Source organism: Odocoileus virginianus, chromosome X, assembly GCF_023699985.2.
Source record: "Odocoileus virginianus isolate 20LAN1187 ecotype Illinois chromosome X, Ovbor_1.2, whole genome shotgun sequence".
Lineage (NCBI taxonomy): Eukaryota > Metazoa > Chordata > Mammalia > Artiodactyla > Cervidae > Odocoileus > Odocoileus virginianus.
Genome location: NC_069708.1, coordinates 21,641,189 through 21,784,266, shown reverse-complemented (window position 1 = coordinate 21,784,266; position 143,078 = coordinate 21,641,189). Strand labels below are relative to the sequence as shown.

At 44.4% G+C, this 143,078-nt stretch overlaps 6 protein-coding genes and 1 long non-coding RNA gene across 11 annotated transcripts; 3 read left to right on the top strand and 4 right to left on the bottom strand.

Annotated features, from left to right (window-relative positions):
• The first annotated feature begins 25,022 nt into the window (after positions 1–25,022).
• On the top strand, positions 25,023–35,568 carry ARAF (A-Raf proto-oncogene, serine/threonine kinase). Of its 3 annotated transcripts, none has more exons than XM_020910479.2 (16): positions 25,023–25,223; positions 26,925–27,079; positions 27,223–27,326; positions 28,097–28,199; positions 28,283–28,437; positions 28,550–28,648; positions 30,049–30,190; positions 30,295–30,322; positions 30,402–30,547; positions 30,642–30,844; positions 32,463–32,639; positions 32,742–32,788; positions 33,274–33,392; positions 33,584–33,715; positions 34,683–34,817; positions 35,006–35,568. In XM_020910479.2, the coding sequence occupies exons 2-16, from the start codon at positions 26,984–26,986 to the stop codon at positions 35,138–35,140; spliced, it is 1,821 nt and encodes a 606-aa protein (XP_020766138.1). In that variant the 5' UTR covers positions 25,023–25,223; positions 26,925–26,983; the 3' UTR covers positions 35,141–35,568. The 3 variants fall into 3 exon arrangements, with proteins under 3 accessions (XP_020766138.1, XP_020766135.1, XP_020766136.1); XM_020910476.2 differs by having other exon boundaries at positions 25,024–25,223; positions 30,034–30,190; XM_020910477.2 differs by lacking the exon at positions 25,023–25,223 and adding an exon at positions 25,498–25,565 and having other exon boundaries at positions 30,034–30,190.
• On the bottom strand, positions 35,000–88,450 carry SYN1 (synapsin I). Of its 2 annotated transcripts, none has more exons than XM_020910487.2 (13): positions 87,889–88,450; positions 71,734–71,791; positions 71,538–71,629; positions 69,143–69,299; positions 68,881–68,970; positions 41,851–41,913; positions 40,626–40,768; positions 40,453–40,527; positions 40,250–40,352; positions 38,744–38,890; positions 38,283–38,370; positions 37,592–38,183; positions 35,000–36,640 (listed from the first exon to the last, which is right to left on the bottom strand). In XM_020910487.2, the coding sequence occupies exons 1-13, from the start codon at positions 88,263–88,265 to the stop codon at positions 36,505–36,507; spliced, it is 2,121 nt and encodes a 706-aa protein (XP_020766146.1). In that variant the 5' UTR covers positions 88,266–88,450; the 3' UTR covers positions 35,000–36,504. The 2 variants fall into 2 exon arrangements, with proteins under 2 accessions (XP_020766146.1, XP_020766147.1); XM_020910488.2 differs by having other exon boundaries at positions 35,000–36,602.
• TIMP1 (TIMP metallopeptidase inhibitor 1) lies at positions 45,950–49,629 on the top strand. The gene is made up of 6 exons (XM_020910485.2): positions 45,950–46,098; positions 47,005–47,133; positions 47,889–47,968; positions 48,151–48,277; positions 48,537–48,661; positions 49,356–49,629. The coding sequence occupies exons 1-6, from the start codon at positions 45,963–45,965 to the stop codon at positions 49,524–49,526; spliced, it is 768 nt and encodes a 255-aa protein (XP_020766144.1). The 5' UTR covers positions 45,950–45,962; the 3' UTR covers positions 49,527–49,629.
• Positions 88,451–92,005: 3,555 nt separating the features above from the next.
• On the bottom strand, positions 92,006–97,524 carry CFP (complement factor properdin). The gene is made up of 9 exons (XM_020910480.2): positions 97,259–97,524; positions 97,026–97,176; positions 95,645–95,823; positions 95,008–95,178; positions 94,679–94,870; positions 94,322–94,495; positions 93,883–94,074; positions 93,604–93,715; positions 92,006–92,236 (listed from the first exon to the last, which is right to left on the bottom strand). The coding sequence occupies exons 1-9, from the start codon at positions 97,323–97,325 to the stop codon at positions 92,086–92,088; spliced, it is 1,389 nt and encodes a 462-aa protein (XP_020766139.1). The 5' UTR covers positions 97,326–97,524; the 3' UTR covers positions 92,006–92,085.
• Positions 97,525–99,845: 2,321 nt separating this feature from the next.
• Positions 99,846–117,013, bottom strand: ELK1 (ETS transcription factor ELK1). 2 transcript variants are annotated; one of them, XM_020910484.2, is made up of 6 exons: positions 116,872–117,013; positions 107,961–108,204; positions 105,138–105,581; positions 104,014–104,481; positions 103,241–103,342; positions 99,846–103,155 (listed from the first exon to the last, which is right to left on the bottom strand). In XM_020910484.2, the coding sequence occupies exons 2-6, from the start codon at positions 108,168–108,170 to the stop codon at positions 103,057–103,059; spliced, it is 1,323 nt and encodes a 440-aa protein (XP_020766143.1). In that variant the 5' UTR covers positions 108,171–108,204; positions 116,872–117,013; the 3' UTR covers positions 99,846–103,056. The 2 variants fall into 2 exon arrangements, with proteins under 2 accessions (XP_020766143.1, XP_020766142.1); XM_020910483.2 differs by having other exon boundaries at positions 107,961–108,234; positions 116,872–116,956.
• Positions 117,014–117,699: 686 nt separating this feature from the next.
• Positions 117,700–122,828, top strand: LOC110148471 (uncharacterized). The gene is made up of 3 exons (XR_002317178.2): positions 117,700–117,814; positions 118,421–118,647; positions 122,656–122,828. It is a non-coding gene; the product is annotated as an uncharacterized lncRNA (long non-coding RNA).
• UXT (ubiquitously expressed prefoldin like chaperone) lies at positions 118,166–125,040 on the bottom strand. The gene is made up of 7 exons (XM_020910486.2): positions 124,935–125,040; positions 124,643–124,749; positions 123,584–123,665; positions 123,381–123,448; positions 123,006–123,113; positions 118,477–118,540; positions 118,166–118,261 (listed from the first exon to the last, which is right to left on the bottom strand). The coding sequence occupies exons 2-7, from the start codon at positions 124,738–124,740 to the stop codon at positions 118,211–118,213; spliced, it is 471 nt and encodes a 156-aa protein (XP_020766145.1). The 5' UTR covers positions 124,741–124,749; positions 124,935–125,040; the 3' UTR covers positions 118,166–118,210.
• Positions 125,041–143,078: the final 18,038 nt, after the last annotated feature.

Sequence of the window (143,078 nt, the reverse complement as noted above, 5' to 3'; positions counted from 1 at the left end):
TAATCTGAAACAATAGATTTGATTCAATATTAACTTTGTTTTTTTATTTTATTTATTTATTTATTTATTTTGATTCAATATTAACTTTGATCACCTGGGTAAGGTGATGATTGCCAGGTTTCTCTATTGTAAAGTTACTATTTCTTTCTTCCTAATTAATAAGCATCCTGTAAGGAGACACTTTGATGAATAGGATATTTTATAGACTCAAACTCCTCCCCTCCCATTTATTGATTGTTGTTGTTTTTGTTGTTTAGTTGCTTTGTTGTGTCCAACTCTTTTAGACCCCATGGACTGTAGCCCACCAGGGTCCTTTGTCCATGGGATTTTCCAGACCAGAATACTGGAGTGGGTAGCCATTCCCTTCTCCAGGGGATCTTCCCGATCCAGGGAACACATGTCTCCTGCACTGGCAGGCAGATTCTTTACCACTGAGCCACCAGGGAAGCCCATTCATTGATTATTCTTGCCTACATCAAGAATGGTTGAAAATAATGATTTTTCTAACTCTATAATTTTTTCTACTTTTAATAAATAGCTTTCTGGGCTTCCCTAGTAGCTCAGTGGTAAAGAATCCATCTGCCAATGCAGGAGACTTGGGTTTAATCCCTGATCCGGGAGGATCCCATAAGCCGTGGAGCAACTTGAACACATGCATCACTTTGAGCCTGTGCTCTAGAGCCAAGAAGCTGCAAGTACTGAGCCCACCTGCCACAACTACTGAAGCCCACATGCCCTAGAGCCCATGCTCTGCAACAGGCCACTGCAATGAGAAGCCCATGCACCACAACTAGAGTAGCTCTCGCTTGCTGCAACAAGAGAAAAGCCAGCCCAGCAAGAAAGATGCATCACAGCCAAAAATAAATCAATAAAATAAAAAATTGCTCTCTAATGTAAAGCACTTGGTATAGGCTGAATATTTGTATACTGCTTAATTCATATGTTGAAAACCTAATGCCCAATGTGGTTGAATTAGGAAGCAGAGCCTTTGGAACATGATTCGGTCATGAGGGTGGAGCCCTCATAAATGGAATAAAAGAGGGCCCAGAGAGCTCCCTCTTCTCATCCACCAAGTGAGGGCGCAGAGAGAAGTTGGTATTGTGTAACTCAGAAGAAGGCCTTCACCAGAATCTAGCAATGCTGGCACCCGAAAATCTTGGACTCCAAGTCCCTAGAATGGTGAGATAAATTTCTGCTATTTATAAGCCACCCAGTCCATGGTATTTTGTTTTAGCAGTTCGAACAAACTAATATAACATAGGCACGTGTGTGCTAAGTCACTTTAGTCATGTCCCACTCTTTGCAACTTTATAGACTGTAGCCCGCCAGGCTCCTCTGTCCATGGGATTCCCCAGGCAAGAATACTGGAATGGGTTGCCATGCCCTCCTCTAGGGGATCTTCCCGACCCAGGGATTGAACCCACAACTCTTATGTCTCCTGCACTGGCAGGCAGGTCCTTTACCACTAAGGCCACCTGGGAAGCCCATATATATATATATTATCTATATATTATATATATATATATCATATATGTATATGGTATAGATTCTTAGTTTATTAAAATGATTACAGTCTATTACAATGACAATCTATTTTGATGCTCATATGATTCCATATTTGCTCAAATAATACCACATTTGGCCAGTGCAAGCTGGCTTTTGTGTCCTTTTGACATGTCTCCATCACTGTTTGAGCACATCCTCACTTAATTGCACAAGATGTTCCAATTTCATTTGTTTCCCCTTCCATGGGTTCCTTTTAATGGGGAATTGAATTTAGAAATCAAGATTTGTATGCATATTAAATCTTGAAGAAGGAAATGGCAACCCACTTCAGTATTCTTGCCTGGGAAATCCCATGGACAGAAGAACCTGGTGGGCTACAGTCCATGGGGTCACAAAGGAGTTGGGCACAACTTAGTGACTAAACAACAAAATGCATGTTAAAGCTTTTTATTTATAATTTATCAGTTACAATTTACATTGTCCTTATAACAGTTAATATTGAGTATTTTTGAAGCAATTTTAAATGCAAATGTTTGAAGTAATTTTAAATATAAAAAAGTTTTTACATTTTCATTTCTTTTTCTATTTCATTTAACTTATATTGTGATGGAACACATAAAATTTCATATACTATTTCAGTTGCATTTTATTTTTAATCTTTTAGTTCATTACTAAACCAACCAAAATTTCACAAGATCTTGATTTTAGTATTTTTGCTAAAATTAAGGAAAATAAATTATATGGGATGTACATGTAATAATTTAAACATTTTATGTGAATTCTTATTTTAATATTCATCAAAATATCAGCTATTCATCAACAGAATACATATGGGCAGTGATAATTACAATGTAATTACATTACAATGATAATGTAAAGCTTTACATTAGAAAGCAATTTTTTATTTTATTTATTTATTTTTGGCTGTGATGCATGTGGTGTTAAGTGGTTCCGTCATGTCCGACTCTTTGCAACCCCATGAACTGTAGCCCACCAGGCTCCTCTGTGCATGGAATTTCCCAGGCAAGAGTACTGGAGTGGGTTGCCATTTCTTCCTCCAGGGGATCTTCCCAACCCAGAGGTCAAACCCAGTCCCCTGCATTGCAGGCAGGCTGTTTACCATCTAAGCCACCAGGGAAGCCGTAATTACATTTAGCCATCTATAATATTTTGCTAACTTTGAGTCATAAAACTACTGTTGCTCCAACCTGTAAAAGCTGGAAGATGTCTCTCTCATACTTACAATAAGAAAAAAGTTGGTAAAACTGAAAATCAGTGACTCTTCTTAGATCCATCAGAGAACTGAAGTCACAGGACAAACTTCCACCCCCAAACTGGAGAGACCCATGAACACAGAGCATTCATGTCAGTTTACCAGAAGCAGAAGCTACTGGAGCCAATAAATAGTTTACGTTTGGCCAGGGAAGGGGGAAAAAGTATCCATTTAGAAATAATCCCAGAATGTTCTCCCATAATGTTAATCCCATAGCAAAGAACTACCCCACAATGGAAAAATCTTTGCCAGGGCCTTATCCAACTTGGAGGAAGGGAAATTACCCAACTTTAGTCCTCTCCAGGCTTTCTGTCTGAACTAAGGGTCAGGGAGGAGCTGAGAAACACTTGTGTATGTCACAGGCCAGGGGCAAAGAGTCACTAAAAGAGAGAAACCTAATCATATGATTATAGAAAGTTTCTCTTCCTCCCACACCTAACATCAGCATGGTTCCTGTATAATAGCAGTGGATTAAGCTGAAAGAACTTTGAGCCTTGGTCTCCGTTTAAGAAGAAGATTCTAGGGAAATCCAAAAATAACAGGAGCTGTAATACAATGACACTAGAGGAAATTGAAGCCCCTGAAACTTGAAGATACGACAAACTGTAAACACAGCTTACCTCTAGCCATACTAATATAAAACCTCACACTAAAGGTCTATCTACCTCAGTTCCTATTACCCAATATATCATGTATGGCTTTTAACCAAAAAAATTACAAGACATGCTAAAAGGCAAGAAAAAACATGGTCTGAAGAGACAAAACATGCAACAGAACTAGACTCAGCTATAGCGTAGATTTAGTATGATCAGACCAAGAATTTAAACAGTTCTGATAACGTGCTAAAGACTATAATGGAATAAGACTATAATGACTATAATGGACAACATGCAAGGATAGATAATGTAAGCAGAGAAATAAAAACTCCAGAAAGAATAAAAAGGAAAAGTTAGAAATCAAAAACACTGTAATAGAAATGAATTCTTTTGATGCACTGATCAGAGGACTAGACAGGATCAAGAAAAGAATCAGTGAGTTTGACATGAAAAGATGCTCAACATCACTCATCATCAGAGAAATGCAAATCAAAACCACAATGAGGTACCATTACATGCCAGTCAGGATGGCTGCTATCCAAAAGTCTACAAGCAATAAATGCTGGAGAGGGTGTGGAGAAAAGGGAACCCTCTTACACTGTTGGTGGGAATGCCAACTAGTACAGCCACTATGGAGAACAGTGTGGAGATTTCTTAAAAAAATGGAAATAGAACTGCCAAAAGACCCAGCAATCCCACTTCTGGGCATACACACCGAGGAAACCAGATCTGAAAGAGACGTGTACCCCAATGTTCATCGCAGCACTGTTTATAATAGCCAGGACATGGAAGCAACCTAGATGCCCATCAGCAGACAAATGGATAAGGAAGCTGTGGTACATATACACCATGGAATATTACTCAGCCATTAAAAAGAATTCATTTGAATCAGTTCTAATGAGATGGATGAAACTGAAACCTATTATACAGAGTGAAGTAAGCCAGAAAGATAAAGAACATTACAGCATACTAACACATATATATGGAATTTAGAAAGATGGTAATGATAACCCTATATGCAAAACAGAAAAAGAGACACAGATGTACAGAACAGAATTTTGGACTCTGTGGGAGAAGGCGAGGGTGGGATGATCTGAGAGAACAGCATCGAAACATGTATATTATCTATAGTGAAACAGATCACCAGCCCAGGTTGGATGCATGAGACAAGTGCTCGGGCCTGGTGCACTGGGAAGACTCAGAGGGATTGGGTAGAGAGGGAGGTGGGAGGGGGGATCGGGATGGGGAATACATGTAAATCCATGGCTAATTCATTTCAGTGTATGACAAAAACTACTGTAATGATGTAAAGTAATTAGCCTCCAAGTAATAAAAATAAATGGAAAAAAAAAACCTCAAAATGAATTAAAGATCTAAATGTAAACCCAGAAAAACTATTAAGTTCTTAGAGGAAAACACAGGCAGTACTCTCTTAGACATAAATTGCAGCAAGATTCTCTCAGATCCACCACCTAGAGTAATGGAAATAAAAATAAACAAATGATACCTTTAAATTTAAAAGTTTTTGCACAACAAAGGAAACTATAAACAAGATAAAAAGACAGCCATCAGATTAGGAGAAAATAATTGCAAATGAAGCAACTGACAAAGAATTAACCTCCAAAATATGCAAGCAGATCATACAGCTCAGTATCAGAAAAACAATAGAATCAAAAAATGAGCAGAGGACCTAAACAGACAGTTCTACAAAGAAGACATACAGATGGCCAATAAACACATGAAAAGATGCTCAACATTGCTCATTATTAGAGATGCAAATCAGAACTACAATGAGGTATCACCTCACACCAGTCAGAATGGCCTTCATCAAAAAAATCTACAAACAATACTGGAGAGAATGTGGAGAAAAGGGTACCCTTCTCACTGTTGGTGGGAATGTAAACTGATATAGCCATTATGGAGAAGGGAATGGAGATTCCTTAAAAAACTGGGAATAAATCTACTATGCATGTGTGCATGCTCAGCCACTCAGTTGTGTCCGACTCTTTGCAACCCTGTGGACTGTAGCCCACCAGGCTCCTCTGTCCATGGGACTTTCCAGGCATGAATACTGGAGTGGGTTGCCCTTTCCTCCTCCAGGGGATCTTTCCCACCCTGGGGTTGAACCTGGGTCTCCTACATCTCCTGCATTACAGGAAGATTCTTTACTGCTGAGCCATCAGGGAACCTACCATAAGACCCATCAATCCCACTACTGGGCACATACCCTGAGAAAACCATAATTCTAAAAGGCACATGTACCCCAGTGTTCACTAAAGCACTATTTACAATTACCAGGTGTGGGAGCAACCTAGATGTCCATCAACAGATGAATGGATAAAGATGTGGTGCATATGTACAATGGGATATTACTCAGCCATAAAAAGAATGGATTTGAGTCAGTTCTATGAGGTGGATGAACCTAAAGCCTGTTATACAGAGTGAAGTCAGAAAGATAGAAACAGATATAGTATATTAATGCATATATATGGAATCTAGAAAATGGTAATGATGAACTTATTTGCAGGCAAGGAATAGAGACACAGATGTAGAGAATGGACTTGTGGACACAGTAGGGGAGGGAGAGTGAGGGATGAATTGAAAAGGTAGCATTGAGATATATATATATACACACAGTATCTGTGTAAAGTGGATAGCTAGTGGGAAGTTGCTGTATAACACAGGGAGGCCAGCCTGGTCCTCTGTGATGACCTAGAGGGGTGGGATGGAGTGGGAGAGAGGTTCAAGAGGAAGGAGAGATATATATATATATATATATATATATATATATATATGGTTATGACTGATCTGTGTTATTGTACAGCAGAAACCAACACAACATTGTAAAGCAATTTTCCTCTAATTAAAAAATATATTAAAAATAAATAAAAAAAATAAAAATGGGCAAAATATCTGAGCATAAGGAAGAATGAAGAAAATACACAAATGATAAGCATATGAAAAGATACTCAACATAGTATGTCATTAGGGAATTGAAAATTAAATCAGTAGTGAGATACCACTACGTCCTTGTTAAAATGGCTAAAATCCAGAAACTGGCAGTATCAAATACTGGTGAGGATGAGGAAAAACAGGAATCCTCATTTACTTCGCATGGGAATGCAAAATGGTGTCACTTTGGAAGACAGTTTGGCAGTTTCTTACAAAGATAAACATAGTTTTACCATACTATCCAAGTCAGTTGAAAACTTATGTCCACACAAAAAACCTGCACACAGATTTTTAAAATCATTTTTAGTATAGGTGAGGGAGATTAAGAGGTACAGAGTTCTAGATGCAAAATAAATGAGTCATGGCATGAAATGTACAGTGTGGGGAATATAATAAATAATTATGTAATATTCTTGAATGGTGAAAGACAGTAAAGACTGTCTTTACTGTGAAAGACTTATTGTGGTGATAATTTTGAAATGTATAGCAATATACAATCACTAAGTCGTGTATAATAACAGGAACTAACATAGTGTTGTAGGTCAATTATACTTCAAAAGCAAACTCATGGAGAAAGATACCAGAAATGTTACCAGAGGCAGGGTGGGAGGAGGGGGGATTGGATGAAGGCTGTCAAAAGATACAAACTTCCAGTTATAAGATAAATAAGTACTAGGGATGAAATGTACCACATGAGAAACATAATTAACACTTGTATGTTGTATATGAAAGTTGTTAAGATAGTAAATCCTAAGAGTTCTCATCATAAGTAAAGAATTTTTTTCTATTTCTTTAAACTGTATGAGATAATGGAGGTTCGCTAAGCTTACTGTGGTAATCATTTCATGATGTACGTGAGTCAAATAATTATGCCATACACCTTAAATTTATACAGTGCTGTATGTCAATTTTATCTCAATAAAACTGGAACAAAACTCTTTTAAAAAAAATCATTTTTAGTATTCATAATTGCCAAAAACTAAATGGAATCAGGCTCAGATGGTAAAGAATCTGCCTGCAATGCGGGAGACCCATGTTCATTGCCTGGGTCAGGAAGATCCCCTGGAGAAGGGAACGGCTACCCACTCAATATTCTTGCCTGGAAAATTCCATGGACAGAGGAACCTGGCGGGCCACAGTCCATGGGGTCACAAAGAGTCAGACACGACTGAGCGACTAACACCAAAGGAATCAAACTGTCCTTCTATAGGTGACTAGGCAAACAAACCGTAGTATATCCATATAATTGAATATAATTCAGTGACAAGAAGAACTGAACTATTAAGCCATGAAAGATACAGATGAATTTTAAACACGTATTGCCAAGTGAAAGAAGCCAGTCTGAAAGGCTACATACTGTATGGTTCCCAGTATGTGATATTTTGGAAAAGGCAAAACTACAATAAAGACAATAAAAGATCAGTGGTTGCCTCGGGTTCAGTATAAGGGAGGAAAGGGATAAATAGGTGCCACGTGGGGATTTTTTAGAGTGGTGAAATTGTCAAGTATGATACAGTAATGCTAGATACATATCATTTTGCATTTGCGAAAACTCATAAAACTGTATAATACAAAGAGTGAACCTTAATGTAAACTGTGAGTTTTAATTATAATCTTATATCAATATAGATTTATTCCTTGTAACAGATATACCATATTAATTCAAGATGTTAATAAGAGGGGAAACGTACTAGTGGCAGGAAAGATGTGGGGGACAGGGCTCTATGAAACTCCATGCTCAATTTTTTTGTAAATTTATTTTAAAAAAATATCTTATTTATGGCTGCATCAGATCTTAGTTGTGGCATGTGGGCTCTGTGGTTGTAGTACTTGGGCTTAGTTGCCCCATGGCATGTGGGATCTTAGTTCCCTGACCAGGGATCCAACCCACATCCTCTGCATTGGAATGTGGGTTCTTAGACTTGACCACTAGTAGTAGTGCTCATTTGCTTAGTTATGTCCAACTCCTTGGGACCCCATGGACTGTAGCCTGCCAGGCTCCTCTGTCCATGGAATTCTCCAGGCAAGAATAATGGAATGGGTTGCTATTTCATTCTCCTGGAGACCTTCCCAGCCCAGGGATCAAACCTGCATCTCTTGCATCTCCTGAATTGGCAGGTGGATTCTTTACCACTAGTGGGTAAAGAGAGCAGCCCAGGGAAGTCCCTTATTCTGTAAATTTAAAACTAATTTTTTAAGTGTGGAAAAAACCTGTCATTGGTCAGTATGAAGTTTGTTTGTCAAGACTGGAAGAGACAACATGTTTTGTTAAATTTTTAGTTAGATTTATAGCTTTTAAATATGTATACATACATATACATACACACACACACACACACACACACACACACACACATACATATATGCTGGAGAAGGCAATGGCACCCCACTCCAGTACTCTTGCCTGGAAAATCCCATGGACAGAGGAGCCTGGTAGGCTGCAGTTCATCAGGTCGCTACAAGTCGGACACAACCGAGCGACTTCACTTTCACTTTTCACTTTCACACATTGGAGAAGGAAATGGCAACCCACTCCAGTGTTCTTGTCTGGAGAATCCCAGGGACGGGGGAGCCTGGTGGGCTGCCGTCTATGGGGTCGCACAGAGTCAGACACGACTGAAGCGACTTAGCAGCAGCAGCATATACATATGCATTATTGATATGTGTGTGTATATATGTGTGTGTGTGTGTGTGTATACATATATAGAGAGTATGTGGCCTGTATCTTCATTCTCTCTTTAAGATCTGATAGAGGCGGCCTTAAATTGTGTAGATGATCTTTCTGAAGAAAAGCAAGTTTGGAAGACTTGTTCCACCAGATTTCAGAATGTTGACAAATTAGGGCAATGTTAATAGTTATAGGGATAGGCAAGCAAATACTAACCCAGGTGGCGCTAGTGGTAAAGACCTGCCTGCTGTAAGAGATGTGGGTTTGATCCCTGGGTCGGAAAGATCCCCTGGCTAAGGAAATGGCAACCCACTCTGGTATTCTTGCCTGGAGAATCCCATGGTCAGAGGAGCCTGATGGGCTACAATCCATGGGGTCACAAAGAGTTGGACACAGTTGAAGTGACTTAATAGGCAAGCAAATAAATGAAGTTGAATGGAAAGTATAACAGTATGTCCAATATAGACCCTTAACCTATGATCAAGGTGTTACTACAGAGCAATGGGGAAGGTAGGCCTTTTCAGTAAGTGGCTCTGGGCCAACTGTGTATCTATATGGAAAAAGGCTGAAACTGGTTTCCTCTTTCACACTGTCCACTAAGCATCAACTATCAGGGCATTATAGATCTGAATAAGAAAGGCAGAACAATAAATCCTTTAATAGATAAGATGGGGAATATCTTCATGAGTTGGTGGCAAGGAATTTCTTTTTGTTTTTTTAGGAATTTCTTTTTAAATGAAAACTCCAAATCACAAATCTTAAATGTGTGATTTCTTTTACTCTATTAAATTAAGAGATTTGTTCATCAAATTATACTGTAATTAAAATAGATAAGCCACAGTATGGGAGAAAATATTTGCAACATAGCTATGAAAAGGGGAAAAGAGTTTTTGCAAATCAATATAAAAATGGGCAACCCAACAATAAGGGGGTATACAGGCAACTCATAACTAGGAACTTCAGATGACATATGGCATATAAACATATGAAAAAGTGCTCTATTTTACTAGTAGTAGGGACATTGCCAATTAAAACCATAATACAACGCCACTACCCACTCAAGAGATTGTCAAACATTTTAAAGTTTGATGGAACTGTAAAATCTGCGCCTTTTTCTAATGACTTTATGGATATGTACTCTCTATGACACAGAGATGTAAACACATGTCTGTCAGTGTCATTCATAAGGATAAAGTGCCATAGGCTGGCTGCAGTTTAATCCATGCAAGTGTAAGGATTTCCCTAAATAGTTCAATTGGTGTACATTTCCTGAACCCCAGTAATTGGACCATTGAAACCATATTTCTAACATCCACAAGCTAATAACAAGCACTTGTTTTGCAAATGAAAAGACATTTTAAATGTTCAAAATGTTGATCAGAGAGAATATAGATGAATAACCAGTAGTAGCCTTCCAGAGTGAGGCCTTCCTGAACAAATGCTAGCTCACTCTCCTTGCGCTGGGAATGCTCAGTTAGAATAACTTGCTGTTCTAGATGTCAGTTAAAATCAACCCACCTAAGGAATTCCTTGTGGTCCAGTGGCTAAGACTCAGTGATCCCTATGCAGGGGCTGAGGTTCAATCCCTGGTCAGGGAACTAGATCCCACGTGCCACAACTAAGAGTTTGCAGGCTACAAGGTGAGATGTATGAAGAGTAACATGGAAACGTACATTACCATATGTAAAATAGATAGCCAACAGAAATTTGCTGTATGGCTCAAGAAACTCAAACAGGGGCTCTGTATCAACCTAGAGGGGTGGGATGGGAGGGAGATGGGAAGGAGGTTCAAAAGGAAGGGATATATGGCTGATTCATGTTGAGGTTTGACAGAAAGCAACGAAATTCTGTAAAGCAATTATCCTTCAATTAAAAAAATAAACAGACTTAAAAAAAAAAAAAGATCTTGCATGCCGAAACAAAGATTAAAGGTCCCACATGATCAAAGGTCCTGGATGATCATGAAAGCTATCTTAGGAACTGCATGTAACAGCTAGACTTGTCCGTCTGTCCAGTTTGGCCTCTCTGCCTCCCCCACACATTCACTAACAAGAACATTCCAGTATAAATCATCTGAACATTAAATTCCATCATGGGTTGGGATTGCTTGTTAGAGAGCCCTACCTGCAACATCAACTTCTTATCTTGCTGCCTATGCTGTCAGGTTTTAAAAGAAATGACGAACATTGCAACTACCAGATCAGATGGATCTGATGGATCAGAGTCTATGGCTTCAAGGTATATGGTTTCAACAAACTTGTGTATATAACACAGCTATATTCTAGAATACACCTCAAGTTGCAAAGCTTCAGCCTACTGTGAAATGTGTGCATTTTGAACACATAAATGGAAAAAAATCATTTAACTCAGCTTAGATTTCAATTAGTTTGTACAAATGCTAAGGTATTCATATTCTTGGATTAAACCTGAAAACCTTCCCATTAATTGTAAAGAAAGAAAGAAAGAAAAAGAAAAAAAAAACTGATTCTTTAGAAAACAAGAATTTTATCTGAATTAAAACTTCATATTGAAGGTGAAATCGTTTTTACCATCTTATCCCTTTTTGTTTCTTATATTTTAGTGTGACATAAAATTTAAGATTAATCTGAACAGAAACGGTTGAACTCAGAGTAAAAATTTGCAACTTTTCACAATCTTATGCTAGTTTCCGGTGTACAGCAAAGTGATTCAGTTTTATGTATATATATTCAGTTATATATTAATATATATTCAGCTATATATTATTTTATATTTTAAAAAATTTATTTATTTTTACTTGAAGGATAATTTCTTTACAATATTGTGTCGGTTTCTGCCATACATCAACATGAATCAGCCATAGGTATACATATGCCTGCTCCCTCTTGAACCTCCCTCCCACCTCCCTACCCATCCCACCCCTCTAGGTTGTTACAGAGCCTTGGTTTGAATTCCCTGAGTCACACGGCAAATTCCTATTGGTTATTTTACACATGGTAGTGTATATGTTCCTGGAGGAGGGCATGGCAACCCACTCCAGTATTCTTGCCTGGAGAATCCCCATGGACAGAGGAGCCTGGCAGGCTACAGTCCACGGGGTTGCAAAGAGTCGAACATGACTGAGCAACTAAGCACAGCACACAGCACAGTGTATGTGCTTCCATGTTGCTCTCTCCATTCGTCCCACCCTCTTCTGCTCCCCCAGCCTTGTCCTTAAGTCTGTTCTTTATGTCTGTGTCTACATTGCTGCCCTGCAAATAGGTTCATCAGTACCGTCTTTCTAGATTCCATATGTATGTGTTAATACACGATATTTGTTTTTCTCTTTCTGACTTACTTCACTCTGTATAATGGGCTCTAGGTTCATTCACCTCAGTAGAACTGACAAATTCATTCCTTGTTATGGCTGAGTATTATTCCATTTTATATATGTACCACAGCTTCTTTATCTATTCATCTGTCAATGGACATTTAGGTTGCTTCCATGTCCTAGCTATTCTAAAGAGTGCTGCAATGAGCACTGGAGTACATTTGTCTTTTAGAATTTGTTTCCTCTGGGTATATGCCTAGTAGTAGGATTGTTGAGTTATATGGTAGTTTCATTCCTAGTTTTTAAAGGAATCTCCATACTGTCTTCCATAGTGGCTGTTAGCAATTTACATTCCCACCAACAGTGCAAGAGGGTTCCCTTTTCTCCACGCCCTCTCCAGCATTTATTGTTTGTAGATTTTTTGATGATGCCCATTCTGACTGGTGTGAGGTGGTATCTCATTGTGGTTTTGATGTGCATTTTTCTAATAATGAACAATGTTGAGCATCTTTTCATGTGTTTATTAGCCATCTGTATGTCTTTCTTGGAGAAATGTCCTTTTAGGTCTTTGTCCATTTATTAATCTGGTTGTTTGTTTTTCTGGTATTGAGTTATATGAGCTGCTTGTAAATTTTGGAAATTAATTCTTTGTCAGTTGTTTCATTTGCTATTATTTTCTCCTTTTCTGAGGATTGTCTTTTTACCTTGTTGATAGTTTCTTTTGTTGTGCAAAAGCTTTTAAGTTTAATTAGATCCCACTTGTTTATTTTTGCTATAAATTATTTAGTTATATATTAATATATATTCAGTTATATATATCATATATAGATATTCTTTTTCAGATTCTTTTCCATTATAGGTTATTACAAGATATATTAATAGAATATATTTCCCTATGCTATACAGTTGGTCCTCTTGTTTATCTATTTTACATATAGTAGTGTGTATTTGTTAATCCCAAACCTCTAATTTATATGTCTCCTCTGCATCTTTTTGAAATAGACATTTTTTGTGCAATATAAATGCCTAAGTCTTTGTTGAAATCTTTCAACAGTGTCACTAGAGGGCCTGCACTTTAGGAACACTTGGTAGAGTAGAGATTGCTAGGTTTAGCAATTGATGATTTTAAGAGCCTTAAAAACTTTAAGACAGAAAATAACCTGCATGAAAGAAATGAGAAAGAGAGAGATACAGAGAGAGGTAGATAGTGACAACAAAGCATTAGGTGTTGATGGGTTACAAAGTGTGTTAATTGCTCACTCGTGTCCAACTCTTTGAGACCATGGACTGCTGCCCGCCAGGCTCCTCTGTCCATGGGATTCTCCAGGCAAGAATACTGAAGTGGGTTGCCATTTCCTCCTCCAGGGATCTTCCTGACCCAGGGATCGAAATTGGGTCTCTTGCATTGCAGGCAAATTCTTTACCCTCTGAGCCATCAGGAAAGCTGATGGGTTACGGGAAGGATCTTAAATGTCCTAGGGCCTAACAGTGCCAATATTGCTCTTCAGAATTAAGAAGTACCATTTCTCATGGGAGCCTGAACTTTTAAAGAAAAAAGGTTAAGAGAAACTCACCCTTGGGAACTTCTCTGGCAGTTCATTGGTTAAGACTCTGCACTCCCAATGCAGGGGGCTTGGGTTCCACCCCTGACCAGAAAACTAGACCAACGTGCCACAACTAAGAGTTTGCATGCCACAACTAAAGATCCCGAGTGCAGCAACCAAGATATGGTGCAGCCAAATAAATTAAGTATTTAAAAAAATAAAAAACAAAATGTAAAAGAAACTCACCTTTCTTTGGCATCCTTAAAAGCTTTGGCACTGTCTCTAGCATCTGTTAGAATTCTTCTAATATTATGATGCAAATTACATTAAGAGCAAGGTTGGGAATAAAAAAGTGGACACAGGTTTAGAAGCTAGGCTAGGCCCTGCTGGAAAAGGCAGATCTAGGTCCCCTCATTTTGTCCCTGGGAAGTTTGGCCTCCGCATACTTAGGACCAGGGAGGGAAGAAATGGGATCTGATTCTCCTCACTTGTTCCAACTTCATGTTTGCCAGCCTCTGCCTAGACTGACTTCAATTTAGGACACCTCAGTCTACATTAGTGCCTTAAGACATCACTTTTCTCTTCTGCATTGAAAAAGGCTTCCCATGAGGTAGAATAACATTTAGACTGGAAAATTTGGCATCATCTATAAAATTGTAAAGATTTTCAAATGTGTGTGCATTTGTGAATGCCAAGAATTGTTATTTTTCAGTGATTTCTCAAGGGAACACTGATAAGAAGATGTTTTGAATATTTTCCTTCCATGCCCTTTGCTAACATCATCTTTGCTCACGCATTTGCTGAAAACATGAAACAGAGACAAAAATGTTGTGCAATTTAGAGGAAAGAAATGTTCCCAGATCCTTATCCTTGAATGAGAAATATGGTGTACTTAGCTTTTGGAGTTGCCATAACAAAATACCACAGACTGGATGACTTAAACAACAGAAATTTGTTTCTCACAGTTCTGGAGGCCGGAAGTCCAAGATCAACCTGCCAGTGAAGTGAATTCCATTCTGAGACCTCTTCTCTTTGTTTTTAAGCAGCTGCCATCTCACTGTGGGCTCACATGACCTCTTCTTTGTGAAGAGGAGGGGAGTGAGAAGAAGAGAGATAGGAAGAGAAGGAATGAGGGAGACAGAAGAGATAGAGAAGGAGAGAGAAAGCTCATGAGCACTTTCTGATGTCTCTTCCTATAAGGACACTAAACCAGCAGATCAGGGTTCCATCCTTATGACCTCATGCATGCTTGCTAAGTTGCTTCAGTTGTGTCTGACTCTTTGTGACCCTTTGGACTGTAGCCCATCATGCTCCTCTGTCCATGGGATTCTCAGGCAAGAATACTGGAATGGGTTGCCATGCCCTCCTCCAGGGATCTTCCTGACCCACCCAGGGATTGAACCCATGTCTCTTAGTCCTCCTGCATTGGCAGACCAGTTCTTTACCACCAGCGCCACTTGGGAAGCCCCCTTATGACCTCACTTAACTGTAATTACTGCCTTACAGGCTGCATCTTTAAATATAGCACATTGGGTATTAGCCGTCAACATGTGAATTTTGAGGCAACACAACATTCACTCCCTAACATATGGTGAATATGCCTTCATTCTCTTCCATGAATAAGGAGCTGAATGTACTTGATATACTTGTTCCTAATAAGTATATTGGTAAAATCTCTTTAAATATTAAAGTTAAGAATGGAATTCTACAGCATAGTAAAATTTTTTCAGAAGGCTCAGAGACTATTCTTTTTATGCCTAAAGGTATTTATGTTTCCTATAAAACAGCTGGTTAACAGAACTATTTTGTTGAAGCAAGTTATATACCTAGACTATTTCTGTATTAAGCACTTAACTGCTAACCTAGAATTAAACCCAATAATAAGAGACAGGGCTTTTCAAGAGGAAAGATGCTGTGTGTAGCAAAACTTCTCCTGCAAACATGAAAAAAAATTCAGGGAAACAGAGCTTTTAAAGAGACTTTAACTAGACTTATATCATTATTTTGGGGAAAGCTCCAAGATTTTGATTTAGGGGTTTACGTGGAGCCACTAGGAAAAGGAGCAGGCACTTCTGATTCCAGCCAAGATGAAGTAACACGTAATAGATATAACCTTCCATCTTAAAGAACCAAAATAAATGAAATAATATAAATTAAAATGGATAAAATAAATGAAACAATGGGTTTTTAAGACACTGGCTATCAGGGAATGAAGGAAAATGATCCATGAGATATGGAACATAGGTGAGACCTGTGATTGCCCTACCTTACTGCCTTGAGAGAACTTCCATGCCCAGAAAACCATCAGAGAAAGAGATGAAGCCCGACAGACTCCTTGAGTTGAAAAGATCTCCTGGTTGTGACAGTATACTACAGTTTTGCAAGATGTTACTATTGGGGGCAATTTGGAAAAAGAGTACACAGACTTCTCTTTATTATTTCCTATGACTGCATGTGAATTTACAATTATCTCAAGATAATTTGTCTTAAATTTTAAGTTTTAAAAATCTTAACTTTAAAAATAAGACAAATAAAGGTGCTTCAGATATAGAAAAGCTGAAAAAATTAATCATTAGTAGACCTGTAGTATGAGAAATGTTAAAAGCATTTCGTTAAGGCAAAAGGCAAATGATGTCAGATGGAAATCAGGACCTACACAAAGGAATGATGAACACTGAACATGTAACTACATATATAAGTATATAAGATTTTGCATATTCAAATCTCTTTAAAAGACAATTGTCTGGGCTTCCCTGGTTGGGGTGGCTCAATGGTAAAGAATCTGCCTGCCAATGCAGGAGACATGGGTTCAATCCCTGGTCTGGGAAGATCCCCGATGCTGCAAAACAACAAAGCCCATGCATCACAGCTATTGAGCCTGTGCTCTGGAGCCTGGGAACCACAACTACTGAAGCCTGCGCCCTAGAGCCCATACTCTGCAACAAGGGAAGCCACCACAATGAGAAGCCCATACACTTCAATGAAGAGTAGGCCCTGCTCACCACAACTAGAGAAAAGTCCTTGAAGCAACGAAGCCCCAGCACAGCCAAAAATAAATGCAAAAATAATATTTTTTTAAAAAAGACAACTGCCTGTTTAAGCAAAAATATTAATACATGTTGAGGTTTATAACAGTTGTAAAAATATAACTCATGACAACAATAGTATAAATTTCAAGAGGGTGAAATGGAAGTCTACTGTTGTAAGGTTCTTATACTCTATATGAAGTGGTATATTGTAACTTGAATGTAGACTATGATAAGTTAAATATGTTTACTATGAAACCTAAAGCAACCACTAAAGTAATAAATAATTATAGCTGGTAAGTCCACAAAGGAGATAACATGGAATCATCATAAAACTGTCAATCTAAAAGATTGTAGAAAAAGAGATAAAAGGGCACAAAGAAAAAGGGACAAATAGAAAATGATTAGCAAGAGGATAGACTCCAACCTAACTGTGTCAATAATCACACTGAACATAAATGGTCTAAACAGCCAAATTAGAAGGCACAGATCATCAGACTGGATAAAAAGGCAAGACACTACTATATGCTTCCTACAAGAAACACACTTTATTTTTTTTTAATTTTTATTTAACACCAAAACATTTGTATTGGGGTACAGCCAATTAACAATGCTGTGGCAATTTCAGGTGAACAGTGAAGGGACTCAGACATACATATACAAATATTCATTCTCTCCCAAACCCCACTCGCATCCAGATTGGCACATAACATTGGGCAGAGTTCTATGTGTTATACAATATGTCTTTGTTGGTTATCCATTCTAAATACAGCAGTGTGTACATGACCTTCTCAAAGTCCCGAACTATCCCTTCCCCCTCGGCCACCATAAGTTCATTTGCTAAGTCTGTGAGTCTCTTCTGTTTTGTAAGTAAGTTCATTTGTATCAAGAAACACACTTTAAATATAAAAACAGAAATAGGTTAAAAGTAAAAGAGTGGGAACCGATGCACTGTTCTAACACTAGTGAACACGAGTGGAGTGACTATATAAATATCACACAATGTAGATTCCAGAGCAAAGACTACATCACAGAAAAGGTCATTTCAAAAAAAAAAAAAAGAAAAGAAAAGGTCATTTCATAATGATAAAGTAGTCAATCAAGAGAACATAACAATCCTAAACATTTGTGTACCTAATAACTGTGGATCAAGACGCATGAAGCAAAAACTGATTGAAATGCAAGAAGAAATAGAAATTTCAATATCTTTCTTTCAAAAGCTGATAGAACAAGTAGGCAGAAAATTAACAGGAATACAGTAGATGTAAACAACAACTGTATTATTCTTTTCAGGTTGCCATAACAAAAAAAGACCCAGTGACTTAAACAACATAAATTTATTTTCTCACAGTTCTAGTTGAAAGTCCATGATCAAGGTGTTGGGAGGTTTTGTTTCTCCTGAGGCCTCTTTGTTTGGCTGCAGATGGCTATCTTCTTACTGTGTTCTCTAAATCCACTATCATAGTTTGGAGATTTAAAACACCTTTCTTTCAGAAATGGGCAGATCCAGTAGGCAGAAACCAGTAACTAAAAGATCCTTGGAAAAATCCCCCAATATTTGGGAACTAAATAATACACTTCTAAATAACCCATGGATCAAAGAGAAATCAAGAGGAAAATTTTTTAAATCTTAGAATTTGTGGTATACTGCAAAAGCAGTATTTAGGAGGAAATACCTATATTAGGAAAGAAGAAAGATCTCAATTCGATGAGCTTAGCTTCCACATTAAGCAACTAGAAAAAGAGGAGCAAATTAAACCCAAAGTAAGCAGAAGGAAGAAATTTGTAAAGATCAAAGGAGAACTCAAAGAAACAGAAAACTGAAAAATTAGGGGAAAAAACCAATGAAATCAAAAGTTGTTTTTTTGAGATCAATAAACTTGATAAACCTCTAGATAGACTGAGAAAAAAAGGCACCACTTAACCAAAATCAGGAATGAAAGAGGTGACATGACTACAGATTCTACAGATACTAATAAAGATAATTAGGGAATATTATGAATCATTTTATGGCAATAACTTTGACAACATGGATGAAATTGGTTAATTCCTTGGAAGACATAAACTACCAAGGCTCACTCCAGAAGATAACCTGAGTAGCCTTAAAGAAATCGAAACTGTAGTTAAAAATGTTTCTATAGAAAAATGAAAATCTCCAGGCCATGACTTTACTGGTGAATTGACTAAATATTAAGGAGGAAATAACGATTTTACACAAACTCTTCCAAAAAATTGGAGAGGTGACAATACCTCCCAACTCATCCTATAAGGTCAGCATTATCCTCATTCCAAAATCAGACAATGACATTACCAGAAAAGAAAACTACACACTAATATCCCTCAGTAATATAGACACAAAATTTGTAAACAAAATTTTGGCAAATAGAATTCCATAATATGTTAAAATTCTATTGTGGCCAAGTGGGATTTAGCCCAGGAATGGAGAATTGGTTTAACACTTGAAAAGCAATTAATGTGATTCACAATTACCACAATGACAAAGTAGAAAAGAAAACCATAATCATCTAAATAGATGCAGAAAAATATTTCACAACATCTGATACTTGTTTTGATAAAAACTCCAAGAAAATTAGGATAACAGGAAACTTTATAGGGTACCTGGGAAAAGGAAAGGAAAGGGAAAGAAAGGAGCAGAGCTTCTGAAGGCCATAGCACTGGCTAAGCAGGGTAACTGCAGGCCACCAGGACTGCTAAAACATCTGTCAGTGCCTCTGAAATGAAACCAGCCTTCATACTGGATTCTTGGAGATATTTAATTTATTGCAATCCTGTCAGAATCCTTGAACTTGGATCATACATCAAGTTCTGCCAAGGGACAAAGATCTTTGCTTTGATATTTTATTAATATTGGCAGTGATGATAGTGATAATAGAAATAGCTAACAATTACTGCACAGCCACTATGCACCAGGCACTTGATATAGTTTGATATAGATTAGTTCACAGAGTTTTACAACAATTCTATCACGGAAATACTTTTTAAAAATATATTATTAAAGATAAGGAAACCGAGACATAGAGAAAGGAAATAATTCATCCAAGGTCACACTGTTACATACCAGGACATGGAGATACTCACACACTCCAATTAGACAAAAGATCAACTCCTAAGGTATTCTGGGTAACTTCAGAATTGATTTTCTCATACCACATGATGTGACACAACCTTTTTACGGGTGGCACAAAAACTATGAGGAATTTTTATATACACGTGTGTGCTAGTTTCAGTCATGTCTGACGTTTTGCAATCCTATGGGTTGTAGCCCTCCAGGCTCCTTGGTCCACAGGATTTCCCAGGTAAGGGTAACGGAATGGGTAGCCTTTCCCTTCTCCAGGGGATCTTCCCCACCCAGGGATTGAACCCGAGTCTCCTGCATTGCAGGTAGATTCTTTAGTCTGCGACACCAGGGAAGCCACCCCCTTTTATATATACAAATGATTAAATATAATACATATGTCAAGAATGATATAGCAAAGACCACATGTTGGTCATTTATGCAGAAATAATGAAAATTTATTTGGAGCATATTTATCTGAAATCTAATTTACAATGATTTTAAAAATTGAATAAAAATTTATTGAATAACTGTGAGGTAAACCTACAGATATTAAACTCTTTTTTTTCACCCTTGATGGGCCTGTGGATCAGTGTACATGTGTTTGGAATAAATATGCTAACCTTGAGAATGTTTTTTTACCAAATGCGTTTCTGATCAAAACCAAAAGCAGACATTTCAGGACCACTTCCTTTGGGAAAATTGCTTTTTGTTTGTTAAATTAATTGATTAAAATAAAAAAATAATTGCTGACCATATTGAATTGCAGTCCCTACGGAGGGAGCTACCATGAAGAGTCAGAGGTGTGTGTCACTGTTCATGGCATCTCAAAGATGGCTCCACTGATCAGTTTGTAGATTTATATTGATCCCTTTGCTCAACTATTAAGTATTTTCATATTTGAGTTTTGCTTTATTTCTGAGAAATAAACATACCCACCAAAGGATTTCCTTATCAGAGTAAACTTAAATTACAGGGCTGTTATTTGGTTTATTTTTTACCAAGCTTTATTGAGAAATAATTGATCTTTTTAAAACTCATCTGATCCTTGGGTTTGGAAATTGAAATTATATAAAACTGCACGTTTGATTTTACAAAAACACAGAAGTGTTTTTGGAACTTAAAAAAATTTTTAAGAACCCTGTCTGTTGGTTTAATAAGTTTAATAGTGTGGTTTCCATCAATCTGGTTCACAGAGATACCACCCATTGCATTTTGTAGGACATTTTAATAAGGGATATTAATGTTACAAGTAGCATTTCGGTTCACTTGTAAATTTCCCACACCTCTGACCCCGAGGTTGTACATTAAAAAAATCTCTTCAAGGAATATTCAGAAGTGGAAATTTCCAAACTCTGCTGTAGATGGAATAGCTACAATTGCATTGGCACTCATTTAAAAGCAACATTAAATTGCTGGTTGGTAGCAAGTCGCTCAGTCCAGCACCACCTCCTATTGGTTGGGACCGCCCAAAACCCACCTCCTATGCCTAACTACTGGTCTGTCAGTGGCTTCTAGGTCTGGATGGCTCTCTCTTTTCACTCCTAAACGCTGGCGGTGAGGTAGGGCCTATGAATGGCCCCCGGCATCCCAAAGCCACTCCATTGTCATTAGTTGATCTCGCTGCCTGTCGGAGGCCTTCAAGGGTCAAAGTGACCCTTCAGAAGAGCCAACAGTTGAGGGCGCTGAGTCAGGGCTTTGGGACCCCTAGCAAAGTCTTGAATTGTTGCTCAGCAAAATGTATATGCAGTCACATGTGAGGTACATGACTGAAGTCGTGTTAGTTTGGAATGGGTTTTGAGTGAGCCTATGACTCTTTGGAGAGAAAGGATTACCCTTGAGTGAGCCTCGACTCCCCTCCCGCCCCCCCACAGCACCTGTGCAGTGACCTTACCCTGGGATTTTGCTTATCTTTTTGTAAACGTTGAGCAACAGAGTCAGAAATCTGTGTTCAAATACTGCCTAGAAAGTAAAGTTTTAAAAGAAATTAAATAATATTTAGATGAACTGAAATTTAAAATACATTCTCCCCATCCATGAAATTATTCTTTCTTCTGGTAAGCATTTTGGAGCCCTTCACTGAGCTCCAACTGAAGTTGTTTCTGACCCTATGTGGTGCTGAGGTTGCCACCACGGCTCCTGCACTGGGAAGTGGGGTACCTGGTCCAGGGATTCAATTTCAGAATAGAGAATTTTTTTTAAAAATCCTCTAACCAATTAGAATTTATAAGAAATCAAATGTTTAGAATTATGTTTGAAGCCATTTTTTTTGCCATGAATTTTTTAAAATCAAGGTATATTTTACATACAATATAATATACCCATTTTCAGGGAATTCCCTGGTGGTCCAGTGGTTAAGAATCCCTCTTCCAATGCAGGAGATGTGGGTTCTGTCCCTGGTCAGGGAACTAAGATGCCACATGTGAGGGTCAATGAAGCCCACATGGCCACAACTACTGAGCCTGCAAGCCACAACTAGGGACCCTGTGCGTCTCAACTACTGAGCCTGCATGCCCCAACAAAGTTCCCGTGTGCAGCAACTAAGACCTGATGAAGCCAAAAATAAAACTAAAGAATAATAAATAAACATGCCCATTTTCAGTACAGATTTCAATGAGTTTTGACAAATGCATACTGAACAGCCCAATCACCTCCAAAACCTCCTTCATGCTCATTCCAATAATTCTTCCCCAAGACAACAACAATTTAGATTTCCTTTGCTACAGATTACTTTTCCTGGCTTGGAATTTCATACAAATGGAATAATAACAGCATCTCTCTTTTGTCTGTGGCTTCTTTCACTCAACCTTATGTTTATGAGCTTCATAGACATATGAAGTAGTTTGTCTCTTTCGTTTGGTAAATAGTATTCTATGATCCCATTGTTGTGTTTGTCAGTTCTTAAGTTGTTGGACTTCTGAGATGTTTCCAGTTTTTTGTTATCATGGAGAAAGCTAATGTGAGATTTCCCTGATGGTCCAGTGGCAAAGACTACGCTCCCAATGCATGGGGCTGGGGTTCCATCCCTGGTTGGGTGGGGAACTAGATCCCACATGCCACAACTGAGAGTCCAAACACTGCAACTAAAAGATCTCGCCTGCCACACGAAGATAGAAGAACTCATGTGCTGCAACTAAGACCTGGCACAAAACAAAGATAGAAGAACTCACATGCTGCAACTAAGACCTGGCACAATCAAATAAATATATAAATATTTTTTTTAAAAAGAAAGCCAATATGAACATTTGAGCACAAGTTTTTTTGTGCGTGAACATATTGCGGTAGTATGCTGTGGCTGGCTCACCAGAATCAGTTTTGCCAATCTCTTCTCAACTCTGGTTCTGTGATGTCATATTAGTACACAGTTTGAAATAAGCCACCATGTGAGTATTTATACCATAGTTGGCAATTTCTACAAATTAGAGCTTTATTCCCCTGGGGAGCTGGTTGGTAAACATTTACCAGCACACCATTGGACATATTTGTTTTCATTGTTTTTTCCTTTTTTAGAATAAATACCTAGGAGTGAAATTGCTGGACTGCATGATGTATCTATGTTTGACTTCATTTGAAGCTGCCAAACTGTTTTCAAAGTGGTGTAACATTTTATACTCCCAAAAGCAACATATGAAAGTTCCAGTTGCTCCACATTTTCATCAGTGCGTGGTATTGTCAGTCTTAATTTTAGCCATTGAATGAAGATCTGAATAGAAGAGGGGTGATGGGAAATGGAAGTTATATGGCAGCCCAGTAAGCCATACATTTGTTTTCTCTCCTTACAAACGGAGAAAGCCCTCAAATACAAGTAGAAGCATGCTGAGATCCCCTCACATAACACCCTTTCTCTGATGTTCCCATTTCAATGCAGAGGAATGTTGATGCTACCAAGGAGAGAAGGTAGTCACTTCAAACATAACAGGCCATGTTCATGATGTTGGGGAATAATTAAAAATAAAATCTCGTGCCAACTCAATGAATTCTCTCTACAAATGTAGAAAAGAATGAACTGGTTTTATTATCGAGTAAGCATTAAAACAAACAGTGAAGTGTATCACAAACAATTCACTAAAGTGATTTAGGAGAAAGTAACCTCATCCTTTTATATAGCCAGGCAGATACAACCCATTTCATAAGTGTTCTTAGGACATAATAACTTGCCTTCAAGAGAACTTGACAGCACTATTGCTACACACAGTTCATCTCAAATTTACCTGGTAATTGGTGTAGCCATCTGCCTTTAGGCAAAGGAAAAACAAAGCACATATCTCTCTGACAAACAGCGACGTGGAGCCAGCCACCTAGGTCAAATTCCTAGGGACCAGAAGATAGGGTGCTATCTTCGCTGACATTTACATTTCAAAGAGATGGCTCCCAGGACCTCAAGAACAACATTCCTGAGTTGTAAAACTGGCAGGAGGCCTATTTAGCTTTTATTAAAAGGAGTTACATACATATTGAAGGGAGGGAGAAAAAATTTACAATTGAAAGTTTTCTAAGGGAACTACACTATGAAAAGGGAAGATGGAAAGTCTCATTTGTGACACCAGAGACAATTCGACTTTTAAAAACTTTGTGTTTACCCTACAATACCTCCACACGCTTCCCAGCGTTATGCACCATTCCAGGTCCACAATTCCCCTACACATCTAGGATTAGTCTTTCAAAACCCTTATCAACTCCATTCCTAAAGGAAGGAAGCCTCCTCTAACAGCAGACCGCCACTCCTAGGGTAAGACCTCCAGTCCCAGCCACACTAGAGACTCGCTGTTTTCAAAAGTTTTGACTACAGTCTCTCAGAATTGGAAAACTTTGCAAATGTTTGGTCTGACTCCAACCCATTTCAAAGACGGTAAAACTGAGACACAGGAATGGTACTTAGTGCGCTGGGTCACTGGAGCAAAAACAGCGCTTAAGGATCCCCCACCCAGTTTCGGGAACCCCTAAAGTCAGCCCCAAGTGACCAAAAAAATAAAAGTCCTGACTTATTCCATTACGGCAAGATTGGGGTTAAAACCCTTGGCACGCAGGTCTTATCCCGACTGCGCCTGCGCGAATCCGGACAAGCGAATTTGCCCTAGACCCTGACGTTTCAGGCAGCCTCTCCTAATCCGGAACACGACCCACATTCCGACGGCCCCTGCTTTGACAGGCGTGTACCTAACCCAATAAGGATGGAGGGCTGAGTCCTCCGGAGCCAATGGCCAAAGTCCGAGGGGCGGTGGAGGCGGACTCTGTAAGGAAACCAGAAGACAGGCCCAAGATGGAGGCGGCGGCGGCTGTAGCGGCGTGACAGGTGAGGGCGGGCCCGGTAGGGTTAGGTTTCTGGAGTTACTGTCGGGCACGGGTAGGGAGCCGGGAACGAAAGCTCAGCTCCAGGATGACTGCGCCTGGGCCCTGACGCCCCCCTACCCGGAACCGGAGGAGTGGTTTGACCCGGGGCGAAACCATTGTCGACAGCGCGGGGGGGGGGGGGGGCGGAATTGGAATGGGTGCAAGGCTGCGGGGGATGGTTTCGCCCGTCGCTTGTGGCAGCGCGCCTGCGCAAAGCTGGAAGGCCCTCGGTGGGCGGAGCTGGGCCGAGTGTGGCTTGGATTGTGGTATCTCATCTTGTGGAGTCCTCCTTAACCTCTTTAAGGTATCTGATGCCCCTTCCTTACCAACAACGGGGAATGCGTGAAGACACGGATCATTCCTCGCTTTCCTTATTCTGGATCAATGTCTAACCCAATAGGAGAATCTTTGAGGATTCTCACATTCCTCCTCTTTAACCCTCTCCAGCCTCCATCCATTATCACTAGTAATATGTCTGCGACCCTTTCATTAGCTGTCAAGGAGAATTTTGGAGCACCCTCTGCCTCATCTACGCTTTACCCCTACTTATCTCACCTCAGCCACATCTGGTGATGCTCCATAACCCTCATTTCCCCCATTACAAAGTCTGGTGATACCCGTTATCCACTCTTCTTCCCATTACAGTCTCAGTTCAGTTCAGTCGCTCAGTCGTGTCCGACTCTTTGCGACCCTATGGACTGCAGCACGCCAGGCCTCCCTGTCCATCACCAACTCCCGGAGTTTACTCAAACTCATGTCCATTGAGTCAGTGATGCCATCCAACCATCTCATCCTCTGTCGTCCCCTTCTCCACCTGCCTTAAATCTTTCCCAGCATCAGGGTCTTTTCAAATGAGTCAGCTCTTCGCATGAGGTGGCCAAAGCATTGGAGTTTCAGCTTCAACATCAATCCTTCCAATGAACACTCAGGACTGATCTCCTTTGGGATGGACTGGTTGGATTTCCTTGCAGTCCAAGGGACTCCTTACTGACTCCTTACAGTCTCTAGTGACGACTATTACATCTCCCCTCAGCATAGTGTCTCTGAGCCTTTATGAACTCCCCATCACAGTCTGGTGACTACTATTAGGCACCTAGCACAGTACCCGTGAACCTCCTGTCATTACAGTTCAGGGCTTCGGGATGCCCACAATGCCCTTACAAACACTGGTGCAATTCCCATTTCCACCAAGCTAACGGCAGTGTCTGATGATCCTCAGTTAGTTCCCCATCACCCTGTCTGTGACTCCTCCCACACCACAGTATCTGGTAACCCCCTTCTCCATTCGAAAGCCAGGACAGCCTGTTCATGTCCATTATGTACTTGACACGCCCCAGTGTAGTGCGTGCTGACTTCCCCGTTAGTCCCCAGCACAGAGACTTATGTACTCCTATGCCCTGCGGGACAGTGTGTGCTGCCTCTCACTATGTCCTACCCCCACCCCACCCCACCCCGCCCTGTGCAGTGAATCTGAGACCTTGGCACTTAAGCGTGAGACAAACAACTGGAGGGGCTGAGCAGAGGAGGAACTGGATCCCTTGAGCGGTGTGGAAATTAGGCTACAGGGGGTGACGTGAAGTCTGGAGGTTGAATTTTTTGTCCTCTGCCACTTTACTTCCATACTATCATTATAAGACCTCTGAATTCTTCCTCTGTCTTTTAGGAGCCCCATGGCACCTGCCCAGCCCCACCTTAGCCCATCTTGACAAAGTCCTAGGCTCCATGGAGCCACCACGGGGCCCCCCTGCCAACGGGGCCGAGCCATCCCGGTCAGTGGGCACTGTCAAAGTGTACCTGCCCAACAAGCAGCGCACGGTGGTGAGTCTGATGGGAGCAAAACTGGCTGGGGGTGGGCATGGATCTCGTTGTAAATCTGGGATCAGAAAGGTGACAAGGGCTGGGAGAGTCCACTGCAGACCCCTCTGGGTGCTGACTCCTTACATGTGTGCACACACACACAGGTGACTGTCCGGGATGGCATGAGTGTCTATGACTCTCTAGACAAGGCCCTCAAGGTGCGGGGTCTCAATCAAGATTGCTGTGTGGTTTACCGGCTCATCAAGGGGTAAGTGTGGCTCTCCCACCCACAACTGGGTGCCCAGCCTTCCACCCCCTTCTCAGAGTCATCCGACTCCTCCACTCTGCTGTGCAGTCTCTGTTAGTCTTCCCTTCACTTAGTGAATCCAGCTTTTGTCTTATTGCTTCACTAGTTCATTGACCTGTAAGGTCAGTAATTCATTTTCTTCGTAGATCTGGAGTCCTCACCGTGCTCCATCGTCTCTTCCCGGAATTCATCTGTTTCATTCTTTCACTGTTTTATCAACTTGTCAATTCCCTCCTTCCTCTGTCTCCTCATTCTCTGTCTGCTGTGTGGGCCTTGCTGACCTTCCATTTATTCCTCTGTTTTAGAGTTCCTTAACTCTTGTATTCAGTTCACACATTGCTTTTTTTTTTTTCACGCATTGCTTTTTATTTGTTATTTCAGTGCCTCACCAGCTGCTTTGTCGGGGGCTTGCTTAGCACCTCTGAGATTTAGTTGTTTCTTCACTGTGTCATTTCCTCCTCCTCTTGTAGCTAAGAACATGGGCTCTTCACACTGTCCTTCCACTCATAGTCCCTTGTGGCTCTGGGCAAGTCATTTCATCCCTCTTTGCCTCAGTTTCCCCATACATAAACGGGTAAGGATAGTACTAGTTCCTAGAGTTCCCATACTAAAAATGCAACATATCATCTATTATTTCATGGATGGCAGGCTTGGAAGGACTTTTGGTGTGTTCCCTTCCTCCTTGTGGCCCCGGCCACCCTCCCACTCACTCCCTTCCATGTCTTTTGCAGGCGAAAGACAGTCACCGCCTGGGATACAGCCATTGCCCCCCTGGATGGCGAGGAGCTCATTGTGGAGGTCCTCGAAGATGTCCCCCTGACCATGCACAATTTTGTGAGTGGAGAGAGGGGGCAGACTGTGGGCATGGTGGGAGGGTCCATGACCAGGCTTCAACCTTTTCTACTCTGTGGCAGCAGGTACGGAAGACGTTCTTCAGCCTGGCCTTTTGTGACTTCTGCCTTAAGTTTCTGTTCCATGGCTTCCGCTGCCAAACCTGTGGATACAAGTTCCACCAGCATTGTTCCTCCAAGGTCCCCACAGTCTGTGTCGACATGAGTACCAACCGCCGACAGTGAGCCTGGCCTGGGGTGGGTGGGGAGATGGGGAGGACAGAGGCCCAGCCACAAGGCTTTTACAGACAGCTGACCCATGTTCCCTTGCTTTATACCCCAAATGCCCTCAAGGTTCTACCACAGTGTCCAGGATTTGTCCGGAAGCTCCAGACAGCACGAAGTTCCCTCAAACCGCGCCCTGAATGAGCCACTCACCCCTCAGAGTCCCAGGTAGGGGATGCCTTAGCCAAAGGGCTACTGTCAGAAGAAAATATCTGGAGGCCTCAGTAGAGATCAAGCTATACTTAATTCTTTTGTCTACTCAATGGACATTTAGTGAGCACCTACAAGTGTAAGTAAGGGCATGGAGCTGTGGGGCCTCAGGCAAGTTCCCTAGTCTCTCTGGACCTTAGTTTTCTTATTTGTAAGGAAAGGATAATGATACTTTTACCACATAGAGTTCTGGTGTGGATTAAATGAGTTACAGTGGGTGCAATGTTTAGAACATGATCCAGCACAGGATAAGTTCTTCTTATTAATTATAATATATATCTATGTCTATATTATCTAACTACTTTGTTAATTCTTCCAGTATAACCATGCTCAAGCCTTTCCACTTTGGAATACATATTATTTTCTCATAAATTCACTTTTACTTCTCCTTTAAGTATGATAATACTATATTTCAATATTGAAATATATTATCACTGTAATGCATCATGTTTATATGATATGCATTTTATATGTATATGTATTTTATAATGTCAATATTTATATGATATTTATGCTATTGTATAATGTGTTATATTGATAATATTTTCATACAATGTAGAATATTAAATATTTTTATGTAATATATAAAATAGTAAAGTTAGAGCATTATGTTATTTTTAATTATGGGCACATGTGAATTAATTACCTATGAATTGCATTTCAGGATAGTGAAGGAAACATTAAGAAATATTTTTATAGCATAATATATTTAATGTATAACACATGTATATATGTAACATTAACATATGTATATGTAAAGCATTGCCATTTTAATATAGATAACATTGTATATTACATAATGCATAATATATTTGAGTACTACATATAGTTATACAATATTACATATTGCTCTTCCCCCACTATCTGTGTGGCTTTGCTGTCCTTCCTTTAAGTCTTTGCTCAAATGTCGCTTGCTCAGAGAAGCCTTTCCTGACAAGATCAGGGACACTTCTTGTCTTCTTATGTTGCTTTATTTTTTGCTTTATTGCTTCTATCACCATTGAATGTATGAAATATTCTTTGTTTTTTATTTCTCTCTCCCTACTACAGTTAGTCCCATGAAGGCAAGAACCTTTGTTTTTATTTTTTTTTAATTTAAAAATTTTAGTACAGTTCAAATCTGCATGTGTGTAGAACCTTTGTTTTGTCCACAGTTTTATTTCCACTGTCTAGAACGGTATCTGGCACACAGCAAGCAGTTAGTCAGTGTTTCTTAAACAAATGCATAATAGTAATGACAGTGGACATTTACTCTATGTGAGCTAAACACATACCTAGGAAGGGGCAGTGGGTTGGGGGGATGTTCTACTGGTTCTCTCATTCACTCAACAGTGATTTCACAGCCTTTCCCCTGCCAGCTCCTGCACCCAGCACCGCGACCCCGAGCACTTCTCCTTCTCTGCCCAGGCCAACACCCCCCTCCAGCGCATCCGCTCCACATCCACCCCCAATGTCCACATGGTCAGCACCACAGCCCCTATGGACTCCGGCCTCATCCAGGTTGGTGTTGAGGCAGGCGGTCACCAGGGAGCACGAGGCAGAGGGGAGGGCCATTCCTGTTGTCCTCCATGTCCTCTCTCTGACTCCCAGCCCTCTTCTTCCAGCTCACTGGCCAGAATTTCAACACTGATGGTGAGCCCCCCGCTGCCTGTGCCCTGAGCCCCCCACCCTACCCCACCCAGCTCCACTCACACCCTCTCTGTAACTGCAGCTGCTGGGAATAGAGGTGGTGGTGATGGAGCCCCCCGGGGGAGCCCCAACCCAGCCAGCGTGTCCTCGGGAAGGAAGTCCCCACATTCCAAGTCCCCATCAGAGCAGCGGGAACGGAAGTCCTTGGCTGATGACAAGAAGAAAGTGGTGAGCTCCAGGGGACACCTTTGGTGGGGGCACCACAGGCTGAGTGATGAGGGGTGTGGGCAGGCCCCTGAGATGCCACCCGTGTGGCCCACAGAAGAATTTGGGGTACCGGGACTCGGGCTATTACTGGGAGGTGCCACCCAGTGAGGTGCAGTTGCTGAAGAGGATCGGGACGGGCTCGTTTGGCACCGTGTTTCGCGGGCGGTGGCATGGTGATGTGGCCGTGAAGGTGCTCAAGGTGGCCCAACCCACAGCTGAGCAGGCCCAGGCCTTCAAGAACGAGATGCAGGTGCTCAGGTGAGATTGCTCGCGTGTGTGGCTGGGGCGGGGGTGGCAGACATGGCCTCTGTGCCTCTCTGGGGAAAGGCCCTGCTGAGGGTGCTTCCTCACATCCCCCATATTTATGTTGTGTTATAACCATAATAGTAAGTTGTTTGTTTATCAGAGAAGTGCCTTTCCCCTCTGGGAAATGGGTATGTTTAAAGGACCTCTGATGAGGCTGTTGTTTGTGTAAATATTGATATTAATTAATGGCCCTGCCTCCAAAATGTGACTCTTTTTGCTTGCCTGTTGTGAAATGAGTATCACTGCAGTGTTATTGTATTTACTGACATCAATAGCATAATGTTAGTTAGCTGCATCGCCTGGTAGGCTGGTGGCCTTTCTTCTCTGCTTGTTCTGCACCATTAGTATGTGTTTACTGTGTTACATTCTTGTTATTAATTATAATAATACTATTCTTTAAAGAACAGTATTAAAACTATAATCAGAAGCATAATTTAATCATTGTTTGGTTAATGATTGTGATTGCTCTACTTAATATATCTTTCCTACTATATTAATTCATTCACACTGAGAAACCCTGGTGCTCCCTTTTGTCACCCTAGTTACTACCACTCTTGGGGTTGCTGTTGTGGGCTTTCCCCTCATGACAAGTGGGCACAGTTATATTGCAGAGTTGACGTTTTCAGTCTCTGCTCCTCTCTGTCAAATGGCATTGATTTGAACAGGCTGTGAATTTGTATTGTGTTAGTACTGAAACCATAACCTAACTGCTATGAAGAACTCATGTACTGTTATCCACTCTGATGTGTGCAAAACTGTGGACTATCATTGACGTTCTTTGCATGTATGTTATCCTTCTATAAGGAATGAAAGTTTTCTTCTAAATGAGGGTGGCTGTTCATACAGGACAGAGTTTCTATAAGGTAGATCCAGGTACCCAGTAGTGATGACAGCAGGGACAGTGGTATTTTTAGGGTGCTTGCTTGTGTTTGGCCATTCAGAGCACCTTACAGGTTATTACGTAGTCCTCCCAACACCGGTGCCAGGTATCTAATAGAATAATCACAGTTTTTCAGTTAAGGAAAATGAGGCACAGAGAGCTTAAGTGTCCTTCCTGAGATTGCACAGTGAGTACCTGAGAAAGCCCTGATTAGAACATAATTTTAGTCCAAACCCCAAACTCTTTACCTCTAAGCCTCTCATGGTTAACAGGACATAGTTATACATCACTGATGTTTTTACCCAGCAGTTATCAATGTTATGTTGATATATCACTGATGAAGGTTGGCATTCCACTTTCTCATCTCATCTCAAATGGTCACAGGCTCAGGTCATGGTCAGAGGTGTGGCAAGTCTGATTATTAAGATGCTCCTGGTCAGTAGGGACAGAAGGGTTATCCGTCCCTCCTGCTTTTGTTGGGAGATTTGGATGAGGAAGTTCAGGACATAAGTGCTCAGCCCAGTAAACATATCTCACAAATTCACTGCATCTGGCCATAGTCTGGTCCTGAGCCTCCTGAAAGACAGGGTGGAAATGATGGCAGAAGGCAGCAGTGAATAGCACCCTTCCAAAGGCTCAGAAAGTTGCTGTTTGCCCTCCCTGCCCTGATACCACCTGCCCTACCTGCAGGAAGACACGTCACGTCAACATCTTGCTGTTCATGGGCTTCATGACCCGGCCAGGATTTGCCATCATCACACAGTGGTGTGAGGGCTCCAGTCTCTACCACCACCTTCATGTGGCTGACACACGCTTCGACATGGTCCAGCTCATTGATGTGGCCCGCCAGACTGCTCAGGGCATGGAGTGAGTGTTCTGGCTCAGGGACTAGGGAAGGGGCTAGGGGGTTGGGGGTAGGGAGATGAGGTAGCCCCCCAGACAGTCTGACACCTGCTTGTACCCCTACAGCTACCTCCATGCCAAGAACATCATCCACCGAGATCTCAAGTCTAACAGTATCTACCTATCCCTCTCGGGCTGGGCTGGGGCAGGCAGCATCAAACAGGATGACGACTTAGAGGAATGGCTCTTGTGGGGGGCTCTTCTGGGGGCAAACAAGGAGGGGCACCTGTTGCATTTCCCTTTGCCAGGTGCCAGAATTGTGGCTGGTTCAGGTGGTGTTCTTTGGGACTCTGGTCAGGGTCTGAGGAGTGACAGTGGTGGAAGGCATTATGGGGGTTCCTGATCAGTGTCATAGGCATGGTGAGTGTGGGTACCATGAGAGGAGCTTCCTAGTCAGAATTCACAGGGGAGCCAAGTATAGGGAGTGTTAATTAGAGCTCCCCTCCAAGTCAAGATTGTACCTAGTTTGTGTGACACTGGGGGGCTTCCAGTCAGGGTTAGAGGAAATGACTGGTGTGGAGGCGTCAATGAGAGCCTCCCAGTCAGGGCAAGAAGCATGGCTATTGGGAGACCCTGTAGTGGCCCTTAACCCTGGCGGACATCTTCCTGCACGAGGGGCTCACGGTGAAGATTGGGGACTTCGGCCTGGCCACAGTAAAGACGCGCTGGAGTGGGGCCCAGCCCTTGGAACAACCCTCGGGCTCTGTGCTATGGATGGTGAGTTGGACCAGGCTAGACTGGGGGTGTATAGGGACATGGGCTGCTGGGCTAAGATGTTGAAGGAGTGGGGCCGGGGTTTCCTGCACCAGGTGTGGGTGTTTGGACCACTTACACTTCACCTCATGGGGGCAGCTCTGAAGTCACTTGCTGACCTGTACATTCCTCCTGCCCGGTCCCGTCTGCTGAAGGCAGCTGAAGTGATCCGTATGCAGGACCCGAACCCCTACAGCTTCCAGTCAGATGTCTACGCCTATGGGGTTGTGCTCTATGAGCTCATGACCGGCTCACTGCCTTACAGCCACATTGGCAGCCGAGACCAGGTGAGCCCCATACCTTACCTGCCTTATCTCAGGCCAAGGGATCCCCTTAGACTCCAAACCTCAGATCTCCTCCTTTGCACAGACCATGAACACCACTCTGCCCCCAGGAACCCCAAATTTTCAGAGCTGAAGACTCCCAGACTCCTCTGGGTCTTCTGTACCCAGAATTCTTTCCTTCACTCATATCCACTTCTCTGGGTCATCAAAGTCCAGAATCTCCTGAGTCCCCTATACCCAGAATCCCCCAGGTCCCCAAAAGTCCTCCTAGACACATAGTCCTCTGACCTGGGTACTCAAAATCCCCAAAGCCCAGAATCCAATTTCTCTCAGAAACAATCCCTTTGTCCTTCTGGAATCCCCACAGATACCCACAACCACTCAGGCCTTGGGTATCTGTCAAGCTCCAGGACCCTTGAATCCACAATACTCTAGGCCCCAGACTCTCACATTTCTCCAGGTTCAAAGACTAGAATTTCCCAGGCCCTCAGAAACCCAAGATCCTCTAGGCTCCAAGTACCAATAGTCTTTGGGTCTTAAGCATTCACTGTCCTACAGGCCACTTGGACCCATAGTCCTCTCAGCCCTAGACCACTACAGAAATACAAGTTCCTGAGGACTACCAGCCTTTTAACTCCCTCCAGACCCAGAAATTCATGTTTCCCCCAGACTCAGTTCTTTCCAGGCCCCTAAGCCCCCTAGAAACCTGTGGACCCATAATCCTTTGGGCCCCAGACACTTAACCATTTTTGATTCCCCCAAGCTTAAATCCTTCTGTACCATTAAGCAGAGAATCCTTCCAAGTTTTCAGGGACCCAGAATCTCTAGATCCACCAGATACCCACAGTCCTCTGGGCCCCAATACCCAGAATACCCCAGTTCTCCCAAAAGGAGTCCCCGAGGTCCCTCAAGACCCAGAATTCCCTGTGCTTCCCAGCCCAGATCACCCCATTCTTGTCCCCTCTCCCAGATTATCTTTATGGTGGGCCGTGGCTATCTGTCCCCGGACCTCAGCAAAATCTCCAGCAATTGCCCCAAGGCCATGAGGCGCCTGCTGTCTGACTGCCTGAAGTTCCAGCGAGAGGAGCGGCCCCTTTTTCCCCAGGTGGGCTGAGGAGGAGGGCTGGACACCCTGGGGAGGGAGCCTCTGAGGAGCAAATGTGAACTGTGTGTGTTCAAGGCTCCGAAGTATACAATGTGTGTGAGTGTGTTTCCTCTTTAGGCTGGGGTTTGGGGGTGTTTGGATGCCCACACGGCTCTGGACATCCCCTCCTCACCCGCCCCTGCCCCCAGATCCTGGCCACGATTGAGCTGCTGCAGCGGTCACTCCCCAAGATTGAGCGGAGTGCCTCCGAACCCTCCTTGCACCGTACCCAGGCTGATGAGTTGCCTGCCTGCCTACTCAGCGCAGCCCGCCTAGTGCCTTAGGCCCCACCCCCAGCCACCAGGGAGCCAATCTCAGCCTCCCACGCCAAGGAGCCCTTCCCACCAATCAATGTTCTGTCTCTGCCCTGATACTGCCTCAGGATCCCCCATCCCTGCCCTGGGAGATGAGGGGGTGCCCATGTACTTTTCCAGTTCCTCTGGAACTGGGGGACCCTTGAAGACCGAGACCCCCATAATTTTGTTTCCTCTTGGCTTTGGGGATACATTTAAATTCGGGAACTCCTCCATCTCCAATGGCTGGGATTTGTGGCAGGAACTCCACTCAGCACCTCTGTAATTTGTGCCTGATGTGCCTTCCACTGGATTTTGGGGTCCCAGCACCCCATGTTGATTTGGGGGTCCCATCTGTCTCTTTTCCACCATTCAAGGACTCCCCTCTTTCTTCACCAAGAAGCACAGAATTCTGCTGGGCCTTTGCTTGTTTATTTTGCTTCCCGACTCTTCTCATGGGGTTCAGAGCTGCTGAGGGGTGAGGGTGAGTCCAGGCAAGGGGTGGAGTTTGGGGGGAGGTGCGGATCACACAGTGCCACTGCACGCATCACCACAGGCGGCACGATGAACGAGGACCACATATGCCAAGCACAGGCACGAGAGGAGGCCACGTCAGTCACAGACACAGACATCACGGCAAAGGTGGGGAAGTGGGAGACCACTGGCCTTCTGTGTGCACAGGATTCTGGGAGGATGGGTGGAGTTTGCATATTTAAAGACAGCTGTCAGAGGCAGGAAAGTGAGGCAGGGGTCCCTGGGGAACTGAGGGGTCCTAGCAGTGGGAGGAGCTCTCACTGTGTTGAATGGGGTTGGTGAGGGGAGGACTGAAGGGAAAACCTTGGGGGGCTGGGTGGGGACAGTTGAACAGGTGGATCCCCAGAGATGGGAAATCCAAAGAAAGGGTATCAAAGGGAGGGGTTTCTTAAGGATTGGGTAAATTTTGCTGGGGAACAAGGTGCACTGGAGAGATCTGGGGCCAGGAATGGCATTTTCCAGGAATTTCAGGGCTCCAGGAGTGGTTGCCTGGTGTTTGGGAGCTTCCAGGAAGGAAAATGCACTCGGAGGGCACCAGGGGTCGAGGTCTTCAGGGATCTGGAGGTTCTAAAACTGAGAAGTAGTTCTTGCGATGACTGAGAGTGGGTTTTTCAAAGGACGTGGGAATTCCAAACGTGAGGACTGGATTTAGGACCAGGAGTGAGGTTTCCCCAGGGACTTGAGCATTCTGAGGAGTGAGAAGAGGGATCTTGACGATCCAGGAGAGGACTTCTCAAGGAATGAGATTTCCAAAAGTGAGAAATAGATTCAAGGCCCAGACAGGGGTTGCCCAGGGATTTGGGGGTTCTCAGGGTAGGGTGTCAGTCGGAGAAGAGGCTTGCGAAAGACTTCCTCAGGCTGCGGATGGTCTCAGCTTTCACCTCGTCCTGGCTAAGGCTGGGCCTGGGCGGGGCTGGCTCTGGAAGGTTGAAGGCATTGGTCAGAGACTGGGATTTGCTAGAGAGAAACAAGGTGGAGGCGTGGGAGGAAGGGGGAAGAGGAAGGGAGGAGGGGGAGAGAAACACAACGTTACCCCAGGCCCGGCCCCAGCCCTGCCCCTCTGGTCCTGGGGCTGTGCCTGTTACCCTCCCACCCAGCAGCACAGGCCTGGACCCTGAGGGATTCTCAGGAGGAGTGGGGAGTCCTCGGCTGGGTGGGAGGATTTGGATCCAAGGAGAGGAGGCCTGGGATGGATGGGAAGAGTTCTGGGCTGAATCTTCTCAGAATTCTAGACCAGATTGGGAGGAGTTTAATATAAGGTGATGATGGGCAGGAAGGTTTCTTTCTAGTCCAAGGGTAAGGAGTCCATAAGGAGGGGTAGGGTAGGGCTTGGACCAAGGACAGGCTGGAAGGGGAAGATCTAAGGGGGGAGCACTTGGGTGGGGCAGGGAGGGCTTTTGCGGTAGTGAAGGAGGTCTGGAATGGACCAGAAGAGGCAGAGGATAGTGTGATTTGGGAGGAGACTCAGATGGACCAGAAGGGAGCCTAGACTCTAGAGAAAGGAGGATGACTGGAAAGTGAAGTAACTTAGGATTGTGGATTGGGCTGGGAGGAGTTTGGGGGTTCGGTTGCAGGGAGTCAGGTCGGGCAGGGGGAGAATGAGTTGGGCAGAGAAGTACTGAAGAAGGGTTAGCAAGGCGCCTGGAGTAGGCCAAGAGGAGCTGGGCTGGGGGGCTTTCCCAGGGCCTACAGGGAGGATTCTGAACTGAAAGGGGGGATTCTCTGGAATGGAGGGTAGGAGCCTCTATGAACCAGGAAGGGTCTGGCTCAGACTGGAACCAGAGAGAGAGCTGTTAGGATCCCGTGCAGGACTGGGGTCTGAGGAGCCAGGGAGCCCAGGGCTGCCCTCCACGTGCAGGAGCCCATTTTGTGAGCAGCAAGGTGAGGGCTGCTGTGGGGTCCTCTTACTTGAGCTGGGGGTGTGGGGGTCCCCCGGCAGCTGCAGTGGCAGGTGGTGGCACATCCTGGCTGGGTTTCTGGGCCAGTTGTGGCTTGGTGGGACGTCCAGCGGGGCCCGGGCCACTGGGTCGCGGCTGCTGCGTAGTGGGTGGCCCAGTGCGTGGCATGGGACCCGCCTGGCTGGCCTGGCGTGTGGGGCCAGCAGGGCCTGGGGGTTTCTGGGGTGGGCCCTGGCGCTGCTGACCACCCGGTGGAACCCCTGAGGCCTTTGGCGGAGCCTGACCAGAGACTGATGTCTGACGAGTAGCCTGTGGGGGGCCCGCCTGGCGCTGGGGAGATGGGGAGGCGGGTGGGCGGGCAGCTGGAGGTGCCCCAGGTCCTCCAGCCACTGGCCGGGATTGGCGGCCTTGACCCTGGGTCAGCGGTGTGGCCTGGGATGCAGGCTGCTGGGGCACTGATGTGGGACTTGGTAGACGCTGGGGCAGGGGGCTGCCAGCTGGGGGTCCAAGGCCCGAAAGGTGCTGCTGGCCCTGTGGGGTCGGGCGCTGCTGCAACGGGGGTCCCTGGCGTTGGGGGCCCGGGCCCGGCTGTGGAGGGCCGCCTGAGGGACAGAGAGAAAGTGCACATGTGAGAGTGAGCCAGTGAGAGGTAGGAGGCTGCCAGGCAGAGTCGGGGCCCAGGAAGCTGGCCCCTCACTTACCCTGTGGCGGGGGTCGTTGCTGAGCTGGGGGCCCCGCGGGCTGCTGGGAGATCTGGCGGCCCAAGGGCAGGGCCCCTGGGGACGGAGTCTGCGGCAGAGGAGTGGAGCAGGAGAGGTTAAAAATAGTTACCAGCCAGTGGGGCATTAGCCAATCAGAATGTCACGGGTTCCCTGTATGCTGGGTGTTGCCGCATTTGTGGCTGAGCTGAGGGATGGCAGGTTGTGGGGTAGGGGGGGATTTATTCCCAGGGGAGGGGTCAGGAGGTATTCAGAGAAGTCAGGGTAGCAACTATTTATCAATTTTTAAAATATTGGACAATTTTTAAAAGTTGGTCATTGCCATGACACATGTGTGTCCCTGTGTTACTCTTAGCCTGCTGGTTATTAGCTCTATGACACAGCATGACCAAGGGCTAGCCTGCCCGCCACTAGCCCCTGAGAGCCAGAGCCAGGGGCCTGACCTGGCTGTGGGAGCCCCTGCCGGGGGAGGCATCCCGCTGCCGCTGCCGAGGCAGGGCCTGGGCCATCTTGTTGACCACGAGCTCTACGATGAGCTGCTTGTCTTCATCCTGGTGGTCACCAATGAGCGGCATGGAGGAGCCCACCACCTGGGGGAGGAGAGGGGATCCAGTGAGGAGAGAAGCAGGAAGTGCATGGGTGCATGGGAGGGCAAGGATGACAAAGTGCTTGAAAAATTGGAAAAAGGCATGACTGGCAACTGCCCAGGAAACAAACTTTGGTTTGAGAGGCACCGATTACCCAGTGTGGGAAGGCTTGTCTTTTACGAGATAGCTTACAGCTTAGGACATTCAAACAGGGGTGAACAAATGAGAGCTTACCTACCAGCCATATCTGGCCCAGCACCTGTTTCTGTACAGTCCCCTCCACCTCCCTGCCTCCTGAGCTAAGGGTGGGTTTTATATTTTTTAATGGTTAAGGAAAAAAAAAAAAAAGATTTCATGTCCTGAGAAAACTATATGAAATTTAAATTTCTGTGTCCATAAACCAAGTTTCATGGGAACACAACCCTCTTTACTTTCTTGCTATATTGTCTGTGGTTGCTCTTGTAGAATTGAGGAGCTGCAACAGACATTATATGACCCACGAAGCCAAAAATACACACTGTCTGGCCTTGATAGAAAAAGTTTGCCAATCTCTGCTTTATAGTTTGCTAGGTGCTTTGTCCTTTACAAAGAACTTTGTGGTTTATGTGGTACTTTACAGTATACAAAGCTCCTTGCCCTTTACAAAGGACTGTTGCATATATGGTGTGTTTAGGCTTTAGAAAGTACTTTGCAAAGGGCACCACTGTTTACAAGATGCTTACCATTTATAAGCGCTACCATTTACCGTGCACTCTGAATTTTCAAGGTATTTTACAGTTTACGAATTGCTTTACTGTTTACTGGGGACACTGCTGCTTACAAAGAACTTTAGAATTTTGAAAGCACTTTGCTTCAAGAATGAGGACTTCCAGTTTACAGAGCTCCTTTTTTATTTTCAGAGCTCCTTTAAAACTAATTTTATAAAGCACTTTGCTATTCATGAAGCAGTACCTTCTTAAGGTACTTTACAGTTTACAGAATGCTTTAGTATCATCCACCACTCTCTGTGAAGTTCTTTGTAGCTTACAAAGTTCTTTGCTGTCAGCCAAGTACAAGTTCACAGAATACTTTAAAGATTACTAAGTTCTTGGTCATTCACCATGGTGTCTCAGTTCACAGAGAACATTATAATTGAACAAGTGTTTTGCTATTCACTAAAGATGTCCAAGTTTCACAGAGCAGTTTAGAATTTACTAAGAATTTTGCCACTTGCCAGGGAAATCCCAGTTCGCAAGGCACTTTACAGTTTTACATATTGCCATTCATTCAGGGCTTTCTGGACCCTGGCATGTTTCACAGAGTGTTGCTGCCCTGCACCTGCTAGTGTGTCTGTGCCCTCACCAAATTCTGGGGTGCTCCCACCTCAATGATGTGATCTCGTCCATCCTTGCCATGCAGCGCTTCCACTGCACAAATGTCCAGTCCCCCAAAAATCTCTGAGCACGTGTCCACCCACAGCTTGTACCTGTCAAAATGCAAGGCAAGGAAGTCTGTCAGTACCTGGTTTGGGCAGCCACACTTCCACTCTTCCCCCCATCAGCCCCTACCAAGGTCAGGCCACCCACCTGTCAGACATAGCAATCTGCTCAAGCATCGCAGAGCCAGTGTTAGTCTTCCAATTTCCTGACACTGATGTTCTCCTGGAGAACAAAAGGAGACAGGAGAGAGGCTCAGGGGGCCTGGGCTGCACAAGGCAGGGCAGGGGGACCCCTCCCCAGGCCTTGGTCTTTCCACTCACATATAGGCCTTGTAGTTCTGCCCAATCTTCTGGATGCGTACATCGTATTTGGCATCAATGAAGGGCTCGGTGGTGGCATATGTCTTGGTCAGTGCCACGACACTCGCGATGTCCTGGAAGTCATGCTGGTTGTCCACCTTGACCTGTGGGAGTGGGGTGGGAGTCAGGGCCCGGTTAGGACGCGGCAGTAGTGGGCAGTGGGGGTGCCTTGGGGCAAATGACACAGGTGAGGTGAGTGCACAGAAATCAGTGGACACCCCCAAGGCACTCAAGCATGTATTAATTCTGGGCCTCCTGGTTTTTACATATGCATGTAGATACCTCATGGGGTCTGAGTACATACAACCCGAGTTTTAGACTGGTTTACTCTAAATGGGTCAGTTTATGGTATGTGCATTATATCTCAATAAAGCTGTGAGAAAATTGTGTGTATATACAGTATATGCATATGGGCACCCAGACACAAAATCCATTGTATATATAATATATAAACAGAGAAGCATGGACACAAACATAGAGGAGTGTGGACACAAACATGCAAATTACAAGTCTGCTTTCTGTGGACACACAGGCAAAATCAGATGGGTGGACAGCACACAGGACCCCGAGACCCTTGAATATAAGAGATGGCATAGTATGTGTTCAACAAAGAGTCCTGCCTACATACAAACACAGTGCTGGAAACACTAACAAATAACAGGACACACAAAACTGGCTGAGTGCAGGATAGAAAATTGGGCCAACAAATGTAAGCATATGTGGAAAAATACAAATAGATAAAAGGACACACATACAGAATTATTTTATTCACTGAATACACAATATACTTCTACAGGCATACCTTCTTGAAGATACTGTGGATTTAGTTTTAGACCACTGCGATAAAGCGAAGGTCACAATAAAGCAAGTCACAAATTTTTTGGTTTCCCAGTGCATATAAAAGTTGTATTTAGACTGTATTCTGTTAAGTGCAATACATATCTAAAAAAACAATGTACATACCTTAATTTTAAAATACTTTATTGCTAAAAGATGCTAGCCATCATCTGACAATGCAGGGTTGCCAGGAACCTTCAATTTGTAAAAAAAAAAAAAAAAAGGTATCTGTGAAGTGCAATAAAGGGAAGTGCAATAGAACAAGGTATGCCTGTACTTACACCTGCACAGTGCCAGGAACATGCATCACTTACAAGCACACAGGTCCAAACCCCACCTGGGGACTTACCTTGCCCATCCCAGAGTGTGCATGCCCCATCTTCACAACCACAGGGTACGTTGTGCTGCTGAGCTGGTAGGGTGGAAAGGCAGAGTGTGGTCAGTGGTCAGGGCAGGAGGGCTGACAGCTTGGGGCAGGGGTGAGGGGAGCCCATCCAGTGGGAGCCACACTGAGAGCCATTTTCCCACAAGAGGTCAGAGATAGCCAGCTAGCAGCTGGGGGTCACACAGCACTTGGGAGCTTAGAATCCAACCCAGAGCCCTGCCTGCCTGTCCCTCCCTCCACCACCCCCGTCCCAGACTTCCCGCCTCTGCTTTCCCGGGCAGAGGCATGGGTGAGGGGTGGGGGACTTTTCCGGAAAAGGGAAAGTTTATTTTTATAGTGAATGGATGGATGATAGAGAAGTGAGTGTGTGCATGTGTGTGTGTAGGGGTGTGGTGGTGAGCATGTAGCAACTGGACCCCTCAGCCAGGCCTTGTGTGTGCATCTCCTCCACACACATATACAACTCAGAGACACACAAACCCTCAGAACTCAGCTCTACACTGCCACACCCAGAGGTTCCCACACATGCTGAGACCCAAGCAATGGAAAGACCCACCGCCAACACAAGCTCCTGAACACGCCTTGTTCTCTGGCCACACAGCCAGCCAGCCAGCCCAGCAGTATACACTCAACACTTGTAGACATGCAGTCCATACTTTTGGGCACAGACATACACCCATCCCTCCTCTCACCCAAAGCCATGTAACAGAGGGACACACAACACAAAGATTACCTGTGCAACACTGAGACACAACCCTCAAAGGCACACACAAGTGTGACAGGCACATACAACAGAACTGGGTACATATTCAACACTCACATACACATGCAATATTCCTAGGCATATGCACACCAAACAGAAAGATTCACTCTATATCCAGAGGTACACACACTTCTAGGTATTCACAGAAGCACTGAGACCCACAACACAGAGACACACCACCCTCCTGGACACATACAAAGTGTATCTAGGGACACACACATACAAAACATGCCTTGCCATATATGCAAACAGGCATGTACACAACCAGGGACACCCACAACCTCTTAAGTACATGAACAACACTCTGGGGTGTGTATGTGCACACACACACACACATTCAGGTGTGGGGATACCTCAAGTTTCCCCCAACCCTGGGCAGGGTAGAGGGAACTGAGTTAGCTGACCCCAGCCTCACCACACATGGATGCACGCGCAGGGTTGTGCCCTCCCTCCGCCTTGTCGAAGGGCCACAGGGTAGAGAGCAGCATTCCCGGAGGGGCTGCTGGGGTGGTGGCGGTTCTCAGTTCCCGACACAGGCACAGGAAGCCCGCAAGGTCAGGGTGACCGATTGACCTTCAGGCCTCACCCTCCCTCCACCACCCCCCCACCTTCCTCATTTCCCAAATGAGTGGTGTTACGATGGGGTGCTGAGAAGCACCAAGTCGTTACCTTGTTGCCAGGATGCTTTAGATAGCGTTCCAGGCAAACCAGGCAGAAATGGCAGGTGATGTAACACAGGGGCACACCCAGCTTACAGAGGTAACAGCACACCCTTAATTCCATGTGCAACCCAGACCTGCTTTACAGAGGCAGATACAAATCCAGAAGTAGTAGGCTATCCAAAACATTCAGGTACACACCGCACACACACCACACACATACTACACACCACACAGAGGAGCACACACCACCTAAAACCACACACATAACCCTCAGAGGCAGAGACACAACAGGATGCTGTGTGTAAGTGCACATGCACACTCTTCCCTGCAGTCTTTAGGCCCCTTTTATAAGCCGCCTTTTGTTTTCTCTGAACCTGAGCCTGAACACAACACTGTGTGTATGTGTGTGTGTGCCCACACATGCTGTGCCTGTAAGGATCTCTGAACACTGGGATCCCTGAGCCAGCCCTAGGTTTGAATCTTGGCCTCTCCTCTTCCTAAGGCCATGTTTAAGCCCAAGCAGGTCACTTAACCCCCTCCAGGCCTCAGTTTCCTGATCTGTACATAGGGCACAATCAGGCCCAAGCACTTGGTGTGTGGGAGGACTATCAGGTGTCTGCACACCCAACTGAACCCCACACCCCCCACACCCACCTCACCAGGTGGCCACACCAGCTGGACTACCCCTCCAGGAAACCCCACCAGTTTCGAGATCTGTACAACAACCCGCATCCACACAACCCCTCATGTATAGACAGTGGGCAAAACTCTGTGTTGACTCAGGTTTCAGACTCACAGAGCTGGCGTCAGAAGCAGGGTCAGCGAGGGGCTGCAGCAGGACTTTCCCTGCCCTCACTTCTCCCTTTGCCCCACCACCGACTTACTCAGCCCCCGTCTCATTCACTCTCACTCCCCACTTTCACAATCAGCTTCTCCAAATTCCTGGTTTATGTCTCTTCCCCCTTATCTCGTACCCCCCCCCAACCACCACCCCCGCCCCAACCCAGAGAGTCATTTCTTCACTCTCATTCCTGGGCAGATCACTCGACCCCTTTGTCTGTTTCCTCATCAGGATAATGAGAACATGAACAGTCTCTAACTCACAGATTTTGTGAGGAACGCAACAACTATTTCAGACAAAACATTTAGCACTGGCATGCTAAAGCCTGTGCTGGCTTTATTATCTGGCACACAGGAAACCTCCATCTTCAAAAAGTGTCGAGCACTATTATTATTATTGGTTTTAACATCCCTAGGTTAGTCAATATTAATTGACAAGGAGGTAATAGGGATTGATGACAGATAGTTACAAAGATTTTCAGAGCAGTGTTTGATGTGTAGTAATAGTAAGAACTCCGTAGTGCTGGCAGTAGTTTCTGTTGTGGTGGTATTGGTGATGGTGATGGTTGTGCTAACCTTGCTGAGTTAATCAAGCTTAATTAGCAAGGAGGTAACAGAGATCTGATGACAGAATTACACGAAGGCTTCAGGGCACAGTATATAGTAAGTGCTCCGGAAGAGGCTGCTATCATCACCATCATTATCATCATTATTATTGGCCTGTCCTCCCTGAACTAACCAAGGATGTTACTTGGCCCTCAGAGCCCTTTCCCAGGACCCCAGGGAAGATCCAGGCAGCATCTGGAAGCTAGTGGACAGATTGTCTCACCCCACCCCCCACCAGGGGCATGGGAAGGTTGGTGAGGAAGGGGGAGGGCAGGATGGGAGGGGATTTGTTTTCTACTGACTCACTGGCCTCTTTCACCACCTTTCAGCTCCCCCCACCCCAATGCTCATTCATTCACTGGCAGCTTCCCTGCTTGCCAGAACTGTGCCCCGCCTGGGTTAAGATCCTGGCACCAGTTAGCCTAGGTTCAAATCCCAGCCATGCCCTGTGGTCCTGGGAAAGTTCTTCAGTTCCTCTGTGCCTCTTCTGGGAAATAGGAATAACATCAATAACCATCTCAGAGGCTTATCATGAGCTTGAAGTGAGTTGTGTTAGTTGCTCAGTTGTGTCTGATTCTTTGTGGCCCCATGGACTGTAGCCTGCCAGGCTCCTCTGCCCATGGGATTCTCCAGGCAAGAATATTGGAGTGGGTTGCCATTTCCTTCTCCATGAAGTGAGCTGGTGCTATATAAATGCTGATTGTTTGCTTGTTTTTGTTTTTTTTCTGAGAGGGGATAAGACCCAGGCTTTGGCTCTACGACCTGAGTTCAAATCCCATTTCTGCCACTTATTAACTGTGAGCTTGAATAAATCATTTAACTTCCCTGTGCCTCAGTTTCCCCACTGTATCCTCCATTCACCTGCCCTATCTTCCTCCACTGTTTCTACTTGTTTGCTCTCTGCCTCCTCCCACGGTAGGTGCACACCAAAGTGTTTATTGAAGGAAGGAACCATTTGGGCTTCACCCATGAGGGGTTGGGGTGGGTTGTGGGTGATCAGTTAGAGACTTTAGGGAATTGCATTGGGCGGAATCCTGCCTGTAACCCTCCTCTGAGACCGCCTGGAGGGATGGTGCCTGACGTGGAGACGGGGGAGGGGGGTGGTCAGGGCGAGGCTCTGGGGGAGGGAAAGGAAAAGGATGCATCGCCTTTTCGGCAGCCCAGGGACCGCCCCTTGGCCTCCGCGGATGGTGGGCGGATGAGTAATGCATCCAGGAAGCCTGGAGGCCTGTGGTTTCCTACCGCTGCTGCTACCCCGCCCTCGCGTGGATATTTATCCTCCGCGGCTCCGGCCCTGCCGCCATCGCCGCGGACCCAGCGCCCAGAGAGGCTACACTAGAGGTAGGCAGGGGCTTGGGCGGCCCGCGGGGCCTGGAACTGGGCTGGAGCATTCCTGCCTGATTCTCGGCTGCTCAGCCCGGCCTGCGGGTACCAGGACCCTGGGCTGGAGCAGGGGAAAAGGCTGGGGGCGGGGGAGGGGGGCTGGAATCACTCTTTCAATCCCAACACTCCCAACTCCTTTGAACCCCTGTCATCCATCCCCAGCTCCCCGAAGCCACGAGCCCCTAAAGCCACAGCTGCCTCCCAAGCTGCCAACTCCCCTAAATTCCCTCTTTGTCCCCCAGCAACCCAAACCCCCGAAGCTCCCTCAGCCCCCACAATCCCCAGCCTCCCAAATTCCCAACTTCCTAAACTCAGAGCTTTCTCTGCACCCTAATTCCTCAGGCACCCCACCCCCTTAAACCCTCAAACTCTGTCAACTCCTTAAATCCCCAGGCTCCTCCAAATTCCTCAACTTCTTTCAACTGCCCCACCTCCTCTACCACTCAATATGCACAACCCCCAAACTCCCAACCTCCCCTCAAACTCCTCCAGCTCCCCTAACCCCAAATTCTTCAACCCCAAGTCTTCAACCTTCCCACCACTTTAACACCCTGAAATTCTCCAACTCCCCCAGCCCCCTAAACACTGCAGCCCCATAACTCGCCCACTTACCTAGTGCTCAAAGTTTAAATTGCTCAAACTCCACGACTCCTAAACTCTCCTCACTCCCTATCCCCCTAAACTCTCCTGGGTTCTCAAATCCCCAAGCCCCTTAAAATTCCCTCTGTGTGTGTGTGTGTGTGTGTGTGTGTGTGTGTGTGTGTGTGTGTAGGGGTGTGGTGTAGAGTGGAGTGGGAGGCCTTCCCAGGTACGTGGATCAGCTGGGCTGGAGGCCCTCTGAACCCTCCTCCCCACCCCCCACAGAACACACCATGGCCCCCTTTACACCCATGGCCTCTGGCATCCTGTTGCTGCTGTGGCTCACGGCCCCCAGCCGAGCCTGTACCTGCGTCCCACCCCACCCACAGACGGCCTTCTGCAACTCCGAAGTCGGTGAGTGTGCCTACCTCGCTCACACACTCCTGGCTTTGGTTTCCCTCTCAGTCCAGTGGGGTGCACGAGGGTGCCTACCTCTAGAACAGTTCCACTCAGCACACTGACTCTGCTTTAGCTGCTCTGCATCCTTACACTTTCTTGATTACTCAAGGCCCAGACCAACCTCAGAGCCCTGGTACTGGCTGCTGCTTCTGCCTGGTATACCCATCCCCCCAGGTATCCACATAAGTGGCTGCCTTAAATGTCACCTTTTCAGGATGACCTTCCCTGACCACCCTATTCAAAACTTGAACCCCTGTCCCCTGGTACTCCTGATCCCTCTCACCCAGCTCTGAAGTTCCCTATCATACTTACTACTTTCTAACTTCCCATATACTTATTTCGCGTGTGTTTAGTCGCTCTTCTCTCCTAGCTAGACTGTGAGCTCCACAAAGGGAGAGATTTCTGTGTTTTGTTCCCTGCCGTGTCCCTGACACCCAGAACAGTGCCTGGCACTGAGCAGATGCTCTAAAATATTTGTTGTGTGAACGAACACAGGTTGAATATAGGAAAAAAGCTTGAAGCAGTGTGTGGCCAAGAATAGGCATTCAACATACAGATGAAACAATTAACAAATGTATAAATCTCTAGGGTGCTGTCTGGCATCCAGCAATCCCTATTTAAGTATGTGCTTTGCTAGTATTATCGTGATTATTTGTATTGACCCCTTGCAGTCCCTTTGACTTGTTTTTATTTCCCCTCTTCTTTTGCAGTCATCAGGGCCAAGTTCGTGGGGACAGCAGAAGTCAACGAGACTGCCTTATACCAGCGTTATGAGATCAAGATGACTAAGGTAACCCTTCAGTTCTTGCCCCAGCAGTTCCTAACATCTTCCTCCTCATCAGAATAAAAGCCTCTGGCCACCGGTTTGGCGGGAAAGTTAGCTGTGATCTCAGGATGCTATCTGACTTCAGGGAAGAATGTGGAGTGGGAGGACTGTGTCAGTAAAAGACTCTTCCCCTCATCCACTGACAGATGTTCAAAGGGTTCAGTGCCTTGAGGGATGCCCCTGACATCCGGTTCATCTACACCCCCGCCATGGAGAGCGTCTGTGGATACTTCCACAGGTCCCAGAACCGCAGCGAGGAGTTTCTCATAGCTGGTGAGGTCCCACCCTATCGCCCTGTGCCACGCCAACCCTCCGCTGCTGCCTGGCAACTGCGCAAGTGCAAGGGAAGGGAGGCTCTAAAAGAATGGTCCCCGTTGAAATGAGGGATACCCCAAATTTCAGCCTATCAGAAGGCTGGGGCTTTGCCCAGTGGGTGTCGGTAGTCCTGGGACACCAATCTGGTGCCACTCTGTCCCTGGCTCAGCCAATCAGAAGCTGCCTGTTGACCACCCCCCCCACCCCCCGGCCACAGGACAATTGTCAAATGGGCACCTGCACATCACCGCCTGCAGTTTTGTGGCTCCCTGGAACAGTATGAGTTCTGCTCAGCGCCGGGGATTCACCAAGACCTATGCTGCTGGTTGTGAGGAATGCACAGTGAGTGCCTGGAGCCTGCCCACCTCCTGGAGAGCAGGCTTTGGGCTTGTCCCCAAACCATGGCTTGTTTCTTGCTCCCTCTAGCTATTCTTGTCCCCATGGCTGCTCCCCAAACCCTAGGGATATTCCTGATCTCATTTGCTGTTCTCTCAAATCTGAGACTGTTCCTCCAGGCATTCTGCTTGTTCCTTTACCTTGTGTCTGATACCTGGGGATTCACAGTTCCCTAGACTTTCTGCCTGCTTTCTGTCCCTCCCACTCCCCCTGTGACTGCTCTGCCACTCTGAGGGTTCCAGGATTGCTCCCTGATGGCCCTGGAAGTGCTCTGACCCCAGTGACTGTCTCTGAGCCCCATGTCTCCTTCTTAGGCTTAAGTTTCCTGCCTGCCAGTTGTTCCCTGCTACTGCCAGCTATTCCCCGTCCAATGGGATGGGTACCCCCCAGGTGACCTGCCTGACTGCTCCCCCACCACCATTCCAGGAAACTGATTCTTCACATGGATTGCTGTCATCTCACCAAGCCCAATGGCTTCCCCACAATGGGAGGGACTGTTTTTGAGTCTGTACCCATGTGGGGTGACACCAGGTCTCCCTAGCAGCTCTATGTTAACAGCTGAGGAGTGGAAAGTTCTCTGGAGGGGCAGTAGGGGCAGGAGGAGAAGCCTTCAGAGCTGTTCCTCCCTCCCCTCCTCCAGGTGTTTCCCTGCTCATCCATCCCCTGCAAACTGCTGAGCGACACTCATTGCTTGTGGACGGACCAGCTGCTCACAGGCTCTGACAAGGGCTTCCAGAGCCGCCACCTGGCCTGCCTGCCCCGGGAGCCAGGGATGTGCACCTGGCAGTCCTTGCGGCCCCGGATGGCCTGAATCCTGCCCCCAGCAGAAGCTGAAGCCTGCACAGTGTTCACCCCTGTTTCCACTCCCACCTTTCTTTCTTCAAGAGGATGAAATAAAGAACTACCACCCAGCAGGCAGTCTCCCTGTGTAGTGTCTGGGAGCAAACCCATGTCACTTGATGACCTGGTGGGGGTACCCTGGGACCAATGCTGAGGGAATGAGGGGTGTCCAATGCTTTTTATATTTATATACAGTTTGAGGTATTGGTAATTATTCTCTACATTGGCATTAGCACTGCTGTCGTAACCTACTTTACCAACCATGACTTACTGGATCATCTCTCTACCAGACTAATTTGTAGTTCCTACTGCATTGAGCTTTCTAGTTCAGAAATTATCCTATTGCTGCCACATGGCGGGGGCTTCCCACGTGGTGCTAGTGGTAGAGAACCTGCTTGCTAATGCAGGAGATGTAAGAGAAGCAGGTTCAATCCCTGGGTCGGGAAGATCCCCTGGAAGAGGAAATGGCAACCCACTCCAGTATTCTTGCTGGAGAATCCCATGGACAGAGGAGCCTGGTGGGCTACAGTCCATAGGGTCATGGAGTCGGGCATGACAGAAGTGACTTGGCACACATGCATGCATACCAAATGGTGACCTCACTGGCAAATTCCCCTATTCACAAATCCCTCCGGTGGACCAGCTCATTGACAAATGCCCTGTCAATCATTTGTAAACAGCTCTCCTCGTTTCAGGCACTGTCCTGATGTCATCCAGAGAGGACGTTTTACCCCATCCAAACCTGTGGGTGTCACTGTTGCAACCTTAGGTTTTGTACTGTGAGTCTGACTTGAGTGAACAGGGAGACTTCCAAGAGGCCCAGAGGTCCCCCCCCCCCCCATCAACATAGCCCAGCCAGGGACTCTGGAAGAAAGGGCATCCCTGGCCCCCCACCCACGGCCTATGGGAGATTCCTTGGAAGTGTTCATTTGGGGACAAGGAAGGAGGGGGAGAATGTGTGATCTGAAAAACCCCAAGTTCTGCCCTTCTCCCCTCCCCTCTACTTCTGCTCCCCTCACTCTTTTGATCAACTGAAGCAGTGAAGTGCAGCTAGGGTTCAAAATCAGGACCAACCAGGTGCATCAGCCCACCTCCACCTCCACCTTCCCCTACACAGCTGTCCATTCACCAAAACTTAGGCCTCTAGACTCAAGCCTCACCTTTCTGGTTCATCTTCCTCCAAAAAACCTGAGTGAGAGACCTTCCAAACACTCCCTTCCTCATGACTTCTTGCTCACACAGCTCGGCCCAGGTCCTTCTGGGCCCTTCCCAGTCCCTAGAACTTGCCCCTTATACTCCAAAGATCCAAATGAAGTGAGGCCCCTGGGAACTGGGCTTTCAGACTAGTGCAGACATTCAGTAGAACACTCAAGTGTTCTGTTGACTGGAATCTGCTTTACATAGAACTTTGTTGAAGGAAGGGCTTCCCAGGTGGCTCAGTGGTAAAGAATCTGCCTGCAATGCAAGAGACCCAGGTTCGATCCCTGAGTCGTGAAGATCCCCTGGAGGAGGAAATGGCAATCCACTCCAGTATTCTTGCCTGTAGAATCCCATGGACAGAGGACCCTGACAGGCTATAGTCCATGGGGTCGCAAAGTTGGACACAACTAAGTGACTAACACTTTTACTTTGGAAAGGAAAAGACTTCCAAATTCCCTCCTATCAGACTACCTACTGGTGCTACCAGTAAGAACCCAGGTCTCCTTCAGGACATTCTGGGTCATCAAGTATGGCCCCCTTGGTCCAAGTATGGATCCTCTTGGTCCATGTCCTTTTGTACTGGAAGGTTCTGCCAGGGCTCAAGGTATGTCCCAGGGATGGGTGGATTTTCAGCACCCAATTGCTACCTGTGCAGATATGTCCAGCAACAATCTATGTCTTCATATTTACATGTTAGTTGTGCCCTGGGAGGATTGAACCCTGTCCACCAAAAGGGGCAAATGGCAGCCTCTGCTGATGGGTACAAAGAAAGGACCTGGGCTCTGGTGGCTTTGTCTCTATTGACTCAGCTGCCTACAAGAGTCTGGCAGCTTCTGACAGTTCATCAAACCCTAGTACCAGCTCCCTGCACTCTTACACTGTTTCCTGACCCCAGGGCCTGTTCTCTGCATGTGTGCATGTGTTTTCAGTCATGTCCAACTCTGCAACCCCATGGACTACCACCTGCCAGGCTCCTCTGTCCATGGGATTATCCAGGCAAGAATACTGCAGTGGGTAGCCATGTCCTTCTCCCAGGATCTTCCCGACCCAGGGATCGAACCCACATCTCCTGCATTGGCAGGCAGATTCTTTACCGAGACACACCTGGGAAGTGTCCTGAGCTCTCTATTATTTTACCCCTGGGAGGAAGGTGAAATAGAAAGTGGCAGTAGAAGGATGGAGCCTATTGTGGAAATGGTTCTCCTGCCAACCTGCCCACCTACAGGTAGTGCCTTGGATCAGGACTCAATACTTCATGGGATAACCACCAGGCCCTACTGAAGCCCTTTTCACAGAGGCTTAGCATACAAGATCACCTTCCCCAGACCCCAGCAGGAGCTCCAGGCAAGATACATGTAGTCCTGGGGTCATTACACACTCCATCACTCTTCTAGAAAATCAACTAAAGGACTTCTCTGGTGGTCCAGTGGTTAAGACTCCACATTCCCCATGTAGGGGCCCACAGGTTCGATCTCTGGTTGGGGAACTAAGAACCCACATGCTGCACTGCAGCCAAAAGAGAAAATCCACTAAAGTGAGTAAACTGAGTTGCCCTTCACCCCTAGCATTCCACATGTCTGTGTGTGAATCTCTGATTGGAAGAGACTCTGATGGCTGAGAAGAATCAAGTGGGGGGGGGGGTGGCAGTCCTGTGAGGTGTGCAGCATGGGTTCCAGCACCATGGGTAGCCTGGGGGCTGACCCTTCTCACCCAAGCCTCAGTTGTTGTTGTTGTTCAATCGCCCAGTTGTGTCCGACTCTTTGCAACCCCATGGACTGCAGCATCTGTTCCTCACCATCTCCAGAAGTTTGCCCAAGTTCATGTCCATTGCATTGGTGATATCATCCAACCATCTCATCCTCTGACACCCTCTTCTCCTTCTGCCCTCAACCTTTCCCAGCATCTCCCTGAAAGATGGGCCTTGCAGTCCCTACCCAGAATCCTTCTGAAGTCTGTGCTAGCATTGGAGGATGATTAATGAGTGCATTCACCCACTGGGTATTTTGGGGGTGTCAAAACACATGAAACTCTTAATAACAATAACTTCCTGTATAATGTTACAGTAATTTAAATTTTTAGACCAGTAGTATAGTGTAGTGATTAAGAACCTAAACACTCAAGCCAGGTCATTTGCATTCAAATCCTGCCGTTCCATGTACTAGCTCTGTGACCTTGGTGAAATTACATTACCTCTTTATACCTCAGTTTCCACCTCTGTAAGATTGGTATAAAATGAATGCCTAACTCATAGGCCTGTAACTTTACGTGTAAAGTGCCTGGAACAGTGCTAGGTACATAGCACTTGTAAGTATTAATTAGGAGTAGTATGATAAATGTAATTTAATGTTTAATAGTGATCATCTGTATCACTAATGATTATTTACAATATTGAAAATCATGTTTAATGTCGGGAATGATAATGTACAATATTAGAAATAATGTATAATGTCAGTAGTAATAATTGAATGCACCCTAGAAATCTTAGTTTAACTCATCATCCTGATAACCTTCTCCAGAGATGTAACAAATATTTAATATGCTCATGTGTTATTTTTTCTTATTACATGAGACTTTTACACTGCTTCCCAGTGTGCAAATCACCCCACTTAAAAATACTGACATTTTCAAAGACTTCTGAGGACAAGTCCTCCCCTCAGTGATAATGTTCCCCACTATAAAGTCCTCACTGTGGACAAATCATCACATTTATAAATCTCTATTGCTGCCAAAACTACAGGTGACAAATCTCTAAGCCCTTGGCATATCTTTCCTTTGAAATGTTCCCTCTCTTCACTGCACAAATTCCCTTTTCCACAAATATCCCAGTAACAAATACCTCTGTTGAGCTACCTTCTTTATTCATAAACATCTGATTGACTTATCTCCATTGACGACCTCCCACTGACAAATCTCCCCATTCACAAATACCCAGGAGCAATCTATCATCAACTGATGGACTCTAGTAACAAATATCTCTCTTGATGATTACCCAATCTGTTGGCATATATCCTATGACCACTCAGTTGATACACCTCTCTATTCATGAATACCTTTCTATGACATAATTCTCATTGACAACCTCTATGAACAAATTTTCCCAAGAATACATTCTACTGGCATATCTCCCCATTCAGGCATGCCTATCAAAATGCTCTCATTGTCAAATCTTACCATTCAGAACCATTCAGAAATACCCACCATTGATATCTACCTCTTTGCTAAACTCTTTCCATTCATAAAACCTCATCCATCCATATAGCCCCTACTGATTGGCCACCCTTCCCCACTGACACATTTCCCCATCCTTAGATGTCTCTAGTTGGAAAATCTCCCTGCTGGAACAGCTCTCAATATATTACCTTATATGTTGAAACATCTCTCCATACTCCCAATGACAGATGAAGAGGTAGAACAATTCTTCCTTTTCATCAATACTGACTGACACTTAGGTCTCACTCTCTAGCCTGGGACACCTCCTATGCCAGTAGTGATGAAATCTGAGGACCAACCCCAATTATACCATAGAGCACCCACCAAAGGAAATGATTAGGGCACACATTCTCTCTGGATGTAGAGGTGAAGGTGGAGCTTGAAAAAAGAGCTTAGTTGAAAGTCTGCGTAAGAAGTTGTTAGAACCCCAGACACTCCCCAAATACCAGTACCCACTGCAATAAAAGGCTGAAGATATGAGCTCTTAAAAAAGCAAAATAGAGAGTTCATGTGGGCAGGAACACCCAGGCCGCACCTCTTTGTTGTTAACTATTTATCCACCACTGAGCCTGGGCCTCCTGCTGAACCTTTGTGAAGAGTTACAGCTCTGATGGGTGGAGGTGGGGCCACTGGTACCAGAGGGCAAGTCTCAGTGTCCTTTCCCTCCATCACATCACAAGGGCCTCCTCTGACTCCAGGCCCCTGGAAAGCAGTATTAATTAAATGTTCCCTGAATCCTCTTCTGATTGAGGGGGAGCTGGGCCAGGAAAAGCTCATGCTTCAACTCTGCTCACCCTCACTGTGTCTCCAGGTCCCTGCCACGAGTCCCAGCTTCCTTCTGGTCCCCGCTTTGTTCCTGGCTCTGTCCCTGACCAGCCTCAGGCTGGCCCTCAGGTGCTACCAACCACACCCCCACACTATTTATTGTAACTCAGATGTGGGTAAGTCTGGGAAGACCTCAGGAAGGCCTCTAATGCAGGGACTCACAGTGAGGTTCCAGAAGAGTGGATAAAGCCCTGTGAGGTGGTTGAACCTAAACAGCAGTTGCTCTGCAAACTTTTTTTTCCCCAAGAGTCTTGGGACAGGGAAAATCTTTAATGTTTGAAACCCAAGGGATCCCTTGACACATTTCTCCCACCGTTAATCCCTGTGGCTTAATTCCTGGGTCTTCTTACTGAGACCATGAAGCATTATGAGTTCAAAACATCAAGGTACCCTGCCCACCTCCTTCCCCATATCCATCTCCTCACCAAAATACAAGCCCCTGACCTTGCCCTGGCTGAGGGAATAGGGTGGCTCTTTGAGGCCCCAAAACTAGGGATGTGATACTAAGACCCAGCCCCTCATCCATTAAGTATTCTTCAGTCCCAGGGTCCCTCTCCCTTCCTGCCCCCCTCACAGACAATCAATGTTCTAAAAAAACCAGAATCAACGTTTCTGGGTCATGAAAGTACTCAAATATAAAGAGCAATGTGGTTATATCTATCTATCTATACACCACAGCGGTGGTGACATCCCTGGGGAGAAGTTTTCTTCTAGGAATTCCTTATCTCAGACCAGCCTGCATGTCCCTACCCTGCATGGATACCTCATCTTCAGGCCTCTCTCTGTCCCAGTCCTAGAACAAAGTGTCCCCTCCCTGGAGCATTTTCCACCAAGTACTCCTAATCCCAGCATGCTTTGCTCCTGATTTCAGCCATCCACAGCAAATTCTGTCCCCAACCCATAGTGTTCTGGATCTTTGGGACTGAGCACTTGGGGATCACAATCTGTCCCAGCCAAGGGACATCTGGTCACACTTTACTGACCATTGGGAATGGCATTCACCCCCTTTAGGCTCTTTGATGGATGAGAATGTGCACTGAGTTGTGTAGTCTTGGAAAGGGCTCAGGGAGGAGTATATCAGGGAGGGGTCCTGATTATCTACAGGTATGCTTGCAGGAATTCCAGCAGAGCTATTTAAAATCCTAAAAGGTTATGCTATCAAAATGCTGCACTCAATATGTCAGCAAATTTGGAAAACCCAGCAATGGCCATAGGACTGGAAAAGGTCAATCCTCATCCAAATTCCCAAGAAGGGCAGTACTAAAGAATGTTTAAAGCACCGGACAATTGTACTCATCTCCATGCTAGTAAGGTTATGCTCAAAATCCTTCAAGCTAGCTTCAGCATTATGTGAACTGAAAACTTCCAGATGCTTAAGCTGGGTTTAGGAAAGGCAGAGGAACCAGAGATCAAATTGCAAACATTTGGTGGATCACAGAGAAAGCAAGGGGATTCCAGAAAAACATCTACCTCTGTTTCATTGACTACGCTAAAGCCTTTGGCTGTGTGGATCATAACAATCTGTGGAAAACTTTTAAAGAGATGGGAATACCAGACCATCTTACCTGTCTCCTGAGAAACCTGTATGCAGGTCAAGAAGCAACAGTTAGAACCTCGTATGGAATAACTGATTGGTGCAGGATTGGGAAAGGAGTACAATAAGACTGTTTATTGTCACCCTGTTTATTTAACTTATATGCAGAGTACATCATGAGAAGTGTTGAGTTGGATGAGTTACAAGCTGGAATCAACATTCTGGGACAAAAAAAAAAGATTCTGGGACAAATACCAACAACCTCAGATATGCAGATGACACCACTCTAACGGCAGAAAGTGAAGAGGGACTAAAGAACCTCTTGACAAGGGTGAAGGAGGAGAGTGAAAAAGCCAGCTTAAAACTCAATATTAAAAAAACTAAGATCATGGCATTGGGTCCCATCACTTCATGGCAAATAGAAGGGGAAAAGGTGGAAGCAGTGACAGATTTCCTCTTCTTGGGCTCTAAAATCACCGTGGATGGTGACTGCAGTCATGAAATTAGAAGATTGCTTCTTGGCAGGAAAGTAATGACAAACCTAGACAACATGTTAAAAAGCAAAGACATTACTTTGCCAACAAAGGTCTGTATAGTCAAGGCTATGGTTTTTCCAGTAGTCATGTACAGATGTGAGAGCACTGTACATAAAGAAGGCAGAGCATCAAATAATTGATACTTTTGAACTGTGGTGCTGGAGAAGACTCTTGAGAGTCCCTGGGACAACAAGGACATCAAACCAGTCAATCTTAAAGGAAATTAACCCTGAATATTCATCGGAGGGACTGATACTGAAGCTGAAGCTCCAATACTTTGGCCACCTGATGGGAAGAGCTAACTCACTGGAAAAAACTGATGCTGAGAAAGATTGAAGGCAGAAAGAGAAGAAGGTGATAGAGGATAAGATGGTTGGATGGCATCACCAATTAAATGGACATGAACTTGGGCAAACTCTGGGAAACAGTGAGGGACAGGGAAGCCTGGGGTGCTGCAGTCCATGCTGTCACAGAGAATCAGACATGACTTGGCGACTGAGCAACAAAATGCCTGCAGACACAGATCCAGCTCTTCCCTGTTCTTTCTGTTCCTTGCTCTTGTTTGCTGGTCCCTTCTTCCTCTCCTGATCCCCTGCTCCTTCTCCATGTTCTATCCTTTTTTTCACTCCTCCACCTTCTCCTCACTCTCTTCCTTCCTTCCTGATCCACACTCCTCCTTGTTTCACTGCTGTTTGCTATTTCCTTTCACAGGTCCCTGGCTTCCTGGCCCATCCTTCATCCTTGTGGCCCTTCTCTTCCAAAAGCAGAAGCTATGTAGAGAAGCACATGGAGCAATGTTCTGCTCAGTTACCCCCAGGTGCCTCCCTGCCACCCCTGCAAAGGCACATACCTGAGTATCAACTTTGCACAATCCCTGTGGAGGAACCCTGAGTGCAAGAATATGAAGGCATAAACTTTGCTGTCTTCCTTGGTGACCTGATATCTGCTATTGAATCTTCATGTACAATAGCCTCTGGCCTTGGACCCAGACTTCTACTCAGCCACAGTGGGCTGGGGATGCTTCACCTTCTTCAACATCATAAACCAATCTAAGCCCTTCAACCTCCCATCACCACCTCCTCAAGCCTCCAAAAGACTCCCAGCTTCTAACTGTGCTGGGGATCTACCTGGTTCACGTTCTGTTTCTTGATCTGGATGCAGAAGAGAGGACTATGTTCACTGTGTGAAAATTCAGTGAAAATTCACTTATGATATGTTCCCTTTTCTGAACTTGTTACACTTCAATGAAATTGGCTCCTCAAAAGAAAACCCTGTAAACTACAAGGATATACTGTGCAGCACAGAGAATATAGCCCTATTTTATTATTACTATAAATGGAATATAATCAAGAAAAATTGTGAATCACTATGCTGTACACCTATAACTTATACTTCAATTTTTAAAAAGAGTTAAGAAAAGAAAGGGAATAAATGAAGTCCCCCACCCTCTTAATATATCTCCTGTGCTTTTTCCTTCAATTGCTCCCTCACTCCTGCACTCTCTTTCACACAATCCCAAAGTCACTTACCCTGTTGATTCTCACCCCCTCTTTCCTTATAGCACAGGGACCATGAATCCTGGGCCCAGAGAAGGGACTGGATCCAGAGAGGCCTTGGGGTCGGACTATGCCTGTCACATTATGAACCCTCTACAAACATTTGCTGAGCCACAAATCACCTGGAGTGCAGGTAGCAAGGAAAGAGAAGTCCCTATTCCCATAGCAACCCACCCTCTAGGTCTACATAACCAAGTCGATGTAAGTAGATCACCAGGCTAGGGAAGTTGGGGTGAAGTGAAGTCAAACTGTACCCCACACTTGACTGGCAAATATTTAGAGGCACTGAGCTGAGCATCCTAGAGGATTCCTGGTGGTCTGCAAACTGGATAGGAGTAGATAGGGTAGTGGGGCCAGAGTCCTGATGTGTCTGCCATCTCAGCTTCCAAGCATGGGGTTGGGCAAGGCTGCTCCCACAAATCCAGGGCCACCTTTTACCCCTTCATGTTGTACAGTGTTGGTGAGGACAAAAGAGGAAATAGGGGAGGCAAGCTGGCTGGCAAAAAGTCTAATGCTTCTGCCATCACCTGCCACCATTACCCACCATTAACTGTCTTCCTCTGAAGGCCCGTTCTTTCTGTCCCTGACAAAAATAGCCTTTGAATAGCTACAAAACAGCCCAGAGGTACTATCAGGAATTAATGAGAAAATATAGCTATTAAGATAGCACTGAATTGGAACAGGTATAAAGTGACCAGAACAGTGGTCTAGAACAGAGTCCTGAACTTGCCCATACATACATAGGAATTTAGGATATGATGGAGGTGGCATACCAGATCAGTGGGGAAAAAAGGGTTATCTATAAAAGATGAAACTGGGTCCCTACCTATCTCATACTGTAGATGGTAACGATAACCCTACATGCAAAACAGAAAAAGAGACACAGATGTATAGAACAGACTTTTGGACTCTGTGGGAGAAGGCGAGGGTGGGATGTTTCAAGAGAACAGCATCGAAACATGTATATTATCTAGGGTGAAACAGATCACCAGCCCAGGTGGGATGCATGAGACAAGTGCTCGGGCCTGGTGCACTGGGAAGACCCAGAGGGATCGGGCAGAGAGGGAGGTGGGAGGGGGGATCGGGATGGGGAACACATGTAAATCCATGGCTGATTCATGTCAATGTATGACAAAACCCACTACAATATTGTAAAGTAATTAGCCTCCAACTAATAAAAAAAAATAAAAAATAAAAAATAAATAAAAAAATTTTAAAGAAAATAAATTTTAAAGAACACATGTAATAAAGATGTTTGGAAGACTGCTAGGATTGCTATATTGAGAACAGCATTATGTAAGTGAATGGATGCAACAGCCATTCTGTAATGCATGTAGAGAAGTGTTAAAGAAATGTAATAAAGATGTTTGTAAGAATGCTAAAAAGAGAAAGGAAATCAGCTTAAGATGGAAGAAGAATTTAAATGTCAAAAACAAAGCTTGCTACTTGTATCATCTACTAAATTTCCACTGTACATGGATCTAAATCTGGACTTTGAATTTTTCTTCCTTTAGTCTGTCTATCCATGTGTGTCATATTGTTTAAATTAGAAAAGCTTCATAAAATGTTTGCTTGCAAAAGCATTAAACTCCTTGTAGACTGGAAAGGCTAGTCCTCCCTCAAATCTCTTTTTCAGGATTTTCCTGGCTATTCTTGCATGTTTGCTTTTTCATATGAACTTTATAATCAACTTATCCAGCTCCAGATAACAGCTTATTAGGTTATCTGGGGAGATAATATATTTATAATTTAAAAATAGAAACCTAAGAAGGGAAACTGATATCTTTATGATCTTAATTTATCTTACCCACAAATAAGGAATGCCTTCCCATTTGTGTAAGTCTACCTTTGAGTCTTTCAGGAGTGTTTTAAATTTTTCCTCATATGAGTTTGCACATCTCTTGATAAACTTATTCTGAAGCATTTTATCTTTTTTGTTGGTACCTTAAATGGGGTTTTCTCTTCTGTCTGGTTAGTTGTATATATGGAAACTACTGATTTATGTATGCTGATTTTATATTCTGCTGTTACTATTATTGTTTGAATTTGTTATTGAATCTCTGGGGAATTTCTAGGTATACTATCATGTAATCTATAAATAGAGATATTTTTACATCCCCTTTACACATTTTTACATCTGTAATTGTTTTGCCTAGTCTAACTGCATTGGTCTAATACCTCTAAATGCAAAAAGGCAAAATGGTTGTCTGAGGAGGCCTTACAAATATCTGAGAAAAGAAGAGAAGCTAAAGGCAAAGGAGAAAAGGAAAGATATACCCACCTGAATGTAGAGTTCCAAATAATAGGAAGGAGAGATAAGAAAGCCTTCCTAAATGATCAATGCAAATAAATAGAGGAAAAGAATAGAATGGGAAAGATGAGAGATCTCTTAAAGAAAATTAGAGATACCAAGGGAACATTTCCTGAGAAGATGGGCACAATAAAGGACAGAAATGGTATGGACCTAACTGAAGCAGAAGATATTAAGAAGAGGTGGCAAGAATACACAGAAGAACTATACAAAAAATATCTTCATGACCCAGATAACCATGATGGTGTGATCACTCACCTAGAGCCAGACATCCTGGAATGTGAAGTCAAGTGGGCCACAGAAAGCATTACTACAAACAAAGCTAGGGGAGGTGATGGGATTCCAACTGAGTTATTTCAGATCCTTAAAGATGATGCTGTTAAAGTGCTGCACTCAATATGCCAGCAAATTTGGAAAACTCAGCAGTGGCCACAGGACTGGAAAAGGTCAGTTTTCATTCCAATCCCAAAGAATGTTCAAACTACTGCACAATGGCACTCATTTCACACACTAGCAAGGCAATGCTCAAAATTCTCCAAGCTAGGCTTCAACAGTATGTAAGCCAAGAAATTCCAGATGTTCAAGCTGGATTTAGGAAAGGCAGAAGAACCAGAGATCAAATTGTCAACATCTGTTGGATCATAGAAAAAGCAAAAGAGTTCCAGAGAAACATCTACTTCTGCTTCATTGCCTACACTAAAGCCTTTGACTGTGTGGATCACAACAAACTGTGGAAAATTTTTAAAGAGATGGGGATATTAGACCACCTTACCTGCCTCCTGAGAAACCTCTATGCAAGACAAGAAGCAACAGTTAGAACCAGACATGGAACAATGGACTGGTTCCAAATTTGGAAAAGAGTACGTCAAGGCTGTATATTGTCACCCTGCTTATTTAACTTATATGCAGAGTACATCATGCGAAATGCCAGGCTGGATGAAACACAAGCTGGAGTCAAGATTGCCGGGGGAAATATCAATAATCTCAGATATGCAGATGACACCACCTTTATGGCAGAAAGCGAAGAGGAACTAAAGAGCCTCTTGATGAAGGTGAAAGAGGAGAGTGAAAAAGCTGGCTTAAAACTCAATATTCAGAAAACTAAGATCATGGCATCTGGTCCCATCACTTCATGGCAAATAGATGGGAAAACAATGGAAACAGTGACAGACTTTATTTTCTTGAGCTCCAAAATCACTGCAGATGGTGACTGTAGCCATGAAATTAAAAGACGCTTGCTCCTTGGAAGAATAGCTATGACCAACCTAGACAGCATATTAAAAAGCAGAGCCATTAGTTTACTGACAAATGTCCATATAGTCAAAACTATGGTTTTTCCAGTAGTCATGTAGGGATGTAAGAGTTGGACCATAAAGAAGGCTGAATGCCAAAGAATTGATGCTTTCGAACTGTGGTGTTGGAGAAGACTCTTGAGAGTCCCTTGGACTACAAAGAGATCAAACCAGTCAATTCTAATGGAAATCAATCCTGAATATTCATTGGAAGGACTGCTGCTGAAGCTGAAGCTCCAATACTTTGGCTACTTGATGCAAAGAGCCCACTCATTAGTAAAGACCCTGATGCTGGGAAAGATTGAAGGCAGGAGGAGATGGGGACGACAGAGGATGAGATGGTTGGATGGTATCACTGACTCCATGGATATGAATTTCAGCAAGTTCCAGGAGATGGTGAAGGACAGGGAAGCCTGGCATTCTGGAGTCCAGTCCATGAGGTCGCAAAGAGCTGGACATGACTGAATGACTGAACAACAATACCTCTAAACACAGTATTGAAAAGGAGTGGAAAGAGTGGGCACCTTGCTTTGTTCCTCACCTTAATGGAAATGCTTTCAATGTTGTCCTATTAAGTTGACAGTAACTTTTGGATTGAAGTATACAAATTTGATCATGTTAAGAAGGCATGAGGTGATTTCTATTTTTGAATGATTTTATCAGAATGGGTGCTAAACTCTGTTAAAGGCTTCAAAAATATCTATGGAAGTGATCATATGACTTTCTCCTCAGATCAGTTAATACACTGCATTATATTGGGTTGGCCAAAAAGTTCATTCTGGGTTTTCCATAAGATGGTACAGAAAAACCCAAATGATCTTTTTGGCCAACCCAGTGTATTATCTATAACAAACTATTCTTTCATTCCAAGGGGGAAACTTGCTACACAGTTATATTGTATTATTTTCTTAATATAGTTTTGGATTTGTTTGCTAATATTTTCTTTAGGATTTTTTGCATCGATATTCATGACTGAAAATTGCCTGTGCATTTCTTTTTTCTGTTGTCAAAGTTATAACTGCTCTAGAAAAGTAATGTGGAAATTTCTCTTCATTTTATGTTCTTTGGAATAATTTATGTGGCATTGGGATTAACTGGTCTCTAACAGTTTGGTAGAATTCCCCTTTGAAACCACTTGGGCCTGATGCTTTTTTAGGAGGTAGTTTCTTAATAACTTTCTTCATTACTTCTATGGAAATTGGTGTGTTAAGCTCAAATGGGGTAAATTTCGGTAAACTGTGTTCCCCTAGAAAATTATCCATTTCCTGTAGGTTTAAATTTTTATTTGGGAATGCCTTTTTATATTTTGACTTTTGGAATCATGCTAACATATTACATTTAAATACATAAAATTAAGTCAGTATAGATAGTAAAAAACCTAAAATTTAATATAAAGGGAAACAAACTATGTTTGAAATGAAATGAGTAATACAACTGTGTTGAATGACAAAATGAACTAAACCATGTAGCATTTGAATATAGTACTTTGTATATTCTCATCTAAAGACATAAAAAGGGCAATCAAATCTCAAGTTATACCTTACTGTGGTTGTTTTTCACAGTGGTAAGGGTGTTGAAATTCTAAAAATATTTTCTGTGTATTGTAGGATTGAGCAAATGAGTAAATATGTTGATGATATTGGAAGCTAGGGCTCTCAGTGTTAGAGAGGAGAAATATAAATATGGAATGGGGAAAGGCTAGAAGGAACCTTATATTGTGTTGGATTAGAATTTAAAGTATCAGTGGAATTCCCTGGTGGTACAGTGGTTAGGACTTGGCACTTTCACTGCTGGGGGTCTGTGCTCGATCCCTGGTTGGGGAACTAAGATCCCACAAGCTGTGTGGCATGGCAAAAAAAAGGATCAGTATGAGCACACTACATATGATTTTATACATGTGTATATATAAAATTTCATATGTATATATGTCATAAACCACTCTAATAATCTTGCCTGGAAAATCCCATGGACAGAGGAACCTGGTAGACTACAGTCCATGGGGTCACAAAGAGTTGGACACAATTGAGCAACTAAACAGTAACAAAAATATATTTCCTAGCTCTGCACAATGAGACAATCTAGAAGCAAGGATGTTCCAGTAGCAACGATCTAGCTCCCAGATCCTGACTCTGAAATACCATTATCCCAGGGCAGGGAAAGAACAAGATATACCTGGAGGAGAAGTCAGCAGAAGTGCCAGAGTAAATGCCTATAAAAGTCTTCTTCTCTGTAAAATCAATGAGAATACTGGCAAAAGTGGTCACAATGAACTTTGTCAGAACTCTGAAAATTGAGCATAGGTTTACAATAATTCAAGAAGTATTTATTCAAGAAAAATGCTGAATCTCACTAAGAACAGTTAAGTTTTGTGACATTTGAACTTTTTCTGTTCTTTCCACCTCCCCAACAGATTTGAAAATCAACAGCCTTGCAATTCTGATGAAAACTAGCAGGCTAGTTCTCTTCTTTCCACCTCCCCAACAGATTTGAAAATCAACAGCCTTGCAATTCTGATGAAAACTAGCAGGCTAGCAGCCAATGGAAGAAGCAGAACAGGGTTGGAGTCCTCCAAAGCCCCATGCCCAAAGAACTATCTTTATTTGACCTGTCTGGGACTTCCCTAGAAAACTTCACACACAAGACTTGTCTATTTCACCTGATGTGAGGAGTTTTTTGGGGGGATGCTTTTCAAAAATAATCAGCAGCAATTATTTAACATAGCAGCTGCTTGAGGCAACAATTGCAGTTAAGACAAACAACAAGCTGACCAAAAGACTTAACAGAAAAATCTGGGGAATAAGACATCCATAGGAGTCTTTGAAAAGTTCTGACATATTCCTAGGAATCTAAAAAGCCATAAATATGTATAAGCCTGTGTGCATGAATAGGATCTCTGGCTGACCCTGAGGCTCTGCACAGGCAGGAAGTGAAGGCTAAGCAAAGTTGTAAAAATGTGAAGAAATGAGCACCTGTAACAGTATGAATGCATACTGTCATGTCTTTTTTTTTGTTTCTGACACTTTCCCCCACCTATCTGATTTAAAAGACAACTGCATCAAGCAATAATTCAGAAGTCTATATTCATGGGCATATGATGGGTAAAGATGTAGTTTGTATGACAATAATAGCACAAGCGCAGAGTGAATGAATAAAGCTATAAAGAGGCAAAGTTTTTTTTAATACTATTGAAATTAAACTGGCTTTAATTAAAATGAGAGTGGTATAAATTAAAATGTTAATTGTAATCCCCAGGGAAACTACAAAGAAAATATTTTTTTAAAAATATGGAAAAGAAATATCAAGAGAAATATAATGGCACACTGGAAAATATCTATTTAACATGAAGGTATGCATTAACAGAGAAATACAGGAACAAAAAAAGGCACAAGAAATATAGAAAACAAATAGCAAAATTATAAACATAAATTTTACCTTATTGGTAGTTATATTAAATGTAAATTAATTAAACATTCCAATTGAAGGGCAGAGATAGGCAAAACAGATGAAAAACATGACCCAAAATATGCTATCTACAGGAGATACACTTTAGAAACAAGTTGAACTACACTTTCAAATAAGTTGAAAGTAAATGAATGGAAAAAGATTTACCATACAAATAGTAACCAAAAGAGGACTGGCATGGCTATACTAACATCAGATAAAATAGACTTTAGAACAAAAATTGTTACTAGAGATTAAAAAGGACATTTTATATTGATAAAAGACTCAATCTATGAAGATTTAACAATTATAAACATATATGCATCTAACAACAGAGTCATATTGAAACAAAAAACCAGACAGAACTGAAAGGGAGAAATGGACAATTCAGCAATAATTGCTGGAGATTTTAATACCTCACATTAAATAATGCATAAAACAACTAGACAGAGGATAAACAAGGAAAGAGAAGACCAGAACAGCACTATAAACCAACCACACCTAACAGACGTCTATAGAACACTCCATCCTACAACAGCGGCATACATATTCTTCTCAAGTGTACATAGAACATTCTCTAGGACAAGCTATATGTTAAGCCACAAAACAAATTTCAGTAATGTAAAAGGATTGAACCATACAAAATATGTTCTCTGACTACAACTGAATGAAATTAGAAACAAATAACAGAAAGAAATTTGGGAAATTCATAAATATGTGGAAAGTAAACAACATACTCTCAAATTAACAATGGGTCAAAGAAGTCATCATGAAAATTAGAAGATACTTTGAGACGAAAGAAAATGAAGACAACATACAAAAATTGCTTATAGGTAAATCCATAGTTGTAAACTTCTATTTTTAAAGAGAAGAAAAAATAATAAAAAGAAGAAAAATATCAAATCAATAGCCAATAATCTTCCTAAGAAATTAGACAAAAACAAACACCAGAGCAAGCAGAAGAAAAGAAGAAATAAAGATTAGGGTGGAAATAAATGAAGTTGAAAATAGAAGAAAACAATAGAGAAAATTGGTGAAACCAAAATTGATTCTCTGAAAAGATCAACAAAATAGACAAAACTTTAGACTAAGATTTTAAAAAAGAGAAAACTAGCTACTAAAATTAGGAATGAAAGAGACATAATTACTAACCTTATGGAAATAAAAAGGATTATAAGTGAGTACTATGAACAATTCTATGCTAACAAACTAGAAAACCTAGCTGAAATAGACAAATTCCTAGAAAGACACAAACTTCTGATACTAACTCAAGAAGAAATGAAAAATCTGAATAGACCTACAATAAATGAAGAGATTGAATTAGAAAATAAAAAAAAACTTCTTCACTGGTGAAGTATACCAAAAATTTAAAATAAAATTAGTACCAATCTTTCATTAACTCTTCCTAAAAATAGAAGATGAGGGAACACTGTCTATTTCACTGTATGAGGTTACTATTACCCCAATACCAAAACCAGACAAAGACATGGTAAGAAAACTACAGATCAATGTCCCTTATGATTACTGACAGCATCATTTTCAACAAAACACTAACAAACTGAATCCTACAGCATATAAAAAGGATTATATGCCAGATCAAGTAGGATCTGATCCAGGAATGCATGTGTGGCTTAATTCAGATAAAAATGAATTAATGTAATACACCATATTCATAGAATAAAGGCCAAGAGCCATATCATATCAATAAACACAGAAAAAGCATTTGATAGAGTTAGACATCCTTCCATGATAAAAACACTTCACATTCAGAAGGGACAGCAAACAAGTGTTCATCAACACTTAGGTAGCAGTTAGTATATATGCCAGATGCACTGTTCTAACCACTTTATGTTCATTAAATAATTTAATTCTCACGTTAATTCTATGAGGCAGAAACTATTATTACCCACATTTTACAGATGGGAAGACTGAGGCACAGAGCATTTAACTAATGTTTCTTATGTTCAGAAGTTAGTAAGTTGTGGAGCTAGGGTTACAACACAGAAATTCTGATTTCAGGGTCCATGTTCTTAACCATAGTTTTTCAATGAATATAAGATAATAATAATGATGAACAAATTTGGTTTCAAAGTAATGATTTGATTTTCATCTACAAGTAAGCTTAATTCATAACACTGCTGATTTGTATCAGTGACCATAATTAGTAATACTTTTAAGAATTTTTACTACTTTAATCAATGTTTATTTAAGTTGATAAAGCTGGGTCAATATTGATATTTAATTGTAATTTAATTCATAAAACTGGTGATGATAACTTACACAAGTAAACACAACTTATAAAATCATAAAAAACTTGTAAAATTAGTTATAAAATTTGATGGCACTAGGCACAGTGACTCAATTTCTATTTGGAACTAAAATTTGATTAATAAGTGTTGTACTCATAACATATTAGTAATCATAACTTTAATCTTAGTAACTATTTATGATATCAGTAGGATTATTAACCATATTAATAGTGATTTCTATTAGTAACTGTAGGATTGCTTAAAATATATATATTCATAATTTATATTAGTAATCTTAATTTATAACATTGGCAATAAATTATAACAGTATGTTACAATGTTTGTACTAATAGCTTAATTTCTTTTAGTAATTATACCTTAATTAACAAAATAGGTTCTAATCACTTATATTGATAACCTTAATTTATAACACTGGTAATAAATTATAATCTTAGTTATAATATTTGATGATATTAGTAATGATAATGTAATTTTTATTATTAAGTATGATATAATTCAAAACAGGGACTTATAATTTGTATTAGAGCATAATTTATATATTTATAATAATTTAAATAATAGTTATAATCTTCAGTGGTACTAGAAACAACTACTCAACTTCTATTTGGAACTATAATTTATAACACTTGTACTCATAATTTACATCAATAAGAATAGTTTGAAAGAATGGGTATAATTTATAATGTTAGTGATTATATTTGTGATAATAGTAGCCAACAGCCAAATTTTCTATTTGCATACAATTTAATTTATAACATTGTTACTGATAATCTTTACTGGCAATCCTAATTTGAAACACTGTTAACATTTCTATCAGGAGGAATATTTGATAATGTTAGTAACAATGCCTTGATTTGTATATGTAACATAACCTGAATCATTACATTAGTTCTGTTTACATCGGAAATCAGTTTCTTAATCCTGGTGAGAATAGATACTATAGCAGGATCAGTTATTTAAATCATACTTGTAACTACATACATAAATTTATGGTATTAACAAACCCTATCACAAAGCAACATCGCCCTCCATGTGCATGTGTCAGCTGTACTCTCTTGATGGCATTCCACCAGCAACACATCCATTGGCAATACTATTGCAATAGGCATGATGCTTTTCCCTTCTGCCCACTCCCTTCCCCTAGACTCACCATCTCTTTGTGATTGGGGTAGAAGGTCTGATCGATTAGAGGGAATTCCTCTGTCCCCAGTTTCTTGTGCAGCCGAACCATCTGGGCAAACTATGAGAGCCAGGAGAGACAAGTCAGCAAGTCCCTTCACCTAGAGGGAGTCTGTAAGCTGGGACTTCAAGGTTCCAAGCTTCCTCGGATCCCCCAAATCACAGTGGGTTCAAGCTCCAGCATGCATGTATGAGCTATTCCCTCTGCCAGTAGCACCCTTCCTGTCACTTACCACCCAGGGTTTGTCACAGAAGTTGTAGACAGAATGCAAAGAGTTAATGCTGGGGATTCCGGCATACTGCAGCCCAATAACCAAACTGCGGTAGTCTCCATTCCGTGCCATGCTGAAGGCATGCTGGCGGATCAGCACGAAGTCTGGCTTCAGGGACCTGGGGTGGCAAGGGTAAGAGTGTTGAGGGTCCCCCCAGAAGCTCCCCACCACCTTTAGAATAAAGATCAAGTTTTGAAATCTCCACGGCTCCTAGAAACGGCATTGTGGTTTTTTACCTCAGCCACATATACAAGCTATTCCCTCCACCACATGTGCCCTTCCTAACCTCTCCTCATCTGGTGACTCCCTTTTAAGCCTTTCCTGCCTGCTCTTTTCCTCACCAAGGTAAGCTTGCAGCTTGCCTACTCAGCTCTCACAGTTTCCCCATCACAATCTCTCAGAGTACCACTTTACACAAAGGATGCTGCCCAGAATAAATTCCAGCCTCAGAGCTCTACATGGGTTATTCCCTCAGCCTGAAATGTAGCCTCCCTAGATTTCTGCATGCACCACTCTTCCACCTCCTTCAGGTCTTTCCTAAAATATCTCTCACTCTTTTGGTCTACACCAACCAAACTGCAGACTCTTCACCATCCAACAATCACTACAGCCCTTTGCTGATATACACACATATATTTTTAGCACTTTGACATTTTCTTCTTTGTTTATTATGTGTATCCCACAGTAGGATGTAAGCTTCATGAGAGCAGATTTTTTGGGGGGTCTTTTTGGGATCTGTTTTGTTCACTTCCAGGACCTCAGCATGAAGAACAGCTCCTGGCACACAACAGATACTCAGTAAATATTTGTTGAATGTGAAATGCTGAGAGCAACACCTGGTATGCAGTAGATGCTCAAGAAATGCTTGCTTAGTCACTGAAAAATTTGGCTTGTTGTCTTCTGAGATCCTTGGCTCTTCAGAAGAGAAGCTATCTCCTTTCATTCTGTTCCTGCTGCTGCTGCTAAGTCGCTTCAGTCATGTCCGACTCTGTGCGACCCCATAAACGGCAGTCCACCAGGCTCCCCCGTCCCTGGGATTCTCCAGGCAGGAACAATGGAGTGGGTTGCCATTTCCTCCTCCAATGCATGAAAGTGAAAAGTGAAAGTGAAGTCGCTGAGTCGTGACCGACTCCCTATGGACTGCAGCCTACCAGGCTCCTCTGTCCATGGGATTTTCCAGGCAAGAGTACTGGGGTGGGGTGCCATTGCCTTCTCCACATTCTGTTCCTAAGTTCTTTTAAAAAACTGGAATATTGGAGAAGGAAATGGCAACCCACTCCAGTATTCTTGCCTGGAAAAATCCATGGACAGAGGAGTCTGGCGGGCTGAAGTCCATGGGATTACATGACTGAGCATGTGTGCACGAGGGTGGAGGGAGATGGGTTGGTGGCAATAAACTGGTAGAACTAAAAAAAAAAAAAAACTGGAATACAATTGGCATGTTATATGTCAATTATTATATAAGTGTAAGGTGTATAGCTGTTGTTTAGTTGCTAGGTTGTGTCCAACTCTTTTTCAACCCTTTTGTAGCCAACCAGGCTCTTCTGTCCATGGGATTTCCCAGGCAAGAATACTGGAGTGGGTAGCCAATCCCTTCTCCAGAGGATCTTCTCGACCCAGGGATGGAACCCAGGTCTCCTGCATTGCAGGCAGGTTCTTTACCACTGAGCCACCAGGGAAGGTGTATAACATGTTATTTGATACATTTATATTAATATATTATAATATGATTGCCATTGTAGCATTAGTTAGTACCCTTACCATGTCACATAATTATCATTTCTTTTCTTCATGGTAGGAATAATTAAGATCTAGTCTTTTATAATAGGAGCTTTACTGATTATGATACAGTATTATTGTTTATATCATGCATATTGAATTAGACCTCTAGGACTTATTTATCTACCAGTTGTAAACTTGTACTCTTAAAACATCTCTCCTATTCTTACACACCCTCCCCCAGCCTCTGGCAATCACCTTTCTAGAAAGGTGATTTCTATTAGTTTGGGTCTTTTAGAATCCACATATAAGTGATAGCATACAGTATTTCTCTTTCTCTGTCTGATTTATCTCACTTAGCATAATGGCCTCAAGATCCACCCATGTTGTCACAAATGGCAGGATTTCTTTCTTTCTCATGGCTGAATAATATCCCTTTGTGTGTGTGTGTATGTGTACCACTTATTCTTTATCCATTCATCCATTGATGGATACTTAGGTTGTCTCCATATCTTGGCTACTGCAATGTGCCTGTCTTGTTTACAGAAAGATAGGAGAGGAGGTGGGGACTCTCCCTCAGCTCTAAGGGAGCCCTTATGTCTCTCCCACAATACCAAGGTGACCTTTTTACACTCACCGCACAACCTTCACCCCATTCCGAAGAACTTCCATGTCCACAGAGAATCCACCATTGGCATGAGCCACGAGGTTGAGATCAGAGAATTCAGCCTGGGAAGGAAAAAAAGTCAGGGATTCACCCACATCACACACAAAAGACCACTCAGTTTGCAGTATGGACAGTTGACCCCCCAGGTCCACTTGCCCCAACTAACCTGTTCTACTTTAATGTCAATTTCTCCATGGATCTTTTTCCCTTTGAAGTATTTTGCCCTGGAGAGGAAAAGCAGAGTATATTTATCAATGCTCAAATCTCAGGAAGACAAAACCCAGGCCAGTCCTTTGACCCCTTTGCTCCTTCAGTGCCACTATAGAAACTATAAAATGACTTAGGATGGTTGAAATATTTTGGAAAAAACCTAACAGTTGTTTGTGAACAATGAAGTCTGTTATAACCCTTGTGGAGGTATGTAAATGTCAAGGTACTAAATTGCTCAGTCGTGTCCGACTCTTTGCGATCCCATGGACTATATAGTCCATGGAATTCTCCAGGCCAGAATACTGGAGTGGGTAGCCTTTTCCTTCTCTAGGGGATCTTCCCAACCCAGGGATCAAATCCAGGTCTCCCACATTGCAGGCGAATTCTTTACCAGCTAAGCCACAAGGGAAGCCCTATAAATGTCAAAGGACACTGCAAATTATAAGTTCTGAAAACAGAGTGCAGGCATTTCCCAAAGTATGGTTTGCTTGTCACACTGCTATTTGAAAAACTTCTCAAAACAAGGAGTGCTTTGTATACTGTAACATACTTTGAAATGGCACGGAGGTTTGTAAAATGGCAAAGATTCTTAGAGGACATATCTATATCTCTCTGTGTGTGTGTGTGTGTGTGTGTGTGTGTGTGTGTGTGTGTGTATGCACATACTCAGTCATGTTCAACTCTTTTGCGACCCAATGGACTACAGCCCACAAGGCTCCTCTGTCCATGGGATTCTCCAGGCAAGAATACTGGAGTGGGTTGTCATTTCCTTCTCCAGAGGATCTTCCCAATCCAGGGAATGAACCTGCATCTCTTGCATCTCTGCATTGGCAGGCAGGTTCTTGACCAGTTGAGCCACTATATATATATATATATATATATATATATATATATATATATATATATATGGAGTATGTCCAAGTATGTGTCAGTGCCTGTCTGTGTGAGCTGCAGCATCTCTTTGCTTGGGTCCTTTCCCAAGGAGGAACACATTTACCATGTGTCATTGTGCACCGAGAGGAACACAGCAGCCATGAGTGGGCAGCTACATCAGAAAAGGAAGAGGAGACTAAGGGCCACAGGCTGGTGAGGGATCAATAGAAGCTGGAGTCAACCATGATGAGGTTGGAGGAAAATGCCACTGAGGATAAGGGGAAACTACAGGAGGGAAGAAGGGTAGGAATGGCAGTAGGCATATCACTAATTGCTAAGTCACTGTCCCTGGGCCCATCCCCAGCTAGACTCCTCCACCAGGCCCAGGATTCCTATCCGACAGGCTTGTCCACAAACAGAAGTTCATCACCAATCAGGTTTTTCATAGACAGGGGTTGAGGGGAGGAGCCACTCCTGGGATTGCCTACATGCACACCATCAGGGTCTCTGATATACATGCAGCACAACTGGACTCTGGTGATGTCACTGACATACCCCAAAGACCACAAGCTATTTTCTTCTCTCTTTCATTCTTCCCTCCTACCTCCCACTTCATCTCTGACACTGTCCCCTCACAGATGCTGGAAGAGAGTCTCTTAGACCTGTGCATTTTTCATTTAGAAAATGATGAGTGTAAACTATATCACTACTTTCTTTTTCAAACTTTTTTGACCATATATGTAGTGGATACTATGGTGCTCTGCTCAGGTCTCCTCTTCAGGGCCAATGCACCCTGAGTATCAGCTGTTGACAGATTGCAGCTGTGTCCCTTGGGGAATTATCTTCTATCACAGAGAAATTTCCTGCCCAAGGTTATACCTATTTTGGACAGCCCATGGATTATATCTGGTCTGTGAGTGAGTATGAAGGCCAGCTTCTTCCCCTCAATTATAGCCTGACTCTGAAGGACCACCCTAGGATCTCCCTAGAAGCTCTCCCTAGGATCAGCCGAGGCCTCAGATGCAACTGCACTGGGGACCTACTTCTCCAACTGCTCAGCTTTGCCTTCCTTACAGCTGTTGATCCCAATGCATGTGTGCTAAGTTGCTTTAGTTGTATCTGACTCTTTGCAAGCCCATGCACTATAGCCCACCAGGCTCCTCTGTCCATGGGATTTCCCAGATAAGAATACTGGAGTGGGTTGCCATGCCCTCCTCCAGGGGATCTTCCTGATTCAGGGACTGAACCAGCATCTTACATTTCCTGCATTGGCAGGTGGATTCTTTACCACTAGCATCATTTGTTGATCCCAAAGGCACTCCCAAATAAGCCTGTGCATGCAATTCTCTGCCTGAAAAAATCTGTTTCAGAGATCCAACCTAAAACAGAGGGTCAGAGAAGTCAAATTACAAAGAAAACTCTACTGCCTTTCTGGAGCTGGGCCACCCAGCAGCCCGAAGGCAAAAAGGAGCCATCATTTGTGCAGGTGGAGCATAGATGAGGGCTTCCTTGGTGGCTGAGTGGTAAAGAATCCACCTGCAATGTAGGAAACTCAGGAGACATGGGTTCGATTCCTGGGTTGGAAAGATCCCCTGGAGGACAGCATGACAACCCACTCCAGTGTTCTTGCCTGGAGAATCCCATGGACAGAGGAGTCTGGTAGGCTACAGTCCATGGGGTCTCAAAGAGTCAGACACGACTGAAGTGACTTAGCATGCACACATGCAGCATAGATAGCCTCTGACATGCTGTAGTAACACAAAGTGCCCTGTGGCATCTCTGGGCTGTGGTACAAGCAGGATGCCACTTGCACCATAAGATGTAGCAAATCCTATGATACTGGAGATGTCTTCAGGGAGAAAAGATGCAGCATGGAGTGGATTCTCCTGAGTGGGAGAATTATAGTGCAGGACCATGGGGTTTGGAAGCAGCAGTAACTTAACTGATGGTGGACTGTAATGAGATACTAGTGGAAGGGAATGCACCAGCTGGTGAAATATTGCTGGTACTTGACAGGTGTGAGGAAAATGATAACCAGACTTGGGTGACTAAACACCACTGATTAGCTGAAGAAATATATGACATGCTCAGGGTGAATAATCACCAATTCAAAGCAAAATGTAGGGACTTCCCTGTGGTCTGGTGGCTAAGAGTCTGTGCTTCCAATACAGGGGGCCCAGGTTCAAACTGTGCTCAGGGAACTAGATCCTACATGCTGCAACTAAAGATCCTATGTGCTGCAACTAAAACCCAACACAGCCAAATAAATAAATAATTTTTTTAAAAAGCAAAATGCAAAAGACAAAAGACCTCCTGGGGTGTATTTAGTTCAGTCCAGTCGCTCAGTCATGTCCGACTCTTCGAGACCCCATGCACTGCAGCACACCAGGCTTCCTTGTCCATCACCAACTCCTGGAGTTTACTAAAACTCATGCTTATTGAGTTGGTGATGCCATCCAACCATCTCATCCTCTGTTGTCCCCTTCTCCTCCTGCCTTCAACCTTTTCCAGCATCAGAGTCTTTTCAAATGAGTCAGCTCTTCGAATCAGGTGGCTGAAGTATCAGAGTTTCCGCTTCAACATCAGTCCTTCCAATGAATATTCAGGACTGATTTCCCTTAGGATGGACTGGTTGGATCTCCTTGGAGGCCAAGGGACTCTCAAGAGTCTTCTCCAACACCACATTTCAAAAGCATCAATTCTTTGGCACTCAGCTTTCTTTATAGTCCAACTCTCACATCCATACATGACTACTAGAAAAACCATAGCCTTAACTAGATGGGCCTTTGTTGGTAAAGTAATGTCTTTGCTTTTTAATATGATGTCTACGTTGGTCATAACTTTTCTTCCAAGGAGTAAGCGTCTTTTAATTTCATGGCTGCAGTCACCAACTGCAGTGATTTTGGAGCCCAAAAAATAAAGTCTGCCACTGTTTCCCCATCTATTTGCCATGAAGTGATGGGACTGGATGCCATGATCTTAGTTTTCTGAATGTTGAGCTTTAAGCCAATTTCTTCACTCTCCTCTTTCACTTTCATCAAGAGGCTTTTCAGTTCTTCTTCACTTTCTGCCATAAGGGTGGTATCATCTTCATATCTGAGGTTATCGATATTTCTCCCGGCAATCTTGATTCCAGCTTGTGCTTCTTCCAGCCCAGTGTTTCTCATAATGTACTCTGCATATAAGTTAAATAAGCATGGTGACAATATACAGCCTTGACATACTCCTTTTCCTATTTGGAACCAGTCTGTTGTTCCATGTCCAGTTCTAACTGTTGCTTCCTGACCTGCACACAGATTTCTCAAGAGGCAGGTCAGGTGGTCTGGTATTCCCATCTCTATTTTTTTTAATTTATTTTTTTTTCCATTTATTTTTATTAGTTGGAGGCTAATTACTTTACAATATTGTAGTGGTTTTTGTCATACATTGACATGAATCAGCCATGGATTTACATGTATTCCCCATCCCGATCCCCCCTCCCACCTCCCTCTCTACCCGATCCCTCTGGGTCTTCCCAGTGCACCAGGCCCGAGCACTTGTCTCATGCATCCCACCTGGGCTGGTGATCTGTTTCACCCTAGATAATATACATGTTTCGATGCTGTTCTCTCGAAACATCCCACCCTCGCCTTCTCCCACAGAGTCCAAAATTCTGTTCTGTACATCTGTGTCTCTTTTTCTGTTTTGCATATAGGGTTATCATTACCATATTTCTAAATTCCATATATATGTGTTTGTATACTGTAATGGTCTTTATCTTTCTGGCTTACTTCACTGTGTATAATGGCCTCCAGTTTCATCCATCTCATTAGAACTGATTCAAATGAATTCTTTTTAATGGCTGAGTAATATTCCATGGTGTATATGTACCACAGCTTCCTTAGTATTCCCATCTCTTTCAGAATTTTCTACAGTTTATTGTGATCCACAGAGTCAAAGGCTTTAACATAGTCAATAAAGCAGAAATAGATGTTCTTTTGGAACTCTCTTGCTTTTTTGATGATCCAGCGGATGTTGGCAATTTGATCTCTGGTTCCTCTGCCTTTTTGAAAACCAGCTTGAATATCTGAAAGTTCACAGTTCACGTACTGTTGAAGCCTGGCTTGGAGAACTTTAAGCATTACTTTACTAGTGTGTGAGATGAGTGCAATTGTCTGGTAGTTTGAGCATTGTTTGGCATTATCTTTCTTTGAGATTGGAATAAAAACTGACCTCTTCCAGGTCATGGTGGAGAATTCTGACAAAATGTGGTCCACTGGAGAAGGGAATGTCAAACCACTTCAGTATTCTTGCCTTGAGAACCCCATGAACAGTATGAAAAGGCAAAGAGATAGGACACTGAAAGATGAACTCCCCAGGTCGGTTGGTGCCCAATATGCTACTGGAGATCAGTGGAGAAATAACTCTAGAAAAATGAAGACACGTAGCCAAAGCAAAAACAACATCCAATTGTGGATGCGACTGGTGATGGAAGCAAGGTCTGATGCTGTAAAGAGCAATATTGCATATGAACCTGGAATGTTAGGTCTATGAATCAAGGCAAATTGGAAGTAGTCAAACAGGAGATGGCAAGAGTGAACGTTGGCATTCTAGGAAACTAAAATGGACTGGAATGGGTGAATTTAACTCAGATGACCATTATATCTACACTGTGGGCAAGAATCACTTAGAAGAAATGGAGTAGCCATCATAGTCAACAAAAGAGTCCGAAATGGAGTACTTGGATGCAATCTCAAAAATGACAGAATGATCTCTGTTCGTTTCCAAGGCAAACCATTCAATATCACAGTAATCCACGTCTATGCCCTGACCGGTAATGCTGAAGAAGCTGAAGTTGAATGGTTCTATGAAGACCTACAAGACCTTCTAGAACTAACACCCAAAAAAGATGTCCTTTTCATTATATGGGACTGGAATGCAAAAGTAGGAAGTCAAGAATCACCTGGAGTAACAGGGAAGTTTGGCCTTGGAGTACAGAATGAAGGAGGGCAAAGGCTAATAGAGTTTTGCCAAGAGAATGCACTGGTCATAGCAAACACCCTCTTCCAACAACACAAGAGAAGACTCTACACATGGACATCACCAGATGGTCAACACCGAAATCAGATTGATTATATTCTTTGCAGCCAAAGATGGAGAAGCTCTATACAGTCAGCAAAAACAAGACCGGGAGCTGACTGTGGCTCAGATCATGAACTCCTTATTGCCAAATTAAGACTTAAAGAAAGTAGGGAAAACCACTAGACCATTCAGGTATGACCTAAATCAAATCCCTAACGATTATACAGTGGAAGTGAGAAATAGATTTAAGGGACTAGATCTGACAGACAGAGTGCCTGATGAATTATGGATGGAGGTTTGTGACATGGATGGAGGTTGTACAGGAGGCAGTGATCAAGACCATCCCCAAGAAAAAGAAATGCAAAAAAGCAAAATGGCTGTCTAAGGAGGCCTTACAAATAGCTGAGAAAAGAAGAGAAACAAAAAGCAAAGGAAAAAAGGAAAGATATTCCCATTTGAATGCAGAGTTCCAAAGAATAGCCAGGAGAGATAAGAAAGCCTTCCTCAGTGATTAATGCAAAGAAATAGAGGAAAACAATAGAATGGGAAAGACTAGAGATGTCTTGAAGAAAATTAGAGATACCAAGGGAACATTTCATGCAAAGATGGGCTCAATAAAGGACAGAAATGGAATGGCCCTAACAGAAGCAGAAGATATTAAGAAGAGGTGGCGAGAATACACAGAACTATACAGAAAAGATCTTCACGACCCAGATAACCATGATGGTGTGATCACTCACCTAGAGCCAGACATCCTGTAATGTGAAGTCAAGTGGGTCTTCAGAAGCATCACTATGAACAAAGCTAGTGGAGGTGATGGAATTCCAGTTGAGCTATTTCAAATCCTAAAATATGATACTCTGAAAGTGCTGCACTCAATATGCCAGCAAATTTGGGTGTATTTAAGGAAACCTCAATCTTGTGTGACCAGAGGGCAGACAGAGGAGAAGATTAGACTTATGACTTAACTGTAAAGGTAGCAGAACTTCAGAGAAGGTTGAATTCTCAGGCCCAGTACATCCCCCATTCCATGCTCAGGGCCCTAATAGGACATGAGTGGAGCCCTGAGATTGGGATGGGGATATCTGGGAAGATGCATTTAACACCCTGACCTTACAGATTCACCTGAACCCACCAGGTCTGCAGAAGTAGCCCACTTCTCCTTGTTAGAATATAGACCTTCCCTTTGCTTGAAGATGATGCACAGGCCTTGAGTGAAGCATGTGCCTTATAAAACAATTCTTCCTCTCAGAATCAACTTCCTTCCCCTCCTGCCAGCCAGATCAATAACCAGTGTCAAATCCTAGCACAACCTGACTGGAGAGGTTCTCAGCTTGCAAAGGAAGGAAAGGAATGATATGTGGAAGCTGAAGAATCTGGCTAACATGTATCAGCAGGAGTTGGGAAAGCATGTCTGAGACTGGATGCTGAGGACAATGGATCAAGGGAATGAAGCATAAACTTGGAGCATTCTCCCAGGATACAGAACTTAAAACCATGGTAAGGACTCTAGGAAATGTTGCTGATACAATTTTTGGCTGACTTCTTGAAGCCTGGCAAGAACAGTGCCCCATACCAAGTGAAGTAGAAACACCAGACTTCAATGGCAGATTGTGGAGAAAAGGATCAAAGGGCTTAGAAGAGCTGATGTGTTAGATAAGATACACTACTCCAGTCTGGAATACCAACTAGCTGATTATATTCTATGGGAGGGCCCAGAGCATATACCCAAATTACAAATGAGGAATACGTTGGTGAGAGTAGCACCAGACATGTTGAGAAGCACAGTAGAGGTAAGGTCATAAATGAAATCCCAGCCCAGGTCCTGCTCACAGTGGGTACACTGGGTCCACAGATCCACTTAGTGATCACTTCCCCAGCTCACAAACACCTAATTGGAATGGACATATTTGTAGTTTTCAGAACCCCAGCATGAGTTCCTTGGCCTGTGGGGGAAGAGCTATGGTAGTTGGGAAGTTCAAATGGATGCCTTGGAAACTATTCCTGCCTTACCTGAGCAAACCTGTAAATCAAAGACAATATTGTATCTATCCTAAGGGTAATGGTAGAAATTAGTGTCCCTCTGAAAGATCCAAAGGATGCAGGGGTGTTAGTCCCATCATGTATATGTGCTTAGTTGCTCAGTCGTGTCTGATTCTTTGTGACCCCATGGACTATAGCCCACCACGCTCCTCTGTCCATGGGGATTCTCCAGGCAAGAATACTGGAGTGGGTTTCCATGCCCTCCTCCAGGGGATCCTCCCAACCCAGGGATCAAACCCAGGTCTCCTGCATTGCAGGTGGATTCTTTACTATCAGAGCCACCAGGGAAGCCCAAGAATACTGAAGTGGGTAGCCTATCCCTTCTCCAAGGGAACTTCCTGATTCAGAAATCAAACAGGGGTGTCCTGCATTGCAGGCAGATTCTCTACCAGTTGAGCTACCTGGGAAACTCAGTCCCATCATATCTCTGCTGAATTAACCAATTTGGGCCCTGAGGAGGCTGGGTGGATCCTTGAGAATGTAGACTACTGCAAGCTCAACCAAATGGTAGCACTGATTGAAGCTGCAGTACTAGTCATGCTGACATTGCTGGAGCAAATGAAGAGATCTCAGGTATGGCAGGTGACCACTGATGTAGTGAATGCCTTTTCTATTTTGATCAGAAGATCAGAGACATTTCACATTCATCTGGGACTGGCCACAATATATATTGATGGTCTTGCCATAGGGCTAAGTTATCTTTCTCACCCTATGTTATCATATAATCGAAGGAGAAATGGACTATCTGGACATCCCAGGGACTATCACATTGGACTACTATATCAATTACATCATATTGATTAGGCAACATGAACAAGAGTTGGTTAGCACACAGCCTTGATAAGACACATGCACTCCAGAGGGTGGGAGGTAAACCCTAAAAACACTCAGGGTCCTGCCATATTAGTACAGTTTTTAGGGATTTGGGGGTCCAAGGTATGCCAGAACAGCCCCTCCAAATCATAGGGCAAAGCATCGCATCACACGCCTCCCACTATGATGAATAAAAACACAACAGATGGGAAGATTCCTCAGGTTCTGGAGGCAGCATATTCCACACCTGGAAATACTGCTCTGATCCATATTTCAGGTGACATCTAAGGCTGCTAGCCCTGAACAGGTCCAGGCTGTGGTGCAAGCAGTCCTGCCACTCAGGGTATATGATCCAGCAGATCCTATGATACTGCATAGTGGGGGAAAATGCAATGTGGAGCTTACGGGATGCCTGAGTGGGAGGCCCCTGGGGTTCTGGACCAAGGCCACGCCATCTGCAGCAGAGAATTACACAGTTTTGAAAAACAAATCCTGGTACAGTACTGGACCCTGGGTGAGACAGAATGCTTGACCATAGGTACCAAGGAACCACGTATCCTGGTGCCTGTTATGAGCTGGGTCATGCTAGGCCCACCAAGTAATGAAGTCAGATAAGCCCAGCAGCCGATTGATCCCAGACAGGACCAAGCAAGCTGTCTGAGCAAGTAACCCGGATGCCTGTGTCATCCACACTGTCGTGTTAGTGCCTCCCCCAGCTCACTAAGAGAACTCCTTAGAACCAGCAGATGAAGGGAGAAAAATCTTAAGCTTGGTTCACAAATTGGTTGGCTTGCTATGTGGGTGGAATGGACAAAAATGAACAGGGGTGATCCTATAGTCCCATTCAGAGTGACCTTGAAAAACAGTGGTAAAACTCCCAAGGGGCAGAGCTTTGGGCTATGCACCTGGTCATCTATTTTGTTGGGAAAGAGAAGCAACCCAAGATTCGAATACATATTCACTGATGGGCAGTGGTAAATGGCTTGGCTGATTAGGCAGAGGCCTTGAAGGAACAATATTGGAAGATCAGGGAAAGGAGGTCTGGGACAGCAAAATGTGGGTGGACAAATGGGATTGGAGATGAAACAGAGTGAAGATCTTTGTATTGTGTGTTAACACCCACCAGATAGCATCCGCCCTGAAAGTGGCACTAAGCAACCAGGTAGAATGACTCAGCCAAATGATGTCAGCCAGTTTCTAGAATCAGCCGCCCCAGTGCTGGCAGATGGGCACACATATGAAGTGGCAAGGGTAACAGAGATGAACAGAGATGGAGGCTGAGTGTGGGGCCTATAGCATCACTGCTGAATGTCCAACCTGTCAGCATCAGAGACCAATATTGGGTCCCCAACACAGCATCATCCCTTAGGAAGGCAACCAGCCATTCTGTGGTGAGCTGACTACACTGGGCTCCTTCTCCTCTGGAAAGAGTAATGATTCATTTTGACTGGAATATTCTATATATGAGTTTGCTTTTCCTGACTACAGGACCTTAGCCAGCATCACTGTCCAAGGGCTTACATAATATTTGATTCACCAGTATGGCATCCCACATAACAGTGAAACAAACTGAAGGACACACTTTACAGCAAAGGAGGTGTAAAGGTAAGCCCACAACCATGAAATTAACTGACATTTTATACAGATGACATTCTATACCACACCATGCAGAAGCTGCTAGTCAGACAGAGTGATGGAACAAATTGGTATAGCCACAGCTAAGATTTCAGTTTGGAGGTGATACTGTGCAAGAATGGGGTACCATCCTCCAAAACACAGTATATACCCTAAATCAATGAAAAGTGTTTGGGCTGTGTTCCTTACAGGTAGAATACACTGGTTTGGGAACTCAGAGGTGAAAGTAAGAGTGGCCTAGCATACCATCAATCCCCGGACCCACTTTTGGAATGTGTGTTTCCTGTTCCCTCAGGGCTCTGCAAGGTTAAAGGTCCTGGTTCTCCAAGGGGAAACACTGCTACCAGGGGACACAGCAAGAACCCTATTACATTCTAAGCTTTGACTGTTACCTGGACACTTCAGGTTTCACAAGGCAATGGGTAAGAAGATGAGTCTGTCTCAGCAGGGGCATGGACCCTGATCATCAGAAGGAGATAGTTGCTGTTGTCTAGTTGCTAAGTCGTGCCTGACTCTTTGCGACCCCATGGGCTATAGCCCGCCAGGTTACTCTGTCCATGGGCTTTCCCAGGCAAGAATACTGGTGTGGGTTGCCATTTCCTTCTCCAGGGGATCTTCCTGACCCAGGGATTGAACCCAAGTCTCCTACATTAGCGGGTGGATTCTTTACCATTGAGCCACCAGGGAAGCCCAGGAGTAGATAGGGCTGCCATTAAACAATGGGGGCAGGGAGGAATATATTTGGCCCCAAGGCTATCTGCTTTGACATCTTGTTGGCATTTCTTGTTCAACATTGAAGGCAAATGGATAAGTACAGCAGTCATAGCCTGAGCAGATGGGGACCAGGGCTCAGGGATCCCTTAAGGATAAGGGAATGGATCACTCACCAGGTAAGCCACTGTGACCAAGAGAGGTGCTAGCTGAGGGTGAGGGGAATCTAGAGTGTATAGTACAGGAAGGAAACAATGTATCATTTATTTATGCCACATTTATCAAACTACAGTGGAGGCTGTAGTTTGTCCCACTAACTGTGCTCTTTCAAGTGCCCCCCAGAAAACAAGACCAATTAGAATCCTAGAAACACTGTTCCCAGATGGAATGAACTTACTTCTGAAAAGCAAGTCAATCTGAGAAGTACTGGGGGTTGCCTATGTGCTCTACTCAGATCTTAAAGCCCCTCCTTCTTGTCATAACTGTCCTCCAGCTTCTGGGAATATCTGCTGCTGAGGGCTCACAGTGCTGTCCATCACTGGGAACTGCCCCCTACAGCAGGGACTCACCTTCTGCAAAATTATGCCTCCTCCCAGAGGGCAACTTGCAGTCACTGACTGACTAATGCAGGACTAGAAAAGCCTGGCCACCCCATCTCAATTGGGACAACTCTGAAGGGTTATCCCAGCTCCAGAGCTCCCCAGGTGATCGGCTGGAGCAATTGTTGCACAGCATCACAGCTGCTTAACCTTTCCATCTGCCAAGTCCTGCTTCCCCCACTCCTCCTCTGCAACACGCGTTGTTCCCAAGAGCTCTCCCTGATCAATCTGCACACAAATCTCAGAGTCTCAGGGTCTGCATCCAGGGAAGTCTAAGAAAAGAAGCCACAATAAGAACGTTCTATATATGCTCTTGCCTGGAAAATCCCATGGACGGAGGAGCCTGGTAGGCTGCGGTCCATGGGGTCGCTAAAAGTTGGACACGACTGAGTGATTTCACTTTCATGCACTGGAGAAGGAAATGGCAACCCATTCCAGTGTTCTTGCCTGGAGAATCCCAGGGATCGGGAAGCCTGGTGGGCTGCTGTCTATGGGGTCGCACAGAGTCGGACACGACTGAAGTGACTTAGCAGATATATTTAATATATATTATATAAGACACATATACAGAAAATTTAATATAGGATGTCTTATATAACATTGCATGTTATGTATTATGTGTTGCAGTATCTAGAATGTATATAAATATGCATATAGTAGAATGAAAGTTTCAGTAAATAATTACCTTTAATATGTACAATGGGGTCATATTTCCTATTCTATTTCATTTCATGAAAAGAAACATATACATATATATGTATGTGATACTATAAACCCGCTGTACAACAAATATATTACAGAATACATGTAATATGTATGGTACACATTAATGATTATATTTCTTATTGGAGTAACAGTTTCACTAAATAATAATTCCATTTACTATGTGCAATGTACTCTCATTTTTTATTTTCATGTATCAATATTATCATTTATTATAGTTTTATTTTCATTTCATGAAGAAAATGAAACACTGGTCACAAGCCAAGAGGTGACCTACAGCTGGAAAAACACTTGACTAAATGATCTGTAAAAAGAGGTGATGAGTCTCAACTCTGAGTTTGCAGCTTCAAAGCACACAGGACTCAAGACCCAGGAAGGAATGAGAGTGGTGAGGTTTGGTGGGGAAGGCACCAGACTGTACTTAGGTGTACAACCCCATTACAGAGTTTGCACGATTCCTTTTATTCCAGGCTGAAATCCCTAAGCTTGTGTGGTTCTGAATGTCTGCAAGTTGGTGATGCAGTCTCTGTTCCTCGCACTAAACCTGATGTACACAGGCTCCCTCCCTTTGCCCATCCCACCCCATCTATACCAGACACTAAATAAATAGTTGCTAGGTTGACTGGAAGAAAAGACTCAAGCGACTGCTGGGATAAAGGAAGGTTTTCGGGATACAGAAGTGGGAGGGAAGAATAGTTCACAGAATTCAGCAGGTGCTCAGTAAGTGCTTGCTAGACAAATTAGAAGAAAAAATGGAAAACACAGGAGTTGTGATTATGGAAAGGGGAAGGGTCTTAACAGTGGTCTGTAGATAATTAATAAATGATTAATGGAATGAAGGAAAAGACAGCAGCAAAGGACCTGCCTGGAGGGTCAGAGTGAAGAAGGTAAGTCGAAAGGAGGGTGGTTACTAAAATATTCCAGTGGCTCTTTCCAAACCAGGGATCAGAACCACATCTCTTGCGTCTCCTGCATTGGCTGCAGATTCTTTACCACTAGCGCCACCTGGGAAGCCCCCAAGGTACAGCAAGGACTTCAATAAGATTTGTTGACTTCAATAGAGCAAATTTAGCCAGGAAGATGGCATCTGTGTGAGTGGGTGTTGGTGAAGGAATTAAAACACGTGTTCAATAAATGCTTTATGGATTGAAGGAGAAGAGAGTGGAGGAGTCTGCTGTAGGGATGGGAATGTTGTTGTTTGAACAGAACACAGTAAGAGAGTGATAAATCCTTTTTGGATTAATTGGGGGGAAAGAGCAGTGGGGAAGATGGCTAGTATGTGGGAGAGGGTTCCTAGCCAGAATGCAGTAGGTACACATCGTGAGTTTTTGAGATTGTGTCATGTGAAAGGCAGGATGGAGATTGTTGAAGGAGGAATTAGGGCTACAGGAGGGGGAGAAAAGGCACTGACTATGGGTTCTCAGTAGTATAGAATAAGTGCTCATTAAAAGATTGTTGGGGTTGAGTGGAGAAGGTATGAAGAACCCAAGGTGGTTGGGATTAGAAGGAAAAGGAACTGAAGGAGGCTTCTTTCTAGTGTATTGTAGTGCATAATAAATGCCTCCCATAGTTTAACACATGGAAAGTCTGCAACAACTATCTGTAGAATGAATAAATGGCTCTGAATAGAGAGAAAGCCTGCTGGGTAAGGGCTCCTGGCAGAGGAGAGGTAATTAACCAGTAAAGAGCTGGTAATCAATATATTTAGGCTGAAGGGGACCCCTGGAGAGACAGCTCTTGAGACAAGGGCAGGAACTTCCAAGCTTGGAAAGGGGAAGTTGAGAATGGCTCTTAAGTAGTAACTGCTCAGTTAAGTGTTTATTGGCTTAAATAGAAAAAAATCCTTTTGGGGTCTTAAGATTGGGAGAGGGAATCCTAGGGAGACTGAAGAGAGTGAGAAAAGGGTAACCCTTCTAAATTTGGTTCTAGATTTATCGAAGGAAAGGACTCTGTGGAGATGTTGTATGACTGGCATAGGTTATCCTAAGAGTAAAGAAGGGGAATCTACTTCCTACACACAACAGGTACTGCAAATGTGCTCATGCACCCACTGGAAGAAAAGCACTTTGGGGAGGAGGTGTGAATATAGAGCACACAGGAAGCACTACACAAATGCTCACAGGAGCCGCTGGAGGAAAATGCCTTTGGGGGAAAGTGATCTAGAATCAAGTACCTGGCAGACAATGACCAAATGCTCACTTCATCCGTTAAAAGAAAAGGTCTTTAGGAAAGATGGGGTGGGGGGGGGAGGCTATGGAAGAGCATATCATCACTGGATCCATTGGAGGAAAAGTCTTTGGGGGAAGGGAAATGGGGATACAGTAACTTGATTTATGTAAGCTTGATTCTCCATCCTTGGGAAGAAAGGCTTTTATGGAGAAGGCACAGAATCGGCACACAGTGGGTACTCCACAAAGGCTCCAAGAGTGATTTTTTAAAGAGGTATTTGGAAAGACAGATTGAAATGCTCCACACAGTAAGTGCAGATATATGATCACTGTATTAATTGGAGGCAAAGGTCTTTATGGACAAGATCTGAGGTTGAGTCATGCAGATGGTGCTCAATATATACAGACTGAAGCCACTGGAGGAAAAGGGTTTGGGGTGACATAAACAGTGGGCACTCAATAAATGCTTGCTGAATACACTGAAGGAAAGAGCCTTTAGAGAAGGCTCACACCTTTAGATCAGGCAGTTGATAAAGGCTAGCTGGGTCCACCAAAGGAAAGATCATTGAAGAAGTAGTTGAGAATAGGCGGTAAGGGAGGCACTCAAATGAATGCCTTCTAGATCCGTCTGCTGTAGGAAAAGGGTTTAGAGCAGAGTGTGAAGATAAGCCTCACACAGTAGGTTTAAAAATGCTCATAGAACTCATTTAAGGAACATATGTTTGAGAAAAGGGCTTGGGGATGGGGCATACACCAGGCACGTAATAAATGCTTCTTAGATCCTTTGGAGAAATAAGCCCTTAGGGGGGCTGAATTGGGGCACACAGAAGGCATTCAATAAAAACTCACAGGATCCATTAAAGGCAACGCTTTTGGCAAGAAGCTGGGGTGGGATACACAGCAGGCATTCAATCAATGTTCAGTGAATAGTTTAAAAGGTTTTTGAGGTGAGGGCTGGGGTGGGGCACATAGTGCACTCTGGATACATGCTCATGAGATCAGAGAAGGCCTTAGGGCAAGGACTGAGGAGGACAAAACACATATCAAGCTCCCAACGAATGTTCACAAAATTCATGTAAGCCAAACGCCTTGAGGAAGGATTCCCCCACTGAGGCACACTGCCAGTACTTGATAAATGCTCACAAGATCCATTAGAGGACAAGACCTTTGGGGCACGGGTTGCGGGGTTCAGGGCACATCAGACTCTTGAATGCTCACAGGATATACTGAAGTCAGGTTTGTGGGATGGAGGCACACAGCAGGCACCCGATAACTGCTCCCTGTATGGATCAAGAAGGCTTGGGTGAGGGCAGCGGGGAGGCAAGCGCGGGGCACACAAGAAGCACTTCGCATAATAATTTAAAGGAAGAGGGTTTGGGTGAGGCGGGCAGACAGAGGGCAAACAAGCGGCGCTCAATAATTGCTCATCATGGGATAATCTGGGGACCCAGAACCGCGGGGGGAACGTCCGCAGCAGTGGCTTACCAGTCGGTGTGGGGCTCGTCGATTACCAGCAGCACCCTGGCGGCGGCGCCCCCACGGCCTGCGCCCCCAGAGCCGCCGCCCACTTGCTCGCTGAAGGTGGCGGCCGCCGCCGCCGTGGTCTGCTTGACCGCATTGGACAGCGACGAGAAGAAGCCACCGCCCCCCGAGGACCCAGGGCTAGGGGCAGCCGGAGAGGCCACGGGGGCGGCCGAAGAGGCCCTCTCGGCAGTGGCGGTCGCAGGACCGGTCGTGGCCCCGGGACTGGGGGCAGCGGGAGGCGGTGGGGGCGGCTGCGGGCGCTGCAGGTCTGTCATGTACCCATTTGGCAGATTGGCCATGAAGTTGCTGTCCGACAGGCGGCGCCGCAGGTAGTTCATGGCTGCGGCGCGGGGCAGGGGGTCTTAGGAGCAGTCTGGTCAGGAGCCGCGGGGGCGGACCGCGAGGGGCCCAGGAACACCGCTGCGCTCTCAGGCACGACACGACTCTTCCGCTGCCCGCTGCAGACTGAGGCAGCGCTGAGTCGCCGCCGCCGCCGCAGCGCGGTTGGTCGCGCCCGTGACCCCCTATTTCGCGCCCCGTGTGGTGCAGCCCGGCTGGGCCGGCGGCGGCGCGGACGCGACCAAGGCGACTACGAAGGGGAGTTTGCGGAGGAGCGGCGAGTGACGTCAGCGCGCCTTCAGTGCTGGGGCGGCGGTGGCGCGCGCCGGCAGGCGGGGGCGAAGGAGCTGGCCGCGGTGCTGAAGGCATAAGTGCGCAAGCGCCACGCCGCATCCTGTCTCCCCTCCCCCGCCTCCAATTGGGGGTGCGCAATTTGGGGATGGGGGCAGGGTGGGAGCCTGTCCGGAGGGTCGGGTGGGTGCATCAGGCAAGCCTCCCACCCTGTCTCATCCTGGTCTTCACATGCATTCGCACCCACACCTAGAACCCTCTGCAGATACTAGGTTTCCAGTGTTGATATTCACCACAGGAGGTATTTGGGGGGTGGGAATGGAGTTATACTCGGAGACTCAAAAGTAGAGAAATAACCCCTTCACAGCGAGAGTTGAGGGTCACACGCAGTACTCTGCAAGATCAGTTTCCCACATCCACATAGGCTTAGCTAGGCAGAGAGATGGATGAGGGGGTGGTGTAGACAGCATCAGACAGGCGGAGGTGGACACTTGGGTGGAGTGTACACCCTTGCCCAGGGTTGGGGGGCGTCCTGGAGGCACACTGGGAATGACACGTACGTGGAGATACATATAGAAATACACAAAAGTAGGGAAACATACGGAGGCATGTACAGAGGACACACGGATCTAAGTATCTATACTGACACAAACAAGCCCAGGGTAATATTCATGGGCATACATGCATACATACACATGAATATGCCTACACACACACACACACAGAAGCACCACACGGACACACAGAGACCTAGGCAGATTTGGAGTCTTTTCTGCCTGAAGGACTTTCAAATGAATCATCCACTTATTCATTTCTACATTCTCCATTTATCAAATCTTTGGTGTGTTCAAACAAGGTCATGGTGTAAGGTCTGGAGTCAGAGTGCCTGGGTTCAAACTGGGCCTCCACTATACTCTTGGGAAAGTGACTTAACATCTCTGAAACTCGGCTTCCTCACCTATAAGAACAATTACCTGACCAACTCTAAAAGATAGGGGTGGGGGAGTGCTGTGACTTCTGCCAGAAGTGTCCTTTCTTTCTCTCTCAAGGATCACTTTTGGCCAAGATCTCCAGGAAGTCCCCTCTCCCCTTAGGTTCCTACTGTCCATCGTCTCTGCTCCCTCCTCCATCCCAGCCGGCTTCAGTCCACCTGCAGGCTGTTGCTTTGGCCATTCCTTCTCTCTCTCATGGATGCACTTTGGCATCCCATATTCCAGTGTTCCCCAGATGGGGAACTGCACAGAAATTGGGTATTTCCCAACATTGCGAAGTATGTGCTCCCCAGTTTTTGCTCAGTAATGGAAGCAAACAAGTTCTGCTGGGTCTGTGGCGCCCTCTCTGAGGGACAGGAGCAGTTGCAGGATCTACAGGCCTTTTTGGCTACTCTAGGAGTAAAAAGTCAGGCTCCTTAGGAGCCTGTCTCTAGACTGCCTCTTTCCAGTGGCCCCGTTGCCAGGTTTATAGTACCATGCCTCTCAGTGTCATCCCCTTTCTCCAGGTGGCTCATTTTCCAGAAATTAATTTTTTGTAAAAGAATGAAGAGTTTCCCACCCCCACCCACAAGGAGTGTCTCAACTCCCTGTGCAGAGGTCTCAACTCCTTCTCTGCACTAGCTTCATCTTCTCCAGTAGTAAGGAACATACAGAAGGGGCTCCAAGAATGTTTTTCTTTGTTGTGCATTGGTGAGCAATGACTCTGAAACACACACCCTTGACATATGTTCATAATCAGTATTGTACCCATGTTTATGGGCTTCCCAGGTGGTTTGGTGGTAAACAATCTGCCTGCAAATGCAGGAGCTGCAGGAGACACAGGTTTGATCCCTGGGTCAGGAAGATCCCCTGGAGGAGGAAATGGCAACCCAATTCAGTATTCTTGCCAGGATAATCCCATGGACAGAAGAGCCTGGCAGGCAATAGTCCAAGGGGTCCCAAAGAGTCAGACACAACTGAGCACACATGCACCCATGTTTATAACTCACAATACATATCCACGCCACCTGTGTATGTGTGTATGAGCATGTGCACACATATACCCCCACACCCTTATAACTCACACATTGTTATGGTGCACACAGTTGTTAACTTCACATGCACTCCACACACACTCAATACATCCTTAATTCTTGCACAGACCCTATAGGTCTTCCTATCACACATACACAAAGATATGTGCCTCATAATATACACATACAGCCAAATTTCCACTTTCTTATAGACCTATAACTTTCTCATACCCTGCAGTAGCAACCAGACTCCCTCACTTAGGCTCATTCCTCTTACGATAACTAATATGCATTGATCTCATCTTTACCCCTACCCATCAACTGATCCATTTTACACAAGAGAAAATTGACCCAGAGAAGTGAGCAGCCTGATAGACTCTGAGTGTCACAAATCTCCCATCTAAAACCTCCCACACAGAGGCGCCCCTCCACTCACAGGACAAACTCCTAAACTCTGCTCCTGGCATGGTGTTTCCCAAATGTCTAGCCCATTACCTTTCTATGCCTGTTCCCTCCTGGGTAAAATGAAGATAATAATATTGACCTCATATGTTCATTGTGGGTTAAATGAATTCATGCTATGGAAAGTCTTAAAACACTATCAGGCACACATCCTTCTTCCCTTCACTGGGGAAATACGTATCGCTCTGACTCTTCTACCCCATCTCCCATGATGTCCAATGCTATTGTTGGTATTCAGTAAGCGTTGATAAATGTTAAATAAATGTTTGAATGAAAGGATCTCCCATTCTGGTCTGTGCCCTCACTCAGATGTCCTCTCTATCAGCCTTCCTTCACCCGAAACCTAGACTTAGCTCTAGTATACAGTAGATGCTAATAAGTGTTGAATAAACGAACGAACGCTAAAGAAATGTGTCTGAGTATCTTGGGGGCTCCTGGCAGATGCTGACTATAGCTTCTCTTTGCTCCTGTCCCAGTTCAGAGCCCCTCGTAGGCACTTCCTCGGTGGGGGGGGGCCCCCCCCCCCCCCCCCCCCCGCCTCCGCCTCGCGGAACTATTTGTCGTCGCTAATTGTGGTGTTGGAGCTGGGCTGTTGGGAGTGGGTGGGTGCAGATGTTCTGCGGGGGCCCCAACCCCAGCCACGCCTCTTCGCCGGATTGACGCGGAATCTGACAGCCGAGGGAGCTTTAGGAGGAGGAGAAGAAAAACAAGCACGCCAGCCAATCAGAAAGTGCCTGCTAGGGCATATAGCCAATCGGAAAGCTCGTAATCAGAGCTCTGCAGAGGGACGTGCTGGGTGCCCCGGGGCACTGACAGAGAAGGGGACAGACATCAAGGCTACAGCAGGGATGGGTACTCGGATACGCGCCTTCACTTCTGTCACACCATGGCCACAGTGGAAAATACTGTTTTCCACCACAGGCCACTGCAACTTTGCCTGTGCTGCGCTCTTTGGCCTAGAAGATGCTATGGCCCCACTCCTCGGGAAGAGGCTGGTTTATTGAAGTCTGAGAAGTCAGGGGGTCAGAGTGGAAGAGAGAGAGACGTAAGAATTCTCATCCTCAGGGTTCTTTGCAGGGAGGCACGTGTAGACATGGCCGTTTCTCCTCCACCATCACCTTCTGCCCCTGCAGCACATCGCACAGTACGGACGGTTTCCCCCAGAAGGTCACATTCTTCTCACCCTGACCTTCGACCATGGTAACGGTGGGCCTGGTGCGTTAGTGGGGGTGGGGATGAAGAGGAAAAGCTCAGGGAAGGCAAGAATACATTAAAAAAACTCTTACTGAGTGGATACTATATTTTTTTTTTTTAGCTGGGAGATACTGGGCAATTTAGCTCCTCTGTGCCTCAGTTTTCCTCATCTGAAGAATGGGAATAATAATACTCCCCTCACTGGGCTGAGTGAGGATAAATGAGTTGATTCAGGTAAAGTGCTCAGAGTTATGTCTGGTACACAGTAAGTGCTCAATAAATGTTGGTAATTATTGATATGAGCTACCATCTCTTACCTTTAAAACCTTTTCTTTCTTTCCCCATTGCCCACGGGAAAGAACCCAAATGCCTTGCCTTGGCATTCAAAGCCTTGTTGTTGGGCCCAAATCTCTGCCCCCAGGTCAATCTCTAGTTCTTTCTTCCACTTTATTTAGACTAAGCCCCATGTTCAAAATGGTCTTTGCCTGGGTTATTTCTTCCACTAGGCAAACACTCCATTCACTCCCACCCCGATTCTCTCGATCAGTCCTTTCTCCATTCATTCCCTCCCTGTCAAGTCCTTCATGCCTCCATTCAACACCCTAACTCTTCTTCCAGACACACTCTAAACCCCATACCTGGTGCCCAGGTGTTAGACCTTCCAAGAGTTGGGAAGAGGCCACTTAACCTAGTAGTTTGATGTTTGTGGAAATAAGGAAAGGATAAGTGTTTTAACCCTCTCCAACACCTGGCCACCCTGGCCATCTGGAAACATTTCAGGCAGCTGATTACCTGTGTCCAGGACTCTGCTCACACAGTTTTGATGGTGGGAAAGTGTTTCCCAACCCCTTCCTGCCAGGGGAGGCCCAATCAGCTTCCTGGACCCAGACCCAACATGCCAACCATTCTTCAGATGTCTTCTGTCAGGGTGGAGTGGGCCTGGATCCCTTAGAGGAACCTATGGGACCTGGGTTCTGTGTGTTTGCAACTGTTGCCAAAAAGGCCTTAGAGCGTCTTGGGGCACAGGTGACAGAGGGAATGAGAGGGTGAATGGAGGCATGAGTGACTGAATGGGCAAATCAAAGCTTGGGTAACTGAGGGAGCAGAGCATATGGACACAGGAAGGACAGAGTGAATGGGAGAATGGCTGAGTGACTGAAGCAGCGACTGAAGGGCACAAATGTTACTGATTTTCCCCTCAACATCCTCTTTCTCAGCTTCTTTAGTTTCTTCCCTCTTCCTACAACTGGAAGATGGCACTCAGCCAGGCAGGCACCTTGGACCCAGTGACAGAAGCCCTGTTTATGGGTGACCAACCCTCCTGCCTTATCTGCTGACATATCACTATCATAACCCCCTCCAAGGCACAATGCCCCCTCACTCACGAGAACTTGGGGAGAGTGGCCTGGCAGAGGCGCTGGCGGGTGCGGATGGGGTTGGGTCCACATGGGGGTATGCACAGCCCCCAGGTACTCCACTCCGACCAGGAGCCTTTCCCTGCAAAGAGGGGAGAGGTTCCTGAGGTAGAATTAGAGGTCTTGGTGGGGGGGGGGGGTTGTGAGAGAGAGGCTGCAGGGACATGGGGTCCGCAGCAGAGAGTCAGAAAGCCCCTGTCCCTGCACAGGCTGCCCCACCCTCGAAGCATGGTCCCTGGAGGCACTCACAGAGGCAGCGCTGGATGTTGTAGCAGTGCCGGATATCCTGCAGTTTCCCAACACATCGCTGTCCGTCAAATTTGCGGCCCTTGCAGACCCTGGAGCGTGTCTGCTGGCCTGGGATCTCCTGGCAGCTGATGTGTTTAATGTTTGGGCGGATGCAGTTGCTCCACTCCCCCCAGAGCCCCCACTGTCCATTCACTGCAGAGACAGGGGCAGCTGGGCTTGCACCAAAGAAGGGAGTCAGTGAGAGGGTTCAGAGGAAGGAATGGGGCTGAGGAAGAGAGTGGGAAGGATTGGATGTGGGAAAGGGGAATCAGACGTGGAATCAAGGCACTGGGGCCAGGAATGGAGGGATTAGAGGCAGGAACAAGGCATTAACAGCAGGAATTGGGCAGCAGAGGCCGGGGGCCTTAGGCATGGAAATGGGGCATCTTGGGGTGCTGACCAGGGCAGTGCATGGCCGTGTTGCAGACATGCGTCCGGGTGGCATCACCGACACAGAAGGGGCCCCCATGCTGGGGCAGAGGGTGATCACATGTCCGTTTTTCCTGGATCTGACCCAGGCCGCAGGTCACAGGGCAGGGGCTCACAGCACCCCATGGCCCCCAACCACCAGCCACTGTTGGGAGGACAGAAGTGAGAAGAAAGTCCACCTCAATCTCCCTGACTCAGCCCCTAGACCCATGAGGCAGACTGCTCCCAAACAAAAAGCTCCATGGTCACATGGTCTCAGATCTCTGTCCCTTGAAATGTCAGAGCAATCTCCATCTAAGTTAAGAGCAGAGGTCTCATACCCCAGTACCTGGGCAAGGTGGCAGGCCGGTGCAGGCCCGCTGCTCATAGGCTGACCCTGGGCAGGGATTCCCAGGAGGCTGTGTGGAGGGCTCAGGTGCAGAGCATGTGCGGCTTCGTCTCTCCACAGCTGCATTGGGTCCACTGTGGCAGGTGCCTGAGCAGGGGCCCCAGGGGCCCCAAGCAGCCCAGGCCCCGTGTGCTGTGATGGGGTGAGGGTGGGGAGATACCAAGCGTGGTCATGCATGTTGAAGTCTTCACACCATGGAAGTTCCCTGCTGTAACCCCCAGACCCACCCTGGGTGTCTGCATCATTGCCCAGTGGTTGCCCTCACTCACTGGGGCAGACTTGTTTGGTGTCACAGGCCTCTGACTCCTGTGCCTCTCCTATGCAGTGGCCCCCACACTTGGGGGTGGGGCGATTACATGCTCGACGACGAATCTGGGTCCCTCTAGAGCAGGTGACAGAGCAAGCTGCCCAGGGTCCCCAATCGGACCAGCCACCCATCTCTGTGGAAGAGAAAAGAAGGGATGAGATGGAGGTGGTGGTATTATTCAGGGGTCCTGGCTTCCTCATGTACCCCACATCAGCTTAAACTATCCCCAGTTTCTGCCATACCTGGCCTACCATCATTGCTCATCTGGACTATTGCAGTAGCCTTCACACTGGTCCCTTTGCTTTGCTACTCAGCACATACAGTTTGTCTTCCTGACAGCAAAAGGGATCTGCCACAGTCCAAATTAAATTTCTGCCATCATTGCATCACTCAGAATAAAAGATGACATCCTCACCATGACCTACAGGGGTCAGTCCCCCTCTGACCTCATCTCTCTCATCACTCTACTCCAACCACACTGGCCTCCTCCTTGACACCTCACAAATATCAAGCACAGTCCCACCCTCAGGGCTTTTGCCCTGATTGTTCCCAGTGCCAGGTAACTGACAGTGCTCGCCCGCCTTGCTGATCCTCCTCACCAGGACAGCATGGCTGGTCCTCACAGGCCTGTAGCTGCCACTGGAGGGTTCCAGGCTCCACCTTCTCGGGGGAGCATTGCTCACCCCAGCCTATGCAGTGCCGGTGCCGCAGCTGGGAGCCCTCAGTGCAGGTCACTGAGCAGGGGGCCCATGCGGACCACGGTGACCATTGTGGGAGCCTGTAGGGAGAAGCATACATCCCACCCCGGCACACTCAGGCAAGGATGGTATATGGGACCACAGAGTGTGTGTAGGCACAGGCGGGAGTGCGGGATAAATGTATGCAGAACGGAATGATGGGAGTACCTACCTCTTAGTGATGTTGGGGGATTGAACGGGAAGAGGTGAACACACAGTAAACACTTATCATTTACCTTCATGATCAGGAATCTGGAGTTACCTTTTGAAGTCTCCCAAGGACAGTGCCAGGCACGTAGTGCCTTATACTTAAACAAGTATAAGGACTAGGGGCCCAGAACTGCTGCCAAAAGTCCACCAGGCCACAACTATGCATGGTAGCAGGCAAACAGGAAGTACTTAATAAATAGGAGCCATCATCCCAATGAGCTCAGAACCCCACCTCCACCGTGGCATAATGCTAAACAGATGAGACCTGTTGACAACTGGGAGCTGAGAGCTGCCTTCAAAAATCCCCAAGCTACACACCCCTGTAGCTGTGTGTATTTGGTGTATACATAGTGTATCTGGGATATATAGTAAGCAGTTAGAAAATATGTCTGACATACAGAAAGGGCTCAATATATGTCAGTGGGCATTATGATTAAGAGACTAGAGCTACCCTCAAAAATCCTCTAGCTACCCCCAACATCTGCAATGAATTGGGATGCGGGAAGTACTCAATGAATGTGAAGTGTCATTATAATTTGGGGTCTGGAGTTGCCCTCAAAATTGCCCAAACACTCCCCCTCCTTCAATGTGTCTATACAGTATAAACACTCCATATGAGCTGTCATCACCATTTGAGGGTTTGAGCTATGCTCAGAAATAGTCAAGCAGCAATCCAACCACAATGCTTCTGGTATGCAAGAAGTGCTCAATGTGTGTAAGCCATCTTGGTTCTCAACCAGGGGTGACTTTCACCTGTCTGGAGACATTTGAGTTGCTGCAGATTGCTACTGATAACTAGTGGGAGGCCAGTGATGCGATAACACATTCTGCCCTGCACAGGTCAGCCCCCCACAACAAATAATTTTCTGGCCCCTAAGTGTCAACAGAGCTGAGGCTGAGAGACCTGGAGCTACAGTTGTGATCAGGGCCTTGGAACCATGCTGGAGAATCTCAGAGAAGGCAAGAACCCAAGTTCTGTGTTGCCCTGCGTACAGTCCTTTTTGCCTCCCGCAAACCCCAGGCTCCCCCTGACCTGCATGCCATACAAAGCTTGCTGCCAGGCTTCTGGAAGGCATAGGCAGCATTGAGACAGCAGTCTTCCACGCTGACCCCTCCCCCAAGGAAGTCCTTGCACTTGCCAGTAGATTCCTCATACTGGGCGAAGCATTGTACAGAGTCTGAGCCTGTAACAGGGTGGGGGAGCATGGTCAGGGTTGTGAGGGGCCCAGGCACCCCTGGGGGCCAGCTAGGCCCCCACCCACTCACCTGTGGCTGGCAAGGTGAGCAGCAGCAGTGGCAGCAGCAGCAGTAGGGCCTGCGCTTGGGCAGGCATGTTGAGTACTGTACCCCTGCAGCCCTGCCAGGGAGGAGGCCTGGCTTTATGTGGGCTGACCTGCTCCCAGAGTTAGTGGAAAAGAGGAACCAGGGGCAGGAGGAACTAGGAGGGCGAAGGGCAGTGTGGGAGGGGAGGAGTGGGGGGAGGGGAGGGTATTGTGCTGGTCTCTTCAGCTCCAAACTCTCCTGGCCACCTCTGTCCCTGAGCTTCCTTCTCTCCTCTCCCCTCCCTACTTCCTGCCTCACTCTTGTGAGGTCCTGTTGTGTTTGTCACCATATCCCCCAGCACCCCAGGCCCCGCCCAGCAACCCATGGGCACTCAATCAATGCACCTTGGACAAGTTCTTACTGAGGGAGAAATGGAGCCTGGAAGTTGGAAGCCAGATAGAACTTCCTCACTGTGTGACCTTGAGCAAGTCACTTGAACCTCTCTGAGCCTGTTTCCCCACCTATAAAAAGCATGCCCTCTACCACAATGACAGGGCCAACCCCATGGGGGTGCTGAACATTAGTGAAGTGAGTGCAGCATGCTCAGCGTGCCCTGCCTCATGGGGTGGAGCGGGCATCGAGGTAATTGCTTCATTCTCCATTCTGCATTCACCACCACCCTCCTCTTTCCTGAAAGTGAAGTTCTTCGTGGTCAGCAATGTGGAGGGGATGTCAGCACAAAGGAAATGAGAAGGGGAAGTGGCAAGAGTGCAGGGAGAATTCAGGACTGAACCGGTGCTATCCACTGCCCCAGGGGGCAGCTGGGGGTACCTTCAGGTCCCAAGGAGGGGGTGGGTGGTTTGGCCGTGTTCCATTGACTATCTTGGATGGGTAATAAGTGCCCCCTTCCCCACCCCATACACAGCCTACATCATAGGGCATTTTGAGCAGATCTGGATCAACTAAAGTAATACCTTTGAAGGTATTTAAAAGTCCTGAGCCTAGTGCCTGGCATACAGTAGGTAAGGTTTGTTAAATACATTGATTAGACATGTATTGAGCAACTACTGGGTGCCAAGTGCTGTTCTGGGCATTGGATGGAGCAGACAAGAAGAAGCCCCAAATGCTAGCCCTCAAGGGACTTTTGTTCTAAGAGAGGCAGGCAAGGTCACCTCCCTCACAGAAGGGTATCTGTCACTCTCCAGCCCAGAGGCTCTCAAATCTAAGTGTGCATCAGAATCATCTGGAAGGTTTGTTAAATCCAGATTGCCAGGCCCCACCCCAGTTTCTGATCCTATAGGTTTGTGGTGGGGCTCAAGAAGGTGAATTTCTAATAAGCCCCAGCTGACACTGATGTTGCTGTTTGGGGGCCACACTTTAAGAGTCATCATTCTAGTTCCTGACCCTTTTCTCTGTGGGTTTCATGTAGGAAAACTGTTCTTTGTAGCCCTTATTTTACTGTTAATAATTAATTCCACAGAGCCTTTTTTTTTTTTAAATAAGCCTAATGAGTGAAATTCCAGAGCCTACTTTAAAAACAGAAATCTTTTTAATTAACAAAAAGGAGTCTAAGAAAGTTAGGAAGGCAATGTCTCATTTCTTCTGCATCCATGCAGGAGCACTATTCTGCAAATTAAAACAAGGTTGAAGGATTTGATTCGGTCAGGTGTGTTAAAACAGAGCTTTCTCAAGAATATTGGTCTTACTTTACAGGTGATAAGGCGTGTTGACAATTCATATCCGTTACAGACGTACTGTTTTCTGATAACATAAGCCTGTCTTTGAACAAAGCGGTCTTGTTAAGCTTCCAGGACTTCAGTGCTATTATTCTATGAAAACAAACTCCTCAAGAAACTTGTAATTCTGGTTGGTTGCTTTATCTAATCATCTGTTGCCCTGGTAATGATGTTATAATCGATACTTCATTTATTCCTAAACTCTGTACCTACTTGCTGGTTCCCCTGGGAAGAGGACTGTCGGAACTTTCATCTTCTCCCACACGTTTAGGCAATAAAATGACTGCAGATTTCTTATTTAAACAAAGACCGAGAGTCTTATCTCATGTAATCATTGCAACACCGCCACGATGCATTTGTTTCTTGTCTGTTGTCCTCACTGCAATGCCAGCTCCATAAAGGCAGGGATTTGTGTCTGGTTTGTTAACCGCTGTGTCTGCAGGGCCTGGATGGGCACCAGCAAACAGTAGGTGCTCAATCAACATCTGCCGAATGAGTAAGTAAATGCAATAAACAGTGTTTTCAAGATTCTGAAAAGCGCTTAGAGGAATAATCTGGATTGGAGGTAAAAATGTGATCATCATGGCGGGGAGAAGCAGTGTTTCAAGTGCTGGAACTGGACCAGACAATCTGGAGAGGGCTTGGCTTGGGAGAAGAGGGAAGGGAAGCCCAGGCTAAGCCCTGGGAAATTCCAGCATTTCACCTTTTGGAGAACTGGGAGAGGCCAGCCCGAGGAGGAAAAAGACAGACAGAAGAGAGCTTTCCCCTAAGCCTGGCACAGTCCATCCACCAGCTCTCACCCACTAATTCAGTTTCAGTCATTCTCTCTCGAGATCTCTTTTCTTTTTTACATATTTACACACACACTTCAGAATTTACAGCTTCTACCATAGCCACATACAAACAAGATCACATACATACTCGAACACACAGCCTCTCTCAGCCACTCTTTGAGGGAGTCATTTGCTGTCATTGGTATCAGCCTTACTGTGGTCTTTCAAGAACAGTTTCCCACACAGTCATGTCATCTAGCCTGTCTCCTTCAGCCAAGGCCACAATGACTCTCACCAGTCAGTTTTGCACATACACACAGTCATGACTTTTGATGTTTCAACTGCTCATTCAGGCCATCATTTCTCATATACACAAATGTTTGGTGATTTATAGCCACCGCTAGTCCCTCCAGAAGTTCCTTGCACACGCATGATCACTCTCTCTCCCACTTCTCCATACTCATGCCCATTTCACACACCTAGAGTCCGACTATGCTGAATTTCACTCATGCACAGTGTCTCAGACACTGTCTTAGTCACCTAGTCTCACAATTCTTTGTAAGCAGCTTCCAACATGCCCAGTCTTTGTTCTACAGTCTTTAAAGTCTCTTTTAAAGATTTTACACAGATCCTCAGCCTCTCAGACATTTTGTCACAGGTACAGTGTCACAGTCACTTGCCCTCATTCACTCTCTGACATCCTGTAGTCACTAATTCACAACTGCTACTAGGCTCTCTACAAGTCTCACACACAGTCTCTCGCAGCTCATCTTAGTTGTTTACACCATCCAGTCAGAGTATCCTGTACACTCAAACACAAGTACAGCCTCCCCGATTTCTTGCACAAACTGATCACATAGTCTCTCAGTGTCTCATTTGCTCAGTTTCATTTTCTCAGTTTTTCACCATATGTAATCTCTGGTTTACTGTCTCTCATGAAAAGTTTCACTCTCACACACTGCTCAGTCGTCAGTTTTCTCTCATATGGCGCTGACTTCCTTCTTTTTACTCTTCGCTTCTCACTCACAGTGAAGTGGTCTCTAGCACACTTCCACTCTTCCACTCACTCTGTCTCACCATCATCTTCTCTTATACTTCCATGGTCCCTGAACCTGTTGGCTAGATTGTAGTAGTAACTGCATCCATCTGCCACTAGGCTCAGGAACATGCATGCACACACACACACACACACACACACACACACTACAGCCTCTCATGTTCTCCCAGCTGCAGCCACTTTTTCTGTTTCTCATGCAGTCTTTGCTAGTTTAATCTCACAGAAAGTTTTCATACATACAATCATGCATTCTGGTATCTTAAATCTCAGGCACCCATCTGGCCTCACAGCCATTTTCTCTCATACAATCAACCTCTCAAACATACGCTCTCATTACTTTAGTTGATCCAACAGCCTTGCATGAATGGTTTCACACACAAGCCATCTCCTAAACACTGAGTCACCTGCTTACTTACAATGAAGTTTCTCACCTATGCACTGTCCCTGACAATCTCCACTGCACTTTCATGCCGATACAGGCTCTCACATGTTGTTTTGGTTACTCTCCCTTGCTCACCCTCAGCTTGTCCAACAGTGACTGATGTGCAGTCCCCACTTCCTTCTCATAAACATTGTTACACAAAAAGCACCAGTTTCTGGCATAGTATCTTAATCACTCATTCAGTCTTATTGTGTTTTTTTTTTTTTTGCCACCCAGCCACAATCTCTCACACAGACACAATGTCAAGTTTGTGGTTACAACTTCCACTCTCTCAATACAGGGTTTCACAAATGTACATGTGCAATCACAGCTTGCCAGAATTTTCTCTTTTTCACACATCAGGTTACCAATCTGCAGTCTTTACTGTTTCTGACACACACCATCATGCTCTCTCTCCCATGTTCAATATCATACCCTTATGGCCTTTCACACAGAGTCATGCCTTTGCACACAGTTATTCCCAACAGCTTCAGGGAAAAAAATGCTACCAGCCTCCAGCATCACCTTTAAAAATATATATTTACAGGAACAATTCCCCATTCTCTGGGACTCTTAGAAAAAAAATTCATTTAGGGGGGAAGTAAAACAAACAGTGGAGACAGGTGTAGCACCGTCCCCCAAATCACCAAGACCCAGGTCCCTAGGCCCGGGCTGGGACGGTGCTGATGGGAGGTGAACCCAGGAGTCCTCTGAACTCACACTTCTCCAGGAATTCAGACTGAGCAGGCTTTATGTCCCTCATTCCTCCCTCCCAACTCCAGGGACACAAAGGGTCCTTTGTACCCGCCCGCAGGAAAATTAGGGGGCTGGGAGGGAGTTGAAAATACACATTTGGTATCAAAAATAAACACTTGGGGGTGGCAGGGAGATCCCCCAAATCCCTTCCTTCCCACCCACCCCATCTCAGATATAGGAAGAGATACCTCCCTCTCCCTTATTGAAAAGCCCTGTTTAAAAATAGATTATACTATCAAAATGGCAGGGGGTGGGGGACAGGGAGACCTGGAGTACTGGCTGGAGGGGCCCCCCAGACGGGGACCACTCCCCAAAAATCCCTCCATTGGGAGGTAACAGGCAGGACCCCAGGAGTTTGGCAGACACAGGAATGGCTTCTCAGGGGGAGAACAAAAGGGGCATTCCTCCCTGGCCGAAAAGGTGGTTGAGAAAGGACAACCTGTCTGAGAGAAAGGCTGGGGAGGTGGAAATTCCCATCTCCAAGGGTGTGAGTCTTCCTTGGCCAAGACTCCCAAACCATTAAATGGCACAAATTCTTCCTGGACCCTTGGGGAGGGCCAGGAATAATAAACTACAACAAGCTAGCTCTTCTACCCATACCCCAAAGTGAAGACAGGGCTCCCTCAGCTCCCCAAGGGCAGGCTGAGAAATAAATAAAGAAAGGCCTGTCTCAAGCCAGACCCCGATTGTCTCATCTTGGGGAAAAAATGTGGAACACGGGTGAGATGCCCTTGCCATCCCCTCCAAAAGAGTTGGGCCAGGCTCCTCCCAGTGGCCTTCAAAAAATAAATAAATAAACCGTCCCCACCACTGCAGTAGAAGACGTGTAAGAGCGGCCACTGGGGGACTGATCAAGAAGAGAGAAGTTGTATGTTTTTTTGTGGAAGGGTTATTGAGAGATCCTTCCTCCTAAGAATCCCTACCCAACCACAACTGGAGCATGAGTCTGTCAGCTGAACTATGTTTCTCCTTGAGACAGCTGGCTGGAGAGAAGTTCAGGGCATGGAAGGAGTAACCCCAGAAAGGGGTGGTGGTGGTTGTGGTGGTGGTGGTGATAGTCATGGCTTCTGGGGCCCTGGGGAGAGCACCACGGGGGTTGAGAGGCCATCCACGCTGATGGAAGGGATGTGCACCTGGGCGCTGCCACTGGATGGAAACTGAGGACAGAAATAGGGAGAGGTCATGGATGGGGACCATGCTAGGGTCACTCACCCTTTCTGAGATGGGGGGAGCTGATCCTACCTGGAAGGAGAGCTTGGCCGGGCTACGGGGTGCAATGGGACTCAGGGTGCTCCAGAAGTGAATGCTGGGGGGCAGCGAGCTGGGCGTCAGCAGCACCGGGGTCTGTGGGGAAGGGGTGGTCAGAGCACAAGTGAGCAAGAGGGCAGCTGTGGGAAAACCAAAGGAACCTGGTTCTGGCCCCAACTGATTTCCCACTCATACTTCCAAGATCACTCCTCAAAAGTGCACAGGCCTAGACCATAACCACTGAGGCCTTGTCTGTGACAGCTCTCTTGACTTCACACAGACAATTCCTTCTAACTCCGGAGGGCCCACCTCAGCCTCACTAGGCAAGACTACCTTCAAGAACCCACCCACATGCTATTTTCAAACCTTACCATCCCAGTAGCTCAGGATCAACTTCCAACTCTTATCCCCTACCTGCATACCTCACAGGAAACCCACTGAGAAAATCCCAGACCCAAGAGCCCCACTCAGGTTTCTCAAGCCATGCCTCAATCCAGAAACAGTTCCTGCAGAAAGCCTCTCAGCCCCTGCCCACAAAAACTCCCCAGAACTGCCCTTCTTTGGGCACCTGATCCTTGGCATCACAGTCTTCTCCGTCCAGTAGCAATCAAGCCTGTCCCTCCACTCAGCCAATCCCACTCGAAGGCTCCACCCTCCCACTCTTTCAGAGGTAATAGCACTGGCGGTAAGTCTAACTCTTCCCTCCCCCACCCCGCCCTAATGCCATTTGTTCCAGGTGCCAGTCCCGCCCCTTTGAAAGTTCTCACCAATGTGTGCGTAGGTAGCAGGGAAGGCGTCAGCGCTGGACCTGGCGCCTGTAGACCCGAACCAGTTCCCGATCCTGGAGTCCGTTCGGGTCCTGGTCCACCCAGCAGGCTCGGGCTGAGTGGAAGCTCCAGGTCTCGGGGCTTCCGGCCCTTCTGAGGCTGGGCGATCTCCGTGCTGGGTGTTGTGGAAGCCGTGAGGCCGCCCACCTGCGCCGCAGTTTCCATTACGACGGCGGACAGCCGGGCTGGCACGCCCTCTGCTGGAGGGACTTCTGGGTCGACTTTGGGCTCAAAGGGCTCGGCCTTGACGGCTTCCAGCACAAACCCCGCCTCCCCACTGGCTGCAGCTTCTAACTCTTCCTTGGGCTCTTCCACTTTGACTTCTGGGGGCAGTGGCCGGCCCAACCCAGGCTCCATATTTGGCTCTTCGGATTTAAGGTTTGGGGCCTCGGGTGGGGTCAGGATGACCTGGGAGAGGTACGAGTGCAGAGGGCATGCCTGAGGATTGCTGGGGTAGTGAAGCCAGTTAGTTCCCATGGAAAGTGGGACCTGAGAGTAAGGGCAGGTCCTTTAACAAGATGTGGTACTTTGCCAAAAAAATGGGGCTTCTTCTGGTCCTCCTATCTGGAATGCCTTCAGGGGTGGGACTCCAGGAGAGACTGCCCCATTTATAAAAGCAGTGTTTCTCAAAAATGTGCTTTATGGACCAGCAGCATACACCTCATCTGGAAATTTGTTTAAAAATTAGACTCTTGGGCCCATCCCCAGACTCACGTAAAGAAAAACTCTGGGGGTGTCCCCCAGCACCTCTGGCTTAAAAAGCCCTCCAAGTGCTTTCTGATGAGTGCTAAAAGTGTGAGAGCCAGTGCATTAAGCAAATACATTCAAGGGCACCTACTACATATTGGGTGTACTGCTAATTGTAGTGCACTCAATTTCCTTCTTCCTTCCCAGGGTTTGAATAGTTTCCCTCCCCATCTCTTTCTCCAAGGGGACTTCTGCGTCCCTCCTTCCACTATATCATCTTTAACTGGACATTTATGTCCCTCCTCCTCCCAGTCCCTCTCTATATTTGGGAACTGTACATCCCTCCTATTGCTGAAATTCCATATTCCAGTCCTTACCTGCAGAGGCAGGCCAGCCTCCTCAGCCTCCAGGCAGGCCTCCAAGGGGTTTGGACTGGTGCTCCTGCTCCCCGAGGGAGGCACTGCTACTCCTGCAGGGCCGGTGCTGGGGAGCACTGTGGAAGGCCGAGGATGAGAGGGCGGTTGTGGCTGCAGGGACTGGATGGTGAAGGTGGAATAGAGGCCTGAGCGCATGTAATCATTTCGGCTGCTGCGCGCCAAGCTGCCTGGGCCTGCCATTCCTGCACCCTTGAGTGTGCCTGGCTTCCCAGAGGCAGTGTCCCCGGGGATGGCGTGTACAGCTGTGGCACCTGCATTTGCCAGAGTGGAGGTGACAGACACCTCAGGCTGAGGCGGGCAGTCCTCAGTGGAGCACCCTGCGACCTCAGGGTAGGACACAAACTTGTAGACAAACTTCTGGCCGCTCACTTTGCGGATGATGTTCTGGTAAGGGGGAAGAGACAGGATAGAGTATCTTAGAAGAAAGGGCCAGAGAGAGAGTGGATGGTGAGGAGTGTCTCCTGGTGTTTTTTTTCCTTCATGCCTCTCCTGTCCTTTTACATATACACTGTTCCAGCTCAGTGTCTCTGTCCCCATAGGGTCCTCTTCCCAGCTTCTTTCACATCTCACTCATCTCTCAATCTGGGGCCTCCTCCCTTCTCCCCTACTTTCTACTACTCTCACCCAACACGATTTCCCTGTCTTCTCCCCCAGCTTCTTCCCCTTCTGTCTCGCCACTGCATAATCCTTCCTTTAGTCTACTGCCCTTATCCATTCCACATCTCAGTCCCACCCATCCCCCTCCAAGTCTCCCTTTGTCATACTCTCCTCATCTCCTTCTGTTCGATTCCCCCACTCCACCTTAGATACACATGGCCATGCCCACTGGCTCCTCTCCATACTGGGGCCGAACTAGGGAAGTAGATCTAGGAACAGGCTTTCCTCTTGGCTCCTGGAACCAGGGGTGTCTGTGGGCTAACAGGGCCAGGCCCTAGGTGTGGCTGCCAGGACACAGTTTTGGAGTTTAGCTAATGCAGTATGACAGGGAAATGAAGTCACTGACATAAATGTTGGAAGAGACTAAATGAATGTGGAGGAATACTGTGATGAATTGTCAATAAATATGAATTATTAGAGGATGATTTAAAGCTCTTGACACAGTCGTGAAACAGGGCAAAGTCATCAGGGTGGACAGGATGAGGAGTCTTATTCTTAATACCACTGGGGAGGTTTAAGCCAAGACAATTGGAAAATGAAGTAACTGATAGCAACTAACGAGAATTTAAAATACTGGTATAAATACTGTGGGAATCTTAAGGCTGCCTTGGGTGGGTCACAGAGCATGTCTGGGGTATTTCAGGATAGCCCTGGAAGGTCTCAGGGATGTTCTGGTGGTTTCAGTGCACAGAGGGAGGCAGACTCATTATGACTAGTGTTCTGAAGGTTTGAGATAAAGGATTAAAATATAAAAATGAAATAAATGCTGTAAGTGAGGAAGGGTGGGCAGCAGCACAGGTCCAGGGCTCTTCTGGGGGACAAGAGGCATCTGGGGGCATTAGGGCACCCTGAGGACATCTTCATGTTGGCCATGAATGTCACAGGGTGGGTTTGTGTTTCTCAGAAAAGGAATGAAAAGGGAGACTCATTAATATTGTTTGAGAAGTTTCAGTGTAGGGTGAGAGGAAAGGGAATTGGATGAAGGCAGTCAAAAGACACAAACTTCCAGTTATAAGAAAAGTAAGTACTAGGGATGTAATGTACAACATGATAAATATGATTCACACTGCTGTATGTTATATATGAAAGTTAAGAGTGTAAAGAATTTTTTTTTCCTTTTTATTTTGTATCTGTATGAGCTGGTGGATGTTCACTAAACTTATTGTGATAATTATTTCTTGATGTATACAAGTCAAATCTTTATGCTATACGCCTTAAACTTATACAGTAATGTGTGTCAATCATATTGCAATAAAGCTGGAAGAAGAAAAACATTGTTTTGGAAGTTTCAGGTAAAGAAATAAGAAAATGAAATAAATGGTATAAATGTGAGGGGGGATATCTAGCACTGGTTTGGCAGTCTAAAAGGAAAAGATAAGGAAAATTTACAATTTTAGCTACAGGAATAAGATGATAAAATAAAATAATTGATATAAATTATCAATTTATATTGAGAGGACTAGCATTGCTCTGGGAATACAAGGGGATGGGGTATGGAGTAGACATTATACACGTTGTTTTGGAGGTCTTAGCTAACAAAATAAGATATGAAAATAATTGATAAAAATGTTGAGGGTCTTGGAGGATGAGATAGGCAAAGGTTAGGATAATGCTATCATGGAGGCTTTGATTCTAAGAATAAGGCTATTCTAGAATTCTTATTCTGGGATAAGAGCAGACCATGAAATACCTGGGGGAGCCCAGGACTGTTCCAGGATGAGGAAGACTCATTATTAATAGTTATCAAAAGTTTTAGACAGAGGAATAATAAGGCAAGAAAATGAAATGTGTGGGGTGTGGTTGGGACAGCAGGACTCTGGGGATCTCAGAAAGAATGGAGTGAGTAGGGGTCAGTATTAATGTTGCTTTGAAGGTTTTAGCCAAAGTTAAAATACAAGAAAATAAAATAACTGGAATAAAAGCTTGGGGGCCCCAACATTGGTCTGAGAGTACCAGAGGACAGGGTTAGAAATGGTAAATTTTAATACTGTTTTCAAAATTAGAGCTATATCAAATTAAGACAAGAAAATGAAATAACTGGTATAAATGTTTGGTGGTGTAGGGGTGGGGGGAGTGGGTTCCCAGCCCTGGTCTCAAACACCTTACCTTGTCATAATAGTACCGCAAGGCCCGGCTGAGCTTGTCATAATTCATGTTGGTCTTATTCTTGCGCAGCCCCCACAGCCGGGCCACCTCCTCAGCGTCCACCAGCTTGAACTCACCGCCATCCCGTGAGGTCCAGGAAATGATGTGGCCATTGCCTTGCTCTCTCAGCAGCTGCAGCAGAAACTGCCACAGCGTCACAGAAGGGTCCATCGCTGGGGAAGTATTCACGCCATCCCAGGGGTACCTGGAGGGCAGACAGCTCAGAGCTGAGAGGCTGTGAATACATAAAGGGGAAGAGGTCAGCAGGAGAAAGACTCCTTTCTTTCCACCTTGCCTCCACCTCTGTCCTTAGCCGCCACCATCATTCCCTGAGCACCCTCAGCCTGGTTTTGGATGACGGAGGGATGGGATGAGAATTTTGGAAATGATAGGATAGTGTGAATGCATTCTGCCTGTGGGACAAATGTGAACCTCTGGGGGCCAAAGGGCAGACTGTGCTAGGCAGAATAATGCCCTCCACACAAAGATGTCCACATTCTAATTTCTGGAACCTGTGAATATGTTACATGGCAAAAGGAACTTTGCAGATGGATTTAAGGTTATGGACCTTAAGCTAGAGAGATGTTTGGGTGACCTCAATCTGATCACATGAAGCTTCGAGAAAGGAAAGTAGCCCTGCTAACACCTGGATTTTATCTTGGTGAGACCTGTGCTGACCTTCTGACCTCCAGAACTCTTAAGAGAATAATTTGTGTTGTTTGAAGCAGTTAAACACAAGCTGGAATCAAGATTGCTGGGAGGAATATCAATAACCTCAGATATGCAGATGACACCACCCTTATGGCAGAAAGTGAAGAACTAAAGAGCCTCTTGATGAAAGTAAAAAGGAGAGTGAAAATGCTGTCTTAAAACTCAACATTCAGAAAACTTAAGATCATGGCATCTGGTCCCATCACTTCATGGCAAATAGATGGGGAAACAGTGGAAACAGTGACAGACTTTATTTTGGGGGGTTCCAAAATCACTGCAGATGGTAACTGCAGCCATGAAATTAAAAGATGCTTGCTCCTTGGAAGAAAAGTTATGACCAACCTAGACAGCATATTAAAAAGCAGAGACATTACTTTGCCAACAAAGGTCCATCTAGTCAAAGCTATGGTTTTTCCAGTAGTCATGTGCAGATGTGAGAGTTGGACTATAAAGAAAGCTGAGAGCCGAAGAATTGATGCTTTTGAACTGTGGTGTTGGAGAAGACTCTTCAGAGTCCCCTGGACAGCAAGGAGATCCAACCAGTCCATCCTAAAGGAAACTGGTCCTGAATATTCATTGGAAGGGACTGATGCTGAAGCTGAAACTCCAATACTTTGGTCACCTGATGGGAAGAACTGACTCATCTGAAAAGACCCTGATGCTGGGAAAGATTGAAGTTGGGAGGAGAAGGGGATGACAGAGGATAAGATGGTTGGATGGCATCACCAATTCAATGGACATGAGTTTGAGTAAACTCTGGGAGTTGGTGATGGACAGGGAGGCCTGGTGTGCTGCAGTCCATGGAGTTGCAAAGAGTTGGACACAACTGAGTGACTGAACTGAACTGAAAGCAGTTAAAAGTTTGTGATAATCTGTTACAGCATGACTAGAAAACCAGAATAATGTCCCTCACCTGAACATTTTCATTTGCACCTTCCACCACATCAAATACCAAGTTTCCCAGGAGGTTCCCTCGGTTAGCTTCTCATAAAGGCTGTTCACTCCATGCTGGGTTCCCTTCCTCTGCTTTCAAGTCTTCTCCATCATTCAAGTCTCAGCCCCAAGGAGCCTTGACTTTATGAAAATTCCTGACACTGAAATGTCTGCTCTCTTCTGTCTGTCTATCCCATGCTCCTCTGACCTATTCCTTTCCTTCTGGCTCTCCTTCTTGACAGCAGCAATAATGAATATCTACTGAGTGCTAAATATGTGCCAGGCATTGTACCAATTAGAGGCAATATGGCCTATTGGATGATCACCCAGGCTCCAGAGCCAGACTGCCAGGGCTGGAATCCTCATTCTGATACTTAATAGCAGTGTGACCCTGGGCATGTTCTTTAACCTCTTTGTGTCTCATTTTTTCCATCTCTAAAATAGATGGTAATACCACCTAGCTCACAGGGTTATTGTACAGATTAAATATACTATGCCTGAGGTATGATAAGCTCTTACAAAATATCCATTTCTAATTTGTTCCTAATTCCTTATCCACTATACAAAATATCCATTTCTAATTTGTTCCTAATTCCTTATCCACTATACAAAATATCCATTTCTGATTTGTTTTTTACTCTGTATCTGCTACTCTAAGACCTGATTTGAAACAAAGTAAGGCCTTCTTGTGGTCTTTATGATCTTCACTTGGTGTGATTTTTCATACATCTTGCTACAGAAATCTGAATGTAGCTGATTACAGAGCCCACTAAGAGTATTATGTAACATCTTGTATGTGTACCTTGTTACTTTTCTAAAATCTGAAAAATTCAAAATTGTGAAACACATCTGGCCCCAAGGGTTTTAGATAAGGGCATGTAGACCTGGATTGCTATTTTTACAGCTATTGACTCATTTCTCTCTCATCACAATGTTGGGAAATAGGTACTCTTATTATCTCTAATTTATAAAGGAGGAAGCTGAGGCACAAAATGTCTAAATGACATTTACATACCACACAGCTCTAAGTGGCAGAGTCAAGATTTGGACCCAGGCAGCCAAGTTCCAGTTATCTAAGCTTTTCAACCATTAGACTAAACTGCCCCTCAATACTGACCACTCCCTCAGCATGTCATGCACAGAACAGGACCTTCCCTGGCCTTCTCCCCCCCACCCGTAACTGCTCCTTTTGCTGAGTGTGAGTTGGAAATAAACATGAGCTTCCTAATCCTTAAGGAAAGAGTTTTCATCAATCACCCAGCTGGGACTGCTGGGTTAAGAACGAACTTCTATTATTTATAGCTTTGAGTCTTTAATCTGTAATGAAATACAGTCTGATCCTCTTATGTCTGAGCTGTTTCAAAGTTCATTCGGCAGACACAATTTTAGGCAATTATGTAAGTCACAAGGCCATGAAGTATCCAGATCACAGTCCCATCATCAGACACCTTGCTGGGTTTATTTGTAAGGCCTGTTTGTTTCAGAGGCACAGAGTCCACTGTGACTCCTGGTGGTGACAACAGGCAATTTTACCAGTTCCCCTTTCAGCAGCCACAGAATCTATCACTTAAGGTGTAACCTGACAGTTGGCTTCAAGCCTCAGCAGCACACGGGGTTTTTATTTTGTTTATTATCACATCTCCCACGTGACCCCTAACAAGAATTCTAGTCATATGCCTCTCTCATATGCATTTACTTCTCTTTATTTCATTCATTTAGCAAGCATTTATGGAGGGCCTGCTGTGGGCCAGGTGCTGGGGAGACAGCAGTGGATACAACAAAAATCCCTGCTCTGGCATAACTTATGTTTTAGTGGGGAAGACACAAGAAGCAAGATAAACAAGAATTCTTCAGATGGTGATAAGAGCTCTGGAAAAAACCAAAGAAGCAGGGGAGAAGTTATTTTCTGAAAACGTAGTCACTGTGGAGATGATATTTGAGCAAAGACCAAAGAGAGGTGAAGGTGTCAGGTTTGTGACAACCTGGAAAGCAGACATCCAGGCAGAGGAAATAGCTAGGGTGAAAGACCCTGAGGCTGGAGAGCCTGGCAGGTCAGGCGAAGGGAAAGGAGTCTGGCACAGTCCAAGAGAAAACAGTGAGGGTAAAGTAACAACAGTAGGAACTGAGAACAGAGGAGCAATGGAGGCCAGACTGTGTGAGGCTCTTTTAGGCCAGGAAGGGCTTTGACTTGACTGAATGAGATAGGAGCCATGAGATGGCTGTGAGCAGAGGAGTGACAGGCTGTGACTTGGATTTTAACAGAATTCCTCAGGCTGTTGTGAGGAGAACCAGCTGTAGGGGCTGAAGAGGTTACTGCAATAGTCCATGTAAGAGATGGTGGTGTTAGCAGTGGAACTGGTGAGAAGCAGCTGAGTTCTGGATAAAACCTGAAGACAGAATGAATGGAATTTGTTGACAGATAGGATTGGGGGTGGGGTGGGGTGAGATGTGACTCTAGGTTTGTGGCCTGATCACCTGAGATAGGAGCCCTGCAGGAGAGCAGGTTTTGAAGGGAGAACATGATTTGGAGATGGTCAGTATCAGAGGCCTGTGAGACACCTACATGTATGCCAGGAATAATATTACCAATTTAAAAAACAGGAACCAGCCACATAACCCTTACCATTTTAGTCATTTAACTCATTCAATCCTCAAACCAACACCATGGGTGGGCACTCTTATTATCCTCCCATGTTCCAGGTGAGGAAATGGAGGCACAGAGAAGTAATGTAACTTGCCTAAGGTCACACAGAGACAGGGATCAAACTCTGGCAGTTTGGCTCTAGGCAGTGATCCTAGCCACTTTGTTCCACCAGCTCTCCATAGAGTGAAACTGAAGGGTAAGATCCTAGAGGGGGACAGGGATGCTATTTTACACAGGGTGTTCAGGGAGGGCTTCCCTGAGGAAGTGACATGAGTAGAAATCTGAAGGAGGGGAGGTAGCAAGCCATACTGACATCTGTGGGAAGGGTCTTTCAAGCACAGGGAACAGAATGTACAAAGGTTCTGAGGTGGACCAAAGCTTGGCATGCTACATCGTGGGCACCCTGAGTTCATCCAGTTCCCATTTCGAAGGATATGCATGTGCTGATCTCCCTGCCAGGAGTGTCCTTCCCTCTTCTCAACACACGATGAACTGTTTATTACACAAATCATCAAGTTCTAGGATTTCCCAGGCAGAATTAATTCTTCCTCTGTGTGCCAAATAACCTGTCTACCCTAGCAGATCTGTTCCTCTCTGGCTTGCCAGCCTCATACTCCTCTGTCCCGTTCTAGCTCTGTGACCATGAGCAAGTTACTCAACCTCTCTGGGTCTATTCCCATACCTATAAAATGGGGGATATTCCCCTCTCAAAGTTAAGTACCTTCAAGATACACCTACTCTGAAAGGGTTCTGGGAGGATTAAATGTCAGTATATGCCAACATCTGCTGGATCATCAAAAAAGCAAGAGAGTTCCAGAAAAACATCTATTTCTGTTTACTGACTATGTCAAAGCCTTCGACTGTGTGGATCACAATAAACTATGGAAAATTCTGAAAGAGATGGGAATACCAGACCACCTGACCTGCCTCTTGAGAAACCTGTATGCAGGTCAGGAACCAAGAGTTAGAACTGGACATGGAACAACAGACTGGTTCCAAATAGGAAAGGGAGTACATCAAGGCTGTATATTGTTGCCCTGCTTATTTAACTTATATGCAGAGTACATCATGAGAAACGCTGGATTGGAGGAGGCACAAGCTGGAATCAAGACTGCTGGGAGAAATATCAATAACCTCAGATATGCAGATGACACCACCCTTATAGCAGAAAGTGAAGAAAAACTAAAGAGCCTCTTGATTAAAGTGAAAGAGGAGAGTGAAAAAGTTGACTTAAAGCTCAACATTCAGAAAACTAAGATCATGGCATCCGGTCCCATTACTTCATGGCAAATAGATGGGGAAACAGTGGCTCACTTTATTTTTTTTGGCTCCAACATCACTGCAGATGGTGATTGAAGCCATGAAATTAAAAGACGCTTACTTCTTGGAAAGAAAGTTATGACCAACCTAGACAGCATATTAAAAAGCAGAGACATTATTTTGTCAACAAAGGTCCGTCTAGTCAAGGCTATGGTTTTTCCAGTAGTCACGTATGGATGTGAGACTATAAAGAAAGCTGAGCGCCGAAGAATTGATGCTTCTGAACTGCAGTGTTGGAGAAGACTCTTGAGAGTCCCTTGGACTGCAAGGAGATCCAACCAGTCCATGCTAAAGGAGATCAATCCTGAGTGTTCATTGGAAGGACTGATATTGAAGCTGAAACTCCAATACTTTGGCCACCTGATGCGAAGAGCTGATTCATTTGAAAAGACCCTGATGCTGGGAAAGACAGGGCAGGAGGAGAAGGGGACGACAGAGGATGAGATGGTTGGATGACATCACCCACTCAATGGACATGAGTTTGGGTAAACTCTGGGAGTTGGTGATGGACAGGGAGGCCTGGCGTGCTGCAGTTCATGGGGTCACAAAGAGTTGGACGCGACTGAACTGAACTGAACTGACATGTAAAGGACTTTTGCTCCAGCCACACTGGCCTCCTTCATGGCCCTTGAACACACCAGGGACAATCCCTCCTCAGGGCCTTTGCACTGGCGGTTCCTTCTGCGTGGTACACTCTTCCCTTACACATCATGGGTCCCTTCCTGAACTCCTTCAAGCCTTAATTCAAGCATCACCTTCTAAATGAGGCGTGCCCTGTGCCTAAGATTTCAACCACCCTGGTACTCTATTCCTACCTTCCCTTCTTCACTTTTCCTCCTTAGCACTTGTCTAACATACTAATTAGACTGACTTATTTATATAGTTTGCACTCTTAGTAAATGTCTGCTCCACAACAGGCAGGAATTTCTGCTTGTTTTGTTCCCTTTCATATCCCCAGCACCTAGAAGAATGTCTGGTGCTCAGTAAGTGTTTGTTGAATAAACAGTCCTGACTAACTAGTCTCTTAACTTACTCTCTTATGCCCTCTTCATCTCCATCTGTCCCTAACTCTGATTTGTCTGAAACTGTTATTTTCTCCATTCATTTGTGCAATAAATTCTTATCAAGCACTAGATAAGAATTTTAGGTGTTGGGGACCTAGCGGTGAATAAGCAGACAGACAGAGTTCCTCATGGGACTCCCATTTTAACGGGGAAAGACAATAAATAAGATAAACTGTAAACAGAGTGCCTGACAGTGATAAAGGGCAAAAACACAAATAAAGCAGAAAAGGGGCCTGAGTCCTGCTAGGTATGCAGGTACAGATGGTTGGGGACAGGTGACATTTGAACAGAGTCCTGAAAGGAATCTCACAGAGATGGGGGTAGACTGTTCCAGGCAGAAAAAATAGCCAAGGCAAAGACCCCAAGGCTGGATTGCTCCTGGTGTTTCTGAGGATGAGTGAGGTCACTGTGGCTGGAACAGAGTTAGGGGTAGGTAGGAGGTAAGGCCTGAGAAGTTACTTGTTTTATTAACTCACAAGGCAACCCACTCCAGTATTCTTGCCTGGAAAATTCCATGGACAGTGGAGCCTGGCAGGCTACAGTGCATGGGGTCACAAGAGAATAGGACATAAACTGCACACACACACTCTTTATTTACCCTGGAGGGGATTCTAGATCTGATTCCCCCACTTTACCAATGAGGAAACATGAGAAGAGAGAAAGTGGTAAATCACTAAGGTCACATAGCTGCTGGGATCGGGTGTGGATATGTCCTGAGACAAGGTGTGGAATGGAGACAGCTAAGGAAACAGCAAAAACCAAAGCGTGGAGATGGGAACTAATTTGGTTTTTAAGGAATGGGGCCTCAAGTGGGGTGAGATGAAGTGAGAGAGGAAAGCGTAAAACATTATCCTATGTTCTGAGGAGCAGTCTAATCTGATACCTACTGGGTCACCTGTGAGTAGGGTATCCCTATGCTGAACTTCCCTCAGTACCTATCTTAAAGGTTGGATTAAATGAGCTCATTAACATAAAGCAATCTGCCTGGTACAAGGAGGTGCTCAATAAATGTTAGCTTCTATTGGCAATATCACTATCACTAATGTATTCATTTACTGGAGTGAGGTAGGATGTTTCAGTGGTTAAAAGTGTGTATGAGAAAGTGTGTTCTAGGGTAAAAAAGACCTAAGTTCAACAAGCACACAGGCTGATCCACGATTAAGAAGGAGGGAGGGTGGCAGGGAAGGCCATGTACTGATCCACCACCACGAAAGGAGGGGGAAAATAAAAGCACACAGGTTGACCCTCCTGGAGGAATTACAAGCCACTGGACTCACAGGATGTTATACCAAAAGGGAAGGGTGTGAACGCAAGCACATGGGTGGCAGGAAGGCCAATGAACAGATCCACAGTAAAGGTGTGTATGTGTGTAAAGGCTCACCTTATTTACTAGGAGTAAGGAGATAAGAAAGCACACTGACTCCCGCACAACAGTGGAGAGTCATCCCACAGACTGATTAAAAGGAAAGGGGGACAAGGCCATGAACTGGGCTACTGAAAATGGGGAGATAAAACGCAATAAACTGATCCACTCTTAAGAAGGAAGAAGCCCAAGGACTGGAGTGACAGTCTACAAAAAAGGGAGAATAGGGCAACAGGCTAATAAGCAGGGGCACGTGAAAAACAAGCATGTAGACGGATCCACTGTAAAGTGGTGTGTGTGTGATAAAAGCCATGAACTGATGCACTGGAGGTAGGAATCAAGTTCACAGATTAACTCACTGTTGGGGGGGGGGTGGGTACAACGCTACGGATTAACTAGCTACAGGAACAGTAAGGGTGGAAAAACAAGGCCACAGAAGGGGCCCCTGAAAGTTGAGGACAGGAGAAATACAAACACTCAGATGCACCTACGGTCAAGGAGTTGGACACTGCCGGAAACTGGTTCCCTATAAGCGTGGGGCGGGGGGGCAAGACCACAGACCAGTTTACTGTAAGGTGGGGTGGGGAAAAACACAAACACGGAGACTGATCCATTATAAAACAGAAAGGGGGGTTAGGCCACGGTCAGATCCACTACAAGGGGCGATGGGAGGGGACAATGCCACAGGCAAGTCCACCAGCCGTAGTGGCGGCGGTGGGGAGCCGAGCACCAGCAGGGCTTGGGCCAAGCCACATCTCCCCCGCCCCCTCCCGCGGGGGCGGGAAGGATACTTGGGGTCATGGACCCGGCCCTCCAACCTCCAGGCCCCGGACTCACCTGTGCGTAGAGCAGCGGCGGTGTTGGCAGCTCCGGGGGGCGGGGGCTCCATGCGCTGCCCCACCGCCCCCCAGGCCCGGGCTAAGAGGCGGCGGTGGCGGCGGCGACGGTGGCGGCGGCGGCAGCACCTAGAAGCCGCCCCTGCGTTTCTTCACCGCTCACGTGGGCCCGTGAAGGAGGATCCGAGCGTCCTGCCGCTCGCTGATTGGCCAAATGTACCGTGGATCGACCGCGCGGCTTCCAGGGTTGGGCGGGCGGGCACTGCTCCACAGACCTATGCTGTGATTGGCCCGAGGGGAACTGATGGAACGCGGATAGCCGCCTGGGTTCTGAAGAGGAGAGCTCGGCCCTGCGGTGCTTCACGCTGATTGGTTCAAGACAGACTGATAGGCTGGGGGCAATTGACAAGGTTTTGGGGGCCCCTGCCTCGCACGGATTGGCCTATATGGGATTGATGGAAGATATCTAGCCTCCAAGGATACGGGTGATTAGGTCCTGCTTTCTGCTGATTGGCTGCCGAGCGACTTCTAGACGGCTGCCAAAACCCCAAGGGGGTGGTGCCGAACTCCACGCAGCTCAGCGGAAGCAAGACTTGTATAGAAGTACACAGGCATACCAGCCCGCAGGGAGGAGGTCTGGATACTGCGTAGGCGGGCAGGGTAACTGTGTAATGATTGGCTGGAAAAGACGAATTTAGAACGGAGCAGCTGCCAGACTTACGAAAGTGTATGCTGAGTGGCGGAAACTAAATACCTACGGGGGCGGGGTCGAGCTGCAATCAGTTAAAAACAGGCGGAACCTGGCTTTGCATGGATTGGCGGAAGCTGGACTCAACCTAGAATAGAGACCAGACCAGGGAAAGCGGGATCAGCCCTACACCCATTGCTGGAAGCTGGAACTGCTTAGCGGCTGGGGCAAGGCCAAGGCTTGAGCCTAGATGGACGTGAGTGTAATTTAAGGTACCTGAGGAATAATTGGGGTGTTAGGAGAAAGGTAAACCTTCTGGTCAGGAGTGAAAGGCTGAACTGCTTTGGAGAACAAACCTCCACCATGAATCGGCCCATTCTCTGGTAATTCGGAGTACTGTACATGAAAAGAAATGGAAGGGTCAGGTGGGGGCCCAGGTTGCCAAGGCAACGGTAGAGAGGGCACAGAAGTCAAATGGCAGGACTTCAGTGGTGCATTAATGGTCCCACACAGACCGGATCTCTGGGCCTCTTAGTACTTTGTGCTTTAGAAACAGGGCACTTTGGCAAACAGTAGGGGTTAAGGGGGGAAAGAAGGGCCGTGTGACTCAAAGACATTCAGGCTCTTTAATGTCAGGGGAGGTAGGAAGAAGTCAGTGCTGAGTCTCTGGGAAATTCTGCAGACCTTGTAGCTCTCTAAGCCCCTGAAAAAGAGAACATAAGAGGCTGAACAGAGACTGGGTCCAGGCCCCATCCCAGGCTTGCGTGGAACTCTCTTCCCTCTGAGCCAGCCTGGCTCCAGTTTGACTCCAGTTTAAAGGAAAATATGGTCCTTCCCATCTCTGGCTCTCTCTCCTTCTCAGGTCACCACCCTAAACATTTGGAGATAGAGTCTAGGAATGGAGTGAGCTGCTCTCACCTCTAGCAACATGTGGATATGGGCCTTGATATTCATGGAGTCCTTGGTGAGGTTGTCGCTGAGCCTGGAGAAAAGAAACAAGAAAGGTGAAGTGGGCCCCACTTATGGTCAGGAGGATGATGCTTCTTCATCACTTCAAGAAATAACTACATTCTGTATGACTTCCACACGGTAGGTGGTAGAACATCCTACTACCTGGCCTGCTCCTATGCAGAGATGCCTGGCTACCATCTGGACTGCACTGATTCAGAGACATTTATTGAGTGCCTACTCTACACCAGGTCGTTTTAGGTACTGGGAGATAGCAGCAAACACAGCAAACAAAAATCTTGGCCTTGTGGAACTCAAATTCTCATTATGGGGGACAAATAATGGGAATAAAATATGGAATATGTCAGATGGTTATAAGTACAATGAAAAAATTAGATGTTAAGAGAGGATAACGGGTGCAGGAGTGGGGGCTGTAATTCTAATTAGAGTGCTTAGGGATCGCTTCACGGAGAGGCATGTTTGAGTAAAGACTTAAAATGAAGAAGCGAATTGTGTGGCTAGATGGAGGATGAGTGTTCAATACACAAGGGGCAGCAAATGCAGAGGCTCTGAGGTGGGAGTGCACCTGGCATGTCTGAGGTACAGCAGAGAGGCCAGCAGGACTGGAGAAGGATCAGTGAAGGGGGGGTTGTAGAAGGTGAGGTCACAGAAGTAAGCAGGGGAGAAAGATAATCTAAGACCTACCAGGCCATGGTAAGGACTCTGGCTTTTATTCTAAGTGAGATGGGAGCCAGAGGAGGATTGTGATCAGAGAAGGGATGTGAAATGACTAGGGTTTAAGAGAATCCATCTGGCTGCTGTGTGGAGAACTAACTGGGGATAAGGACAGCTAGTGTGGAAGAGGAAGTCCAGTGAGGAGGCAGTCCAGGTGAGAAAGGCAGACTCAGACCACAGTGGCAGTAGTTGAGGTGATGAGAAATGACTAGATTTGGGATATATTTTGAAGGTAAAGTCAACAGGATTTACCAAAGGAGGGTGTTGGGTATGAGAGAACTCAAGGAAGACACCAAGGCCTAAGTGACTGGGAAGCTGGAGTTGGCTGAAACCATGCCAGTTCTGGGCTGTTGAGTTACATAAAAGAAAAAAAGTGGAAGTATCAGTTGCTCAGTCATGTCTGACTCTTTGCAACTGCATGGACTGGGGCTCACCAGGCTCCTCTGTCCATGGAATTCTCCAGACAAGAATCCTGGAGTGGGTTGCCATTTACATGAACCAGTCACTTTTTTCTCTCTATGCCAACTGGGACCAGTCTCACCCAAAGAATCCTAATTCACCCAAAGGATCAAGGAAGGCCTTTGAAGAATGAATAAAACAGTAGGATAGTCTTTTCCACAAAAAGTCCAAAAGGCAGGAAAGAGCTTTTTAAGGAGTAGTCAGGAGGCCAGAGTGTTAGAAACTAAGTGAATGGTGGAAGAAAAGTGGCACAAGTTAGGATCCAAGAGGTTGGTAGGGGACAGATCATGTAATCTTGATAGTATGAGAGGAATATGGATTTTATTGTGTTGAGCTATCTGTCAATGTAAGAGTCAGTTTCAGGGAAATGAAATACTGTTAAGAAAAGCAGAAGGCAACAACAAAGGATATTAAATTGGGGAAAAATAGTATGAACCCATTTATATATCACTATCTCTCAAAGTTATATTTTCTTTTTTTTTCAAAGTTGTATTTTCAGTCTAGCCCTCTCTCCTGAATTCCAGCTTTGGGAGTTTTAACTACATCTTCAGAAAACTTCCTTCAATGTTTAATGATCACCTCACACTTAACAGGTCCCAGACTGAACTCCTGATTTTCCTCTCCAAATCTGCTCTCCCCTTATCTTCTCCATCTCACAAAAGGGCAATTCCATCCTTTGCTCAGCCGAAAACCTGGACTCCTTTTTCTCACACCCCACTTCCAATCAAGCATTCTATTTATAATTGCAACTGCTCCATCCCAGGCAATGTTTCTAGTCTCCAATCCTTGCTGTTTTCTGCACCACTGTCAACCTGTGACATACTACATCCTTTACTTATTTGTTTATTGTTTGTCTCCCCTGAATAGAATGTAAGCTGCGTGGGCAGAGATTTGGTCAGCTTTGCTCCCCCCTGTATTCACAGGAACCAAAAAGTATGTGGGACATAGTATACACTCAGTGTATAAGCTTAGTCTATGAAAGGTTTCAGCACTTAAAAAAAAAAGAGAAAAGTATAAAGTTCACCAAATGCTAGTTGTAAAAGGGATATGTTTAATTTATTGCTACTGATTTAATATGTAAGGCTGTGTTAATAGTCAAATAGTTATTCTGTTTTTTCTGTAATCATGTCTACTTATGGGTGTGGATGTGTACTCCTTTCTGTGTTATCAGAAAGAATATATACAGAGACCTGATCTTTCTACTCCCCAAACAGAGAAATAGACTAAAAACAGGAAGTACTGATAGGCCATTTTGGTTACATAAAATAACCTGAAGGAAAGTTATTTAAAGTGTTTCTCAAATAACCACACATTTTAAAGAAGAGAATGAGCTCCACAGACTCAAATCTTCATCTCCTAGAAAGATTCAATTACTAGGGAGTCCTACTAATTATAATAAAGTAATAAGAGATTCATGGGCTTCCCAGGTAGCACTAGTGGTAAAGAACCCGCCTGCCAATGTAGGAGATGTAAGAGATGTGGGTTCAATCCCTGGGTCAGGACGATCACCTGGAGGAGGGCATGGCAACCCACTCTGGTATTCTTGCCTGGTGAATTCCATGGATAGAGGAGCCTGGCGGGCTACAGTCTATGGGGTTGCAGAGTCAGACACAAATGAAGTGACTTAGCACAGTAAGGAATTCACATTTCTCATCACACTAATAGACCAGATCAATAAATCAGAAAGACCAAACAGGGGGCAGGCAAAGACAAATACCTCATTCTGGGGAAAGACATCAAATCTCAAAAAATTAAAATCTATTTGAAAGGCTCAGGAATCCAGTGACATAACAAGGAAGGCTTTGTCATTAAGAAAAAAAAAAACCAGACTTTTTTTTCTAAATGGCTACTGGTTCAGAAGTATACTGGCCTATTAAAGCAGGCCCCTCAACCAAACTATTCACCAACTGATTTTATCACTAAGATTTAGAAATCTCCACAGGTCTGAGGCTTATTTGAATTTATGAACACTGAAACCTCGAAAAGGTCTGAAAAGAGAAGAATTACTGAAACCTAAGGTAGGCAGCTCTGGAAGAAATGAATAAGACATAAAGGGAAATATATCCTATAAGGTAGAATTTTAGATCAGTAGTATTCACACTTGTGAGATGTTGTTAATCTAAGTGTATTTGCTCAGCGTTCCCTCACTCACTCCATCTGAGTGACTGAATGCTCACCATTCTCAGCAGTTCCTGAAACATGGCAGGCACACTGGTCCCCTTTCCAGGAATGCTCTTCCCTAGAGAGCCCTATGGTTTGTTTACTCAACCAAGTAACTCAAATGTTGCGTCCTCTGAAAGGCCTTCCCTAGCCACATTTCAGAAGTCTCTCCATAATCACAATTCCCCTTCCCTACATAGAACCTTACACTCAGTCAGAGTTCATCCTTTATCCCCACGCTACCTCCATCACCAACAGAGATCTACCAATACTTCAATCTCCACTTAAATCTATTTCTAGCATACGCTTTGAAATTCATTCAACAAATACAGGGTGCCTCCTATATGCTATGTGCTATTCTAGTGACTTGAGATGTAGAGAAAATCTCTCCCTTTGCAAAGCTTATATCCTAATGGGAGCAGGCAATGAACATTATAAAAAAGTAAATCACACAGTAAACATTAGGTGGTCATAAGTGCTAGGGAAAAAAGAAAAAGTAGAACAAGGGAGGGGAATCAGGAGTGCCAAGGGTTGCAATTTTCAATTTAGGTTATAGGAAGTGACATTTAAGCAAGACTTCAAGTGAAATGAGGAGAAAGGAAGCCATGCAGGTATCAGGGGGAAAGTGCTATAGGCAGACAGAGAACAGTTACTGCAATCGTGCTGAGGCGTGATCACTCTGTGGGCATTTAAAGAGCCTGTGAAGGTTAGTGTGATGAGAGCACAGTGAATGAGCAGGAAAATTAGGAAGAGGTGAAGTCAGAGGTAACTTGTTTTACTGTTACTGATTTACAGGCTGAGACCTCCAGGATATGGTCAAAACTGTGCTGATGTGTAACAGTTATAGCCCTTCTAGAATGCAAGTTTTCAAGGAATCCTTCTGTCTTGTTCATGCTGCCTCCCCAACATCAAGCACACAGCCTGGCATACAGCAAATGCCCAATAAATTTTTGTGTGAGTGAACAATACAGAGACCATTTATTGAGTACTTATTGTGTGCTACACCTGGGGCTAAGCTTTGCATTACCCCTAGAGAGAGGGGTAAGTGGTTCCTAGGTACCATCCCAGGTAGCCAGGGTGAAAGGGGGAAGGAGGATGTTACAAATGGTGGTGTTTTAGACAATATCCTCAGGCAATGGACTTACTCTGTGAGGAGATTGCTCTTACGATCAATGAACTTGAGAGCTTCTGCCAGTGTCAACTCCAGGAAAAAACCATATCCAAGGGCCACATAGATTCGTGAAGTGTCCGGACTAAGGAAACAGTGGTGATAGGAAGTGGAGAAGTCCTTATCACTGTTTAGCATACCACCCAGTTTAATATTTGTTTTTACTCCCCACCCCCCACCTTCCCCAAACTGAAGGTCAGGGTGGGCAGAGAATTTGTCCTATTTTATTTACTGTCACATCTTCAGCACCAAGCAGTGTCTGGTTCATAGCAAATACTAACAAAAATATTTGTTGAATGAAGGAAAAAGGAAGCTGAACCCTGTGGGCTCAGAGGGGCAGGCAGACACTCACACCACTGTGTCAACGAAGAAGTTACAGCCCAAATCCACCTGCATATATAACTCCGAGTGATTAGCTTCCTGTGGGGCCAGGGAAAAAGAGGTAGGGATGAGTGGTCAACTTTTAGGTCAGGTGACAGGTTTTGGTCTTGGGTATCTCCTCTCTTCTCCCTCCTTTGCTCACAAAAAGACAGTACCTAACCCTGGCATCTTTACCTGGAGTCGCTCAATGACATTTCTCAGTTGAAGGTATTTGGCCAGCTGCTCATATACCTTGTCACGATGGTCCAGGACCTTTCTGATGGGACATGACAGGACAAGAGCAAAATGGTGACCAAGAGGAAACCCTGTCCTTCTTGGAACATCTCACATCATGACCCCCTGAGACTCTCCTGTCACCAGGAATTTTAGTGCTGAAGACAAGGTTTGGACTCTGGGTCAGATTGCTTCGGTTTGAATCCAGGCTTTCCATTTTACTAGCTGTGTGACTTTGGCAAGTGAGTAACCTCTTTGGAATTCAATTTCCCCATCTTTAAAATAGGAATGAGGAGTATTACTTCATAGAGTCATTAGGAGGATTAAATGAGTATTTACTATAAGGCATTTAGAATAGTGCCCACCAAACAAAGTTCTCTATATGCGTTAGCTCTTATTTATGAGTATTATTATTACACTCTACTCCCAATGCCTCCCTCCAATCAGAATATGCCATTCTCACCCTAGATAAAAATCCTCCATCTCTTTTAGGATGCTTATAATCCTAGACCTGAACACTCTCCTTCCTGCTCAGATTAATAATGATAGTAATAATTTTTTTATACTCACTGAGCCTCTAGTATCCAAGTTAAACCCTTTACAAGGACTGAATACACTGAAAACCCAAACCCACCGCCGTGAGGAAGGTTGCACTAACTTCCCCGTTTCACAGATGAGGTAACTGAGGCACAGAAAGTGGAGGCGAAGTACGTGTTCACACGGAAAGCAAAGTGCTCAAGCCAGGATTTGAACCTAACTACAGCTTCAGAACTCTAATTCTTAACCCTTTAGGGGCATCGGAAGCCGCGCATGTGCGGACACAGGCTCCATTAAACCACCATGTCTCCCTCCTCACCCCACGCTGCACCCCGGATATCACCCCTCCTTCCTCCTCGAATGGCGCACGGGGCCGGGCTCTGAACGCCTCACCCACCAATCAGAAGGCTAGGCCCTGACTTCGAACGCCCCGCTCACCACGTGGACCGCTCCAAGCGCTCCGCCCCCCGTTCTGTCACTTACTGCAAGTCCCGCTGCAGCACGTCAGAGATGAAAGCCTCATAGCGCAGCACTTTCTCCGCCGTTGCCTCCACCGCCCGCCGTTTAGGGGGCGTCGCCATGATGGGCTCCTGAGGAATGGGTAGGGAGAAGACCACGTTGAAGACCACTGGTCTCAGTTTGATCTCAAGCACAGTACAACTGCACCTTTTCAGCGTTGGGAGTTGGGTCGTCCGGCTTATGCCGAGGGTTCAGCCTTCCGCCCCTCCCAGCTCTGGGACCCCATCACACAGGGACACCCAAGTACGGCCGTTACCTGAGAGCCGCCGGCAAAAAGAACTGTTAGTAAGAACCGTGGCTTCCGGGTGGCGCGGGTAAATGACGTACGACGGGGGCGCTGGCCGACTAAATAATCAGGTGGGGTGAGGCGCTCCTGAACTGGAAAAAACGCCGGAGAGAAGGAAAGGGCGGGGCTTTACGAAATCCGCTGATTACGGAAGGCTGCAGAGCGTGCGAACCTGGACTGCGCAACAAGCCTATGGGGATAGTGCACTGTTGCTGGGGGTGGGGTTTATGGGATTTGGCGGGTTCCGGAGGAGGCGGGACACACAGAGCGAGTAGAGAGTTTGGTATTTGAAAGTCCAGCGCTTCAGAAGCAGTCGGGCAAGAAAAGATTTTGAATTTGGTCTGTAAAAAGGAAAGTACATCCTTGCATCGCCCTGGATTTTGATTTTTCACAAGGGAAGCTTGGGTTTGACTTCCAATAATGGAAATAAATGTGAGCATTAAAAAAACGTTTTGAAAAGGAGACAAATTTTCTGACATGCACCTTTGACGACTCCAGCTCTGTAGCCCGCAGTCCATGACTGGGGTTCAAGCAGAGGTTGATAACGCACCGTGTCTAATCACGTCATTTAATTGGGGCGTCAAATGGAGGGTTGCTGAAGTCCTCTGCCCAAGATAGGTTATCTTGTAGTTAGAAAGAGTTCCTATGTTTTTATTTAAATGTGTAAACTTTTTATTTATTTTTATGTGCTCAAATTACCGAATGGATTTATTTCCTATGTTAGATTTTCAAATAATAGCATCTAATTCAGTTAAGTCCAGGCCTGAAGGAGAACTCCAATGCTGGATCCCCAAATGATACTCCCGCCTGCAGGCCCTAGAGCGCCCACCGTATCAGGGAAGTCTTCCCAGATAATTTGTGGGTTTGCTGTCTAAAACCAAGCGTTGTTTCAAATGCTCAAAACCTGAGTAAGTCAAACTTTTCTTTACCCTTAGAACAATATGATTGCAAGGAAAACTTTGTGAGTTAAGAAAATGATTTTTGGTAAATCATCTCATGTTACATATAGTTACAATTATATTTAGTTTGATCAAAAGTGACAGTAGGTAGGTAGACAAATATTATCGAGTTAGTGTATACAATTTTCCTGTGGAAAAAAAGGTGTTACATTTATTATCTTTATTTAACATGGAGAGCACAGAGTTCTGATGAGCTGGAGATGGGTTTGTGCAAGTTTATTAGCTTACATTTTACAAAAACATTTTTTATTATGGAGTCCATCTTTTTTTAAAACTTTTTTTCTTTTTCAAAACGTTTTCAGCTTTGTGTTAAAATTTCAAACCTACACGAAAGTTGGCACTGAATGCCCATATAGCCTTTACTTAGATTCACCAAATGTTAATATTTGACAGCATTTGCTTTCTCTCATTTCAGACCATCCAATAATTGTTGATATGGCTGCATAGCATTCCATCTTTTGGATGACCTCAGATTTTTGAGCCAGGCTTCTGTTCCTTGATGTTTGGATGTGTCCAGTTTTTTTCATTGTTATAATCCAGAATAAGATAACAGTCTTTGTTTTCAAAATTTTGTGTGCAACCAGGTTTGTTTTCTTGTGACAAACTTCTAGAACTTAATTTATTGATCTAAGGGAGATAATTGCATTGTAAAGCAAGTGTTAAGTGACAATTGTATATCTACTTCCAATAACAAACTTCCTCATCCAAGTTTTACATCAAGGTCAGCACACTGGCTCACTGTTTGCTGACCCTTGTTTTACTACTGTCTGCAAGCTAAGAATACTATTTCCATCTTTTAGAGGCTTGAAAAAAAGTAGAGTATTTTGTGACATAAGTGAAGGAAAGTTACATGGCTCAAAATAGCCTGGAGTTAAAACTCCCCTCCGGGTCCTCCCCACCATTCTATGAAAAACAAAGAACTGTCTCACCGGAAGAAAAAATGGACATTAGGGTTGATTATGTGCAGGTCCCAGCCTCTGGCCAATCTCCAGAATTCCTTGCCCCAGCCATTTAAGAGATAACCTAACCGAAGCTGGAGGAGTTACTTCCAGTTGGGGATTCCTGGGCCCCTCCACCTCCATTCCAGCTAATTAATCCTCCCCACTTCCCTAGTTTTGGGAACCTGAGCCCTGAAGGGGCCCAAGAAGTCAAGAGCCTTGAGAAATGCACAGTGCAAATATATTGACTTTATTTGTCTCCGTTTGGGAGCCTCACAGACATATCTAGGTAAAAAGATTGTTAAATAAATGCCATGAGCCATCGCAAAAAAAAAAAAAAAAAAAAAAAAGAGAGAGATAACTAATCTGAACAACCTTGGAGAACAGGCCCCTTAAGACAGTAGATTTCCACATATATGCCTATATATACTTACTCTTTTCTTGGGTTAGTTAGTGCAGCAGCTCACTAATCTGACTGCTGCCCCTTCTTGTCTCATTAAAGGTGATCTGTTCCTGTAAAGTACTGGTCTTATTCTTTCTCCGGACCTCACTTTCTCTAATTCCCTTACCCTACAATATAAAAATTATATGAAATTCAAATTTCAGTGTCCAATAATAAAATTTTAAACATAGCCACACTCATTCACTTACTCTGATGAAAGAAATTTTCACATATTGAGGTATGGGGAAGTCATTCTGGCTTATACATGAGTTAACTTGAATTTTATGGTAACTAAAACAGCTTGTTTGTGGCCTATCAAATTTACATTGTACATCTGCTTTAATTATTAAAGAAAAGGACACACTGACCAGAAGTAAAGAAAATGCAAATAAGATAAATGTTAAATGCCTCCTTTTCTGGATGCCAATGCTGGTACTCCTTCAATGATAAGACTCCCTTCCCTGGTGCCAAGGCCATTACTGACTTGCTGTGTACATGCTGATCTGTTTTTTTTTAAACTTTGAAGGAATGTATCCCTGACATGTTTGATGTTCTTTATTCTGACAAGATATAAAACTGCCCTGAAAATCAAGCGTCTCCAGAGAAGTTCCTCACAGTTCTCTAAGAGGCTGTCTTCTGGGCTGCAGTGCTCAGTTTGGCTCAGTTTTACTCTTTCCTATTCCTATTCATGGGCTTCCCAGGTAGCTCTACTGGTAAAGAACCTGCCTACTAATGCAGGAGACATAAGAGACTCAGGTTCTATCTCTAGGTTGGGAAGATCCCCTGGAGGAGGAAATGGCAACCCACTCCAGTATACTTGCCTGGAGAATCCCATGGACAGAGGAGCCTGGCAGGCTACAGCCCATAGGGTCACAAGGAGTCAGACACAACTGAAGTGACTTAGCATACAAACTGTAATTATTACATTATAATTTCAATTTGTCGTCACTACAATGGCAGAGTTGAGTAATTGCCAAAGAAACCATATGGCCTGAAAATTCTAAAGTATATACTCTCTGGCCCATTCCAGAAAAAAATTTCCAACCCTAGCTTTACATAATCATATCAGTTATATCAATCTTATCAATACATAGGTTGGAGCTATAAGCAACGTGGGCCTCCTTGGCTTTAACTTGCAACCTGTTACCTAGCCTACGGGTGGGTGTTTTCAGGCTTATGGGAGATATGACGCTCTCACATCTCTATTTTCTCTTCCTCCCATCCAACCTTCTATCCCGTAACCTCCCACAGGTCTGACTTAGAGATCTCTGCCTTTGCCTTTACCCAAGAGCAAGAAGTGACTGAAACCCAGATGAGTTATAGTGCAGTTGTTCATTCACCACCTACTTTATTTTCCACTGGATATTTGGAACCTGACAAAAATACATCCCATTAAATTGAAAAGTAAAGGTAGGGTCACAGAAAACATAAAGCAAGCAAAATATTAACATCAGAGAAGATTGGGACATAGGTATGAAATTCACATCTATGTGTAGCTGTGAATTTGTCTCTGATTTTCTTACAGCTGTAGCAAAAAGGGTCAGTTATGTTGATGAAAATAATCAATAAATAATCTATAACAGGAATAGAAAAAAGTTTTCTTTGAGCCAAATTGAGGACGATAGCCTGGAAGGCAATCTCTCTCAGCTCAGAGGAACTGCTCTGGAGCAGCATGGTTTTCAGCCCAGTTTTATATCTTGTCAGAACAAAGAATATCAAACAAGTCTGGGATACTTTCTTCAAAGTTTGTGAAAAATAAAGAGATCAGCATGTATAGAGCAAGTCTGTATGTTCTTGGCACCTGGGAAGGGAGTCTTATCATTGAAGGAGTACCAGCACTGGCATCCCAAGAAGGGAGGCTTTATCTTATCTGGAGATTCTTTACTTCTGGTCAATGTGCCCTTTTCTTTAATAATTGAAGCAGATGTACAATGTAAGTTTTATAGGCCACAAACAAGCTGTGTTAGTTAGCCTAAAATTCAAGTTAACTTATGTATAAACCAGAATGACTTCTCTATACCTCAGTATGTGAAAGTTTCTTTCATTGGTTATTTGATTTGTATTTGTTGTTTTTGTTGTTCCCTCATTGTTTATGAGGGAAAATAATACCAATTTATCAGAAGGAAATATTTCATGGCACTCAGCAGGAAACTATAAAATGAAAACTCTCCTTCACTTCCTACACTAAAATGAATTCCAGATGGGTTAAAGATTTAAATGTAAAAATAAAACTATAAGCATGCTAGAAGAAAAAAAATGAAAGAATTTTTTTATTACTTTCTTAGAGTGAAGTCCTTTCTAATCATAACAAAATTATCAGGTCATGAGAGAATATATTGGTACATTGTGTACATAAAATTAACATATGCAGTTCAGTTCAGTCGCTCAGTTGTGTCCAACTCTTTGCGACCCCATGAACCACAGCATTCCAGGCCTCCCTGTCCATCACCAACTCCCAGAGTTTACCCAAACTCATTTCCGTTGAGTCGGTGATAGCATCCAACCATCTCATCCTCTGTCGTCCCCTTCTCCTCCTGCCCTCAATCTTTCCCAGCATCAGGGTCTTTTCAAATGAGTCAGCTCTTTGCATCAGGTGGCCAAAGTATTGGAGTTTCAACTTCAACATCAGTCCTTCCAATGAACACCCAGGACTGATCTCCTTTAGGATGGACTGGTTGGATCTCCTTGCAGTCCAAGGGACTCTCAAGAGTCTTCTCCAACACCACAGTTCAAAAGCATCAATTCTTCGGCGCTCAGCTTTCTTTACAGTCCAACTCTCACATCTATACATGACCACTGGAAAAACCATAGCCTTGACTAGATGGACCTTTGTTGACAAAGAAATGTCTCTGCTTTTTAATATGCTGTCTAGGTTGGTCATAACTTTCCTCCCAAGGAGTAAGTGTCTTTTAATTTCATGGCTGCAGTCACCATCTGCAGTGATTTTGGAGCCCTAGAAAATAAAGTCTGTCACTGTTTCCACTGTTTCCTCATCTATTTGCCATGAAATGATGGGACCGGATGCCATGATCTTTGTTTTCTGAATGTTGAGCTTTAAGCCAACTTTTTCACTCTCCTCTTTCACTTTCATCAAGAGGCTCTTTAGTTCTTCTTCACTTTCTACCATAAGGGTGGTGTCATCTGCATATCCGAGGTTACTGATATTTCTCCCAGCAATCTTGATTCCAGCTTGTGCTTCTTCCAGCCCAGCGTTTCTCATGATGTACTCTGCATATAAGTTAAACAAGCAGGGTGACAATATACATCCTTGACGTCCTCCTTTTCCTATTTGAAACCAGTCTGTTGTTCCATGTCCAGTTCTATCTGTTGCTTCCTGACCTGCATACAGGTTTCTCAAGAGGCAGGTCATGATTAACTTAAAAAGCCATAAAGTCAAATGAGAAATGCAAAGAAAAAAATTTCAAGAGATACAATCAATAGCTAGTTTACTCAATACATAAAGAGCTCTTATAGATCAATATAAAAGGCCAGTAATTTAAAAGAAACTAGACAGAGACAATTCATAGATATACAAATCACTTTCAAATACATGAAAACGTGTTCATTCTAAATCATAATAGACAAATGCAAGATAAAGATATGAAATTCTCTTTCGTCTATCAGGCTGGAAAAGACCAGAAACATTTGTAATGCAGTTGGCCCTTGAGCAACAGGGTTATGGTTTGATCTGCATAGGTCCTATAAATATATTGGAAGAATTTTTGTAGGTTTGCAACAACTTGAAAAAACTTGCAGATGGAATATGTAGGCTAGAAATATTGAAAAAAATTAAGAAAAACATATATCATTAATGTGTAAAATACATGTAGATACTAGTCTGTACTTACATAGGCATAAGGTGATAATTAATATAAAATTAATAGTGTTAGTTTTCTTCTTGTTGTTGTTCAGTCGCTAAGTCATATCTATGTGCTCAGCTTTCTTTATGGTCCAACTCTTACATCCCTACATGACTACTGGAAAAACAATAGTTTTGACTATATGGACATTTGTCAGCAAAGTGATGGCTCTGCTTTTTAACATGCTGTCTAGGTTTGTCACAGATTTCCTTCCAGGGAACAAGTGTCTTTTAATTTTATGGCTGCAGTCACCATCCACAGTGACTTTGCCCAAGAAAATAAAATCTGTCACTGTTTCCATTTTATAATAGGTGCTCGCTAAATGCTTCCTACACCTGAAGTCAGTCTACTAAAGAAGCATTTATTTCTATGCTTGGGTAAAGATTTCACCAGCTTTATCAGAGAATCTGTGAGAAATCATGTTTGCCACAATGTTTCAGATGCAAGTAGATAAAGAAAGATGAGTCCTTCTTAGAAGTCTTTTGACAAAGGTGACTGGGTTGGAAAGATGCCCTCAAGAAGGAGATGGCAACCCACTCCAGTATTGTTGCCTGTGAAATCCCATGGACAGAGGAGCCTGGAGGGCTACAGTCCATAGGATTGCAAAGAGTCAGACACAACTGAAGCCACTTAGCACGCGCAGGCACACACACACACACACAAATATCCATACACACACACACACACACATATACATACACACTTTATTTTTGTCTGTGTTGGGCCTTCGTTGTTGAGTGGGTTTTTCTCTAGTTGTGTTGAGTGATGGCTACTCTCTAGCTGTGGTGTGCAGGCTTCTCATTGCAGTGGCTTCTCTTCTTGTGGAGCATGGGCTTTAGGGCGTGTGGGCTTCAGTAGTTGCAGCACATGGCCTCAGTAGCTGTTGTAAACAGGCTTAGTTGCTCTGCGGCATGTGGGATCTTCCCAGACCAGGGATAGAACCCGTGTTTCCTGCCTTGGCAGGCAGATTCTTTTACCACTGAGCTACCAGGGAAGTCCAGGGATGGCTATATAAATGCTAACATTTTATTTTGTTTATTGAGGTAAAATATACATAAAATTTACCATTTAAACTATTTTTAAAGGTACTTTAGTGGCATTAAGTACATTCACATTGTTCTACAACCATCACCACTATCCATCTCCAGAGCTTTTTCATTTAGAACATCTTTAATAACTTTAAAGCACATGTAACTCTTTCACCCAGCAATTCCAATTCTAGGAATTTATCCTACAGGTATATTAGCACTATTATGTATTGAAATATAATCAAAACATGCATAGCAGCATTGTGTGTATTAGAGAAATATTAGAAACAACCTAAATGTCCATCAGTGGAGGATGGGTCTAATTAAGGTATATCTATATAACAGAATATGAACAATTAACCAGAAAATTATAATCCAGGGCCTGTATGTACTCAACAACATGGCCTCAAAATAATAAAGTATAAAAATAAAATTCTAAAACATATTTCATGATTTCTTGTAAGCCAGATCACCCAGCAAAGAATTCTCTTAGTCTCTGTTTCTCTAGAAATGTATTTTGTCTTTGTTAATTTTTTAAAATTTTAAAACAATTGTAGATTTACTAGAATTTGCAAAAATAGCACAGAGAGGTCTTGTGCACTTTCACCTAGCTTCCTGCAATGGTTAAATCTTATGTAACTATAGTATGATATCAAACAGAGGAAACTGACATCAGTATGATGTGTGTATATAGCTCTATGCTATTTTATTACATATGCAGATTCAATAACCTCTGCTACAATCAGGATACAGAAATATCCTCTTGATGAAATTATCTCCCTCATGACACCCTTTCCCAGTTGCACCCACCTCTCTCCCTAGTGCCTCTTAACTCCTGGCAACCACTAAACTGTTTTCCATTTCTATAATTTTTTTCATTTTGAGAATGTCTTATAAATGGAATTATATACTCAATGTAATGCCCTTGAGATCCATCCAAGTTTTTGCTGGTATCAATACTTCCTTCCTTTTGTTGTTGAGTAGTATTCTCTGATCCGGATGTATTACAGTGTGTTAACCCTTCACTTTTTCATAAAAAATGTTTTCAGGAAACTAAGATCATGGTATCCAGTCCCATCATTTCATGGCAAATAGAAGGGGAAAAAGTGGAAGCAGTGACAGATTTTATTTTCTTGGGCTCCAAAATCACTGCAGATGGTGACTGCAGCCATGAAATTAAAATACACTTGCTCCTTGGAAGAGAAGCTATGACAAACCTAGACAGCATATTAAAAAGCAGAGACACCACTTTGTCGACAAAGGTCCGTCTAGTCAAGGCTATGGTTTTCCCAGTAGTCATGTATGAATGTGTGAGTTGGACCATAAAGAAGGCTCAGTACTGAAGAACTGATGCTTTCAAACTGTGGTAATGGAGAAGACTCATAGAGTCCCTTGGACAACAAGGAGATAAAACCAGTCAATCCTAAAGAAAATTAACCCTGAATATTCATTGGAAGGACTGTTGCTGAAATTGAAGATCTAGTACTTTGGCCACCTGATGGGAAGAGTCAGCTCATTGGAAAAGACTCTGATGCTAGGAAAGATTGAAGGCAAAAGCAGAAGTGGGTGGCAGAAGATGAAATGGTTAGATAGCATCACTGATTCAATGGACATGAATCTGAGCAAACTCAGGGAGATAGTGAGGACAGAGGAGCCTGGTGTGCTACAGTCCATGGGGTAGCAAAGAGTCAGACACGACCTAGCAACTGAACAACAACAACACTCATTCACCTATTGAGGGACATTTAGATTGTTTCCTATTTTGGGCTATAACCAATAAGGCTTCTATGAGCAATTGCATACAGGTTTTTGTGTGGATTTAAGTTTTAATGACTAGGATAAATGTCCAGGGATACAATTGTTGGATTGCATGGTAGTATATGTTCAACTTATTTAAGAAACTGCCAAACTGTGTTTCCAGAGTGGCTGTATCATTTTATAGTCCCACCAGCAATATATGAATGACCCAGTTTACCTGCACCCTCTCTAGCATTTGGTGTTGAAAGTGAAAGTGTTAGTTGTTCAGTCGTGTCCGACTCTTTGTGATCCCATGGATTGTAGCCCGCCAAGCCCGTCAGGCTCCTCTGTCCATTGGATTTTCCAAGCAAGAATACTGGAGTGGGTTGCCACTTCCTTCTCCAGGGGATCTTCCCGACCCAGGCATTGAACCTGGGCCTCCTGCATTGCAGGCAGACTCTTTACCATCTGAGCTACCAGGGAAGCCAGCATTCGGTGTTGTCACTATTTTAAAAAAATTTTAGCCATTCTAATAGGTGTGTGTTAATATCTCATTGTGGCTTTAGTTTGCATTTCCCTGATAGCTGAAGATGTGGAACATTTTGTCCTGTGCTTGTTTGTCATTTGTATATCCTCTCTGGTGAAATGTCTTTTCACATCCTTTGCTCATTTTCTAATTAGATATTTTTTTAAACTTTTCTGTTTTCAGAGTTCTTTAGACATTCTTGATACAAATCCTTTGTCATTTATATGGTTTGCAAATATTTTCTCCATCTCTCTTTTTGTCCTCTTAATGGAGTCTACTACAGAGCAAAAGTTTTTAATTTTTGAAGTCCAAGTTATTGATTATTTTTCTTTTTGGATTATGCTTTTGGTGTTACGTCTTCACAAGCCTAGCTCCCAAGGAATTTTTCTTGTGTTTTATTCTAAAAGTTGTGTAATGATATGTTTTACACTTAAGCTTGCAATGTTTTTAAAAACAGCCTTTTTGAGATATAATTCACATGCCATAAAATCCATATATTTGAAGTGTACAATTCAATGGTTTTTAGTATATTCATAGAGTTGTGCAACATCACTACAATCTAATTTTAAAACATTTTCAATACTGCAAATTGAACTCTTATAACCAATCTTCAGTCCACTCCAGCCCTGAGCAAGCACAAATTTACTTCCTGTTTCTATAGAGATGCATATTCTAGACAGTTCATATAAATGAAAACATGTGATATGTGACCTTTTGTATCTAGTTTCTTTCACTTATCATGTTTCCAAGGTTCATTCATCCATGTTTTAACATTTATTTGTATTTTATTCCTTTTTATGGCTAAATAATATTCCATTGTGTGTCTGTACCATGCTTTTCCACTACTTTGCCAGTACGTCAAAACTGTATACTGTCACTGTCGTATTTAACTTCTATGCAGAGTACATCATGGGAAAAGCCAAGCTTGATGAAGCACAAACTGGAATCAAGATTGCCAGGAGAAATATCAATAATTTCAGATGCACAAATTACACCACCCTTAAGGCAGAAACCAAAGACAAACTAAAGAGGCTCTTGATGAAAGTGGAAAAGGAGAGTGAAAACTGGCTTAAAACTCAACATCCAAAAAATGAAGTTCATGGCATCCTGTCCAATTACTTCATGGCAAAAAGTTGGGGAAACAATGGAAAGAGTGAGAGACATTATTTCTTGGGCTCCAAAATCACTGCAGATGGTGACTGAAGCCATAAAATTCAAGGACACTTGCTCCTTCAAAGAAAAGCTATGACAATCTAAGAGAGCATATTAAAAATTAGCGAAATTACTTTGCCTACAAAGTCTGTCTAGTCAAAGCTATGGTTTTTCCAGTAGTCATGTATGGATGTGAGAGTTGGACCATAAAGAGAGCTGAGGGGCAGAGAACTGATACTTCTTGAACTCTCAAGAAGACTCTTGAGAGTCCCTTGGACTGCCAGGAGATCCAACCAGTCCATCCTAAAGGAAATGAATCCTGAATATTCATTGGAAGGACTGATGCTGCAGCTGAAGCTCCAATACTTTGGCCACCTGATGTGAATAACTGACTCATTAGAAAAGACCCTGTTGTTGGGAAAGATTGAAGGCTGTAGGAGAAGGGGACAACAGAGGATGAGATGGTGGGATGGCACCACCAGCTAGATGGACGTGAGTTTTAGCAAGCTCCGGGAGTGGGTGATGGACAGGGCAGCCTGGTGTGCTGCAGTCCATGGGGTCACAAAAGTTGGACACGACTGAGCAAATGAACTAACTGTACTGACACTGTTAGTAAACATGTATGAAGGATAGTCTTGGTTTTGACAATTAATACCACTGTAGTTGCATTTCTGCATCTAAATCTTTGTGCATATACATGACTGATTTCTAGAAATTGAAGTCTTGGGTCAGGGTGTAAGGAAAGATATTTAATGACTTAGGAGGGGATAGTTGGTACACTTGGTCCCAGTGAGAAACCTGCCTTTTCTAAGTGTCACACAATCATATCAGTTGCAGATACAAAGCTTGTGGCCATAGAAATGTGGTGCTCCTTGGCTTTACCACAGGGTGCGACCCCCAGCTGAAATGTGGGTGTTTTCAGGCTGGTGGATCTGATCTCTACAATGCTTCTGACTTCAGAGACCAAGCTCCTTCCCAATAAAAGCAGGAAATAACCAAGTTCTTAATGAGCTATCATTAATTCATGTATTTGTTTTTTTTTTTTTTTTGCATCCATTGCTTTCCCAGTGTCTTTAGGGGGCCTTTAAGAATCCCTGAAGCAAAATGTCCAGGTATGACTCTATAAATTTAGGTCAGAGCAGATATAGAGAGAATGAACAAAGTCAGCACCAGCATCTATTTTGACTATAGACATTTGTGCCTGACAGTCCTGCAGAGTAAATAAAATTGAGCTATATGTTTCTTTCTTACCTTCCTATTAGATCCAGCTGGAAAAGAAATGCACTCATTTGCAAGATTTACATTGGTCACAGGTAGAAAATATGCCAGTTCTTCCAGGATAAATGTTTCCTGATAATTGAATTTCAAAAACATGTTTGATCTCCTTATGGAGTGTAGCTGAGTTAACCTTATACTTTATCATCTAAATCAGGACACTTTAGAATGGGAAAGGGGCATCATTAATAACTGTGGTGGGGGACTTCCCAACACACTCAGTGCTGAGGATCTGAGTTCAATCCCTGGTCAGGGAACTAAGACCTCACAAGCTGTACAATGCAGCCATTAATAATAGTAATAATGGTTATACCAAACAACAGGTGTAAACTGGACTGCCTAATGAAAAAGACAGTGTTATCGACAGTAATTTTGTTGAAAGTGTACTATAGTAAGATCTGCCACAGCTGTCATCTAGAAAATGGTTCTCACATATGTATGTATCTCACATATTCTCTATCCATTCATCTGTCTATGTAGTCCTCATTTTTAGTAAAGAATAACTTACTGCATGAACACAGTGAATTGCAGAAATTTTACTTATATGTTCTTCTACAAAATGTGATTTTATATTAGGTATTTAGTAACAGGCATGCTATGTTTTATACCAGGATTAAAACTCATTAAGGACTTCACAGGTGGCACAGTGGATAAGAATCCACTTGCCAACACGGGGGAACACAGGGGACATAGGTTTGATTCCTGGTCCAGAAAGATTCCTGGAGTAGGATAGGAGAGTGTTTGGATCTGAGATATATAGAGTTCTGGGATACTTATAGTGCCACAGTGGTGCCCGCAGTATATGGCATGGGAGCAAGAGAGAAATTATCTACTAAGAGATACAATTACGGGAGAGGGTGATAATTCAGGACGGAACAGTCCCCTTCTGAGATTTACCACTGGATGATTTGAGGAATGGGGAAGCAGAGAGGTTCACAAGCTACCATAAGATAACATTAGAGAAGAATGGGAAGCTGTCACACTGGTCATGAGGGACTGCAGGGTATTTCACACTCAGTCCACACAGAGGGTTTCCTCCCAGCACGAACATTCAGGTGCACAGTGAGGTGTGACTTCTGCATAGGGATTTTACTACAGTCACTGCATTCATAAGGTTTTTCACCAGTATGAATTCTCTGATGTGTCATCAAGACTGACTTGTAAGTGAAGGCCCTTCCACATTCAGTATAAACATAAGCTCTTTGTCCAGTCCGAGTCTTCTGGTATATAAGGAGGTTTGATCTTTTGGAGAAGACCTTCCCACATCTTGTGCAGGTATGGGTTTTTTCCCTGTGTGAGTTTTGCTATGCTCATGCAGTTGTGATTTGGAAGGGAAAGATGTCCCATAGTCACTGCATTCATATGGCTTCTCTCCACTATGAATTCTCTGATGTGCAACCAAGTGGGTCTTTGGGATAAAAGCCTGCCTACATTCAGTGCATATGCAGGGTTTCTCTCCTGAATGAATTCTCTGATGCAACCTCACTATTGACTGATGAGTGAAAGTCTCATCACATTCATTGCATTCATAGGGTTTTTCCACAGAATCTAATCGGATGGACAAAGAGATGTGGCTTCTGAGTGAGGACCTTTCCACATTCATTGCATACATAGGCTATCTTCCCAGTAAGAAATTTTCAATGAGGAATGTGTTCTTGTTTCTGGCTGAGGGCTTTCCCACACTGATTAGGTTCACAGAATTTCTCATTTAGATGAGAACTGACATGGTATAGGAAAAGGAATAAGTAAAATTTGACTACAACCAATAATCTTCTCAAGGTTTTTCTTATGTTACTTATATTAGGACTTGTAAATTTAACCTATACTTCAAACCATTTCCAAATGAATCACCTTTAAGGGGTTGTTCTTATGAACTAACTATAGGCTCATATAAGTTATTTTTCCAGTGTACTTACATTCACAGTCTCTATACTTATTCAATGTGTTCTTATTGATGAAAGCAACATGACACAAAGGTCTATTTTGGTTTTCCTTATATTTATCTGGTCATCATATTGTCACAGTTTTTATTTAAAATGAATAATCATTTTAATTAAAAAGAAACAATGAATAATTCCTCTTGAATTCATCCAGTTTCTCATTGTGAAATGAAGCTTTTACAGTAATCTACTGTATGATTTCAATCTCAGGTTTCTCTCTTAAAAGGAGAAAAAGAAGGCAAAATTCAAACTTAGAACAGTTAGCCAAATATAGAGAAGCCACATGCAACTGATCTAGGTTGGACACAGGGAAAGCAGATGGTGATGATGATGATGATGATGATGATGATGATAGAAAACACTCCTATGATTCTTTTTTATGCTACATAATCATAGTTTTTAGGACATGCCAGGCACTGTTCTATGTGACACAGAAGTATGTACACACATATGAACTCATTTAATTCTCTCAGAAACCATATGAGCTAGATACTATTATACATTATTTAAAAGAGGAAACTAAAGCCCAGAACAAGTAAATAATTTTCTCAAGATGATATGGGTCATATGCAGGAGAGATTAAAACAAGGCAGCATGTCTCCACTTACATAGACTCTCTGGTATGCATTTGGGGGCTTCCCTGGTGGTTCAGATGATAAAGAATCCACCTGCTAATGCAGGAGACACAAGAGACATGGGTTTCATCGCTGGGTCAGGAAGATCCCCTGGAGAAGGGAATGGCAACCCACTCCAGTATTGTTGCCTGGGAAATCCCATGGACAGAGCAGACAGGTGGGCTACAGTCCACGGGGTCACAAAGAGTTGGACACGACCGAGTGACTAAACACGCACCTACATAGTACCCATGTAGTTCCTCCAGCAGCTCATTTTTACCCTAAGTAAAGTACCAACTCAGCTGGAAGGGGAAATCACGGATGCTTTGTACAGAAGATGAAATACAATAGGTTTTAATATTAAATAGAATGAATGAGCTATGCTGTTATCCCATTATGCCAAATTTTAAAATACTGAGCCTGATCAGATCATGAAATCCAGTTTGTTTTCTTCTTTTGGTTAGGCTAAAATAGTGAAATCTAGAACTTTGTCTTATCCCTGCCAGACTTCACTATTCTTTCACTCCTATGCTGTGCTCTGTATATCCACAAGCCTCATTTCATTTATTCTATAGATCTTAAGCATCCTGATTCATAGGCATGGATTGAGAACTTTTTCCAACTTTCTACTTCATTTAGTATATGTGTACAAAATTCACTAGAGCCAATAATATTTAGTTACAGCTACCACTATTCAATGTAAAAAGTTAATGCCTGTGCTGAAAATAATTATCTTTAACATTTCTGAGCCCACAGACTTCCTTATCAGCACATAAGTAGAGTCATCAGTCTGGAACCATAGCTATGGATGTGAGTTTGCATTCTGCTAGTCATGAAAGTGAAAGTCGCTCAGTCGTGTCCAACTCTTTGCAACTCCATGGACTGTTCATGGAATTTTCCAGGCCTGAATACTGGAGTGGGTTGCCTTTTCCTTCTCCAGGGGATCTTCCAAACCAAGGGATCGAACCCAGGTCTTCCCTCATTGCAGGCAGATTCTTTACCAGCTGAGCCACAAGGGAAGCCCAAGAATACCGGAGTGGGTAGCCTATCCGTTCTACAGAGGATCTTCCTGACCCAGGAATCAAGCCAGTATCCCCTGCATTGCAGGCAGATTCTTTAAAAACCGAGGTATGAGGGAAGCCACTAGTCATGAACGCGTCCTCAAAATATCCAACTTATTCCCCAATCCAATAATTATTCACATACACTCTTTCCATTAATTTGGCTCTTTCTGCTCTTTGTGCCAGTTCAAAATATACATGTGATTCATAGATCAGTTAAGAGCACTATGCTCTGAAAATTAGTCCAGTCTCACCACAACTTTAGGGAGCCGTAATTTTCTCTGAATTTTAAAAGCAGACATTATCTATGCTGTCCATCTTGATGCTTTCTGAGTGGGAGTTGTCTGCTTCACTAGAGTGATTAATGAACGAGGCTGAATTCTTTTCTGTTTTTAAGCCGTTTCCCCCCCTTCCTACTAACAATCTGTTTCTTTGAACTCTTTTTAACATGCTTTTTAAAAAAAACCCACTGAAACATCTTCAAAAGACTATCAGTGTCAGTACTTGAACTGGTTTCTCCATTATTCCACTAGAAAATTTAAGGATAAAATATTATTAATTTTTTATTCTTAAAGTTTTCTCATAGGTATAGGATAGAATATAATCATGTACCACACAATCTAAAAGCATTATTTTTAAAGATATATTTCTGGAAAGAAAGTACAAAGTGATTAACATTGGTAGGCCCCGGGGAAGAGAACCGGGGAGTAGAGGTGAGAGTGAGATGTTTTAGTGTCTACTCTTTCACACATCTGAAATCAAAGTTTGTGAATGTATCATCTCTCCAAAAATTTTCAATTAAAAATTAAAATAAAAGGGGAAAAAGTTTTTATTTGTTCTGAGTTTCTATGGGATGATGGGGGTGAGAAAAGGAAAAGAATATTAGATACTGGAGTGATGAAGGGCCCAATTTTACGGAACAGGTGAAGCCTGTATCTAAATAGAGCCCTAAATAATCAATAGCCTAGACACAGAAATTTCCTATGTAGGAAGCATTAAGAAAACTGGAGTTGGTCCTTGGCTAAGAGGAGACTCTGCCTTGGGCCTACTGGTGTAATAAACTGCACTCCACTATCTGCATTGTCCTTCTGAGTGAGTTTGTTTCCCGGAAAGCATGGCTATAACATTTGGTGCATTGGCTGGGAAACTCCTCACTTTGAGGAGACAGGTTTCATTTGACGCCACCCCAAGGCTTTGTAGCTTGAATCTCCTAGAGGGGGGAAGGCGCCTCGCACCTCTGGAAGGATTCTGCTTCTCAACGCCTGGACCTTTCACGTCAGCAGGTAGTGGATGGCAGCAGGGGAACTGAGCACTCAGGTGAGGAGGAACCCACCCAGCAGGGTGGAAGAGGGGGGCCTGATCACCCCCCCTGGGAGGGACTAGAAGGAACGGGGACCCACAGGAGTCTGGAATAGGCAGGAGGCGATTGCTTGGTACACAGGTTGATGAGCGTGCTAGGGTTTAGGAAGGAAAGTTGTGAAGGTCATTTAGGAGGTGTGTCCACACCGTCTCGGGGAAAATTACTACCAAGAGATCGCCAGGGGACTTTTAGGATAGGAAACTGGTCCTTGTATGCTCGTATTCTGCCCTCCCCCAGGAGGTGTCCTGTCTGCTGTGAATTTCTCAACCCCCTCGGAATTGTTAGGCCTGAAGGAGGGGGATACAGAAGTGAGTATGAATTGGCTTTTCCAGAGATGGCCTGGGACATGGGATATTTAACCCATCTGTGTTTTCATCCGCACCTGATCAAGCCCACCAAGGCAGAACGGACTTTAAGGGAGAAACAGTCTTGGACCATGTGATGTTCTGGTTCAGCTGTGCTGACCGGCAGGTGAAGACATGCCGATCCCCCTTCTCCCTCTGGGATCTGGCATGTAAGGCTCTTCTCACCCCAATTAGGAAGGAGGCAGAATGGCAATTTAAGTGTCACTGAGTGGAAATATCAGAAGTACATAGGGTACTGAGAACTTCGTAAACAGAATGAAAAGGAAAAGTAGAAGAAGGTCTGAGAAGGTAAGCAAGATGGAGGGAAGTGAATCTAAGGCAACTGTATTGGAGTGCATGATTAACAATTTAAAGAAGGGATTAGGAGGAGACTATGGGGTGAAGATGAAGCATAACTGCCTCCACATACTCTGTGAGGTTGAATGGACCCCTATGGGAGCAGGATGGCCACCAGAGAACACCGTGAACTTGATAATAGTGGAAACAATTTATACAGTAGTCACAGGAGAGCCAGGACACCTGGATCAATATCCATCTTATTGACTCATGGCTAGAGTTAGCTTGAGACCCTCCTACTTGGACAAGGTTCTGTATCTAGAAGGGAAAGGGAAAAATATTAATGGCACAAAAATTGACTGATGATAAAAAAGGAAATTCTACAGGATTTAGACGGGGATGACCTGACCCCTCCCCCATGCTGGATAATGACATGCCTGCCTCCCAGTGCTTCACCAGGACCGGAGGCCGCCTTAATGCCCGATCCAGGGCCAGGTGAAGTTTCTGCAACAGCCGCTGCTCCTCCGCCAGCTCTCCCGGAGTTCGTAGAGCCGCCGTTTGGGCAGGCTCCGATCCCGGTG

Coding starts and splice junctions, on each gene's coding strand:
- UXT (XM_020910486.2), bottom strand. CDS start 124,740: ATGGCGACGCCCCCTAAACGGCGGGCGGTGGAGGCAACGGCGGAGAAA. Junction 123,449..123,583: donor ATGTCATTGAGCGACTCCAG/GTAAAGATGCCA, acceptor CTGGCCCCACAG/GAAGCTAATCACTCGGAGTT. Junction 118,541..123,005: donor AAGAGCAATCTCCTCACAGA/GTAAGTCCATTG, acceptor TCTTTTCTCCAG/GCTCAGCGACAACCTCACCA.
- CFP (XM_020910480.2), bottom strand. CDS start 97,325: ATGCCTGCCCAAGCGCAGGCCCTACTGCTGCTGCTGCCACTGCTGCTG. Junction 97,177..97,258: donor GCTCACCTTGCCAGCCACAG/GTGAGTGGGTGG, acceptor ACCCTGTTACAG/GCTCAGACTCTGTACAATGC. Junction 95,824..97,025: donor AAGCTTTGTATGGCATGCAG/GTCAGGGGGAGC, acceptor TTCTCCCTACAG/GCTCCCACAATGGTCACCGT.
- TIMP1 (XM_020910485.2), top strand. CDS start 45,963: ATGCATCCAGGAAGCCTGGAGGCCTGTGGTTTCCTACCGCTGCTGCTA. Junction 47,134..47,888: donor CTTCTGCAACTCCGAAGTCG/GTGAGTGTGCCT, acceptor CTTCTTTTGCAG/TCATCAGGGCCAAGTTCGTG. Junction 47,969..48,150: donor ATGAGATCAAGATGACTAAG/GTAACCCTTCAG, acceptor ATCCACTGACAG/ATGTTCAAAGGGTTCAGTGC.
- SYN1 (XM_020910487.2), bottom strand. CDS start 88,265: ATGAACTACCTGCGGCGCCGCCTGTCGGACAGCAACTTCATGGCCAAT. Junction 40,353..40,452: donor CAGATTGCTATGTCTGACAG/GTGGGTGGCCTG, acceptor GCATTTTGACAG/GTACAAGCTGTGGGTGGACA. Junction 38,184..38,282: donor GCAACGACCCCCGCCACAGG/GTAAGTGAGGGG, acceptor TCTGTCCCTCAG/GCGGCCCTCCACAGCCGGGC.
- ARAF (XM_020910476.2), top strand. CDS start 26,984: ATGGAGCCACCACGGGGCCCCCCTGCCAACGGGGCCGAGCCATCCCGG. Junction 30,548..30,641: donor CTGATGACAAGAAGAAAGTG/GTGAGCTCCAGG, acceptor TGTGGCCCACAG/AAGAATTTGGGGTACCGGGA. Junction 33,393..33,583: donor CGGGCTCTGTGCTATGGATG/GTGAGTTGGACC, acceptor CGTCTGCTGAAG/GCAGCTGAAGTGATCCGTAT.
- ELK1 (XM_020910484.2), bottom strand. CDS start 108,170: ATGGACCCTTCTGTGACGCTGTGGCAGTTTCTGCTGCAGCTGCTGAGA. Junction 105,582..107,960: donor TGCGGTACTATTATGACAAG/GTAAGGTGTTTG, acceptor CCCCCTTACCAG/AACATCATCCGCAAAGTGAG. Junction 103,156..103,240: donor CGGCCAAGCTCTCCTTCCAG/GTAGGATCAGCT, acceptor TTCTGTCCTCAG/TTTCCATCCAGTGGCAGCGC.